Genomic DNA, 144,179 nt, shown 5'->3' with positions numbered 1-144,179 from the left:
GCCCTAACTGCCTTACACTCCTAGAGTGGTACTATAAAGGGAGCTACACCTGCCACTATCTAATGCCTCATTCACGGGGCCCTGTTCCCCGACTTCACTGGGCCTGGGCCCATGCCCTGGGCTCTCAGCACACATCCACCTTGTCCCTAAGGTGGAAGCAAACAACAGGAAGGTGCCACTCCTCTCCCAACACTATACCAAAGTCAGGCAGGATGTGGTCACTATACCTTCTAACCAATAGCACACATGTTAATGAACTCACTTAGATACATTCCCTTCTGCCCAGCAACTAAGGGAACTGAACCTGTAGGGATTTAAAGCCATAGGGACCATTTAACCCTATGGGTCCCTACATTCACCCCTGGGAAAAACCCATTTCGTCCCGACAATGGGGTACAATATCAAACACATCACATTACCCACAGAATACCATAGTATCATATGACATCCTCTTCTGGTAGTCTCTCCAGAGCACTACCGGGTAACAATGGTCACTGAAAAACAAGCAAAGCATTTCAAACATTGCAACATATCAACAGTGCAATCAATAACATTGGAGCAGAATGGGGTACCAGGCCTCCCCCTATTCCAGTCCCTTTATCACCACTGACAGTCCTTCCAGAGCAGAAATCAGGGCAGACCTCAGTTCAGAGTCTTTGCTTTTCCCAACGGCTTGGAAGGGTCCCACCCAGCAGGGCATTTGGCATTTAGGGCATTTAGCAGCAAAATCACGCAGCTCCCTGGTGACCTCCGCATTGCACTTCCCACAGCAAGGAACCATGACCCTCCTGCCTTCACTGTCAGACTTCTGTATAAATGTGCCTCGCCAGACATACCGCTTGCCACTATCAGGCTTTGTTCCAAACGTGCCGCGCCAGATGTATCTCTGGCCCATTTCAGTCACTGGCACTTCCCCTGTGGCACCACCGGAAACTCCAGCTGGAGTGTACTTTTCCTCCCAGCCATCCCAGCGGGCATCCGCCATTCTGTGTGGGTATGGGCTTACGGCCTTCCGATGCACACAGAGTCACTGGAAAGATACTCTCACAGTCCCACAGCTTATGTGGGTACAGAAACAGAATGCAGCAGTCTCCCCTCAGCATGGATTAGAGATAATGCGCACACCCAGGTACAGAGCAATACCAGACATCCGTCTTCCTCGATTGCTTCCCTAAAAATGGCGGTGATGACCTCACATCAGGGATCCTCCCTGGTCAACTCGTGCCAAAACTATTCACTCGCGCCAAAACATATGCACGCGAGACTTAAATGACAGGCAGTAACTGCAGCCAATGGGAGTAATGGAAAAGAACCTCAGAACCCGAACCCACGGCCAATTACTTTGCGCCTTTCACGAAGTGACCAAGCACCTTTCTCTACTGCATCCAGCAGTGCCTGCGCTTGTCACAAAAATTTAAAGAAACATGCACTAGCAGCTTAACCTTCGAGCCCCACGCCTTTTGGGCGCCAAATGTAACACCTATTTCAGCTCAATAGCTGCCTTCCCGGACTAGTACCAGTAGAACATGGGTTACACTGTACTCTCTTACCCAGAATGGGCCTTCGCTAAGTGGAAGAGGAAGGTGAGGGTGTTGTGCAACTACACCTCTCTTGCTGCTATGCAGAAAAATGAAACCAGAGGGCGCCAGAGGTTCTTGCAAATAACAAAATGATAAGTATTTATTGAACATCCACAGGGTTTACTTACAATACAGCTTCAGAGGCCATTGGTACATGCAACATATACCGAGTGTATATTCAGACTCACACTCTCCTGCGGGCAGACTGGCAGGAATCTTCCTTCACCTCTGCGACACACCCTGTAGTGGATCCCTCAGGGAATTCTCTATCCTGATTCCCTATTCACTTGGATCCCTACACTACAGGCAATGTGGCCTGGGAGAACTATCTCCAGAAAAACTGCAAATCCTATGCAGGAGCTCATGCTGCTCATTCTAGCTCAGCCCTAACTGCCTTACACTCCTAGAGTGTACTATAAAGGGAGCTACACCTGCCACTATCTAATGCCTCATTCACGGGGCCCTGTTCCCCGACTTCACTGGGCCTGGGCCCATGCCCTGGGCTCTCAGCACACATCCACCTTGTCCCTAAGGTGGAAGCAAACAACAGGAAGGTGCCACTCCTCTCCCAACACTATACCAAAGTCAGGCAGGATGTGGTCACTATACCTTCTAACCAATAGCACACATGTTAATGAACTCACTTAGATACATTCCCTTCTGCCCAGCAACTAAGGGAACTGAACCTGTAGGGATTTAAAGCCATAGGGACCATTTAACCCTATGGGTCCCTACAGAGATACTCAGCATCATTATACAGAGCAGCCTGGTCATTATCAGCGTATAGAGATACTCAGCATCATTATACAGAGCAGCCTGGTCATTATCAGCGTATAGAGATACTCAGCATCATTATACAGAGCAGCCTGGTCATTATCATTGTATAGAGATACTCATCATCATTATACAGAGCAGCCTGGTCATTATCAGTGTATAGAGATACTCAGCATCATTATACAGAGCAGCCTGGTCATTATCAGTGTATAGAGATACTCAGCATCATTATACAGAGCAGCCTGGTCATTATCAGTGTATAGAGATACTCACCATCATTATACAGAGCAGCCTGGTCATTATCAGCGTATAGAGATACTCACCATCATTATACAGAGCAGCCTGGTCATTATCAGCGTATAGAGATACTCAGCATCATTATACAGAGCAGCCTGGTCATTATCAGTGTATAGAGATACTCAGCATAATTATACAGAGCAGCCTGGTCATTATCAGTGTATAGAGATACTCAGCATCATTATACAGAGCAGCCTGGTCATTATCAGTGTATAGAGATACTCAGCATCATTATACAGAGCGGCCTGGTCATTATCAGTGTATAGAGATACTCAGCACCATTATACAGAGCAGCCTGGTCATTATCAGTGTATAGAGATACTCAGCATCATTATACAGATCAGCATATAGAGATACTCGGTATCATTATACAGATCAGCGTATAGAGATACTCGTCATCATTATACAGATCAGCGTATAGAGATACTCGTCATCATTATATAGCACCCATTTTCTACTTGGTAGAGACACAGACTTCACCTGATTATAAGTACTGATTTAACACAGAACTTTTGGCTTCTGGGGAATATCCTGCTGTGGTTTATTAGTAATTAGTCTGATTCTGAGTAAGGAACCACAATTAGATTTCACTTACTGAAATAGTAACCTTGGGTTTTTGCATGAATAGTTAGAATGCTTGTGGTCCTATAATGTTATAAACACATGGACAGTGTATCTGAGATCACATAGAAACATCTGCAATTTTTGTGGAAAGAAAGAACCCACTTACATGACAAAGTCACAACGGGCGCTGAAAGAAATACTGTCCTCACATAATTGTTGTTTGAATTCCACTTAAAGAAACACCAACACTCTTGTCTCACTAGTTCTTTATTTCTTTATACTAGTTACAGTTACATGCATCTCCTGCATTATTCCACTAGGGGGCTCTTGCAGTGAAAAGTAACAGAGGAGAACATTCTTTGTGTGTATGTATATCTTTATTTATAAAGCGCTACTTGTGTACGCAGCGCTGTACAGTAGAATAGATTAATACAAACAGGGGGTTATTAAGATAATAATAGATAATTACAAAGTATAACAATAAATACAAATAAATACAAGATACAGTTGCAATAAGTTAAGAGTCAAAGACACAAGAGGATGGAGGTCCCTGCCCCGTAGAGCTTACAACCTCTTTGCAAAATTCATTGGAAAATGCCATTGCTAAAAAAGGTTCCAGTAAAAGAAACCAGCTCTATCAGCAGTGGAATCAATCTGTGCTGAGCCACAATAGGGAGAGAAGCAGTGAGGCCTTATCACAAATGCTGTAAATGTGGCCATACACGGGCCGATTGTAGCTGCCGATATCAGTCCCTTGGACCTATTCAGCAGCTTATCGGCCCATGTAGGGGCAGAAACGATGGCCATGCACGACCATTATCTGGCCTGAAATTGGCCAGATATCGCTCGGGCAGGTTAAAAGATTTAGTCGGATCTTTGATGGGGTCCCCGAAACTGACTGTTCCATTGCCACCGTTAGAATTCGATCGTTTGGCCCCATATTAGCCTATATTTGCCCGATATCGCCCACCCGTAGATGGGGATATCGGGAGAAGATCCGCTTGCTTGGCGGCCTCGCCAAGTGAGCAGATCTTAACGTGTATGCCCATCTTAAGGCTTTTTGGGTTAATCTTGGCTAATTGGCTCATAGTTTTGGTCCAACAATGACTGGAAATTCCTTTACCATATAACTTTGCTACAAATAAATAAAAGCCTTGTCCTAACAGCCACACAACTATAGTGCCAACTGTAAGATATTCAATTTGCCGTTCAGGCCTAGAGGAAAACAATAAGGCACTAGACAAGGTGGAGAGGCAGAAGAACTTTACCAGGACAGGACGGAACGGGCAGAAAAGCAGGACAGGTTTCATAATACCACACAGGGTGTATGTTAAAGCTCATAGGCTTACTTGACCTAATTTTAGGAGGCCCATCTCCCAAATGTTCTACACCTACCGCCCTTTCTTCCTGCCCTATCCTTCCTCTTCCAATATGTCCTTTCATCCTCCACCTCCCCTTTCCATGTTTTGCCCTTTTTTCTCTGTAGCATTAAAATGTAAATTCAATAAAGAAATATTTCAAAAAAAGAAAAGAAAGCAGGACAGACTGTAGCAGGATGAGAGCCATGGAGAACCCAATGCTCAAGCAACATTGGTCAGGCCAGGAAGTGATGCAGAACAATTTAAAAAGGACACACCCTGCTCTGATTGGCTGTTCCCAAACAGGCAGTGTAGAGTCATGTTGGGAAAGGCAGGTGAAAAGAAAAAATTGACTGCCATCTGGGCCAGTAGTTAAGGAAGAGCAGGGGTTTGAACACCAGGAGAGCATTGCACCAAGACTATCTTGGAGAGGAGGTTCACCCCAAACCTAATTGGCCTTTAAAATGAGGTTCAAGGAAAATCCAGTAAAAGCTGCTCTGCCCCCCAAAGTCTTCATAAGGCCCATATATGGGGTCAACTCCACAGTGTGAGGACATCTCATCTAAGTCAGTGTGTTCTTCAGTTCCTGTTGATATTCTGGTTTCTTGGGTTCCATATGTTGACTTTTTTTTTCAGAAACCGTGGCATCAGCAAAATACCTTGTACGGTGGGATGGAATTTAATTTGAAAACCAGAAGAGCACTCCCTGTTACAGATGCATTCGCTGAACCAGAACACAAATGGAAGCTGGCAATGTACAGGAGCAGGTCTTGTAAAAAGATTACGCACATCTGCCTTTTGTATTACACGTCACGGCTTTCAGACAACTTCGATGCAGGAAGCAAACATCGTGTGAAGGAAACTTGTCCATTTTGTGCCGCTTACCCTCCCGGCTTCCAGTTGGCCGGGTCCCTATATCAACCAGTATTGTGAGGAACGGACAGAATATAACCCAGCTGCCAGTCTCATTTGTAGACCAACGTCTTCAGGAAAGGCCTGGATTTTGAATCACTGCTGTTGGCTGTTACCGTGTTGTGTTTCCACATACTCATGGCTTTTGGATAGGAGGAAAGGCCTTGAAACAAACTGTACACATCTCAGAAAATGAGGTGTGAGGTGTGTGGGGTTAAGCGTGGGCAAAGTAAAGTTCTTCCTGTACTAGTGTCATTGTGCAACTGGTTGCACCCTCTGCTTATCCCCAGGTGGTGCTTTTAGCCTGTGCTCCCCCTTACACCTCTTACCTTTCTTGTTGGTTGTCAGGTTGCAAGGGGTTCAGCCATTTTTTGGTCCTAGTGAGCAACACCCTTGTCTGTGCTCCACAATTTTACCTGCCCTGTACTGTGGTAACCCAACCACCTACCTTCTCCTGTTTTTGATATACGCTGTTGTATCTTTTCTAAATCACACAGTATAGTCCCCGCTCGTGTTGTCCCTCAGACTGTTCCTGGGTGCCCAGCAAAATGTTACCTTGTTAGGGAACATCGCCTTCCGGAGATAATACCAGTTGACTTTGGAGCCTGACAACTGCCTACCACTTGACACTTGGAGCTCATACAATGGCTGAACCTCAAGATATTCGGCTGATCACCACTGTGAAACTGGGGATCTGACTGTATATTTTGAAGACAATACTTACTCATGACCAACCTAGACCATGCCGCACACCTCTATTGAGGTTACAGTTTATTTATTACTATAACTGGGATGTGCCATTCTGTTTCTCATTACAGCAGCATAACAGTGGCCTCTGAAGGGTACATTGCCTTTATTGCTGCAATGCTGGAAGCCCTGGGGTTTAATTCTCTGTACTGAAGGATCTCTGCATTGTGTATAACCTGTCCCCAGCTATTGCTTACTGTGCCAGCTCTTGGATAAATCAACTCCAGAGCCAATAACAGCCCTTAAATAATTCTTTAAGATCCCTACCTCTCTGTATCAGGGCCTATCAGTATCCTGTCCATGACTGGACTGTCAAAGGCACAAGAATTCAATCTTGGCCATTTCACCATTTTTGGAATCATTCAATCCTACCACCCCCATTGCTGGCAAGAGGAAGATCACCTGCAAATGTCTTAGACAGTCAGTGCCTACATAAATAAACATGTTAGCAAACTCAAGAATCAGGGAAGAGGTTCCCTAGGCATATTAGATAGTTCAGCCTACCCGCGACACAGCAAATAAATACAAATAACCATGTCAATGTGCAATGTCACTATCTATCTAAATTATAGGAGAAATGATGATGTCTTCTGACAACAAAAAAAAGTGATCTGTTCAATCCACTTGCCTCGGAGAAACTTATTAGAAACATAATATATCTTCAATGCAATGACCTAAGTCTCATCAGAACAGCCATATCAGTCAATGTCACAATGTATAGTATCTGTTAGAGCCTTCTTCCCAGCACTGGCACAACTCAAGCCCATTATTCAAGCTGTGTCACGTCCTGAGAGTGAAACTAAGGTCCAAAGAGCCTTGTCTTTATTTTGATGATTTTTCATTTTGTATTGTCAGGGGCCACAAGTCCAGCTCCTGAAGTGATGAGGCTGCATATGTGCCTACAGTATGTACAGGTAAAGGTGTTATCTGTAGCTTTCACTAATACATTTCTCATACAATGGGCAGCCTGTGGTAGCCTCAACCACCTTGTTGGTGAGGCTAGTCCATAACCTGCCCCTTTTAAAAAAGAGGCATAGGGGGTATAAATAATCAGATGGTCCACATATAACCCAGTGCAAGGGTTAATTGCTTCCCTTATCTTATAAAAAGGCTCATAGAGTATCCTACCGCCTGTTCCCTCTGTCTCCATATGTTTAATACATGTTGAGATGGGAATTAGGAAGTGCTACGTCTTGCATGAACAATGTGTTTTCAATAATAATAATGTTCCGTCTTCCTCCCAGTGATTATTACTCATGTGGCGCAGCAAGCACGTGACCAAGGGCCCCCACCTCATGGGTAATATTTCATATTTACTGAGGATGAAATACGGTATGTGTCCGTCAAGCTGCAGCATTTTGTTTTTATTTGATTGCGGGAATGATATCATCCTTGTACTCTTTGTAGGTCTACAACTTTGTTCTTTGTATCGACTGTACCCACCGGCACATGACATTTTAGTGAGTGAACAAAATTCCTCATCACAACTTTAACACCATATAAAAAAAACTTTGAACAACCAGAGATTTAACCTCCATCAACACATGAAGAGCTCATTATGCACCAAAGGTAACATCACAACATGGAACCTCTGGGACCAGAACTAGTGGTAGGTGGTCAAGGCATGGGCACAATTAGGGAGGGGGGAAGGAAGCAGACAGGTTTGGGCTGGTGGGACACAGGGAAAAACCCCGTCACCATAGGCCCGCTCCTGTGTAACTGTGGGCACTTCCCCCACCTCAGAGGAGGAGGGAGCAAGGTGGTGTGGTGTGTCTGGTCACTTGTAGGAGCTCACAGCTGAGGTGGGGGACCCCTGAGGTGTCAGCCCCAGTGGGCTCCGGACACTCCACACTGGAAGCAGAGATGGAGTGGGAAGCGAGCAGTGATCATCGGGAATATATGAATCAAGTGTTGGGGGATGGATATGTAGACCACATGGGGGCAGGGGTGAGTGAGCAGGCATGGAGCAGTTAGGCAGGGTGCTGGGCCAAGTTGGATTGCCTTGGGCACAAATACTACTCTATGATACAGTCCTACAAAGAAAATATTTAATCATTCACATCAATCTTTACCCAATGTGAACAATCTAATGTTCCTATCTTCAGCACAAACATGGAAACGTGGCAATTTCACCAGAAGCTAATTTACTTACTATTTTAGGAAACCAGAGAGGACACATAAAACCTCCACACAAATAGTGCCACCCTGCTAACCACTGTGCAGTTGTCCATTTTGAAGTTTTACAGTCATTTCTTAAAAGTGTATTGTCTTGTGAAACAACGGATAGTGCAAAAGGTGATGAACCTAGAGTTAGAAACGTTGGACCTAGCGCCCTGCCTGTGCTCCTGTGGCTAAACAGGTGGTGAACTTGGCTGAACTTGGCTGAGACTGTGGAGCTCATGGACCTTTTTACAATCCATTATTAGCCTTGTCATGTCTGGGGGAATCAAAACGGCCATAAACCAAAGAAAAATGTCTTCAATTAGCATAAATCGATCCTCAAATGGCATTAGCTGTCTGATTTGAGAAGATTATTCATCCACACTCTGTCATCTTTCATCGTTGTCCCATCTGTGCGAGACATCTCCCATAACATGAGGAGGTCTCTGGAGAAATCACGTATCAAGCCCATCACTCTTTATCGGTAAATAAACTCAAGCTTTTAAAGAGGCAGCTCTTTGGAAACAATGATAAATGACTCCAAGGAGCTCTTTCTACACTCTCTCGTCAACCTCTCTGCAACTCTGCATTGTTGTTATCCTTGTTTCACACCTTAAACTTACAATGTGCCGTGTAAGGGAGCAAGGACAAGTGAAGCCTAGTAGGAGCTGAACCATTTTATTACCCATATCTGCTTAAATAAATGGTACGTCCCCAAAGGTACAAGTGTTTCTTCAGTTGTCACCAACAAGGGCTATTGCTGGTAATGGTAGCCTATTATTCATATAGTCAGGAGCCCCCTGGCATAGGAAGGGGCCCCATGGCAATATGCATTTTGTGCAACTATAAATGGAAACTGCTCAATAGCCAGGGTCCTATGAGCCCCCCATCATTCTGCTTCCATTGTCATTATGCCACTACTCGATATGGAAGAGTAATGTATATATCAATAAATGATCATGATGAGTTATGAATGAAGTTATAAGAACCAACTGGGGAATCTATGGACAAGGAGATGAATGAAATATGGGAGTTCCTAGTCTGTGGAACAGTGAGAAGCCAAGGAGAGAGGAATGAGGGAGAGTGGGAGGGCTGACACAGCAGGGAAGTGCGGCGGCGGCTCAGACATGGGGTGACACAGGCCGTACAGCACAAGGCGGCCAGACGTACACATGAGTCACTGATGGGAAGGGACCGGCAGAACTACAGCACTTGGGATGGTGAATACTGGGCTAAATCCTCTGGCACATCAGATTACTGGCCTCGCTATTTCTGCTATTATTAACATTGGCATCAGCTATTTCCAGTCACTCATACAAGCATGTTACTGACCAGGTGGTCATTTATGCTGTGTGGCGTTTTTATTGGCAACACCCAGCGCCCAAGGGGTTACATTTAATTATTTTTTTTCTGCTTCTATCTCCTTCCATTGACTGAAAAATTTGGAAGGCAAACTAGAGATGAAATCTGTTGCCCGTACATACAGGCTATGTCTATGTGCTGCCAGCTATTATGTTTTGTATCTAACAGTTGGCATGCCCAGGCCCTGCCTGCCAGATGGCGCATTCACATAAGGCTGCTCCAGTGTGCGCTTCTACTGAGCCTTTAGCTGCTCCCCATAAGGGAGTTTACAGGGGAGAGTGTATGCTGAGCAATAGGAGAGGGTATAGGGAGGGGTTATAGGGAGCAATAGCGAGACATTCAATATAGAGGCAGCTAAAAAGTGAACTCATACAGACAAAAAAAAGGATTTTCAGGGAGAGGTTATTTAAAGCAATAGGTGGTGTTATAGGGAGGGGTTATATGGAGCAATAGGAGGAGTTATAGGTAGGGGTTATATGGAGCAATAGGAGGAGTTATAGGGAGGGGTTATATGGAGCAATAGGAGGAGTTATAGGGAGGGGTTATATGGAGCAATAGGAGGAGTTATAGGGAGGAGTTATATGGAGCAATAGGAGGAGTTTTAGGGAGAGGTTATATGGAGCAGTAGGATGAGTTATAGGGAGGGTTATATGGAGCAATAGGAGGAGTTATAGGGAGGGGTTATATGGAGCAGTAGGAGGAGTTATAGGGAGGGGTTATATGGAGCAATAGGAGGAGTTATAGGGAGGGGTTATATGGAGCAATAGGAGGAGTTATAGGGAGGGGTTATATAGAGCAATAGAAGGAGTTATAGGGAGGGGTTATATGGAGCAATAGGAGGAGTTTTAGGGAGGGGTTATATGGAGCAGTAGGAGGAGTTATAGGGAGGGTTATATGGAGCAATAGGAGGAGTTATAGGGAGGGGTTATATGGAGCAATAGGAGAAGTTATAGGGAGGGGTTATATGGAGCAATAGGAGGAGTTATAGGGAGGGGTTATATGGAGCAATAGGAGGAGTTTTAGGGAGGGGTTATATGGAGCAGTAGGAGGAGTTATAGGGAGGGTTATATGGAGCAATAGGAGGAGTTATAGGGAGGGGTTATATGGAGCAATAGGAGAAGTTATAGGGAGGGTTATATGGAGCAATAGGAGGTGTTATAGGGAGAGGTTATATGGAGCAATAGGAATTATAGGGAGGGTTATATGGAGCAATAGGAGTTATGGGAAATTATATAGAACTATAGGAGGAATGATAAGGCAGGGGCTATATAAAACAATAAGAACAGTTATAGAGAGGGATTATATGATCCAACTGGGGGGTTATATGGAGTAAAAGGAATAGTTACTGGGAAGATATACATGGAGCAATTGGAGGAGATATAGGGAGAGATAGTATATACCGGTGCTGTCCAACTGGCGGCCCACAGGCCGCCCCCCTCTGTGTGGCCCCCCACCTGTCTGGTTGCTTTGATGGCTTACCTTTGTGTAAGCTTTAAATGGTATCAGTACTGCCCCCCTGCATGGTTAACACCTCAGATTCAGGCTGTAAACCCCCTGTATTGTTTAAACATGTAATCCCCTGTGTTGTTCACACCTTTTAATCCCTACATTGTTAATCCCCTGCATTATTCACACCTCAGGCTCAGGCTGTAATCACCGCCATTGTTCCCCTGTTCACACCTCAGAGCAGTAGAAACCCACAAATAAACCCTGCACACTATAAAAATAACATATACTGAGGTGGTACTGCAATTAAAAAGTTTTTTAATATATAGTTATTGTGCAGACTGTAGGAGCAGTGCCAGCATTGCGTCACTGTAGGCTGCCTGTGTGTGCCATAATCTGCCTGCCCTATGCTGTCTGTGTGTGCCATACTCTGCCTGCCCTATGCTGCCTGTGTGTGCCATACACACAGGCAGGGTAGGGAAGGCAGAGTATGGCACACACAGGCAGGGTAGGGAAGGCAGAGTATGGCACACAGGCAGGGTGGGGCAGGCAGAGTATGGGAACGAACCAGAGACCTTCCTCGCACACCCTTAGCTCTCCAATTTAGATTATGTGCCCGGTGCACACTGCTGGGGGGATCGGCACCCTCCAAAAATCCAAAGTAACCACAAATGCAATGGCACTCAGAGCTGCAATAGGGACAAGCCCTTAAGTTCAAACTTTATTGCGGTACCTACCACTACCGCACTACCGCAATAAAGTTTGAACTTAAGGGCTTGTCCCTATTGCAGCTCTGAGTGCCATTGCATTTGCAGGCAGAGTATGGCACACACAGGCAGGGTGGGGCAGGCAGAGTATGGCACACACAGGCAGGGTGGGGCAGGCAGAGTATGGCACACACAGGCAGGGTAGGGAAGGCAGAGTATGTCACACACAGGCAGGGTAGGGAAGGCAGAGTATGGCACATACAGGCAGGGTGGGGCAGAGTATGGCACACACAGGCAGGGTGGGGCAGGCAGAGTGTGGCGCACACAGGCAGGGTAGGGAAAAATTCCAGCCCTCAGTGCCACAGAAGTTGGACAGCACTGGTATAGACCAATAGGAGGAGTTATAGGGAGATAGTATCGACCAATAAGATGAGTTATAGTGAGCAGTACAAAGACTATATACTGTGAGTTTATTTCAGGCAGTCGGATTATTATTATTACTATTATTATTATTATTATTATGAGAGAAGGAGTGCTTTTGTGGGTCAGTTTAACAGTTTCATAGGCAGAAGCTTTTGGATCAGATAAAGTTGCAGAGTATCCCGCGTGATGTTTACTAGCCATGCTGCGCAGCAATGTAACAATGTGTAACAATTTCAAACAAATAAAAGAACATATTGGATTTCGGTTATAATATTCTATTTCAGACGATTGGGAGTGGGGATGTTAAGTGCTGTTGTTTTGTCCAATTCGCAGCATTTCAGGCTGTGCCCCCGCCAATTCCCCGGCCTAATGCACATTATAAAGTTGTTCTTTTCCGGGATAATGCTCGATCAAAGCCGCAATTATCCAAATTTACTTGTCACTGAGATATTGATCAGCCTGTATGGATCAGAGAGATAAATGACATTATCACGATAAAAACAATCTGTATTTCTAATCTGCTTCCCTGGGATCAAACTCAAGTGCGCGGAGGGGAAAAAGGATTTTCGTTTCTGGCATCCTAAATGGAAATTAAATATCAACTGCTTTGGAAAAGCAACGTAATTAAGTGTTTGCGGGTCCTCGAGGCTGAGCCCTTGCGCCCAAGGCATCATGGGAGATATTGTATTTTCCTTCCTAAACAGGGCAGCAAAGGAGAACATGGCCTAATGCTTTGTTTTCCGATTCTAATCATCTGGCTGTGGTCATGGTGGGACAGCACTTCCAGGAGAGACAAAAAGCTGCCCCTGGTATCTTTAAGAGCCAGACTTCCACTTACAGAGAGCACTAGTTCTACAAGCACCCTAGCCAGGGTTGGACTGGGCCGATGGGGCACTGGGAAAAAACTCACTGAGCCCCGACCCTCATAAGCCAACCCAGGCCCGCACCCCCTGCTGGCAAATGTGGGCGCTGGCAGTCCTCTGCCCCAACTGCACAGGTGAGAGGTGTTATTGCTGGAGTAGGACCTCACTACAGGGGTGGGGGGCCTCCAGGTGCCCCTCGGTGGGTCCCTGGCACCCCAGTCCAACACTGACCCTATTGTGTGCTCATTTCATTTTTGATATATTAGAATCAGATCCTACTGTCCCTTTAAAAAAATGTCACCACAGGTAGCGCTATTATAAGGGTGAAGACACACAGAGCTACTAGTAGCAGCTACTTGTTTTCGTGACAGAAACAGACAATGCTGATCATTTACTGATAACTGTCTCTACATGTGTTTAAGCAGAGGCAATTCTCAGTTTTGTCTATGGCAGGGTATTTTCTGTTGTTTAGTAGCCATGACAAGTAGCTGCTACTAAGTAGCTCTGTGTGTCTTCACCCTAAGGCACCAACATTAGTGCCCTATAGGCTATAATCAATAGGCCAAATCCTGGGGTGCACAGGGCAGAATTGCAATTAGATAATCAGTTTATTATTTATAAGGCAAGTGAGGCTTTTTATTGATGTGAACTTATTAGGAATCTAAAAGCTTTATTGGAAATACAGACTAGAAGAAGGAAAAGGTATCAGGAGAGTTAGAGGGATGGGGACCCCAATATAAGGGGAAAATATTAGGGATGTAAATGACAACTACTGCCATCCTCCCTGACGCCCAAAGCAATGGGCACCCCTAAGAATATAGGAGAAAAGAAGACACAGAGGAACAGAGCATCGGATCATGAACATAATGAAAAGGTATTCTCCCCTGAAATGAATAGCAAAGTCAATTAAAATCTGAGTATGAAATGCTAATTAAAGTTGTATTACAGGCGGGCACAGAGCCAAGCGCAGTGTAGGGCAGGGGGCGAGGGTGACGTGCCATATTGATTAGGAGGAATCATTTGTACAGATGAGGTTTATGAGAGCTGGCGTCAGTCCTGAGCAGCGAGGGCTCCGTATGAGCAGGGGGAATGTGATTTATATTAGCAAACGTGTAATTAGTAAGGGATACGCACAAGCCAATTACAGATGTGCCCTCACACAAAGGCCCCTGATTAAAAAGGAACCCGAGCCAATAAAATCCCTGGTTTGGCCTGAATGTTACGGAGAAGCCGATCTGTATCACATTCTTCATTTAATGAAAAGGATGACAGTGTAATGAGAAATATGTGAAACTCTGTCTGCTAGATACAACTGTGCTGGCTAAGGATGCTGGGAAATGTAGTTACCTGGGCTTATTTGGAAAAACTGCCACCTGGGGAGAAGAGGGATTTGCCTGGTGCCCACAGTGATAGGGGCCCCACTGGCCCCTCCTAGGTTGTTAATCACAGTACCATCTGCTGAACAGATTGCTGGGTCCAAGCAACATTTCTGTACTGTATAGTGTCTAGTAGATTACACATCCAGCTGTCACCTGGCCAGCATTCCATAGGCCAGCTGGAAGATATTATACTCAGTGCCAACTTTATTCATGGGAGATAGTGGAGATAGGGAGACAGAGATTTATCTACAGAAAATGTGGCAACTACAGAGACTGCTCAGAGTATCATCTCCTCTACTATATACTGGCAATACAGAGACTGCTCAGAGTATCATCTCCTCTACTATATACCGGCAATACAGAGACCGCTCAGAGTATCATCTCCTCTACTATATACCGGCAATACAGAGACTGCTCAGAGTATCATCTCCTCTACTATATACCGGCAATACAGAGACTGCTCAGAGTATCATCTCCTCTACTATATACCGGCAATACAGAGACCGCTCAGAGTATCATCTCCTCTACTATATACAGGCAATACAGAGACTGCTCAGAGTATCATCTCCTCTACTATATACCGACAATACAGAGACTGCTCAGAGTATCATCTCCTCTACTATATACAGGCAATACAGAGACCGCTCAGAGTATCATCTCCTCTACTATATACCGGCAATACAGAGACCGCTCAGAGTATCATCTCCTCTACTATATACCGACAATACAGAGACTGCTCAGTGTATCATCTCCTCTACTATATACTGACAATACAGAGACCGCTCAGTGTATCATCTCCTCTACTATATACCGACAATACAGAGACTGCTCAGAGCATCATCTCCTCTGCTATATACCGACAATACAGAGACTGCTCAGAGTATCATCTCCTCTACTATATACTGACAATACAGAGACTGCTCAGTGTATCATCTCCTCTACTATATACTGACAATACAGAGACTGCTCAGAGTATCATCTCCTCTACTATATACCGACAATACAGAGACTGCTCAGTGTATCATCTCCTCTACTATATACCGACAATACAGAGACTGCTCAGTGTATCATCTCCTCTACTATATACAGGCAATACAGAGACTGCTCAGAGTATCATCTCCTCTGCTATATACCGACAATATAGAGACTGCTCAGAGCATCATCTCCTCTACTATATACCGACAATACAGAGACCGCTCAGTGTATCATCTCCTCTACTATATACCGACAATACAGAGACCGCTCAGAGTATCATCTCTTCTACTATATACCGACAATACAGAGACTGCTCAGTGTATCATCTCCTCTACTATATACTGACAATACAGAGACTGCTCAGTGTATCATCTCCTCTACTATATACCGACAATACAGAGACTGCTCAGAGTATCATCTCCTCTACTATATACAGGCAATACAGAGACTGCTCAGTGTATCGTCTCCTCTACTATATACCGACAATACAGAGACTGCTCAGTGTATCATCTCCTCTACTATATACCGACAATACAGAGACTGCTCAGAGTATCATCTCCTCTACTATATACCGACAATACAGAGACTGCTCAGAGTATCATCTCCTCTACTATATACCGACAATACAGAGACTGCTCAGAGTATCATCTCCTCTACTATATACCGACAATACAGAGACTGCTCAGAGTATCATCTCCTCTACTATATACCGACAATACAGAGACTGCTCAGAGTATCATCTCATTTACTACATGCTGGCAAGCATTGCCGGGTCTAGCCTAGGCAACCCAGCGACCCCCTTACACCCAACACGTAATGGGGACACGGCATAATTGTACCCTAGACATGTGCCTCTTCTGCCTACCCCTAGTTCCGAGAAATACAGAAACTCCTCTACTATATACTAAATCTACTATATACTGGCAAGGGGCAGCTGGCTCTATCTGTATCAATGCTGCATAGTGTTGCATTACCACAAACCCATGCTACAAAAAGAATTGCATGTTTGTATAAGATAATCCCGTGCCCCACCTGTGTACACACTATAATGTAAGAAGTGGCCTATGAGCTTAGTGAATGGCAGTTTTTTAGGCGTTTACCTCTTACTTTATATATATATATATATATATATATATATATATATAGCTGAGTCTGATACAACTGTTACCCATTTCTGACACAGAAATCCAAATAGCTGTTTGAACTCATGCCTGCCTACCTGGATAATGAGAAACTATTATCGGATGTGTATGTTGGTTCATGGAGTGGGCCTATGACTTGTGGGATGTGTAGTTCAAATCTGATTCCTCGGGAAAGCCAAATAGGCATTATACCCAGGGTCGGACTGGCCTATCGGGCTATCGGGGACTATCATGGTAGGCCTCTGCTTTCAGTGTGGTCCCTCTCCCTCAGTCCAATATTCTGTAATATTATACCACTATTCATAAGTTACCTGTGGAATAGTACATTTATGAGAATCTATAGATACAGTTTCAGTTAAACCTGATAAAATAACATGGCGTCTATGTTCTTTAGAGACTGGATTATGGTATCACATCTCTTTTCCTCAATACATCAAACAGACCTGTTCCTATGAGTACCAAAAAACCATTCATCATAGAGGAAAAGTTTTGGTAAATATATATGTATATATCCCGGGGCCCCTCGTGCAGCAAAGGATTGTGGGCAGTTCTAATCAGCATCACATTACAGCACTTAGTGGTCAGGAGATCAAACATGAAACCACAGTAGGAAAAAGAAACAGATTCTTGACCTTTTGCATTATAAACCTCAGGCCTCTCCCTAAAAACTGTGGGTTTTTTTTCCGTGAATTCATTTCAGTTTTCCAAGACGCTCAATAGGGCTGAGAGTAAGAGTCCTGACCCTCGCTGCCAGATGGGGAGGAAGGCTCTGTCCTACACACAAGGGGCAGATTTACGATGTTGTAGGAGACTGGATTATAGATTCTGTGTGTTTCCATTCTGTAAGGACTCTGGTGATAAAGTTAGAACTTACCATAGATACTTACATTTCGTAAATACACTTCTACAAATCCCATGGGAATGAATAGAGCTTGGGCGAGTTTTAGGTATTAAGCTTTAAACTCTCATTTTGATAAATCTGCCCCAAAGAGTAAGATAGGGTGCTGGGGCATTGTTGCCTTGTAAGCGGGAGTCTGTGGTTCGATTCGCTCATTGCTTCTGAGAAGTTTATATGTTCTTACCATGTTTTTGGAAGAATTCTACCCAAAAGTCTAGACAGCTGAACTAGTAAAATGACATGATAATCCTTTGGTGTGAAAGAGGAATAATTCTCTGTAACATTATAATACCTGGTATTAACGGTATTAAACTGCTACTATCTCAGGAACCACTAAAAATAGCAAATTTGTGTAAATTGCAAAAATGTTCAGAGGAGCAGTCTGAGTAAGTTAACAGGCAGGAATATGGCTTTAAAACATACCCCTAAGCACACAAATTTATTTGGGTTTCTGTTTTCCAGAAAATTCAGAACATCTCCCAATTTGTACCCTTCTCCCCTCACCTGCTACTGCAAGGTATCTCTGCCCTTCACAATTACTACGATACAATAGGTTTTCTCTCTTATTAGGACAAAGAGGTGCCCCCTGCCCACCGGCTTGCTCCCTCTGCAACCCTGCAATACTGCATCTACATAAGGCAGCAGAGGCATTGGCATAGGGTTTTAATGCACTGCACCCACTTGCACCCTAGCCTTGTGCCTCTGCTACCTACCTCTTGTTCTTGTCTAGCAACCTGGGAGCCCCAGCCACTCCACTGGAGCTGTATCTAATATACCAGTATCTTCCTATGTGCTAAGCTGAAAAGTTGAACTTGATGGCCTTTTGCTTTGTGTTTCAACCTCAGTCTCACAAGCAATAAATGTTATAAGCTTTCTGGCTCAAACATCCTTCAGTTCTTGGCCAAGTTTGGCCTATTTCAGCATGTTAAGGAAACGGTAATTATATGTCTGAGTTATATGCACAGTCATATGCTTTCCATTGGCCGGAGATGTGTAACTAAAGTAAGATGTTTAGGGTGAGTGTTTCAATGCCTTATACATTAAGTGGGCAGGAGGCTCCCCCTGGTGTACTCAGTGGGTATTACAGCCTCAGACTAGTTCTTCTATCATCAACCAGTCAATATTTGTGTATAAGGAATATCTATCAATCAATATCTATCCATACAACTCAAATGAATGCTGTGGATGGGTGTTTTTTTAACATGCTGCATATTGCAGTTAAAAGCACTACTTGGGTAAAGTCCTATCTTTTTTACTTCCTTTATTGTCATGCAAAGAGGATATTATTAATCTTTAGTTGCAAAGGAATTCTATAACCATATACCTGCTTTTAAATTCTGTAATACAGGTCAGACTTGGGTGTTGCTCCCCCCCAATGCATACTTCAGAGCCATACTGCTCCCCCCAAAGCATACCTCCGAGCTACACTGCTCCCCCAATGCATACCTCTGAGCTACATTGCTCCCCCCAATGCATACCTCTGAGCTACATTGCTCCCCCCCAATGCATACCTCTGAGCTACATTGCTCCCCCCAATGCATACCTCTGAGCTACATTGCTCCCCCCCAATGCATACCTCTGAGCTACATTGCTCCCCCCCAATGCATACCTCTGAGCTACATTGCTCCCCCCAATGCATACCTCTGAGCTACATTGCTCCCCCCCAATGCATACCTCTGAGCTACATTGCTCCCCCCCAATGCATACCTCTGAGCTACATTGCTCCCCCCCAATGCATACCTCTGAGCTACATTTCTCCCCCCAATGCATACCTCTGAGCTACATTGCTCCCCACAATGCATACCTCTGAGCTACACTGCTCCCCCCCATGGCATACCTCCAAACTACACTGCTCCCCCCCAATGCATACCTCTGAGCTACACTGCTCCCCCCCCCCCCAATGCATACCTCTGAGCTACACTGCTCCCCCCCATGGCATACCTCCAAACTACACTGCTCCCCCCCAATGCATACCTCTGAGCTACACTGCTCCCCCCCCCCAATGCATACCTCTGAGCTACACTGCTCCCCCCAATGGCATACCTCCAAACTACACTGCTTCCCCCCCAATGCATACCTCCAAGCCACACTGCCTGCCATCGTGCCAACCATGTAGCATTTTACTGAGCATGCATGTTATGAAGACTTTTACTTCAAATAAAAAACAGAAAATGGAAAGCATTTGAGTTTTGAACATTTATTTCAAGTTGCCACAGGTTATAACAATTTCATTTAAATATATTATTACAGAGGATTAAAAACACTCTACATCACAATATAAAAATACAGATTCCATGTAGTTATTAACGATCAATGGTAACTGCACAAAGTGCTAGTAATGTAGTTTATCCGATAGCCTTGATTGTCTTGTCCATATCCCAAGCCACGAATGACTTCTCTCTCGCTTTTTCTGAAGGCCACACCTTTTATAATTCATAGGAAATTGACAAATGAATCTCCTTATGGGTTACAGTCCAAACGCTTCAAAATATTTCAGTCTTTTTCACCAGACCTTTGTTCAATAAATTGTCATTGGCCGCTTGTTGTTCGTTAGGCTTCCATTTGGGAAGCTCAGTTGTCTGGTCGTTTCTTTATCGCCATCCATCAGGCTGTTGCTATATATCACTGTTATATATATGCCAGGAACCTCAGTTGCATCCACATTCTTCAACAATCATATCTTCATGGTGCTTTAGAACAACCTCATTATCCTCGTACATGAGCATGGACAGTGAGCTCATCTTCACTGGGACACAGGAATTGCATTCAACTCTGTCAGAATCGTACAGCTTGACCAAACTCTGTAAAAATAAGAATGCAAAAAAAATTAGTACAAAGGAAAATAATATACAGTTATATAAACATTGGCATGTAAAGATTAAATACAATCTATATAGGGAATAATGAAACCAACTATTATAAAACAAAAGAAGATTAGAAGTTCTTTCTTACCTTAATATAAGCATGATTTGTTGGCTTGAAGCTTTCATTGAGTGGAACTGGACAGGACCCCTCACAACGAAATGCGTTGAACCTCTTGGGATAGATGATATGCTGACCCCATCCGATCTTGTCAAAGTCAACAACCATGTCCACCCTCCTGCATAGGGACTTTCCATTATCCTTTGGCCTGGAGAAAAATTTGTTCCTCATGATGCTGTGCTGTACATTTCTGTTCCTCCTGTGTCTTCTAGCAATGGTGGAACTGGTTCCTTCCTCGATCTTGACATACTTAGATGACTCCACTGTTTTAATGAGGCTCTGGTGAGAGCTGGTCAGATTGGCAGACGGTTTGTCTTTGGCGAAAACCACCAGCATGACTCGCTCTGCAACAACGTTTGAACAGCTACTCCTTCCTGCAGTCTCAGACATATCCTTAGACCGGAGATAACCTTCACTCTCGGAATGGTCCCTGTGCAAGAGATAGTTCTGCATCATTCTGGAGATATTGAAAACCTTCCAGGAGGAACCTTGTGCAACAGATGGATCGTATTGGAAGGAGCCCAGGAAGAAGTTCTCATGATGGTCTTTGGTGTGGTAGATCTCAATCGTCACATTGTGAGACTTCTCAAAAGAAGGGATGTGAATTCTCAACTCAGCCAACTTCAGTTCATTGCTGCTGGAGATAGAAGACATGTCAAAAGATAACGCCCAGTGATTATCCTCTTCAACGCAACCTGAAAAATAAACAAAGAGGCAAAAATTAGTATCGTAATTTTTATTACATACAAAGCATATTATTTTGTGGCATATTTCATGAGTGAATCTGGTAAAAGCCAACTCCATTGTTTAATATAGATTAAACAGGAAGAGATATCACATATTGAATTAAATCAGTAGTATAACTCAGGTTACTCTAGTTGTAATTATCCAAACTACATATAAAACATTAATGTACAGTCAAATTATAATAATAATTATTAATTACTCAGAGCATGAGAAACATACGGCTAATTAATATTAGAAAGAAACTGTACTTACTTTTTGAGATGAGACTTAGGACGGCATCAGATTCCTGAAGGGCAGGGTGTTCCAGAACTGAGAGGTCTGTAGCATTCCCCATGATGAGAGTCTGGTAGAGTTCCATCATGTAGAGAGGATACTTCATGCCCTGAGAATGCCTGCTCCCATATATGCTGGTAGAAGGTCTCAGTGCCACTTTAGATCCTGTCAGAACTGGAGTGGGAATTCCCTGGACCAGGGAGAAGATCATGCTGGACAGGACTATGCTGAGCAGGGCCATCTGGAGCATCTTGTTCTCTTGGAGCTGGAGAGATGATTCCTGTTCAGAAGCTCTTGAAAACTGAAATGATGACCTGTGAGTTCCCTGGCCTTATATACAGGTAACCCCTGAGCTGTCATAGAGCTTCACACCTGTCAGCCTTTCATCTGCCTCACACCTCAGACATCAAGGACCAAGGCCAAACTCATGTTACCTGTCCTACTGTTATGTTAATTACCCTGGGGGGCAATTACTCACGTACACAGAAGCACAGATACTAATAGATAATTTAGGCGTAGAATAGTTTAGACTGAATGAGTTCAGGTTAGGTATCTATATATTTATACTTGGGATTTTTACATTTCTAAGTAAAAATAGTGAATAAACTGAAGATGTGTGTAAAGATATAACATTTAGAAAATAAGTTTAATGTAATTCCTTTTTCATGTATACAGTACAAATAATAGAAACTTCACATTTTTATATAAGTGCATATACAATGAGGGAGCTGGCACATAAACATACATCTAATAATATTAAGTAATCATATTTCCCAATATCTGGTACATATTGACTCTCTATGTAAGGTCTGGGGCAAGCGAGCCTGGGCCTCAACATTCACCTTGGTGGGTTCTATTCTTTCTGGATACTCCATACAGGCAAAAATATGCTCTGGGTCTAGTAACTCATAGCAACCAAAAAGGTTTGTGCTTTTAAACAGCAGACCAGTACCAGACAATTAGGGTGATATAGGCTACTACTATAGGTATGGCATCTGAATGCTTGGGACATGGGGTTATATGGATAAGGGATCTTTCTGTAATTTAGATCTCCATACTTTGCCTACTAAAAAAATGTAAATATTAAATAAGCCCAATAGGATTGTTTTGCCTTCAATAAGGATTAATTATATTAATTATATCATATTTATGATAAAGTTTTATTTATAAAGAAAAAAAATGAATTATGTGCTTATAACGGAGTCTATTGGCTTTCTGGATAATGGGTTCCTGGATAACAGATCCCATACTTATACTACTGGAGGAAATATTGTATTATTGATTAGTAGGGTTATTTATTTGACCTGTTTGATTTACTGGGGATAGTAGTTCATTGATATCTATTCACTTATTGTAATTAAGCTAGAGATCCCAGCTTTCATCCAATAGATAATGCACCTTCCCCAAAAAGTAGGTACATCTACAGGGTACAGGAGAGTTGCTTTAGGTGAAGACACACTGGGCTACTAGTAGCTGCTACTTTTCAAGGGTACTAAATTCCAGAAAATACCCTGCCGTAGACAAAAGTGAGAATTGCCTCTGCTAAAACACACATAGAGACAATTATCAGCAAATACTCTCCATACAGCTGCTGTCCCCACAAAGTCACCAATCCAAACATGGCTCTGAATTTGGGAGACAGTCAGATACTGATTACATTATATTAAATACAATGGGAGGGGCTTGTGTGGAACCAATTCCTCCATTATTTCTAGACATAGGTAAGCTTCAATTAAACAGAGAAACAAGTAATTAAATATATATATTAATAAAATATCAGTATATCCTAAAGATTGGAGCAAAGGAGTTTTAAGATTAAAATGGTGTGAGAAGAAGCATACTTTGATCCTATATTTCAAAAGGCCAGTTTTTGGCACTTATAGGTGAGGTGCATTGAACGGGTGTGAGAATTGCACCCATAGGTGTCACCTACTAACACTTTCACTTTTCATGTCTCAGATGTGATTAGAACTTGTCACTGTACCTGTTTCAACCAAAACTACATAAAATAATACCAGTGCTGAAAGTATAATACTTCAGTATCTCCTACCCATTAAAGTCTGCTATCAATCTAAAAAAAATGATAAGGATAATGTGCCTATAATCAGGCTACTTCTTAAAATGCACAGTTGTATTTCTATTTAGTGATTATAGACATTTATAGAAATACAGGAAATATATTAACATTATTAATAATAAACATTTCTGCAATATTTCCTATATTAAAAAAAACTCTATTGAATAAACCCTTTTTCGAACAAGACCTAGACTATGAATATATGTCACTATGTAACTTGAGCAGTTATGTATATATAAATATTTTCATTACTGTGTGTGCACTGAGTTAATAAACTGGGCAATATCAGAATATGTATACAAAATATAATGCATATTCATTCATAATTTCTAGATAAATCTGGAGATCAGATATATAGGGAAGAAGGACCGATAAGAGGAGGAAACCTAAAATGACAAAAGATAATAGTAATATAATCATATATAATAATAGTAATAATAATATATATGTGTTATTATGTTTTTAATAATTATATACAATTATTATTATTATTATTATTATTAAATAATTTCTTTATACAGCTTTGGGATATGTAGTTCAGAATGTTCAGTTTTCCAGATAAAGGATCTTTCTTGACCGAGCGCCTATAGAATTCTTTATATTAGTGGAAATGCAGTCAATTTTTTCACTACAACTGTTTTGCCTGGTATGGGTACAATATAAAATTATAAGCATAAAAAGAAATGATCATGATTGGTTTATGTCAATAATGTAGTATGGGATCTGTTATCCGGAAACCCGTTATCCAGAAGTTTCCGAATTACGGAAAGGCCATCTCCTATAGACTCCATTATAAGCAAATGATTATAATTTTGAAAAATGATTTCCTTTTTCTCTGTAATAATAAAACAGTACCTGTACTTGATCCCAACTAAGATATAATTACCCCTTATTGGGGGCAGAACAGCCCTATTGGGTTTATTTCATGGTTAAATGATTCCTTTTTCTCTGTAATAATAAAACAGTACCTGTACTTGATCCCAACTAAGATATAATTACCCCTTATTGGGGGCAGAACAGCCCTATTGGGTTTATTTAATGGTTAAATGATCCCCTTTTCTCTGTAATAATAAAACAGTACCTTGTACTTGATCCCAACTAAGGTATAATTACCCCTTATTGGGGGCAGAACAGCCCTATTGGGTTTATTTAATGGTTAAATGATTCCCTTTTCTCTGTAATAATAAAACAGTACCTGTACTTGATCCCAACTAAGATATAATTACCCCTTATTGGGGGCAGAACAGCCCTATTGGGTTTATTTAATGGTTAAATGATTCCCTTTTCTCTGTAATAATAAAACAGTACCTGTACTTGATCCCAACTAAGATATAATTACCCCTTATTGGGGCAGAACAGCCCTATTGGGTTTATTTAATGGTTAAATGATTCCCTTTTCTCTGTAATAATAAAACAGTACCTGTACTTGATCCCAACTAAGATATAATTACCCCTTATTGGGGCAGAACAGCCCTATTGGGTTTATTTAATGGTTAAATGATTCCCTTTTCTCTGTAATAATAAAACAGTACTTTGTACTTGATCCCAACTAAGATATAGTTAATCCTTATTTGAGGCAAAACAGCCCTATAGGGTTTAATTAATGTTTAAATTATTTTTAGCACACTTAAGGTATGGAGATCCAAATTATGGAAAGCCCCTGGTCCTGAGCATTCTGGATAACAGGTCCCATACCTGTAGTATAACCATACTATACTATATATGTGTCACAGTTATTCTTCACCATGCCTTTGGGGAAAGCCTTATTTTCTTGGCAATAAACATTTAATAAGGTACTGAAATTTAATATACACCTTTGTATTTGTCTCAAAATAATTTTTTGAATGGGGCTAACATAAATAAATAGTGTGTGTGCCTGTAGTTTAGTATACACTAAATGAAGTTAGTTAAGATATCCCATATAAAACCACAGGCTCAGGCCCATACATGTAGACTGGGTTCATTAGCATGTATATGCACCAGGGGTCCATTAGGCGTCATGTCCCATTATTGTCTGTTACACATATCTAAATAACATTTATGTTTGATATATATTAGTAGGCCCTTTGATACAGGCCAAGGTGAGATTGGGCCTTAGTACAAGTGACAAGACTGTTACATATATGTTACCTGTTACTGGCATCAAAGCCAAAGCTAAGTAAGTGCCAAAATGCTATGGGAATTCTCTTTACTATCTCTGGGAGTGCATATATTATTTTATCACCGATTATCTAATCTAATCACTGATACTGTCCCATTAGATAGAGAGACTGAAAAATAAGCAGGTAGCAAGCTAGGCAGATTTATAGACAGAATAATCAGGCAAATAGCTTCAAGGTAGCAGGGGGGACTGCTACCATCAGGTGAGAAACTCGCCTCAGACAGCAGTGCCCCTAAAGTTACCAGGGGCGGCAATTGCACTTTCTACACTAGCGATGCCCCCCCAGGCCCCCTCCACTGCTGTAAAGGTAAGCATCGGCGGTTGAGGGAGGGCAGCATCAGCAAAGCCGCCTCGGAAAAGACCCCTGCAAAGTAGATACATATATAAAGATGATGCTAGGTAGATAGATAGATAATTGATATCAATATACCTAGATGTTAGATTAGGGGATAGATAGATGATAGATGATGATAGATAGATAGATAGATAGATAGATTATAGATAGATAGATTATAGATAGATAGATGATAGATAGATAGATAGATAGATAGATAGATGATAGATAGATAGATAGATAGATAGATAGATAGATAGATAGATATAGATAGATAGATAGATAGATAGATAAATAGATAAATAGATGATAGATAAATAGATAGATAGTGATAGATAGATAGATAGATAGATAGATAGATAGATAGATGATAGATAGATAGATAGATAGATAGATAGATAGATAGATGATAGATAGATAGATAGATAGATAGATAGATAGATGATAGATAGATAGATAGATAGATAGATAGATGATAGATAGATAGATAGATAGATAGATAGATAGATAGATAGACAGATAGATGATGATGATAGATAGATGATAGATAGATAGATGATAGATAGATAGATATATAGATAGATAGACTAGTATAACTAGATGTTAGATTAAAGGATGGACAGATAGATAGCTATATAACTAGCTGTTACATTAGAGGATTGATAGGTAGAAAGATAACTATGATAACTAGAAGTTAGATCAGACGATCGATCAATGGATAGATAGATAGATAGATAGATGATAGATAGATGATAGATAGATGATAGATGATGATAGATAGATAGATGATAGATAGATAGATAGATAGATAGATAGATAGACAGACTAGTATAACTAGATGTTAGATTAAAGGATGGACAGATAGATAGCTATATAACTAGCTGTTACATTAGAGGATTGATAGGTAGAAAGATAACTATGATAACTAGAAGTTAGATCAGACGATCGATCAATGGATAGATAGATAGATGATAGGTAGATGATAGATAGATGATAGATGATGATAGATAGATAGATGATAGATAGATAGATAGATAGACAGACTAGTATAACTAGATGTTAGATTAAAGGCTAGATAGTTATATAACTAGTTGTTATATTAGAGGATCGATAGGTAGAAAGATAACTAGGATAACTGGTATAACTATAAATTAGATCAGAAGATCGGTCAATGGATAGATAGATAGATAGATAGATAGATCATAAATACTTCATTTGCTTGTGTCAATAGGTTCCCACTAAAGGCAATGGGGGTGGCACAAGTGGGATTGGGCACGTCTCAGCAGGCTCATATATACCAGTAGAGAAACGTCATAGTGTGTCATAGCTCTTATGTCTTGTCTGTCATATATATATGTATTCTAGGAATCTTTAGCCCTGGGTACAATGATGGCAATATACAAATGCAAATAAAACTACAGACAAGATCATTAAACCTACCATAATAAAAAAATACCTAAAATAATAAAAGTGAAGGATGATTACAAAGGCTTGTTGTATTTCATATTACAAGTTATTAATGTTAGCAATTTGTTCCAGTGCCCACCTTTATAGCAGTGTAATCATCCATCATGCAATTGGGCTGCCAGGCATACAGTCATTTAGCGAGTGATAATCAGTTAACAAACATGTGTTTATTATTATTATGAGTAAATTATGAATTGTTGTACTGATGCTAGTATAGGCATCGTGTGTATATAATGTTGGGTATACTGAATGCAGGCAAACCCTGCAGCAAGTTAAGGCATAACACCCAAAACCATATAGGCACCATGGGTTCATTAGCACATATGTACCCCGGCTTAATGAGGTGTGATGTTGCCCCGTTGTCTGTTACACATATCTAAATAACATGTTTGATATGTAATACTGGGCTCTTTGATCAGTTATTGGTATAAAGTCCTGAGTGCCAAGATGTCTCCCAAAGTGTTACCCACAAGTGCTGCCAGAGCCTTTGAAACTAGAAGGTGCCACCATGAAGTGAAATCTTAGTACTGAAGTAATTGTCAGTAAGTGTTACTGATTTCAAAGGCAAACTATACCCTCAAACAATGTAGGTCTCTATTAAAATATATTGCATAAAAAGCTCATATGGAAAACATAATAAGCTATTTTAATAAAAATATTGGGGATTCCTAAATAGAAAACTGCCATATTAAGTACTAAGGGCCGCCCCCTGGGATCATAGGATTCAAAGTGCACGCAAACAAACCAAGGGCTTGATCTCTGAGGGAACACACAGCCCATCACTAAATGGCGGCTCAAGGGAATGGATGTAAAAGGGCAATATTTACTGATATATATATATATATTCCAGTTTGGGAGATTCTTTAATAGCGCCTTAATATTATATAAACTACCTGTCGGTTAAGTATTCATTCTAGAGGCATAGTTTTCCTTTAATAAAATAGGCTAAGAAGATTTCATATGGAGAACATGTTTTGACTGAGATTCAAAATATGCCGTCCCGTTCAGTATCTATTTAAATATTTATCATAATAAAATCTGCATATAGCAGCCTTACTGGCATTTGTCAGTATATCTATATTGCCAGTATGGGCTGGGACGAGCCAAAAGATAGATGTGAGATACGAGATATGAGATAATTCAGTGTTTAGAAGAGAGACACATGGATATATACAGTAGCTATAAACATTATTGGAATGGGAGCCAGGATATGACTTCCAGAGCAGTGCCATCTTTAATAAGAGAAGCTCTATTCTCAGTCAGAACAGTACAGGTATCGGATCCCTTATCTGGAAACTTGTTATCCAGAAAGTTCCGAATTACAGAAAGGCCATCTCCCATAGACTCCATTTTAATCAAATAATTCTCTCTGTATAATTTTCTCTGTAATAATAAAACAGTACCTGTACTTGGTCCCAACTAAGATATAATTACCCCTTATTGGGGGCAGAACAGCCCTATTGGGTTTATTTCATGGTTAAATGATTCCCTTTTCTCTGTAATAATAAAACAGTACCTGTACTTGATCCCAACTAAGATATAATTACCCCTTATTGGGGGCAGAACAGCCCTATTGGGTTTATTTAATGGTTAAATGATTCCCTTTTTCTCTGTAATAATAAAACAGTACCTGTACTTGATCCCAACTAAGATATAATTACCCCTTATTGGGGCAGAACAGCCCTATTGGGTTTATTTAATGGTTAAATGATTCCCTTTTTCTCTGTAATAATAAAACAGTACCTGTACTTGATCCCAACTAAGATATAATTACCCCTTATTGGGGGCAGAACAGCCCTATTGGGTTTATTTAATGGTTAAATGATTCCCTTTTCTCTGTAATAATAAAACAGTACCTGTACTTGATCCCAACTAAGATATAATTACCCCTTATTGGAGGCAGAACAGCCCTATTGGGTTTATTTAATGGTTAAATGATTCCCTTTTCTCTGTAATAATAAAACAGTACCTGTACTTGATCCCAACTAAGATATAATTACCCCTTATTGGGGGCAGAACAGCCCTATTGGGTTTATTTAATGGTTAAATGATTCCCTTTTCTCTGTAATAATAAAACAGTACCTGTACTTGATCCCAACTAAGATATAATTACCCCTTATTGGAGGCAGAACAGCCCTATTGGGTTTATTTAATGGTTAAATGATTCCCTTTTCTCTGTAATAATAAAACAGTACCTGTACTTGATCCCAACTAAGATATAATTACCCCTTATTGGAGGCAGAACAGCCCTATTGGGTTTATTTAATGGTTAAATTATTCCCTTTTCTCTGTAATAATAAAACAGTACCTGTACTTGATCCCAACTAAGATATAATTACCCCTTATTGGGGGCAGAACAGCCCTATTGGGTTTAATTACTGTTTAAATAATGTTTTTAGCAGACTTTAAGTAGGAGATCCGAATTATGAGTACAAAAGGAAATAAGGTAAAATCTGTTTGTGAGAATTTGTGTATGCATCTGTGTACCTTTCAAAACCATGTTATATAGGATTGAAAAGAGTCAATCAAGTTCAACCCTTCCAAGTAATTCGAGCACCCACAAACCTACACTGACCTATCTATCCACTCACATACAGACCCATACTGACCTATCTATCCACTCACATACAGACCCACACTGACCTATCTATCCACTCACATACAGACCCACACTGACCTATCCACTCACATACAGACCCATACTGACCTATCTATCCCCTCACATACAGACCCATACTGACCTATCCACTCACATACAGACCCATACTGACCTATCTATCCCCTCACATACAGACCCATACTGACCTATCCACTCACATACAGACCCACACTGACCTATCTATCCACTCACATACAGACCCATACTGACCTATCTATCCACTCACATACAGACCCACACTGACCTATCCACTCACATACAGACCCATACTGACCTATCTATCCCCTCACATACAGACCCATACTGACCTATCCACTCACATACAGACCCATACTGACCTATCTATCCCCTCACATACAGACCCATACTGACCTATCCACTCACATACAGACCCACACTGACCTATCTATCCACTCACATACAGACCCATACTGACCTATCTATTCACTCCCATACAGACCCATACTGACCTATCTATCCACTCACATACAGACCCATACTGACCTATCTATCCACTCACATACAGACCCACACTGACCTATCTATCCACTCACATACAGACCCACACTGACCTATCGACTCACATACAGACCCATACTGACCTATCCACTCACATACAGACCCACACTGACCTATCTATCCACTCACATACAGACCCACACTGACCTATCTATCCACTCACATATAGACCCACACTGACCTATCTATCCACTCACATACAGACCCACACTGAACTATCCACTCACATACAGACCCATACTGACCTATCCACTCACATACAGACCCATACTGACCTATCCACTCACATACAGACCCATACTGACCTATCCACTCACATACAGACCCACACTGACCTATCTATCCACTCACCTACAGACCCACACTGACCTATCTATCCACTCACATACAGACCCACACTGACCTATCTATCCACTCACATACAGACCCACACTGACCTATCTATCCACTCACCTACAGACCCACACTGACCTATCTATCCACTCACATACAGACCCATACTGACCTATCTATCCACTCACATACAGACCCATACTGACCTATCTATCTACTCACATACAGACCCACACTGACCTATCTATCCACTCACATACAGACCCACACTGACCTATCTATACACTCACATACAGACCCACACTGACCTATCTATCCACTCACATACAGACCCATACTGACCTATCTATCCACTCACATACAGAACCACACTGACCTATCTATACACTCACATACAGACCCATACTGACCTATCCATACACTCACATACAGACCCATACTGACCTATCTATCCACTCACATATAGACCCATACTGACCTATCTATCCACTGACATACAGACCCATACTGACCTATCTATACACTCACATACAGACCCATACTGACCTATCTATACACTCACATACAGACCCATACTGGCCTATCTATACACTCATACAATCATAACATCAATACTAACTGTAGATATTGGTCTAACAACAGCCTTGGACAGTGTGTATATGTGTATATAAGTGTGCAAATAAAAAAGCTAATTTTACTAATACTGTATGTGTGGGTAAGTTTGTGTAAATGTGTAAATGAGGGCCACTTACTGTTTCTGTAGCAGGCAGAATCTGACATTGCTGGAGGGGTCCTAGAAGTCTTCTGCAGAGTGTTGCACAACAGGAAGTGAGTGGAGGGTGCTGGGAAAACATAGGAGCATTCTATAAAGCAGACATGCCATTGGATCTTGTTTGCTGTTTAAAGGTTGGTACAGAGGTAATAGCTGTATAAAGGGCTGGAGTGAAGCCCGAAACGTTGCCTTTGGCACTTGAGTAAAGATTCACATTTTTCAAAACAACCGGAGTGCTGCTGTTTTCTTCATTTTTAATTTTTGAGGTAATAGCTGTAGTAACCTCTGTTTGTGTGGAAATTTTAGTTAAGAGAATTCATTGTTATTATTCTGTTCCTGTTTCCCACTTCCTGTCTAAACTGAGAGCAAGTATAGAGCAGGTCAGTTTACCTGCCATGTTATAATAAATTTTCCTTTTTTCTTTCTTTTTGTCTGGAGAATAGTCCCTCCCTTCCTGATATCATTGATACATATGTATAGATATATACTTTTTCTAGAGTTTTTGCTTTTTTGATTTTATGTGTTTCTGTGTTTTTTCTGATTTCATATATGTTTAGGGGGGTAAGGGTTAACTACACCCGCTAATTTCATCTGGCACTGTTTAGAGTGCTGATCTGGGTATAAATAACTCCTCCCATACAGGGACTGTTTAAGCTTCTGATGAAGTGACGTGAGGTCACAAAACGCGTTAAGCGTAAGTCCTGATGTTATACATGTGCCGTTTTAATGTGACTGAATAAAGACTGATTTTATTTTTCACCACGTGGTGCTCCGCTTTTTCTGGAAATTTTCATGTTATAATAAATGCACCAGAAGTTACTGTGCTTGTCTGACCGCTTCACCTGTACTAACAGAGCAGATTTGCTTTCCACACTGCTATCCAAGCAATATCACAATAGCTTTAATTGCAAAGAATGTATTAGAATATTGGAAATGTATTTTCAATTAAAATTATTATTATTATTATTATTGCAATTATTAAACAATAATTGTAAAATAAAACAATAATTATGTGACAATTTGTTGAGGACCCAACCAGATATCATGCTATAATGTATCTAGTGATTTCTTACACCCCATAATATTTATCAAATGTGCAGTTTCTAGAACTCCTGGGTGATATTGTTCTATAAATATATATTGCATAAAACAGTCCATATGTAATAAACTGCTTAATCTAAATAAAACATTTTCATAAAAAATATACTTTTCTAGTACAGGTTTCGGACCCCTTATCTGGAAACCCATTATCCAGAAAGTTCCGAATTACGGGAAGGCCATTTCCATTATAATCAAATAATTCACATTTTTAAAAATGATTTCCTTTTTCACTGTAAAAATAAAACAGTACCTTGTACTTGATCCTAACTAATTCTTATTGGAGGAAAAACAATCCTATTGGGTTTAAATACTGTTTAAATTTGTTTTTAGTACACTTAAGGTAGTAGATCTGAATTAAGGAAAGACCCCTTATTCGGAAAACCCCAGTTCCCGAGCATTCTGGATAACAGGTCTCATACCTGTAGTATGTGCCACAACATACACAACACAAACCAGAGGAACACACCCATCCTGGGTTATCAGCCAATGAACAGACAGAGCTCTGTCTATTACAGTTCTACAGATGTAATGCAAAGATGTTGCTGTTCATGCCATATTCTTGGCGGTTCCACAATGTGCCACAGATGTGTAAGTAAGAAAGTACAAAGAAGACTACATTTATTTAGTAGGCCATTCTTTGTCCCATCACCATCTTGAAATTATGAATTAATATAAGTATATTTTATATCCTGTATAATACTGTTACTCTAATATCCATTTTCAGTAACAAATGTGTACTTTTTAAATTAATATTATGCTAGAAATCCAACATCAGGTATTGTTTTCTGAAGATAATAAAATGAAAATATTTCTCAAGTATCATATTGTAACCTCTGTCAAAATCCAAAGAATTTCCTTGGAATGCTATGTACATTCACTGTAATGGGGAGAGGTGCTAGTTGGCCAAGCTGAACCTGTTAGCTGCTGTCACTTCTCTTACTAACTGGTCTCTGAAGTTCTATAAAGCAGCTCATGCCTAACACTTCATATGTTTGATATCTGAGAGGATTTTCTCCTTGGTGCCATTGGCTTATTAGCATAGGATTAGGGGACCTCTCACCTGCCATTGTTGTAATTTTTTTGATGTTACTAAGATTATTCACATGAAAGAGGTATAAGTGTGAAGAGACCTTACAGCTCTGGCACCTCCTGTATATAAGGCCAAGTCATCCTCAGATCCTTACTTCATTCCCAAGAGAGTTTCTGAGCAAGGAACATCTTCTGAGCTGGAAGGCATCACTGGAAGCTTCATTCTCTAGATATGGCTGTGCTATGCTTTATCTTATCTCTCACAGTCCTTTCCCTAGGGCATGGGATGCCCACTCTTCTTCACACAAAGGAGGCCAGGTTCCCTTTACAAGGATCTACCCAGAGACTGGAATCTTCATCTGTCCTTCATGGAATAATACTTCCCCATGATATGAAATATCCAGTCTACATGATGCAGATGTACCAGAATCTCATCTCAGGGAAATTTACAGGTCCTTCTGTTCGGGAAGAACCCGTCCTTCAGGAATCTGATACTGTTTTGAATCTCATTGCAAAAGGTAAGTTCTTATTTAAAAAAAAAACAAAAAACATGTTTATATAAAGAAATTGTGCAATTGTGTTTTCTTCTGGACCATATATGGCACTGACACAGAGCTAATATTCATGCCAAACAACTAACATTTGCTTTCTATTCTTTTCCCAGGATGCACCCAAGTGGATAGCCGATGGATATTATCTTTCGACATGTCTTCAGTCTCCATTAGCAGTGAGTTAAGGCTGGCCGAGCTGAGGATTCACCTGCCTTACCTTGAGAGGTTCCAGAATGTGACACTAGATATCTACCACACCAAGGGAAATCTGGAGAAGTTCTTCCTAGGGTCACTTACCATAGATTTCCCAGGTACTTCAGGCTCCTCATGGAAAGTCTTTAATGTGACACAGATGCTACAGCGCTACCGCTATCAGAAAGAGAGCTTCTCCAGTGATGAATACACACAGCCGAAGGCAACTTCACAAGCAGAACAGAAGATCGACTGCAATGGACTTCTATCTGAAAGAATCATGTTGATGGTATTTTCTACAGATAAGCCCTCATCCAAACTCACTGGCTCCACCAGTCTCATAGAAACAGCAGAGTCCTCAAAGTATGTCATAACAGAGGCAGACACCAGAGAAACCGGGAAGAGGAGGCACAGAAGGAATCGTTATGCTCTGAACAGCATCATAAGAAGCAGCTTTCATTCTCAGCCTGTGGGAGATGGTAAAACCCAGTGTAGGAGGGTAGACATGATTGTTGACTTTGAGAAAATTGGTTGGAGCGACCAAATTATTTACCCCAAGAGGTTCAATGCTTATCGATGTGAAGGATCCTGTCCGATTCCACTGAATGAGAACTTCAAGCCAACAAACCACGCCTACATTACGGTAAGACACGCCAAAAGCTGTTTTTTTCTATTTTTTTGTTGTATTAATATTGTTATTACAAGTATATGTTTTGATAATAAATAACCATATCAATATATATTAAGACACGCCAAAACCTTTTGTTTTCTATTTTTGTTGTTTTAAAGTTTTAATATTGTTAGTATATATTTTGATAATAAATGAATATATACATTTCATCAAAAAGTTATCAAAAATGCGTGAACGTAAAAAATCCTTTCCTACTTGAATATTTTGTTTTGTTTTTTGAGTCTAACAAGTCTTTTTTATACTAACTAATGTTTTTTTCTGTTTTTCTTGGTTTTACAGAGTTTGGTTAACCATTTCAGTCCTGAAAGAGTAGAATGCCCATCCTGCGTGCCAGTGAAGATGAGACCTCTGTCAATGCTCATGTACGAAGGTGATGAAATTGTTCTAAAACACCATGAAGACATGATTGTAGAGGAATGTGGATGTTATTAAGGAAAAGCACAGAGCTGGTTGCCCTATTGATAAGTGGACACACAGCTGAGAAGAGTCTTCTACATAAAGAGCCAAAACCCTTGCACTGCCGGTGGTACTGGAAAGCTGTTGATAAAGACCCGGACTATATTAAAGACATTCAAGGCTGGAGTTGAAGATGAAAGGGATGTACAAGGCACTTTGGGAAATTAATGACTAAAATAATGTAATGTCAAAAAATATTTGTTTAACATTTTACAGCATCTTATATAAACCCATTGTGGAGACTTGATATGAAGAAATAATTATTTTGTGTTACAAATGCTGGGGAATATTTTGGGACTATGCTAACCTGAAATGTAAATATATGTATTTATATATTATACTGCACTAACAATAAAAAGCCGCTTTCAAATGTATTGCTTGTTTATTGTCATTTGTCTTTTAATACATATGTACTCATTTGGTTATCTACTAATTTCATATATTGTAGCAAGTTGTTTATACACTTATATTCCTGGCACGCATTGTATTTTACAGCGACAATGCATTTTACTTTCTCTATTTGAGGCTTTCATTGCAGACAATTCTGTACAGTGTCCAAGAATGACACAGCTCCCCTGGGAATTCATCCGTTGAAATATAACACACAGGCAGGGTAGGGCAGGCAGAGTATGGCCCTACTCTCTCTGCCCTGCCTGTGTGTGCCATACTCTGCCTGCCCTACCCTGCCTTTGTGTGCCATACTCTGCCTGCCCTACCCTGCCTTTGTGTGCCATACTCTCTGTGCCCTACCCTGCCTTTGTATGCCATACTCTCTCTGCCCTACCCTGCCTGTGTGTGCCATACTCTGCCTGCCCTATGCTGCCTGTGTGTGCCATACTCTCCCTGCCCTATGCTGCCTGTGTGTGCCATACCCTGCCTGTGTGTACCATACTCTCTCTGCCCTATGCTGCCTGTGGATGGCACACACAGACAGCATACACTGACACAATGCTGGCACTGCTCCTACAGTCTGAGGTGTGAACAGGGGAACAATGTGGGTGATTACAGCCTGAGCTTGAGGTGTGAACACTGCAGGGGATGAACAATGCAGGGATTTAAAGGTGTGAGCAGTACAGGGGATAACATGTTTAAACAATACAGAGGGATTACAGCCTGAATATGAGGTGTAAACCATGCAGGGGGCCATTTAATCTCAGTACTGATACCATTTAAATCTTCCACAAAGGTAAACCATCAAAGCAGCCAGACAGATGGGGGGCCACACAGAGGGGGGTCGCGGGCCACCAGTTGGACAGCCCTGGTGTAGGGGGTCAGAGAACCCTATTGCCTGCTTTTCTGTCTGTAACATCATCCAGCCCAGTTACAGACTGGAGAAACCTGATTGGCTGGGAGCCCCAGTGCACTTCTGGGAGAAAGATACTTTGGGGCCAAAAATCAGGGGCGGGTCCAGCAGGTTATAAAAGGGAGCCCCTGATGTATCCAGATATTGAGAGAGAGTCCAGAGGAAGTGAGCAGCCAGCCACTTGCTGTTGTTGAGTTCAGACTATAAAGAGAGAAGTGAGCTTGGTTGCTAGTGACTGCTGTTAACTCCATGTGAGTTTCCTGTGTGTCCCCCCTGTGTAAGGATGGGTATTGATCAAGTGCCTCATATGTGGAAGCAACTGCCTATTCCAAAGGGAGAGGTAAAGTACCTCTGGTAGCGCTACCTGGGGAAACTAAAGAGCTCTTGGGGAAGGGGCTTTGCAAGGGACTTAAAGAGATACTGACACCAGAAATTAAACCATTTTTTACATCTATCATAACTTTTTTTTATGCTATCTATAATTTTGCCTTAAAAGTATTTGCCCAATGCTATTACATTACATAGCTGATCCCCCATGTTCCCCTATGAGCGGGCTGCCATATTTATGCAGCAGGAGCCAACTAGCATTAGAAGCTATAACTGTCAGGTTGAGGAAGGACAGTCAGGTTGGCAAACTACCTGGTTTGGGGGCACTGAGAGCAACATCCAAGGGGTTGGTGAGCAACATGTTGCCCCCGAGCCACTGGTTGGGGATCACTGCGTAACAGGAAATGAGTGGAGGGTGCTGGGGGGGACATAGGAGCATTCTAAAAAGCACACATGTCATTGGATCGTGTTTGCTGTTTGGAGGTTGGCCCTGCAATGAAAAGCCAACGGTTCAGAGGTAATATGTGTAATAACCTCTGCTTGTGTGGAAATTTTGGTTAAGAGTATGTTTTGTTATTTGTCATTATCCTGTAACTATTTCCCACTTTCTGTCTAAACTGAGAGCAAGTATGGAGCAGGCCAGTTTAGCTAGGGTTGCCAACTGTCTGGTTTTGACCCGGACAGCCCAGTTTTCGGAAGGACTGTCTGGGTCAAAACCTCCTGTCTGGTTTCCCAAGTTAGGAAAACCAGACAGGGCTCACTGACATTGAGTGCTTGGCCAATCGCTGATCGCTGCATCATAGCCCCGCTCCCATGATGCCACAGCTCCACCTCTTCCCACCACGGCTCCTTTTGCAAACAAAAAAAAAATAGGATTTCAATTACCTATATATTGACTGGAGCAACAATACAGCCATAACAGTTACTAGAAACAAGTTAAGAACGTATTATATTATTTTAATGTCACAGTTTGTTGAGGACCCAACCAGAAATCATGCTATTGTAGGGAATCATAGAACTCTTTCCCCTATTTCTCTGTCTGTGACGTCATCCAGCTACAGACTGGGAGAAACCTGATTGGCTGGATGCCCCCAGTACACTGTTGGGGGAGAGAAGGCATGCCTAAGTTTGGAGCCAAAAATCAGGGGTGGGCCCAGCAGTTTATAAAGGGAGCCCCTGTGGTTTTTCCAAATTTTGAAAAAGAGATCCAGAGGGAGTAGCTAGTGCCAATTGTGTGTTCAGACTACAAAGACTGAAGTCTGCTGGGCTGCTGGTAATTATAGAGTCCTCTGTGGAATCTCCGTCTGTGTCCCCTGGTGAGAACAGGTATTGCTCACTTGCCTGCTACATGGAGCTCTTGGGGAAGGGACTGAACTTAACAAAAAGGGTTGTGGTCTGTCTGGATCCAAGTTGGGACTGGACATCAAAAGAGACTGTGCCAAGAGTGGATAGACTTCAAGGGTTGCACTATAATGGATCTAGTGATTTCTCACACCCCATAATATATATCAAATGTACAATTTCTGGAACTCCTAGGTGATTAGTGTAGATACTGTTATCTTATTTAATGCTTATTACCAAAAGCAAACGGAAAATGAAACCCCTGAATATTGCAGGTTTCTATAAATATTGAATAAAACAGTCCATATGTAATACACTCCTTCACCTAAATAAACTATTTTCATAAAAAATATACTTTTCTAGTAGTATGTGCCACAAACATACACAACACAAAGCAGGGGAACACACCCATCCTGGGATACATCAGCCAATGAATGGACAGAGCTCTGTCTATTACAGTTCTACAGATGAAATGCAAAGATGCTGCTGTTCATGCCATATTCTTGGTGGTTCCACATGTGCCACAGATGTGTAAGTAAGAAAGTACAAGGAAGACAGATTTTTGGTTGGCCAACAAAGCCCAGCTACATTTATTTAATAGGGTATTGTTTGGCCCACCAACAGGCCAGTGTCCTATCTTGAAATTTACTAAATTAATTAAAAAGTAAATTTTATATCCTGTATAATACTGTCACTCTAATATCCATTTTCATTAACAAATGTGTACTTTTTAAATTAATATTATGCTAGGAATCCAACATCCAGTATTGTTTTTTGAAATGCTTGGAATGCTATGTACAGTCACTGTAATGGGGAGAGGTGCTAGTTGGCCAAGCTGAACCTGTTAGCTGCTGTCACTTCTCTTACTAACTGGTCTCTGAAGTTCTATAAAGCAGCTCATGCCTAACACTTCATATGTTTCATATCTGAGAGGATTTTCTCCTTGGTGCCATTGGCTTATTAGCATAGGATTAGGGAACCTCTCACCTGCCATTGTTGTAATTTTTTTGATGTTGCTAAGATTATTCACATGAAAGAGGTATAAGTGTGAAGAGACCTTACAGCTCTGGCACCTCCTGTATATAAGGCCAAGTCATCCTCAGATCCTTACTTCATTCCTAAAAGAGTTTCTGAGCAAGGAACATCTTCTGAGCTGGAAGGCATCACTGGAAGCTTCATTCTCCAGATATGGCTGTGCTATGCTTTATCTTATCTCTCACAATCCTTCCCCTAGGGCATGGGATGCCCACTCTTCTTCACACAAAGGAGGCCAGGTTCCCTTTACAAGGATCTACCCAGAGACTGGAATCTTCATCTGTCCTTCAGGGAATAATACGTCCCCATGATATGAAATATCCAGTCTACATGATGCAGATGTACCAGAATCTCATCTCAGGGAAATTTAAAGGTCCATCAATTAGGGAAGAACCCGTCCTTCAGGAATCTGATACTGTTTTGAATCTCATTGCAAAAGGTAAGTTCTTATTTAAAAAAAAAAAACATGTTTATATAAAAAAAATTGTGCAATTGTGTTTTCTTCTGGACCAGATATGGCACTGACACAGAGCTAATATTCATGCCAAACAACTAACATTTATTTTCAACTTTTTTCCCAGGATGCACCCAAGTGGATAGCCGATGGATATTATCTTTTGACATGTCTTCAGTCTCCATTAGCAGTGAGTTAAGGCTGGCCGAGCTGAGGATTCACCTGCCTTCCCTTGAGAGGTTCCAGAATGTGACACTAGATATCTACCACACCAAGGGAAATCTGGAGAAGTTCTTCCTAGGGTCACTTACCATAGATTTCCCAGGTACTTCAGGCTCCTCATGGAAAGTCTTTAATGTGACACAGATGCTGCAGCGCTACCTCTATCAGAAAGAGAGCTTCTCCAGTGATAAATACACACAGCCGAAGGCAACTTCACAAGCAGAACAGAAGATCGACTGCAATGGACTTCTATCTGAAAGAATCATGTTGATGGTATTTTCTACAGATAAGCCCTCATCCAAACTCACTGGCTCCACCAGTCTCATAGAAACAGCAGAGTCCTCAAAGTATGTCATAACAGAGGCAGACACCAGAGAAACTGGGAAGAGGAGGCACAGAAGGAATCGTTATGCTCTGAACAGCATCATAAGAAGCAGCTTTCATTCTCAGCCTGTGGGAGATGGTAAAACCCTGTGTAGGAGGGTAGACATGATTGTCGACTTTGAGAAAATTGGTTGGAGCGACCGAATTATTTACCCCAAGAGGTTCAATGCTTATCGATGTGAAGGATCCTGTCCGATTCCACTGAATGAGAACTTCAAGCCAACAAACCACGCCTACATTACGGTAAGACACGCCAAAAGCTTTTTTTTTCTATTTTTTTGTTGTATTAATATTGTTAATACAAGTTTATATTTTGATAATAAATAACCATATCAATATATATTTCACCAAAAAGTTATCAAAAATAATTGCAGTTAAAAAATCCTTTCCTACTTGAATATTTTGTATTAAGAAGAAGAAATCTTTTGACAGTAACTAATGTTTTCTCTATTTTTCTCGGTTTTATAGAGTTTGGTTAACCATTTCAGTCCTGAAAGAGTAGAATGCCCATCCTGCGTGCCAGTGAAGATGAGACCTCTGTCAATGCTCATGTACGAAGGTGATGAAATTGTTCTAAAACACCATGAAGACATGATTGTAGAGGAATGTGGATGTTATTAAGGAAAAGCACAGAGCTGGTTGCCCTATTGATAAGTGGACAGACAGCTGGGAAGAGTCTTCTACATAAAGAGCCAAAACCCTCGCACTGCCGGTGGTACTGGAAAGCTGTTGATAAAGACCCGGACTATATTAAAGACATTCAAGGCTGGAGTTGAAGATGAAAGGGAAGTACAAGGCACTTTGGGAAATTAATGACTAAAATAATGTAATGTCAAAAAATATTTGTTTAACATTTTACAGCATCTTATATAAACCCATTGTGGAGATTTGATATGAAGAAATAATTATTCTTGTGTTACAAATGCTGGGGAATATTTTGGGACTATGCTAACTTGAAATTTAAATATATGTATTTATATATTATACTGCACTAACAATAAAAAAAACACTTTTAAATGTATTGCATGTTTATTGTCATTTGTCTTTTAATATATATATGTACTCATTTGGTTATCTACTACAATTCTGTACATTGTCCAAGAATGAACCCGCTCCCCTGTACCTGACCTCACAAGACAGAACTCTATAGGGGATGCCAACTGTCTGGCCATGTCACTTCCGGACCATGGTTGTCCGGCAGAGAACATCACCCAGGAGCATGCTTGATTGGCCATCAGTGGTAGGGATGATAAGGTATGAATTAGCAAGCCTGTTAGGGAAGTCAGGTTAGAGGAGGAGGTCCTGTTCAGGGGTCTAATGCTTATAATATGGGTTTGCTTCTCCTTACATTAAATAGTGAAAACCTGCATACTGATTAGATCTAGGGTATTTTATGTGTCGGTCTGAACCCAAACAATGTCCCCATGCTGTCTAGAATGATGCTCCTTGCTATAGATTTACTACTTTCAGTGCCATGCAAGGTATAAAACATCACCAAGGTGCATGCAATTCCTAAACATCATTCTCTCAATAAAGAACATTCTATAAATAAAGAACAAGAAAATATTGCTGTAAGTAGGTGCCATTTTTGACCCCCGTACTAGTTCCATAGATTAACCTAAAAGTTTCACATATTCATTAGTGCTCATTAGTGCTCATTAGTGCTCATTAGTGCTCATTAACATCACCAGATGCAGTAGACAGTTTGCGCTTTTCCCTGCAGTGAGTTGCATCTAAAAGCACTTTCATTAAAGGAATCCATTCTTCCTTCATTCCATTCTGAATTGAGTGCTGCTACATATTTTGATGCACAGCTTAATGAGAAAGAATTCTTTGGTTTAAACTTTAGCCAGTATGCATTACACCCAGAGAAAAAACCTGGTTACGTGAATCCCCCCCCCATGGCAAATGTCTCATTTATTAAGAGGCTCTGCTTCTATCTATTTTTCACTCATAGTAGGAGTGTAATAACCAGCCCTGTAGCATTAACATCTGGGAAAAGCAAAACTTAGCTCCTCAACAGTTGCCCAGAGCACACTGAGCATGTGCAAGGCCACTGACACTCTAAACAAAATCCAAGATGGGGAGTTCTTGTGCACATTTTAAATATTGCGTTTAGCATTTAGTTCTCCTCTAGGCAGGGGCGATTCTGCACATATCGCCGCCTGAGGCGGCTCCTGGATGCCCCCCCCTCCCGCTCCCCAGCGCTTACCTTCTGAGCGCAGGAGCGGGTCCGGGGGCGGTGAGATCGCTAGTGCAGAGAGCGCAATTGCGCTCTCTGCACTAGAAGAGCCGAATTTCCAGTTTAAAAACCGAAAATTCGGCTCTTAAAGTTACCAGGAGCGGCTTTTTGCCGCCCCTGGTAACTGGGGCGCTTCTGCCGCCTGAGGCGAGTTTCTCAACTCGCCTAATGGCAGAAGCGCCCCTGCCTCTAGGGTGTCATTATGGAATAACATAACATTAAGTGGTTGTGTCTCTTCCAGTTAAAACTGCAGGAAAAAAAAAATATTCGCCACCAGGTGGCGCATGGTCTGGCATTTTCTATTGTGTTTTGCTGGCAAGTCTTTGCGCTCTAGCAATTTCTATAGGCAAAATTTAATACAGGTATGGGATCCCTTATCCCGAAACCCGTTATCCAGAAAGCTCTGAATTATGGAAAGCCCGTCTCCCATAGACTCCATTTTTATCAAATAATTCAGAATTTTAAAACTGATTTCCTGTTTCTCTGTAGAAATTAAACAGTACCTTGTAATTGATCCCAACTAAGATATAAATAATCCTTATTGGATGTAAAAGAATACTATTGGGTTTGTAGACTTAAGGTATGAAGATCCAAATTACGGAAAGATGCCTTATCCGGAATACCCTTGGTCCCGAGCATTCTGGATAATAGGTCCTATACCTGTACTCAAAAAATAGTGCGTGGACCTATAAAATGTAAAAACTTGCTGGCTGCATCTGTACTGTATCTTATTGCTGAGTCCATTGCCATTGTGCCTGTCCCTATCCTTTTCTTTCCTACGTGGAATCCACCTCACATTTAATAAAACAAATTCTCATCTTTACATAAACACTATACAGGTATGGGATCCATTATCAGTGTCGGACTGAGATACCAGGAGCCCACCAGAAAACCCTGGACCATAGGCCCACTTTCTACACTATTAATCCTCCTCTCCTCACTCAACCTCTTCTTCCTCTATCTCTTTATTATCCAAGTCTCTTTTCTCTATCCTTCCATCTCTTTTCCCATACAGAAATAGGGAATGACCATGTAACTGGCCAAATAGAAGCAAGAGGGCCAACCGGGAGTTTTCCTGGTATCCTGGTGGGCCATTCCAACACTGTCCATTATCCAAAAAGTTCCAAATTATGGGAAGGCCATCTCTCGTAGACTCCATTTAATAAAATAATTAAATTTTTTAAGAATGATTTCCGTTTTCTCTGTGATAACAAGAAAGAACCCTGTACTTGATCCTGACTGAGATATAATGAATCCTTATTCGAGGCAAAACCATCCTATTTAATTTATTTAATGTTTAATTGATATTTTAGTAGATTTAAGGTATGGAGACCCAAATTACAAAAATACCCCTTATCCGGAAAACCCCAGATCCAGAGCATTCTGGATGACAGGTCCTATATCTGTATAATGTTTTCCTATACAAATTACTACAACAATGTGCAGGTTTGTTGAATTCTTCCCTGTTGCAATAAATAAACATGTATTTTGGAATATCTCCAATCTCTCAGGACACCACAGTGGAGTCTACAGGATCTGTGCCTGAAAAGTCTCTTTAAATTTCCATTCCTGGCCAGCTGAGTCAGCGATTTCTTACACCCCATAATATTTAGCAAATGTGCAGTTTCTATAACTCCTGGGTGATATTGTTCTATAAATATATATCGCAAAAACAGTCCATATGTAATACTCTACTTTATTGAAAGTATTTTCATAAAAAATATACTTTTCTAGTAGTATGTGCCACAACGTACACAACACAAACCAGGGGCACACACCCATCCTGGGATACATCAGCCAATGAACGGACAGAGCTCTGTCTATTACAGTTCTACAGATGTTGCTGTTCAAATTTTTGGGGGACAAATTACACATATGCAATATGTCATATTCTTGGTGGTTCCACAATGTGCCCACCAACAGGCCAGTATTCTATCTTGAAACTGAATTAATATAAGTATATTTTATATCCTGTATAATACCGTCACTCTAATATACATTTTAATTAATAAATATGTACTTTTTAAATTAATATTATGCTAAAAATCCAACATCAGGTATTGTTTTCTGAAGATAAAAAAATGAAAATATTTCTCAAGTATCATATTGTAACCTCTGTCAAAATCCAAGAATTTCCTTGGAATGCTATGTACAGTCACTGTAATGGGGAGAGGTGCTAGTTGGCCAAGCTGAACCTGTTAGCTGCTGTCACTTCTCTTACTAACTGGTCTCTGAAGTTCTATAAAGCAGCTCATGCCTAACACTTCATATGTTTCATATCTGAGAGGATTTTCTCCTTGGTGCCATTGGCTTATTAGCATAGGATTAGGGAACCTCTCACCTGCCATTGTTGCAATTTTTTTGATGTTACTAAGATTATTCACATGAAAGAGGTATAAGTGTGAAGAGACCTTACAGCTCTGGCACCTCCTGTATATAAGGCCAAGTCATCCTCAGATCCTTACTTCATTCCTAAGAGAGTTTCTGAGCAAGGAACATCTTCTGAGCTGGAAGGCATCACTGGAAGCTTCATTCTCCAGATATGGCTGTGCTATGCTTTATCTTATCTCTCACAGTCCTTCCCCTAGGGCATGGGATTCCCACTCTTCTTCACACAAAGGAGGCCAGGTTCCCTTTACAAGGATCTACCCAGAGACTGGAATCTTCATCTGTCCTTCAGGGAATAATGCGTCCCCATGATATGAAATATCCAGTCTACATGATGCAGATGTACCAGAATCTCATCTCAGGGAAATTTAAAGGTCCATCAATTCGGGAAGAACCCGTCCTTCAGGAATCTGATACTGTTTTGAATCTCATTGCAAAAGGTAAGTTCTTATTTTTTTAAAAAACATGTTTATATAAAGAAATTGTGCAATTGTGTTTTCTTCTGGACCAGATATGGCACTGACACAGAGCTAATATTCATGCCAAACAACTAACATTTGCTTTCTATTCTTTTCCCAGGATGCACCCAAGTGGATAGCCGATGGATATTATCTTTTGACATGTCTTCAGTCTCCATAAGCAGTGAGTTAAGGCTGGCCGATCTGAGGATTCACCTGCCTTCGCTTGAGAGGTTCCAGAATGTGACACTAGATATCTACCACACCAAGGGAAATCTGGAGAAGTTCTTCCTAGGGTCACTTACCATAGATTTCCCAGGTACTTCAGGCTCCTCATGGAAAGTCTTTAATGTGACACAGATGCTACAGCGCTACCTCTATCAGAAAGAGAGCTTCTCCAGTGATGAATACACACAGCCGAAGGCAACTTCACAAGCAGAACAGAAGATCAGCTGCAATGGACTTCTATCTGAAAGAATCATGTTGATGGTATTTTCTACAGATAAGCCTTCATCCAAACTCACTGGCTCCACCAGTCTCATAGAAACAGCAGAGTCCTCAAAGTATGTCATAACAGAGGCAGACACCAGAGAAACCGGGAAGAGGAGGCACAGAAGGAATCGTTATGCTCTGAACAGCATCATAAGAAGCAGCTTTCATTCTCAGCCTGTGGGAGATGGTAAAACCCAGTGTAGGAGGGTAGACATGATTGTCGACTTTGAGAAAATTGGTTGGGGCGACAGAATTATTTACCCCAAGAGGTTCAATGCTTATCGATGTGAAGGATCCTGTCCGATTCCACTGAATGAGAACTTCAAGCCAACAAACCACGCCTACATTACGGTAAGACACGCCAAAAGCTTTTTTTCTATTTTTGTTGTTTTAATATTGTTATTACAAGTATATGTTTTGATAATAAATAACCATATCAATATATATTTCACAAAAAAGTTATCAAAAATGATTGCACTTAAAAAAATTCCTTTCCTACTTGAATATTTTGTATTATTTTGGAGTCTAAGAAGTCTTATTGAAAGTAACTAATGTTTTTTCTATTTTTCTTGGTTTTACAGAGTTTGGTTAACCACTTCACTCCTGAAAGAGTAGAATGCCCATCCTGCGTGCCAGTGAAGATGAGACCTCTGTCAATGCTCATGTACGAAGGTGATGAAATTGTTCTAAAACACCATGAAGACATGATTGTAGAGGAATGTGGATGTTATTAAGGAAAAGCACAGAGCTGGTTGCCCTATTGATAAGTGGACAGACAGCTGAGAAGAGTCTTCTACATAAAGAGTTACACGGGCAAAACCCTCGCACTGCCGGCGGTACTGAGGAGCTGTTGATAAAGACCTGGACTAAAGTAAAGACATTCAAGGCTGGAGTTGAAGATGAAGGGGATGTACAAGGCACTTTGTGAACATAAAGACTACAATAATCTAATGTCAAAAAGTAATTGTTTAACATTGTACAGTATCTTATATAAACCCATTGTGGAGACTTGATACAAAGAAATAATTATTTTGTGTTACAAATGCTGGGGAATATTTTTGGACTATGTTAACTTGAAATGTAAATATATGTATTTATATATTATACTGCACTAACAATAAAAAAAACACTTTCAAATGTATTGCTTGTTTATTGTCATTTGTCTTTTAATATATATATATATGTACTCATTTGGTTATTTACCACAATTCTGTACATTGTCCAAGAATGACACCGCTCCCCTGTACCTGACCTCACAAGACAGAACTCTATAGGGGATGCCAACTGTCTGGCCATGTCACTTCCGGACCAGGGTTGTCTGGCAGAGAACATTACCCAGGAGCATGCTTGATTGGCCATCAGCAGTAGGGATGATAAGGTATGAGTTAGCAAGCCTGTTAGGGAAGTCAGGTTAGAGGAGGAGGTCCTGTGCAGGGGTCTAATGCTTATAATATGAATTGATTTAATGTTTAAATTATATTTTAGTAGACTTAAGGTATGGAGACCCAAATTACAGAAATACCCCTTATCCGGAAAACCCCAGGTCCATAGCATTCTGGATGACAGTTCCTATACCTGTAAATTGTTTTCATATACAAATTACTACAACAATGTGCAGGTTTGTTGAATTCATCCCTGTTGCAATAAATAAACGTCTCACAATATAACACCATGTTGTAGAAAGGTTTCACGGCACAGAGAGATTTGTAGCAAATGTGCAGTTTCTAGAACTCCTGGGTGATATTGTTCTATAAATATATATTGCATAAAACAGTCCATATGTAAAAATATAAAAAAATATACTTTTCTAGTAGTATGTGCCACAAACATACACAACACAAACCAGGGGCACACACCCATCCTGGGATACATCAGCCAATGAACGGACAGAGCTCTGTCTATTACAGTTCTACAGATGTAATGCAAAGTTGCTGCTGTTCAAATTTTTTGGGGAAAATTACACATATGTAATATGTCATATTCTTGGTGGTTCTACAATGTGCCACAGATGTGTAAGTAAGAAAGTACAAGGAAGACAGAGACAGATTTTTGGTTGGCCAACAAAGCCCAGCTACATTTATTTAATAGGGTATTGTTTGGCCCACCAACAGGCCAGTATTCTATCTTGAAACTATGTATTAATATAAGTATATTTTATATCCTGTATAATGCTGTCACTCTAATATCCATTTTCAGTAACAAATGTGTACTTTTTAAATTAATATTATGCTAGAAATCCAACATCCAGTATTGTTTCTGAATATAATAAAACAAAAATATTTTACAAGTATCATATTGCAACCTCTGTCAAAATCCAAGAATTTCCTTGGAATGCTATGTACATTCACTGTAATGGGGAGAGGTGCTAGTTGGCCAAGCTGAACCTGTTAGCTGCTGTCACTTCTCTTACTAACTGGTCTCTGAAGTTCTATAAAGCAGCTCATGCCTAACACTTCATATGTTTCATATCTGAGAGGATTTTCTCCTTGGTGCCATTGGCTTATTAGCATAGGATTAGGGAACCTCTCACCTGCCATTGTTGTAATTTTTTTGATGTTGCTAAGATTATTCACATGAAAGAGGTATAAGTGTGAAGAGACCTTACAGCTCTGGCACCTCCTGTATATAAGGCCAAGTCAGCCTCAGATTCTTACTTCATTCCTAAGGGAGTTTCTGAGCAAGGAACATCTTCTGAGCTGGAAGGCATCACTGGAAGCTTCATTATCCAGATATGGCTGTGCTATGCTTTATCTTATCTCTCACAGTCCTTTCCCTAGGGCATGGGATGCCCACTCTTCTTCACACAAAGGAGGCCAGGTTCCCTTTACAAGGGTCTACCCAGAGACTGGAATCTTCATCTGTCCTTCATGGAAAAAGACTTCCCCATGATATGAAATATCCACTCTACATGATGCAGATGTACCAGAATCTCATCTCAGGAAAATTTAAAGGTCCTTCTGTTCGGGAAGAACCTGTCCTTCAGGAATCTGATACTGTTTTGAATCTCATTGCAAAAGGTAAGTTCTTATTTAAAAAAAACATGTTTATATAAAAAAATTGTGCAATTGTGTTTTCTTCTGGACCAGATATGGCACTGACACAGAGCTAATATTCATGCCAAACAACTAACATTTATTTTCAACTTTTTTCCCAGGATGCACCCAAGTGGATAGCCGATGGATATTATCTTTTGACATGTCTTCAGTCTCCATTAGCAGTGAGTTAAGGCTGGCTGAGCTGAGGATTCACCTTCCTTCGCTTGAGAGGTTCCAGAATGTGACACTAGATATCTACCACACCAAGGGAAATCTGGAGAAGTTCTTCCTAGGGTCACTTACCATAGATTTCCCAGGTACTTCAGGCTCTTCATGGAAAGTCTTTAATGTGACACAGATGCTGCAGCGCTACCTCTATCAGAAAGAGAGCTTCTCCAGTGATGAATACACACAGCCGAAGGCAACTTCACAAGCAGAACAGAAGATCAGCTGCAATGGACTTCTATCTGAAAGAATCATGTTGATGGTATTTTCTACAGATAAGCCCTCATCCAAACTCACTGGCTCCACCAGTCTCATTGAAACAGCAGAGTCCTCAAAGTATGTCATAACAGAGGCAGACACCAGAGAAACCGGGAAGAGGAGGCACAGAAGGAATCGTTATGCTCTGAACAGCATCATAAGAAGCAGCTTTCATTCTCAGCCTGTGGGAGATGGTAAAACCCTGTGTAGGAGGGTAGACATGATTGTCGACTTTGAGAAAATTGGTTGGGGCGACAGAATTATTTACCCCAAGAGGTTCAATGCTTATCGATGTGAAGGATCCTGTCCGATTCCACTGAATGAGAACTTCAAGCCAACAAACCACGCCTACATTACGGTAAGACACGCCAAAAGCTTGTTTTCTATTTTTGTTGTTTTAATGTTTTAATATTGTTAGTATATATTTTGATAAAAAATGAATATATCTATATACATGTCATCAAAAAGTTATCAATCCTTTCCTACTTGAATATTTTGTATTGTTTTTAAATCTAACAAGTCTTTTTTACAGTAACTAATGTTTTTTTCTGTTTTTTTTGGTTTTACAGAGTTTGGTTAACCACTTCCACCCTGAAAGAGTAGAATGCCCATCCTGCGTACCAGTGAAGATGAGACCTCTGTCAATGCTCATGTACGAAGGTGATGAAATTGTTCTAAAACACCATGAAGACATGATTGTAGAGGAATGTGGATGTTATTAAGGAAAAGCACAGAGCTGGTTGCCCTATTGATAAGTGGACAGACAGCTGGGAAGAGTCTTCTACATAAAGAGTTACACGGGCAAAACCCTCACACTGCCGGCGGTACTGAGGAGCTGTTGATAAAGACCTGGACTAAAGTAAAGACATTCAAGGCTGAAGTTGAAGATGAAGGGGAAGTACAAGGCACTTTGGGAAAATAAAGACTACACTAATCTAACGCCAAAAAGTAATTGTTTAACATTGTACAGTATCTTATATAAACCCATTGTAGAGACTTGATACAAAGAAATAATTATTTTGTGTTACAAATGCTGGGGAATATTTTGGGACATTGAAATGTAAATATATGTATTTATATATTATACTGCACTAACAATAAAAAAGCCACTTTCAAATGTATTGCATGTTTATTGTCATTTGTCTTTTAATATACCGTATATACTCGAGTATAAGCCGATCCGAATATAAGCCGAGGTACCTAATTTTACCTAAGAAAACTGGAAAAACTTATTGACTCGAGTATAAGCCTAGGGTGGGAAAGGTTTGTCCTTTTTCATTATGTCATTTACAAATAAATGTCTTACTACACTGCACTGCTGGGAGAGAACATAAATATATATTGATCAAACTTGAAATTGTTGTGCTGTGGTAAATTGCAGTTTCCAGGAATCCCTTAATGGCTGAGGTTGTTAATTGATTATCCAAATGACTGTTGTGCCATGGGATGAAGTGTGCATCATAAAACCATTTATGCTTACAAAGGATGTTATGGGCACAGCCACTGATGCCATAACACAATGAATGCCAATTTGGCCTCCCTTCAGTCTGCCTTCCGTCTCTACATCCTTTCTCTCAGCTCCCCATACTGCTCCCAGTAGTAGTTCAATTAAAAGTGATATGCAACAATGGTCGGCATAAACTTCCCATATCTCCGGCCTGTGCAATCCCACTTGTGATATTAAGCACTGTTGGCTAATACTACAAACTGACATGGGATGAAGTGTGCTACACATTGATATGTTTTTAGGGCTGCATTCTTTAATGGATAAAGTGGCAATTAGAAGTGTTAGCAGACTTCTTATTCTTATGGTAGAATTAATAGCAACACAGGCTGACACTGCTGACATACCGCTCCTTGCTGTGTCTTCTCTCTCGGCTGGCAGGTGTGACGAAGGACACAGGGGGAGGGGCGCATGAATGCAGCTAGCCGCTCAGCAAAGAGAAGACACGTATGGAAAGAACCATACGTGAATAGTTTTCGTAGAATCATCCGAGAACTGAACTCCACTTAACTGAATCATACGAATCATCCGTGAACTGAACGCCACTAACGCACGAATAATCCCAGTACCGCCAGGAAGCCTGTCTGTTATAGTGAACATAATCATCCCAGCGCACATTCGTTGCGCTCTGACATTCGCGCACCCTCCCCTCTCCCGTGTGCGAATGTCAGCAATGTCAGAGCGGTACTGGGATGATTCGCGCACAGTCAGAGCGCAACGAATGTGCGCTGGGATGATTATGTTCACTATAACAGACAGGCTTCCTGGCGGTACTGGGATTATTCGTGCGTTAGTGGCGTTCAGTTCACGGATGATTCAGTTAAGTGGAGTTCAGTTCTCGGATGATTCAGTTAAGTGGAGTTCAGTTCTCGGATGATTCTATGAAAACTATTAAGGTATGATTCTTTCCATATTCTTTCTTGTGTCTTCTCTTTGCTGAGCGGCTAGCTGCATTCATGCGCCCCCTCCCCCTGTGAATTGACTCGGCCCCCCCCCCCTGCGTCCTCTGTCACACCTGCCAGCCGAGAGAGAAGACGGAGCGGTACTGTGAGAAGTATGGGAAGCGGTGTACACTCGAGTATAAGCCGAGGCTGAGTTTTTCAGCACATTTTTCGTGCTGAAAAACTCGGCTTATACTCGAGTATATACGGTATATATATATGTACTCATTTGGTTATTTACTCTTATATATTGTAGCAAGTTGTATATACACTTATATTCCTGGCGTGCATTGTATTTTACAGCAATATTGCCGTTTCCACTATGATCCTGATTGGCCATAAGCAGTAGGGATGATAAGGTATGAATAAGTAAGTCTGTTCTGGGAAGTCAGGTTAGAGGAGGAGGTCCGGTGCAGGGGTCTAATGCTTATAATATGGGTTTGCTTCTCCTTCATTAAAGGTATCCATTCTTCCTTAATACAATTCTGAATTGAGCGCTGCTACATATTTTGATGCACAGCTTAATGAGTAAGAATTCTTTGGTTTAAACTTTAGCCAGTATGCATTACACCCAGAGAAAAAACCTGGTTATGTGAATCCCCCCCCCCATGGCAAATGTCTCATTTATTAAGAGGCTCTGCTTCTATCTATTTTTTACTCATAGTAGGAGTGTAATAACCAGCCCTGTAGCATTAACATCTGGGAAAAGCAAAACTTAGCTCCTCAACAGTTGCCCAGAGCACACTGAGCATGTGCAGGGCCACTGACACTCTAAACAAAATTCAAGATGGGGAGTTCTTGTGAACAATTTTAAATTTTGTGTTTAGCATTTAGTTCTCCTATAGGGTGTCATTATGGAAAAACATAACATTAAGTGGTTGTGTCTCTTCCAATTAAAACAGTGGGAAAAGAAACAAAATTTGCAATCAGATGGTGTATGGTCTGGCATTTTCCATTGTGTTTTGCTGGCATTTCTTTGCACTGTACTGTATCTTATTGCTGAGTCAATTGCCATTATGCCTTTACTAGCCCTTTCCTTTCCTACATGGAATCCCATCGACACCTGGGCCCACCGGGAGTTTTTCTGGTATCCTGATGGGCCAGTCCAATACTGTCCGTTATCCAAAAATTTCCAAATTATGGGAAGGCCATCTCTCATAGACTCCGTGTTAATAAAAATATTAAATTTTTCAAGAATGATTTCCTTTTTCTCTGTGATAACAAAAAAAAGTACCTTGTACCTTATAGTACCTTATATTTTAGTAGACTTAAGGTATGGAGATCCAAATTACAGAAATACCCCTTATTTGGAAAACCCCAGGTCTGGATGACAGGTCCCATACCTGTATAATGTTTTCCTATACAAATTACTACAACAATGTTTACTCCACAATAACCAGGAAACAGTGACAGGAAAAGTTGCATCCACTGTATCCTATGGCTGATACCACTGCCATTGTGTCCCTACTATTCCTATGCTTTTCCTATTCTTTTCTTTCCTATATGGAATTCACCTCATTTTAAATCAAATACTTAACAGAAACCTTATATAATATTTCTTTACCCCAACAATGTTTCCTGCACAATAATCTTTACAACAAATTTACCAAAGGAAAATATAGAAAAATATAGTAACAAAAAGAATTTGTAATTCTTTTCTAATTTTGAAATCAGCACTTTAGGGGCCGATTCATTAAAACACGTGTTCGAATCCCGAATGGGAAAAATTCGGATTGGATACGATAATTTCTGGAGATCGCAAATATCACGAAAATGCTTACGAAAAAAACATATTAGTCACGATAATATCGTATTGGCGATCCGAAAGTCACGGATACCAAATGATTGTAAACAGCGGCAGAACCTTTCCAAACTTTTTGCGCTAGCGTACGAAAAAGTCGCGCAATCGTCTGAAAAAATCGGTGGAAAGATAAAGATAATGAAGTTAAAGTGATACTGACATGAAAAAACAACTTTTAAAAATATGAATCTACATAAAATAGTTCGTGTTGATCATTTTTTTGCTAATAGGGTTGCTTTTGTAAGTAATTGTTACTTGAAATCCCAAAACCTGACTGTCCCTTCTCAGCCTGTCAGTTATAGCTTCTAATGCTAACGGCCTGCTGCACAAATATGGCCGCCCCCTCATAGAGGAACATGGGGGATCAGATAGGGAATGTAAAAGCTTGGACAAATACTTTTATGGCAAAATTATAAATAGCATGCAGAGACAGACTTAAAAAAGGTTTCATTTCTGGTGTCAGTATATCTTTAAAATGGTTTAGAACTATTATAATATATTATATATCAACCTCTGTCTACAGTCAAACAATTTCTTTGGAATGCTATGTACATTCACTGTAATGGGGAGAGGTGCTAGTTGGCCAAGCTGAACCTGTTAGCTGCTGTCACTTCTCTTACTAACTGGTCTCTGAAGTTCTATAAAGCAGCTCATGCCTAACACTTCATATGTTTCATATCTGAGAGGATTTTCTCCTTGGTGCCATTGGCTTATTAGCATAGGATTAGGGAACCTCTCACCTGCCATTGTTCCGAGGAGGAATCATTATAGCCAGAAGAGCATCAAAAGAAGCAGCTTTCATTCTCAACCCAAGGGAGCTGGTAAAACCCTGTGTAGAAGAGTAGACATGATTGTGGACTTTGAAAACATTAGTTGGGGAAACTTAATTATTTACCCCAAGAGTTTCAGTGCTTATCAATGTGCACTCAAACAAGCCAAGGCACACATACATGCTAGGCCCCATCAGCCAATGAATGGGCAGAGTTCTGCCTTTTGCTCCCACACTACTTCCTGTCAGCTGATCTCTGAGGGAGCACACAGCCCATCACTAAATGCTGGCTCAAGGGAAAGGATGTAATGTAAAAGGGTAATCCCTTATGCGGAAAGCCATTATCCAGAAAGTTCCGAATTACGGGAAGACTCCATTATAAGCAAATAATTCTAATTTTTAAAAATGATTTCCTTTTTCTCTGTAATAATAAAACAGCACCTTGTGCTTGGTCCCAACTAAGATATAATTACCCCTTATTGGGGGCAGAACAGCCCTATTGGGTTTATTTAATGGTTAAATGATTCCCTTTTCTCTGTAATAATAAAACAGTACCTGTACTTGATCCCAACTAAGATATAATTACCCCTTATTGGGGGCAGAACAGCCCTATTGGGTTTATTTAATGGTTAAATGATTCCCTTTTCTCTGTAATAATAAAACAGTACCTGTACTTGATCCCAACTAAGATATAATTAATCCTTATTGGGGGCAGAACAGCCCTATTGGGTTTATTTAATGGTTAAATGATTCCCTTTTCTCTGTAATAATAAAACAGTACCTGTACTTGATCCCAACTAAGATATAATTAATCCTTATTGGGGGCAGAACAGCCCTATTGGGTTTATTTAATGGTTAAATGATTCCCTTTTCTCTGTAATAATAAAACAGTACCTGTACTTGATCCCAACTAAGATATAATTACCCCTTATTGGGGCAGAACAGCCCTATTGGGTTTATTTAATGGTTAAATGATTCCCTTTTCTCTGTAATAATAAAACAGTACCTGTACTTGATCCCAACTAAGATATAATTACCCCTTATTGGGGGCAGAACAGCCCTATTGGGCTTATTCAATATTTAAATGATTTTTAGCAGACTTAAGTTGTGGAGATCCAAATTACAGAAAGATCCCTTATCCGGAAAACCCCAGGTCCCGAGCATTCTGGATGACAAGTCCCATACCTGCACTATGAAATAATTCTCACAATATATATCAGTTTATTTTGCCCTTTTACATCCTTTCCCTTGAGCCACCATTTAGTGATGGGCTGTGTGCTCCCTCAGAGATCAGCTGACAGGAAATAATGCAGCTCAAACTGTAACAGGAAGTAGTGTGGGAGTAACACAGCTCTGTCCATTCATTGGCTGATATAAACTATTAACACCCTATGACATAATAATCAGAGATTAATGTTTATAGTTTATAAATCACTGCGCCCTGTACAGTTTGACCACTGTTGCCCTGCCTCCCTCTGCTTGGGTCATACTATAAGGGGCTTATTCACCATTGTCCAAAACTGGCAAGCCTTGTACCTTACAAAAATCAGTGTGAAAAGTGCCTCCTGCAAATGATTATGGTATGTCTGCAGCATTAAACTTCAAACATGCAATTAGGGATGTATAAATTTGCAATACTATGAAATAACTCTCACAATTATAACACATATTGTAGAAAGGTGTCACTGCCCGGCTCAGAGAGATTTGTACTTCAAGGAAGTCTCTGTTGTGCATTGTGTCAGAAAATGGTATAACACTTACTGGTAGTTTTTCTGGTGGATCAAATAAAACCAACTACATGTATTTAGTAAGGCATAGTTTGGCCCACCAAAAACTGTGTACCTCTGGGTATGGAGTAGCTTGTGGGTATGGGGGCACCAGTACTTAGTGAGTACAATAAAGTATCATATTGCTGTAAGTAAGGTCATTTTTTCACTGATAATGTCCCTTAATCGTTTAATTACAAGCAGCATTCTCCTCTGCCCCATTTATGATTAAAACACTGGTACCTGCCCCATACTGCCCAGCAACTGTGATAAGAGGTGTCACAGTACTTCATATTTAAGTGAATGGCAAGCGATCAAGCACCGGTGGCAGCATTTCAAGCCAAGACAAAAGTAAAGGCAATAAATGCCTCATATGCCATAGCCGTACCTATAGTGTGCATGTCATGTGTCTATTGGTCATTGCTTTAGGGTTTTAATTGTTTGGTGATATGACAATGCAATGTTTTTACAATGTCTACCTTGTCTTGTAGTTATGAATTCATATGGCAAGTATAGTTTTATATGCCGTATACCAGGGGTGGGCAATACGTCGATCGCGGTCCACCAGTCGATCCCCCGAGGATTCCTGGCGGACCACAATCAAGCCGGGGATGCGGAAGTGCTCCATGAATGCGTACGCACACACGCCGCACTTCCACGTCGGTCTGGTCGATCGCGACCGGACCGAGTCTGGCCGCCCCTGCCGTATACTACTGTCAATCTAATATTCAGATACCCAAATGTATTCCTACAATGTATATACATTATCTTTGTACATAACATTGCACTCACCAACACCCAGTGAACAAAAAACACATATTGTATTGATGTAGCCCTTTTTCATTGTCAATAAAGCACTGGAATACAAAATAAATAAATATTGTATTACGAATACTACAAATATACTTAAACGAAACTCTGGCTTTCAAACAAAAAATTCTTTAAGAGCCAAGCACAGAAACCACTAAAATACCTTTTACTGTAATCTGTTTCACTGAAAAGCATAAATACAATTTGTTTAGGCTGATATCCAGGCTCAAAACAGTTCTTGTCTCTCCTCCCCTGCCAATAATCCTGACAGGGGAGGAGGGAATGGGAGGATGCAGGCTGAAGGCAGGCTGAGGACAGTTGACTACTGACACATTTTATTAGAGTCACAAAGTAGTCATTTAGATCAGCAGGAGAATATGGGGCCAGGCTTAGGGAACTGTTCCAAACCATATTATTACATTACGTCATGGAAAGGCTGCATATTTTTCTATAATTTATCTATATTGCAAAGTTGCTTGCAAAGTGTTTGGTTGGAGTTTTCCTTTAGAAATTCTGCATATAGAGGTCATTGTATTGAATTACTGCAAACTAAAGTGAAAGTTAAGCCAAAATGAAAAGTTTTCATTAGTCCTTAAAAAGCAGGGCATGTTGGAGAAGCATCCTTACTCAGAAGAGCTCACAATCTGACCACTATATATATATATATATATCACTTGCATTTTATTATTAAATTGTAAGCATTTTCTTATGTTAGAAACCCAGCATCAGATATGATTATATTTAAAGATAATAAAGTTAAAATGTTTTAGAACTATTATCATATTTCAACCTCTGTCTACAGTCAGGCAAATTCCTTGGAATGCTATGTACATTCACTGTAATGGGGAGAGGTGCTAGTTGGCCAAGCTGAACCTGTTAGCTGCTGTCACTTCTCTTACTAACTGGTCTCTGAAGTTCTATAAAGCAGCTCATGCCTAACACTTCATATGTTTGATATCTGAGAGGATTTTCTCCTTGGTGCCATTGGCTTATTAGCATAGGATTAGGGAACCTCTCACCTGCCATTGTTGTAATTTTTTTTGATGTTGCAAAGATTATTCACATGAAAGAGGTATAAGTGTGAAGAGACCTTACAGCTCTGGCACCTCCTGTATATAAGGCCAGCCTCAGATCCTTACTTCATTCCTAAGGGAGTTTCTGAGCAAGGAACATCTTCTGAGCTGGAAGGCATCACTGGAAGCTTCATTCTCCAGATATGGCTGTGCTATGCTTTATCTTATCTCTCACAATCCTTTCCCTAGGGCATGGGATGCCCACTCTTCTTCACACAAAGGAGGCCAGGTTCCCTTTACAAGGATCTACCCAGAGACTGGAATCTTCATCTGTCCTTCATGGAAAAAGACTTCCCCATGATATGAAATATCCAGTCTACATGGTGCAGATGTACCAGAATCTCATCTCAGGGACTGATAAAAGTCCTTCTGTTCGGGGAGAACCTGTCCTTCAAGAATCTGATACTGTTTTGAGCCTCATTGCAAAAGGTAAGTTCTCATCTTTATAACTGTTTATACAAATGAATGACTGTGTATTGGCATGTCTTCAATTCAACATTGCATATCTGTCTGCTCAGAAATAAACATTTATTATATTATTTATAACAGAGCCATAATTCCTGGCGAACAACTAAAATTTGCTATTTTTTTTCCCAGGATGCACCCAAGTGGATAGCCAATGGATATTATCTTTCGACATGTCTTCGATTTCCATCAGCAGTGAGTTAAGGCTGGCCGAGCTGAGGATTCACCTGCCTTCTCTTGAGAGGTTCCAGAATGTGACACTAGACATCTACCACACCAAGGGAAATCTGGAGAAGTTCTTCCTAGGGTCACTTACCATAGATTTCCCAGGTACTTCAGGCTCCTCATGGAAAGTCTTTAATGTGACACAGATGCTGCAGCGCTACCTCTATCAGAAAGAGAGCTTCTCCAGTGATAAATACACACAGCCAAAGGCAACTTCACAAGCAGAACAGAAGATCAGCTGCAATGGACTTCTATCTGAAAGAATCATGTTGATGGTATTTTCTACAGATAAGCCTTCATCCAAACTCACTGGCTCCACCAGTCTCATAGAAACAGCAGAGTCCTCAAAGTATGTCATAACAGAGGCAGACACCAGAGAAACCGGGAAGAGGAGGCACAGAAGGAATCGTTATGCTCTGAACAGCATCATAAGAAGCAGCTTTCATTCTCAGCCTGTGGGAGATGGTAAAACCCTGTGTAGGAGGGTAGACATGATTGTCGACTTTGAGAAAATTGGTTGGAGCGACCGAATTATTTACCCCAAGAGGTTCAATGCTTATCGATGTGAAGGATCCTGTCCGATTCCACTGAATGAGAACTTCAAGCCAACAAACCACGCCTACATTAAGGTACAACAAACCAAAAGCTTGTTTTTTCTATTTTTTTTTTGTTTTTTTAATAGTGTTATTACAAGTATATGTTTTGATAATAAATAACTATCTCTATATACCAATAACTATATCCCCGCAAACCATGGCTTTTTTTGACATTAACTACATTTTTTTCTTATTATTACAGAGTTTGGTTAATCATTTTAATCCTGGAAGAGTAGAATGCCCATCATGCATACCGGTGAAGATGCGCCCATTATCAATGCTCATGTACGAAGGTGATGAAATTGTTCTAAAACACCATGAAGACATGATTGTAGAGGAATGTGGATGTTACTAAGGAAAGCAGCTGCACTACTAATAAATACCTACACAAAGGTGCATTATGAGTATGAGGCACAGCTTCACGCTGTATTCAAGAACAATCAAAAAGACTTGGGAGGAAAAGAAGGACAGGCTTGGATAAAGCTCGGGATAAAAGGCAAAAGACAAAGCACTTTATAAAACAAAGACTGTAACAGTTTGAGAAAAAATTATTTGTCACAAAGGAAAAAATATGAAGAAATAAGTATTTTGTGTTGCAAATAGAGAGGAATATATCCCTTCAGAGAAACCATACAAACGTGTCATTTAAATATATTTATTGTATATTACAATGTGCTACCAATAAATAAGTTGTTTCCTTTTAAAACATGTGGATTTATTTGATTTGCTTGTTTTTGCTCATTCAGGTATTGTAATAACATATTTCATCTTTTAACATCTTGCAGACAACCTGGGTAAATATGCTTGCAAATAATCTCAGAATAGGGGTATGGGATCTAGTTACCATCAAGTACAAGGCACTGTTTTATTACTACTGAGAAAAAGGAAATCATTTTTAAAAATTAGAACTATTATTATCTGAAAATGGACTTTATGGGTGATGACCTTCCAGGGTTTCTTGATGAATGGTTTCCAGTGTAACTGGAACTACATCCTATATACCTTTTGCACAGCAGAAACTCTAGATTATGTGATCACATAGGCTTGAATGTCTAACTCACTGAGATTAAGGGCTTCTTCTCACCTTTTTCTTTAATTTTATTTTCTTCACATTTTTTATTTTTGGGCTGGGCTGTTGTTTCTTTCCATATTCTGTTGATCTAAACCAGTGATCCCCAACCAGTGGCTCGTTAGCAACATGTTTCTCCCCAACCCCTTGGATGTAGCTCTCAGTGCCCCCAAACCAGGTAGTTACTTTTGAATTTCTGACTTGGTGGCAAGTTTTGGTTGAATAAAACCAAGATTTACTACCAAATAAAGCCCCTGTAAGCTGATAGTGGCTCCTAATAGCCAATCTTAGCCCTTATTTGGCACCTCCATGAACTTTTATGGTGCTTGTGTTGCTCTCCAAGTCTTTTTACATTTGACTGTGGCTCACGAGTAAGAAAGGTTGGGGATCCCTGATCTAAGCAGACTGTTTCTGGGATATAAGAACGAAACAACGTGATAGAGCAGATTCCCTCTACTGCCCAAAGATATGAAGTGCAGCCTAATAGAAGCTGTAGCCCAGCTGTTTTCCTTTAAATGATAAAGCAGGCACAGTACTGTAGCACACCTAGATTAACGTTTATTGCACAACAACTGTCCTAATAGGGCTCACACCTGTACAACTAATGTTTGGTTGTATCTAAACCCCCCAAAGAAGACATTGCAGGAGCAACATATACTGTATAAAGTTGTTTGTCTATTGGGGAAATTTGTCTATAGAAGTTATACTGCCAATTTGAAACTGATAGTATCATTACATTCCAAATATTAACCCAAGGTGGTGTACATATTTAGAAAGTTAGTCCTCCCTAAAATAACTTTTAGTATGATGTAGACACGTAGTGATGCAAAGACACAATATAAGCAGTCAAGCAGTCTTCCATTTTTCTAGTTTTTGAATTATTCACCTACCTATTTTGCATCTTTCCAGTTCACAATTTAATATGCAATTCATACTGAGAATTGATGTTTCTGCTAACCAGATTGCTGCAAATATATTAGACACCTAAACTTGAATTGAATTGTATATATGTGCTGTATCTAGTAGTTTGCTGTCCATCCCTTAACCCAACTAACAGCCACTTCCCATTACCACACCCCTTACATCTCAACGTAACCCCTTTATATAACTCCTACTCTTATTCTACCACAGCACCTTTTTCATATTCACTGTCTCTAATCATAGCGTGACCCCTTCCAGTAACTGCTCACCCCATCCCATAATATAAACCCTTACCATAACTTTCTTTATTATCCCCTTCTAATGTTTTTTTTTTCACATCTTTCCCTCTATGAGGGGTTAAATAAACATCATTCATTCCTATGTTCACCATATAAACCAGTTATACAGTTACTCCTTTCTTCTCCTTTCTTGATGTTGACCCTTTCCAAAATTGGTCCAGTTGTTCCTCCACATTACCCTTTAATATTCTGACACTTACAAAGACTCCTACATGTCCAATCCCAAACCAAGGAAACAATTGAGAATTACAGCTGAATTTAAAAAAAAAAGTTTTTTTTTCTTTAATTGCACGTCATACTAAGATCTTACATTTCTTTTATATCTGTGTTTAATTCATTGTTCATTTGTATGACTAGATATTTAATTGGAGGCCTTTACAGTTCCGCGTACAGCCAATAATTTCATGGAATTATGAAGAAACAGTTCAGACGGTGGTATGTTTTGGATACTAAAAATGGAAGTAGAACAAGATATCCCAGTATCATTATTTGTGAAGCTTCTGGTGTTTGACAAGATGTGAGCTGTGGGCGAAGCTTCTTTCGCACACTGTACAAGAATATGGCCGCTCTCCCGTATGCATTCTGAGGTGGATAATAAGGTTGGAGCTACGACTGAAGAGTTTTCCACATTCGGAGCAAGCAAAGGGTTTTTCCCCTGTGTGTATGAGCTGGTGTTTGAGTAACGTTGAGCTCTGGGTGAATTTCCTGCCGCACTCCTTGCACTCATATTGTTTCACTCCCTTGTGAGTTCTCTGATGGCTCGCAAGGTTGGACTTGTCAGTGAAGCCTTTCCCACAATCATCGCAGGAGTATGGTTTCTCCCCCGTGTGAGTCCTTTGGTGGATTGCCAGGTGTGACCCGCGGGTGAAGGCTTTCCCACACTCTAGACATACATAAGGCCTCTCACCAGTGTGTATAATTTGATGTTTGATAAGGGTTGAGCTACAAGAAAAGCTTTTCCCGCACACATTGCAACCAAAGGGTCTGTCTCCCGTATGAGCTTTCATGTGCAGGACTAAGCGGGAGTTGCAGAAAAAGCTCTTCCCGCATTCATTGCATACAAACGGTTTCTCTCCCGTATGTGTTCTCTTGTGTAAAACCAGGGCCGAACGGTAAGGGAAGCTTTTTCCACACTCAATGCACGAATAAGGCTTCTCTCCTGTGTGAGTCCTCAGGTGGCTGACAAGGTTCGACCTGTCTGTAAAGGTTTTGCCACAGTAGGAGCAGATGTATGGTTTCTCCCCCGTGTGTGTCCTGTAGTGGACCACCAGGTTTGCGCTTCGAGTAAATCTTTTATCGCACTGAGTACATTTATAAATTTTCTCTCTTTTACTAATGATTCGGTTGCTAAGGGCATCAAGCTTTGCCACGAGACGTTGGCTACATTCAGAGCATTCGCTTTGCAGCTGGGCACTGTGGATTTTGGAGTAGGGGCTTATATTTGTTACAATGATGCCACACTCAGAACACGTCTCTTTCACTATGTGGGTCCTCTGGTGCATGGTTAGATGGGAGTTCTGAGAAAAGGCTTTGTCACATATAAGGCAAACATATGGCTTTTCTCCTGAGTGAGTTCTTTGGTGCTTTACGAGAGTTGACTTTTCGGCAAATCGGGCCCCACATTCATTGCAGGCGTACGGCTTCTCTCCTGTATGAGTTTTCTGGTGGGACTTGAGGTGAGAACTCTGAATAAAGGTTTTCCCGCATTCCAAACAGGTATACCGTCGATCTCCTTTGTGACCATGCTTGGTTTTAGTCACCGGCATTGAGAACGCATCTGGGGCATATGCAATTCCAAGGCCACGGTCTCCAGATTGGGAATAGAGAACATTATCCAGGCATGTCCAATATGACCTTGGTAAACCAACATGGTGGGTGCCTACATAATTCCCTGCAAAAAAACAAAGAGTTAGGGAAATGCGACAAGCTGATTATTAGATTAAAAGCAGTCTCTTAACTGCACTAATAATGTTACATCCTTCCTATCTATTTATGGGACTGGGGGCCCACCAGAGTACCTGACAGGGGCCCTCAAGCCCAGTGTGCAAAGGGAATTGGTGGTGGCCATAATGGTGCCAGTGGGAATTGAATGGGAGTGGGATGAAATGACTAGAAGTGCACATACACACAGAGAAGAGTTGTAACTATATGGCCACCATAGTGGTTCAAGATTTAACAAGATTTCTATTGCTTCAACAGATGAGCTTGCCCAGACTATAACCCTCTGTGTGTGAACACAGCAAACAGGCCTGTCTTATAGACTCCTTACGATCAGACTTCCCAACATAATTATATGACTAAGTTTATATTTTCACATTCTTACCTGCCTGCGTCCCCATACATTTTTTTCGCCAAAGCATTTCCTGGTGACAGGAAACAGAAGGATCTCGGCCTTGCTCAATCCGTTGCACAATCTCTGGTTTGACATTCAGTAGATCTATTAAGGTCAATAAGAAAGAAGATCCTTATCAAATATACTCCACTAGCTATTTTTGTAGAGAAGACACAGTTATTACTCAGTTTAGTGTGGTGAGTGTACTAGACATGTACACAAAACAGAGATGTACCCATGTACCTAGCCCTTGGACCAAACCAGTCAACAGCGCCCAATAACCATTTGAATCCTTTAGGAAGATGTCTCCTCCCATGGGAACTGCTGGGTGGGGCTTTCATAGGGATGGACGTCATGAGCATCTCCTTTTTATGCTGGGTATTGTATGACCTGTATTGGTCACAAAACTTTGTATTAAGGTGGCCATACCTGGGGAGAATTAAACTGCGGATATGGCCCCTTCAGACCAGGCCTTCCCACAGGCCTACCCATCTGACCGCTGGGTCAGTCAGGGGGTCCATTGGGCAGGTTTGGTTTTCCTACCCGCATCGGTTCATTGATGCAGTCCTTGCCCGGACAGCCTGTATTCCCCCCTAGGGCCAAAGGCCTAGATCAGCCTGATATTGCCCACCTCAAGTGGTCATATAGGGGAAAGATGTGCTAATTTGACGACCTTACCAAGTGAGCGAATCTTATAATGTATGGTAAGTTTTACCCATATTAGTGGCACTCGTTCACTAACAGTAGCAGGGTTGGTGCTGAAGAACACTTAGTATATTCACAGGATATTCAGATATCAGCCTGATTAGGTGACCATACACATTCACATGATTTCAATACCTACTGAATAAGAAGGAGATCTAGGAAAAAGACTTGCGAGTTATCAGCCTCATATTATGTTGAGGACTATTACTGAGAAGGACCTTGTGACATGAATAGAATAGCTATTTCAAGCTACACCTTCCATCAGCAGCTTGAAAGGGACATTTTAAGGTCTGGAAGTGTTAAAAGACTTTTGTGAACATTACAGAATATCTATATATAAAGAGCTGGCTATTCATTTGAGCTAGAAATGCCATTAAATATGTGTTACTTGCAACACAACTGTCTTACCTAGTGATAGCAGCATGTAGTAACTGTCCATGGTCACGGTCTGGTAGAGATCCTTCTCACTCTTGCTCAAACACTGCCATTCTTCCTCCGAAAAATATACCGCAACTTCACTAAAATGTACAGAAACCTAAAATGCAGAGAAATGAACCTGCATCACTCAACAGCTTTAGACAAGGCAGAAAATGGCCTAAACTGATGCAGTATATTGACTTCAATTCCACTACACTGACTTCAATTCAATTACTCTTCATCCTTCCCTCAAATGTCCTGTGGTTACAGATAAAAATGACCTCCATTCAGGTGGCTCCTACCTAAAGCTGCTGACTACATAAAACCACAGTGGTTAGGGTGAGGTGGGCTATAAGGAGCCACAAAGCTATCCACTGGTGTTTCAACACCATGTTTCAATTGTTGATCCTTTAAAATGGTTTGTAGAACCTGTGCCTTTACTCCCCAACAGTACGTTTAGACATAGTTTAACTTTAACATATAAACCGGGCCCCCTTTTGGTTCAAAATTTGACCAGGCCTGGGGCAACAGTTTACCCTGATGGAGGCCCTGGAGCCAACAATCCAACCACCCAGATCCAGCTTTTCTAAGATATAGTCCAACAGATGAAGTCTGAGAATGTGACTTTATTAGAAATAAAAAAAAAACATGGATACAAGGGGAAACTACAAAGACAAATGTACTTCTGCTCCTCACTATATAAACAATCTGTCCCTGGCTAAAGTGCAACATGTGCCACCCACGTTTAGAAAGAGATTATGATCAGCAGGGCTACACAGCCGAATACACCCATGGGGATTAAGTGAGTTTAGTTCCATTTAATCCGGGCCACTTATTATAATCCACTCAGGCTCCTTCTTGTCTAGTTCAGTGCCAGTGGAATGAAGAAAAAGCTGACACTATTCCAATACTGAAGGGTAAAATGATTCTGGTAATTATAGACCTGCAAGTCTGATAATAGGGAGTTATGTAAATGTATGCTCGTAAAATGCAATGGTATTTTTGGGGGTTTTGTCGCCCCTGGAAGAGGAGATTTCTCGCAGGTGACAAAGCATCCAGTGTGCCATCACCATAAAATGTGCTTCTTATTCATCAAACTGTGTTACCTTTGAGGTCTGCATGCTTTCAGGAACCATAAACAATCCTGTGTTCACCCTGAAATATAGGAGAAAAAAACATTATTGTAAGAATCAGAAGCAGCATTGCATCCACTGTAGGAACAGATCATTTGGTATCATCCAAATCCCTTTCAGCCTGCAGTCACTGGGAGTGTTACACGTTGGGCTTGGCGATCAGCTCCATAAATGAGTACTGAGATCGGTAGGGTCTTTAAAACTAGAATTACAGACTATATATTGGGGTTATGCATTTTCAGGCAGATACAAAGGATGTTTCATATGAAAGCATGATTGTTCTGATATAGGGAAGTGTAATCAAATCAATTGGTTGCTCACAAAGCAAAAGCACTATCTTGCTTTATGGCTGACATTCTACCAATGTAACATTCAGCTCACAGTGGGATGAAATCTGAATCCCATTATTTACATTATTAAATTAATTTCAGTCCATTTAAACTCACAAACGGAGCAGTGGGGAGAGGTCCCCATTGCTCCGTATGGGAGCAAAATTTCAGAATTTCAGTGCAGCGGGGCGGCATGCTGCCCCTAAATTTGTCCCGCCCTAGGCCTGGGCCTTTGTGGCCTCACCACAAATCCAGGCCTGCCCTATGCTGCCTGTGTGTGCCATACTCCGCCTGCCTTACCCTGCCAGTGTGTGCCATACTCTGCCTGCCCTATGTTGTCTGTGTGTGCCATATTCTGACTGCCCTATGTTGTCTCTGTGTACCATAATCTACCTGCCCTACCCTGCCTGTGTGTAAAGTACTCTGCCTGCCTTGTGCTGCCTGTGTGTGTCATACTCTGCCTACCCTCTGCTGCCTGCGTGTGCTATACTATGCCTGCCCTGTGCTGCCTGTCTGTGCAATTCTCTGGCTGCCCTATGCTGTCTGTTTGTGTCAATGACAGTGCATACAGTGACACAATGCTGGCACTGCTCCTACAGTCTGTCTGAGGTGTGAACAGGGGAACAATGTGGAGGTTTACTGTCTGAGCCTGAGGTGTGAACACTGCAGGGGGTGAACAATGCAGAAAGTAAAAGGTGTGAACAACACAGGGGATTACATGTAGAAACAATACAGGGGGATTACAGCCTGAATCTGAGGTGAGAACCATGCAGGGGGCCAGTTAATACCATTTAAAGCTTACAAAAAGGTGAGCCATCAAAGCAGCCAGACAGGTGGGGGGCCTGCCAGTTGGACAGCACTGATATAAACTATTGTTGGGTTTCTAATGCAAACAACTTTAACCAGTGCAGGGCAACAGTACATTATATTTTAATTATTTTAAAACATTTTCATTTCTTGATGTTACTGTTCCTTTAAAGTTTTTTTTTTTATTCGGGTACAATTTTTGGCACTAAAAAGGTCAAATCATAGAAGTATCATTTTGTTTTGTATCTATATATATATATATATATATATATATATATTTATATTTATGGTTTCTATGGGGAAAATACAGTTTACTTTCCGGAAGGCATTCCATTTACCTACTGTGTTTAATTGTATGTAAATACTGTTCCACTCACTATTTAGCCCTATCCTGTTCACCATACATGGAGTGTTACCATCTAACCCAGTGATCCCCAACCAGTGGCTCAGGGGCAACATGTTGCTCACCAACCCCTTGGCTGTTGCTCTCAGCGCCCCCAAACCAGGGAGTTATTTCTAAATTCCAGACTTGGGGGTAAGTTTTGGTTGGATAAAAACCAGACATACTGCCAAACAGAGCCTTCTGTAGGCTTCTAGTCCATATAGAGGCTACCAAATAGCCAATTACAGCCCCTATTTGGCACCCGCAGGAACATGTTTTATGCTTGTGTTGCTCCCCAAATCTTTTTACATTTGAATGTGGCTCACAAGTAAAAAAAGGTTAGGGATCCCTGATCTAACCGGTGGGGAAGAGGAATGAGGACCGCTCCAATAGATCTCTGTCACATAGTTCAAACCACCAGGGACGGTCAGGACCGTCATCAAAAAAATCTCGACTGTTTACAGGAACCAGCTAATGACGGCAGACCCAGTTCTAATAATATAACTACTAATGCATGGGTGACTCAGGGGGAAATTCAAAAGAGACTTTAACATGTAAACCGGATGGTATTCATCCCAGGGCACTAAAGGAGCTTAGCTCTGTGGTTGCCAAACCACTTTGCTTTATTTTCCAAGATTCTTCAATGTCTGGAAATGGTGTAGAGACACCGGCGAATTGCTAATGCTGTGCGGCTATTCAAAAAGGGATCCCGTTCTCAGACTGAAAACTATAGGCCTTGTCAGTTTGACATCAGTCGTAGGAAAACTTTTAGAGGGTGTTTTATGTTTAATAGATCTCACCAGACTAATGTAATTACCTTCTATAAGGCAGTGAGCAGAAACCTAGATTTTGGAATAGCAGTGGATGTGATCTACTTAGACCTTGCTAAAGCGTGTAATAGTGCCACGCAGAAGGTTAACAATAAAATTAAGGAATACAGGTATAAGACCCATTATTCAGAATGCTTGGGGCCAAGGGTATTCCGGATAAGGGGTCTTTCCGTAATTTGGATCTTCATACCTTAAGTCTACTAAAAAATCAATAAAACATTAATTAAACCCAATATGATTGTTTTGCCTCCAATAAGGATTAATTATATCTTAGTTGGGATCAATTACAGGTACTGTTCTATTATTACAGAGAAAAGGGAATCATTTATCCATTAAATAAACCCAATAGGGCTGTTCTGCCCCCAATAAGGGGTAATTATATCTTAGTTGGGATCAAGTACAGGTACTGTTTTATTATTACAGAGAAAAGGGAATCATTTATCCATTAAATAAACCCAATAGGACTGTTCTGCCCCCAATAAGGGGTAATTATATCTTAGTTGGGATCAAGTACAGATACTGTTTTATTCTTACAGAGAAAAGGGAATCATTTAACCATTAAATAAACCCAATAGGGCTGTTCTGCCCCCAATAAGGGGTAATTATATCTTAGTTGGGATCAAGTACAGGTACTGTTTTATTATTACAGAGAAAAGGGAATCATTTAACCATTAAATAAACCCGATAGGACTGTTCTGCCCCCAATAAGGGGTAATTATATCTTAGTTGGGATCAAGTACAGGTACTGTTTTATTATTACAGAGAAAAGGGAATCATTTAACCATTAAATAAACCCAATAGGGCTGTTCTGCCCCCAATAAGGGGTAATTATATCTTAGTTGGGATCAAGTACAGGTACTGTTTTATTATTACAGAGAAAAGGGAATCATTTAACCATTAAATAAACCCAATAGGGCTGTTCTGCCCCAATAAGGGGTAATTATATCTTAGTTGGGATCAAGTACAGGTACTGTTTTATTATTACAGAGAAAAGGGAATCATTTAACCATTAAATAAACCCAATAGGGCTGTTCTGCCCCCAATAAGGGGTAATTATATCTTAGTTGGGATCAAGTACAGGTACTGTTTTATTATTACAGAGAAAAGGGAATCATTTAACCATTAAATAAACCCAATAGGGCTGTTCTGCCCCAATAAGGGGTAATTATATCTTAGTTGGGATCAAGTACAGGTACTGTTTTATTATTACAGAGAAAAGGGAATCATTTAACCATTAAATAAACCCAATAGGGCTGTTCTGCCCCAATAAGGGGTAATTATATCTTAGTTGGGATCAAGTACAGGTACTGTTTTATTATTACAGAGAAAAGGGAACCATTTAACCATTAAATAAACCCAATAGGGCTGTTCTGCCCCCAATAAGGGGTAATTATATTTTAGTTGGGATCAAGTACAGGTACTGTTTTATTATTACAGAGAAAAGGGAATCATTTAACCATTAAATAAACCCAATAGGGCTGTTCTGCCCCCAATAAGGGGTAATTATATCTTAGTTGGGATCAATTACAAGGTACTGTTTTATTACTACAGAGAAAAAGGAAATCAGTTTTAAAATTCTGAATTATTTGATTAATATGGAGTCTATGGGAGACAGTCTTTCTGTAATTCGGAGCTTTCTGGATAATGGGTTTCCGGATAATGGATCCCATACCTGTATTACTCTCTATATCATATTAAAAGTTAATTCAAAGGCAATGTTACTGGGAACATGGCCCCAGGGCCCAATGGAATAAACCCGTGAGCCTCTATTTCTGATTTTCTCAGACTCAATTTCATCAGGTATGGTACCTATAGACTGGAGGAAAGCTGACGTAATTCCAGTGTTTAAAAAGGGATTACGATTCCAGCCTGACAATTACAGGCCTGCAATTTGACATCTGTAGTGGGCATATTGTTTGCCGAGGGATCACACTGAAGATTATTTGCTGGGGAATAGCATTATGAGCAGTAATCAGAATGGCTTTATGAAGGACAGGTCATGTCAGACCAATTTAATTGCTTTTTATGATGAGGGTGAGTAGGAAGTTGGACAGTGGGGGTGCAGCAGATGAAGGATAGCTTGAGCATAGGAAAGATTTCAGCTATAGAGAAAGGCTGGTCAGGCTGTAAGCGTTTACAATGAACAATAATGGATATGAATAAATATATACAATTAAATATATAAGAGGCTGTACAATAAACTCTCTAGCTGATAGTTGCAGGGGGCAAGGGGCATCTTTTGAGATCAGAAGGGGCATTATGTGGGCTAAAAGGCTATTTACATGGAGAGCAGTGAATTTGTGGCACAGGCAGATACATTAGACAGCTTTATGCAGGGATTGGATGGCTTTTTAGCAGGGGGAAACATACACGGCTACTACTGATCCAGGGACTGGTCCAACTGCCCCTCTGGAGGCAGGAAGAAACTTCTTTCCCCATTGACGGCAAATTGGAGAGGCTTAAGATGTTTTTTGTTCAGTTCCACCGGATGAGTCAAATGAAGGGCCCATGAGGGCCACTGGGTTTTCTCCCAGCATCCCGCTGCCCCAGTCCAACCCTACTTCCTATCAGTTACAATAAGGTGTCAGTATCACTTTAAATCCAATCTGCAGTCCCTAAATGACAATTTATCCCTTGTTTTTCCCAAAGGGACACAATTATTATTTTACAAATTCAGTAACAGAGGGTGTATACCTTGCGATTAGAGGTGTCCCTGTAGGAAGTCCCTGTACACCCAGACAGTGCCAGGGAGGTGACAGATAGCACCAAGGGGCGGGTGATTATAAGGACAAAGAGAAATGGTACTGAGACACAATTGCAAAAGATTTTAGTAAATACAGATATGGGATCAGTTATCCGGAAACTCGATATCCAGAAAGCTCAGAATTATGGAAAACCTGTCTCCCATAGATTCCATTTTAATCAAATAATTCAGATTTTTAAAATTGATTTCCTTTTTCTCTGTAAAAATAAATCAGTGCTTTGTATTTGATCCCAACTAAGATATAATTAATCCTTACTGGATACAAAACAATCCTATTGGGTTTTGTTGATTTTTTAGTAGACTTAAGGTATGAAGATCAAAATTACGGAAAGACCCCTAATCCAGAATACCCTTGGTCCCAAGCATTCTGGATAATGGGTCCTATACCTGTACCAGGGATGTGCAACCTGCAGCCCTCCAGCATCCCTTGAAGGCTACTGGGAGCCGAGACCAGTAAGAGAGGGCTACTGGGAGCTGGGACTAATAAGAGAGGGCTACTGGGAGCTGAGACTAATAAGAGAGGGCTACTGGGAGCTGAGAGCAGTAAGAGAGGGCTACTGGGAGCTGAGAGCAGTAAGAGAGGGCTACTGGGAGCTGAGAGAAGTAAGAGAGGGCTACTGGGAGCCAAGACCAGTAAGAGAGGGCTACTGGAAGCTGAGACTAATTAGAGAGGGCTACTGGGAGCTGAGAGCAGTAAAAGAGGGCTATTGGGAGCTGAGGCCAGTAAGAGAGCTACTGGAAGCTGAGACTAAATAGAGAGGGCTACTGGGCGCTGAGAGCAGTAAGAGAGGGCTACCGAGAGCTGAGAGCAGTAAGAGAGGGCTACTGAGAGCAGTAAGAGAGAGCTACTGGAAGCTGAGACTAATAAGAGAGGGCTACTGGGAGCTGAGAGCAGTAAGAGAGGGCTACTGGGAGCTGAGAGCAGTAAGAGAGGGCTACTGGGAGCTGAGAGAAGAGAGGGCTACTGAGAGCTGAGAGCAGTAAGAGAGGGCTACTGGAAGCTGAGACTAATAAGAGAGGGCTACTGGAAGCTGAGAGCAGTAAGAGAGGGCTACTGGGAGCTGAGAGCAGTAAGAGAGGGCTACTGGGAGCTGAAGGAAGAGAGGGCTACTGAGAGCTGAGAGCAGTAAGAGAGGGCTACTGAGAGCTGAGACTAATAAGAGAGGGCTACTGAGAGCTGAGAGCAGTAAGAGAGGGCTACTGAGAGCTGAGACTAATAAGAGAGGGCTACTGAGAGCTGAGAGCAGTAAGAGAGGGCTACTGGGAGCTGAGAGCAGTAAGAGAGGGCTACTGGGAGCTGAGAGCAGTAAGAGAGGGCTACTGAGAGCTGAGAGCAGTAAGAGAGGGCTACTGGGAGCTGAGAGCAGTAAGAGAGGGCTACTGAGAGCTGAGAGCAGTAAGAGAGGGCTACTGGGAGCTGAGAGCAGTAAGAGAGGGCTACTGGGAGCTGAGAGCAGTAAGAGAGGGCTACTGAGAGCTGAGAGCAGTAAGAGAGGGCTACTGAGAGCTGAGACTAATAAGAGAGGGCTACTGGGAGCTGAGAGCAGTAAGAGATGGCTACTGGGAGCTGAGAGCAGTAAGACAGGGCTACTGGTTGGGCATTCCTAGTTTAAGCCATTAAGGTGGGACCCCCAGCTTTCCTCCTATGCCAGAGGCCCAGTCCCGCCAGCTGCCAGACAGCCCCCCCGCCACAGACTGACAGATGTAACAGCATGAAATCTACGGAATAATTACACTGAAAAACAAAATACACAGCAAATATGACCCTTTGCATTGCTAATGTAAAAAGTAAGCCCATGAGGAGCTGCAGTACTACACTTCCCAGCATGCCCTGCACAGCCAGCTGCCACAGATGTTGGGATGCTGTAGTTGTGTAGCAGCTGCCCCAGTTAAATACACTTATTTACTTGGATGAATGACAGCCATTAACGGCACTGTTACCCCCACTGGAACAAGGCTATGAATGGAGAGGGATACTTACCCTTCCCCAGCCAGCACTTACTGCAGCATAGCCGCCCCCTGCTACCAGAGCTGCTGCAGCCGCTGCGACAGATGGTGCAGTTAGCCAGTGCCCTGCAGTAAGTTCCCCTCAGGGTGGCACCGCTACCCACTCACCATTGGTTCGGAGCCAGAGCTGCAGAGTACAGGGGAGAGTCGGTGCCCATTACGGACAGAGCAGGAGCCCGGGAGGGAAGGGAACCAGCCCAGCGCTACGGCCGCTGCCCGCAACCTTTTCCCAACCTGAGGGAGCCTGTGCCTTTGTGATGGCAGCAGAAAGGAATCGCGCCGCTCATTGGCCGACAGCTAATCCGCCCCGGAGCATGCTGGGAACTGTAGTGCTGGCATCAGCAGTGGGAATGCTTCCCGGGGTGGGAAAGGGAGCGCTCTCCTGCTGAGATTTCCTCTCACACAGAGTTGTCTCTTCAGTGACTGTCATGTGTCAGCACATAGCGGTCTCTGCCCCTAGTGTTGATAAATGACCAGCTGCGACAACGCATTTATATTCTAAGACGTTAACGCTAATGCCTGCCTTTACTCCACAGGGAAATGCACACTTGCCAAGTATATTAAATCGCAAGCAAAAGTTTTTCGGTTTGACAGGAACTTGGGACGCCATAGAAAGGGTGGCTTTGGGCAATAAAACTGCAATGAAAGATGTTTGTAATTACACCCCTACACTATTGGTGCATACAAAGCAGATGCCAATGCAGGATGTACTAACATAGGCGCTAAAAATGCGCCAGTGCAGCAACGCATCAGCCATTAGTTTGAGCAGGTTAGAAGTAGTTAGACAACAGGGCTGTATTTACCACACTGGGATTTCCGTGTTACGCCATTGGCGGATTTTTTTGAGAAACCCGCGCCAAAATTCAGAGCGGAAAAATTCATTGCGCGTCCAAAAATTGTCGCCCGCATCAAAAGAATTGTCGGGAGCATCAAGCGTATTGTCGCATGTCAAAAAAATTGTCTCAATAAAAGAATTGTCTCTCGCGTTGAAAAGAATTGTCTCTCGCGTTGAAAAGAATTGTCTCTGTCATTAAATGAATTGTCTCTAATGTCGAAATGTTTTTAAAGATTCCCAAATTTTTGGGCGAAGCGAAACGGGACAGATTCATTCATGACTAATTATGTATAGATGTAGATATTAGGGATGCACCAAATCAAGGATTCAGTTCAGGATTCGGCCTTTTTTCGGCAGGGTTCAAATTCCACGGTCCTGGCCGAACTGAATCTGAATCCTAATTAGCATGTGCAAATTAGGATTTGGAAGGGTTAATGTCGCCGCATAAACATGGAAGTGTAATATTTTTTTTTTTTTTTTTACTTTTAACATTTTTATTGAGAATAACATGTTACATAACATATTCAATGACGGAAGTGTAAAATTTTTGCTGCATCAGGGCCGGCCCTAGGCCGATTGGACCTATTGCTGGCAATTGGGCCCCGCACCAATGGGGGCCCCGCCGCGATACACCTCACTTTTTTTTTTTCCAGTCCGGGTCCCCTTTAAAAATCACAAGCCTTTTCATTGGTGGTCAGCGGGTAATTTGATTGGTCGTGCCCCGTGTTTACATGTAACATCAGTACGCACAGGACGCAACCTTTAAAAGTGAAGAAGCAGTGCCGGAGGATGCAAGCAGCAACGGACAGCTGGAGGAGGAGCGGGGGGGCGCTGAGCGAGAGCAGGATGAAGCAGGTAGGCGCTGGGGGTAGAGTTGGGGGAGCTGGAGGATGCCTGGGGGAAAGCTGGAGGAGGCCTGGGGGATAGTTAAGGGAGCTGGAAGATGCTGGGAGGAGAGTTGGGGGATACTGTTGTGGAGAGTTGGGGGAGCTGGAGGATGCTTGGGGAAGAGTTGAGGGAGCTGTTGGATGCTGGGGGGAGAGTTGGGGGAGCTGGAGGATGCTTGGGGGAGAGTTGGGGGAGCTGGAGGATGCTTGGGGGAGAGTTGGGGGAGCTGGAGGACACATGGGGGAGAGTTAAGGGAGCTGGAGGATGCTGGGGGGAGAGTTGGGGGAGCTGGAGGACACCTGGGGTAGAGTTGGGGGAGCTGGAGGAGGCCTGGGGGAGAACTGGAGGACGCTGGGGGGAGAGTTGGGGGAGCTGGAGGACGCTTGGGGGGGAGCTGGAGGATGTTGGGGGGAGTGGGGGAGCAGGAAGGAGCGGGCCATAGTATAAGGACACTGGGGTAGGACCAGCAATGTTTTGGGGGGCCTTGGGCTGGCTACCAATGTTTTAGGGTTGTTGCCCTGGCTACCAATGTTTTAGGGAGGGCCCTGGCTACCAATGTCTGTGTCCTTTGTACTGATGGGAGAGGTCACTGGGGGAGGGCCCTATTTACATTTTTTAAATGTTGGGAGGTGTGCCTGTATGAAGCACAATTCAGCAGGAACAGCCTGAAAAACTATAAAACTATGGCAGCATAGTGATTCCCCCTGTACTAAGCATAATTCACAATGAAAAAGGGGGCCCCGCAAAAATGGATCCAATTGGGCCCCGCAGTTGCTAAGGCCGGCCCTGTGCTGCATGCTTCCAAATCTTAATTAGCATATGCTAAGTAGGGATCGGATTCGGTTCAGTATTTGGCCAAATCCCTTAACATGGATTGGGGGGTTCAGCCGAACACTAAAAACTGGGTTCAGTGCATCCCTAGTAGATATAGCCTTGTAAAGTTCCCATTTTGAGGTTAACAAACCCAGTGTTGCAGCAAGATTGTGTTCATTATTGAAGTCCTTCATCCAGTTTATACACTTGGTTATCCCCTTTGGATTTCTATGTGCTATTATGCTTTTTTGTTTACTAGTCTGCTGAAAATAACCCCATACTGAGTGATGTGTAACCTGCCATATGTAACAACTTCCCTATCTCCTTCCCCGACCAGTTATTTCTATATAGTACTGTACATGGACATGTATGTTCTTGGTGCTGGCAAACAAAAGGAATATATGCGATACAAAGGGTGTGGAATGGGGGGGGAGATGTGGCCAATTTATATACATGGTAAGAAAGTGTAGGGCTTACATGGTTTGATTTGAGAGACTGGTATATGAATAGGAAAATGAGAAATAAAAAGTAACAGTAACATTGTAGCCTTACAGAGCAATAGTTTTTGACTGCTGGGGGCAGTGACCCCCTATTTGAATATATGGCAGATGTGGCAAATAATTCAAATACTATAACAAAAAAAAAAAATGAAGACCAGCTGGAAAGTTGCTAAAAACTGGCCATTCTATAACATACTAAACGTTAACTTGAAGGAGAACCACCCCTTTCACCTCTGAACAGGAGTGGCAGGTATTGTTTTTTCATTCTTTATTTTTGCATTTAACAGTAAGGGGGGGGGGGTACAGAAAGAAAAAGGGAGGGAGGGGAAGGTTACAGGTATATTTTACCATCATTATCATCTGTGCATAAGCTGACAACAAAGGAGTGGCAGGTATTTAAAGATATCAAGAAGGCTGTTCGCGGATTAATTTTTTTGGGGGGGTTTACGTGTCCTTTAATCTTTTTTTTTTTTACTGTTAATAAATGTAAAAAAATAATTATGGATATTCAGACCTGTTTGTTCAGCTGGAAATAATGGTAAATATTCCTTGCTTAAAGGGATTCCGTCATGATTTTTTTGGGGTACTTTTTATTTCTAAATTATACAGTTACACAGCAAATAATTCACTCTACCATTTAACATTTTATTCTTGAACCAACAAATGTATTTTTAGCTGTAATATTGGTGTGTAGGCGCCATCTCAGTGCATTGTGCCTGAGTCTGAGCTTTCAGAAGGAGCCAGCGCTACACATTAGAACTGCTTTCAGCTAACCTATTATTTCTCCTACTCCCATGGAACTGGAGGAGTCCCAAGCCGGACTTGGATTTCTTACTATTGGTGTGTAGGGGCCATCTCAGTGCATTGTGCCTGAGTCTGAGCTTTCAGAAGGAGCCAGCGCTACACATTACAACTGCTTTCAGCTAACCTATTATTTCTCCTACTCCCATGGAACTGGAGGAGTCCCAAGCCGGACTTGGATTTCTTACTATTGGTGTGTAGGTCCCATCTCAGTGCATTGTGCCTGAGTCTGAGCTTTCAGAAGGAGCCAGCGCTACACATTAGAACTGCTTTCAGCTAACCTATTGTTTCTCCTACTCCCATGGAACTGGAGGAGTCTCAAGCCAGACTTGGATTTCTTACTATTGAGTGCTATTCTGATACCTACTGGGAGCTGCTATCTTGCTCCATTTCCATTGTTCTGGGATCGGCAAGACTGCCCAAAAGCCCCATATATGAGCCAATACACTTCCAGATTAAATTATTGGAGCCAGTACCAGCACCACTGTAATATCACCATCATCAGCCCTAACCAACATTCCATCTAACCAACTTGTAACTGCTCATTTATATGTAGAGTCATAGGTTCAAACAGGCCACAGTGGTTTCCTGTTACTAGAAGTCATACACTATATAAATAATCCCTTTAATCCCACTGCTTTAACTACCCCCACCCCCAACCCCTGTTTATCCTCTTGCTCTTAGAACGTTCCTCTCTCAGATATTACAAAGCAGAGATCTGACTAATTGGCTGGATTAAACAGTCCCGCTCCCGCCCACCAAACAAATCTGAACCTTCCCCTTCAGCAGACAAAAATGAAACATATCAGTTAATAACAGGGCAATACAGGTATGGGATCCGTTATCCGGACAGTTCTGAATTACGGGGAGGCCATCTCCCATTGGCTCCATTATAAGCAAATAACTCACATTTTTAAAAATGATTTCCTTTTTCTCTGTAATAATAAAACAGTACCTTGTACTTCATCCCAACTAAGATATAATTACCCCTTATTGGAGGCAGAACAGCCCTATTGGGTTTATTTAATGGTTAAATGATTCCCTTTTCTCTGTAATAATAAAACAGAACCTTGTACTTGATCCCAACTAAGATATAATTACCCCTTATTGGGGCAGAACAGCCCTATTGGGTTTATTTAATGGTTAAATGATTCCCTTTTCTCTGTAATAATAAAATAGTACCTGTACTTGATCCCAACTAAGATATAATTACCCCTTATTGGGGGCAGAACAGCCCTATTGGGTTTATTTAATTGTTAAATGATTCCCTTTTTCCCTGTAATAATAAAACAGTACCTGTACTTGATCCCAACTAAGATATAATTACCCCTTATTGGGGGCAGAACAGCCCTATTGGGTTTATTTAATGGTTAAATGATTCCCTTTTCTCTGTAATAATAAAACAGTACCTGTACTTGATCCCAACTAAGATATAATTACCCCTTATTGGGGGCAGAACAGCCCTATTGGGTTTATTTAATGGTTAAATGATTCCCTTTTCTCTGTAATAATAAAACAGTACCTGTACTTGATCCCAACTAAGATATAATTACCCCTTATTGGGGGCAGAACAGCCCTGTTGGGTTTATTTAATGGTTAAATGATTCCCTTTTCTCTGTAATAATAAAACAGTACCTGTACTTGATCCCAACTAAGATATAATTACCCCTTAGGGCTCTGGCACACGGGGGAGATTAGTCGCCCGCGATAAAACTCCCTGTTCGCGGGCGACTAATCTCCCCGAGTTGCCTACCCTTGCCATCCTACCGGCGAACATGTAAGTCGCCGGCGGGATGGCAGACGCGGCGGCGCGATTTTGCGCAAATCGCCGAAAAAGATTCCCTGAAATTGCGCCGGCGACTTACATGTTCGCCGGTGGGATGGCAGGGGTAGGCAACTCGGGGAGATTAGTCGCCCGCGAACAGGGAATTTTACCGCGGGCGACTAATCTCCCCCGTGTGCCAGAGCCCTTATTGGAGGCAAAACAATCCTATTGGGTTTAATTGATGCTTAAATGATTTATTAATCATACTTAAGGTATGGAGATCCAAATTATGGAAAAGATCCCTTATCTGGAAAACAATAGGTCCAAAGCATTCTGGATAACAGGTCCCATAACTGTATAAAAAAAAAAAAAAAGGGGCGAGGAGGGAAACCAGTGAAAAAAAAAGATGAAAACAAGAAAAAAAAATATTAAATATATAGATAGGTGATCCTGAAGATATGTGTGTAGTGGCAGGGGTAAATAAAACTGTAATTGTGCATACAGGGCGGATTTCTATCATAATAAAGTTGTCTCCATTTTCTGATCTAATTTGCCGACATAACCATTGGAACCACTACATTAACATTTATTGTGAAATGTAAAATGACTGTGAGACGGAAATATAAAAGTTTCATAGGAAATCTTTGTATTACTCATCTCAACAGCTCTCAGTATGCAGGAAATTTCTAGTAGCCATAAAACCCAGTTTCAGTGAGATGGCTGTAAGTATATAACAAGTCGGCATCACATTGATAAGTAATGTTCTTAGCTCTACAATAATATCCTTAGATTACCCCCATGTACCCCACATATGAAAGATGGAATAGCAAATTGTCTCAGTTGCTAAATAATATATATTATTTTTTCTCACATAAGCTTTCAAATATTATGGACCTACCAGGACTCCTGGGTAGTTTTGTATGGACTTTAGGGAGCATGTAAAAAGCTAGTGTAGTTGATACATCATTAAATAAAAAGATCTTGGTTTGAAAAGCCCTAAAGTTACTGGTTGTTTAAATATGGGATATCTTATCTGGAAACCTGTTATCCAGAAAGTGTCAAATTACTAGAAGGCCATCTCCATTACAAAGTAAATAAGGTACCCCCTATTGTAGAATATATGGATATTATAAGTCACCAAGCAGTATCATGACCATATAAAGGCATAAGGCCTTGGAACTCCTTGGTGACTTCTGATATCCTCATATTTTACAACAGTGGGTACATGATTTATTATAATATACAAGTTTCAGTGAGTCATGAGATATACATTACATAAGTACTGATTTTAACTGATGACATCACTATGCACAGTATATGGATATACTTTACAGGATATTCTTGTGTATTATATAGTGAAAAAAGTACCCCCTTTTGTAAAATATGAAGATATTATAAGTCACCAAGGAGTTCCGTAACAGTATAAAAGCACAAGGCCAAAGGCCAAGTTCTATTATACAGGTCATGTAACTCCGAGGTGACTTTTAATATCCCCATATATTACAACAGGGGGTACATTATATATTATAATAAATAAAGTTCATGTGCCGAAAATGATATTACTAAGCACCAATTATAACTGATGACGTCACTTAGCACTGTTTATAAGGATATAATTAACAGGATATTTATGGCTCTTGTGTATTATCAGGATATTATAAACCACTGAGGAGTTCCATTATCATATAAAGGATGAGACTGAGTGCTTCTTTACAGGGCTTGTAACTACAGGTCTTGTAACCTTTGTGCCTAAAAAAGTTTACAATCTACAAGGAAAAAGGGTATGCGACACAAGGTGTGGGGGATGGGTAAGATCATGAGTCATTATACATAGCCTATAGTATTTATTAGGCAGCCCCACGGGCTGTTACATTTTTGAATACCTACCAGGGCACATATTCGTATATGTAGATTAACAGAGAATTTGGTACCATTCCTTACCTTATATTTATGTATATATAACATTTATTATTATTTATATAGAGTCTGTTTAGAAATTCCAAGTGTGTGTTCTATTTTTTTTATTTTCCCTGACCATAGTCGACTTTTTTTCTTTTTTACTAATGAGATACTTACACGAGAATAAGAAATGAAGTGGGAAAACCAACATCAGGTGTAAGTTTTTTATTCTTTATCAGCCAAGCAGCATCAAGGCCGGTACAAACTGTCACAGAGGCAGCTTTAAAGGGAAACTATTTACAGGCTGTTAAGAGACACACATTAGAGGACACTGAGTATTATTTATAGTAGAACTACAATCAAACACCGGACATCTCATTACTTCTTCATCTCTAGGATTGCACTCCCGGGTCCCCGGTTTTTTGCACAGCAGATGTTACAGAAATAAAGAGTAGACATCTATAATGAGAAGACAAAGCAATAACACAAGGTTACACACTATCTAAAGCAGCGGTTCTCAACCTGTGGGTCGGGGACCCCTTTGGGGGTCGAACAACCTTTTCACAGGGGTCGCCTAAGACCATCGGAGAACACATATTTCCAATGGTTTTAGGAATAATTTTATGGTTGGGGATTACCACAACATGAGGAACTGTATTAAAGGGTCACGGCATTAGGAAGGTTGAGAACCACTGATCTAAAGCAATAATACACAATAGGGCCAAATTATGCACATAGGATTAGCACCTATACAATCCCCTTGCACCTAGTAACGCCCAGTTTGCTAAACTACATGCAATATACAGGGGGTACTATACATGGGGCAGAAGCGCCTATGATAAATGAACTTGCACCTAATGAATCACAAGCCAGTGGCACACAATGATTAGGATACGTGCCTTCCCAGGGGGTCATTTCAAACACACAGATCCCTATGGCTGTTAGTAGGCTTATTTTAGGTATTTGTAGAAGATTGTCTTACAGTGTTGGCAACAGGCAAGCAGTCTCTGTGGAATGTATGCCGGCAGTGAAATGCCACTACACCAAGCGGCTTGGATGCATCTGGAAAAAAAAAAGTAAATTATCAGTAATGATCAGAATTGAAAAGGCCAGTCAGTATTATGATGCTGCTCTGCTTAGGAGGGAGATGGGAAAGGGCTTCTGAAGCAGATCAACATCAGAACAGTTCTCTGTTTTCCTTTTGAAGGTATATCTCTCTGATGTATACAGGTACAGGAACTGACCAGCAGGTGTCGCTGTTGTTACAGAATTCATTATATTGGCATTTAATAAAAACTTAACTAGCCCTGAAATGAAAAAAATAAATCATAAATGTAAATTGCAAAAGTGCTTAGAAAAGCACAAAAACATAAGTTTTTTTTTAAAGGTGTACTTATCCTTTAATCAAATCTTAAACCCATATAATCATTTCTTCCCAACCATACAATAATCTGAGCAGCACTAAAGAATGTATTATATCAAAGCTGTCGGTTAATATATAAAGGGACCTAGAAGACATTGGCTGCAAATATCCTGGTACAGGTATGGGACCTATTATCTAGAATGCTCGGGACCTGAGATCTTTCCGTAATTTGGATCTCCATATCTTAAGTTTGTTAAAAATATATTTAAATATTGAATAAACCCAATAGAATTGTTTTGCCCCCAATAAGGGGTAATTATATCTTAGTTGGGATCAAGTACAGGTACTGTTTTATTATTACAGAGAAAAGGGAATCATTTAACCATTAAATAAACCCAATAGGGCTGTTCTGCCCGCAATAAAGGGTAATTATATCTTAGTTGGGATCAAGTACAGGTACTGTTTTATTATTACAGAGAAAAGGGAATCATTTAACCATGAAATAAACCCAATAGGGCTGTTCTGCCCCCAATAAGGGGTAATTATATCTTAGTTGGGATCAAGTACAGGTACTGTTTTATTATTACAGAGAAAAGGGAATCATTTAACCATGAAATAAACCCAATAGGGCTGTTCTGCCCCCAATAAGGGGTAATTATATCTTAGTTGGGATCAAGTACAGGTACTGTTTTATTATTACAGAGAAAAGGGAATCATTTAACCATTAAATAAACCCAATAGGGCTGTTCTGCCCGCAATAAAGGGTAATTATATCTTAGTTGGGATCAAGTACAGGTACTGTTTTATTATTACAGAGAAAAGGGAATCATTTAACCATGAAATAAACCCAATAGGGCTGTTCTGCCCCCAATAAGGGGTAATTATATCTTAGTTGGGATCAAGTACAGGTACTGTTTTATTATTACAGAGAAAAGGGAAATCATTTTCAAAAATTAGAATTATTTGCTTACAATGGAGTCTATGGGAGAAGGCCATTCCATAATTTGGAACTTTCTGGATAACAGGTTTCCGGATAGCAGATTGTTTCCGGAAATCTCCATAAAGCCGACTTGGTTGGTCAGTTCTGGCCGACTCCTTCGTTCCTTGCAGAGCAATCGTTTGGTTGCGCCCCCCACTACTACTGCGGTTTCCCATCTTAAACCTTTCTGCCTGGCTGCCCCTTACATTGGGAATGCCCTCCCTGATTTCATCCGGAGAGAATCCTCCCCCAGTCTTTTTAAAACTAAACTTAAAGACTACCTTTTGGAGCACTCGCCCAGCACCTGATCTGGGAACTGGCACTTATATTGTAGTGTCACCCACTGTGACCTACAGCACTTATATTTGCCTATTTGTGTCTGTTAGTTACCCTCCCATATAGATTGTAAGCTCTACGGGGCAGGGACCTCCTTCCTCTTGTGTCCTCGACTCTTAACTTATTGCTGCTGTATTTATTATTATACTTTGTATTTATCTATTATCTTAACCCCCTGTTTGTATTAATGTATTCTACTGTACAGCGCTGCGTACATAAGTAGCACTTTATAAATAAAGATATACATACACACATAAAGCTCCACATTACGGGAAGGCCATCTCCCATAGACTTCATTTTAATCAAATAATTCTGTACAGGCAAGAATGTAATATATGTATAATTGATGTAACAGAAAATACAAAATAACACTTTACCTGAGGGAAGTATGGGAGACAGGCAGGCTTCACAAATACTTTCATCTATGGCAAAATGAAAGTTATATTAAAAAAGTATCGCAGGAAAAAAGCAATAAATACTGCCAATACTGGCACTAATGATCCATTAACACAACCAAAAGTGACACCTACACACATGCAGCACCTTACTAGGCTGTTTGTATGACTACATCATGTATATATGTAACATGTTACAAGCTTTTTAATAACCCTGACAGAAATATTACATTTCCTCTGAAAATGTCAAAAGGTATTTACAATATATTGCAAACAATGCCATATTTTCCACACAATATCCTTTAACCTGCGGGTCGGGGTCTCAATTGATTCAGTGCAGAATTCTAATACAGAGTCTGCTGGAAAATGTAGGCTTAGACAGCGCTGTATATTAGATGCATTTTTATAAATAAATTCTTAATAAACAAATTTCAGTGTTAGACTTGGCACCTACCATCCACCAGCACGGCTTTGGCTTGGGTTCTGTGCAGCTTCTTTAACAATGACAAAGAGTCTGATACTAGGATTTTTTTGCAGCCCTCTCTTAGTAAGATCTGAAAAAATAAAGAAAAAACTATGTTAGGGCTTTTCATGGTACATGGTTTCATTTACACTTCATACAGGCAATGGTGTATTTTATGAAGTCAAAACATGAAATCAAAACATAAGAAAAAAAAACCATGCAAAAGCAAATCAGTGCCACTAGAGGTGCCCAAAGCTGGACCAGTTAGGGGGAGTCGGATTTGGGGTGGACTTCATAAAAATTCTATATCCAATTTACAGAAAAGAAAGTGTAGGGTAGATTCAGGCACACACAAACATATATGGATAAAGCCCGTTATTGTCTTTTAATTTTATTTTATGTTTGTTTTGTAGGGCCAACGAGTCCCATAAAACCTACAGCCAACCCCTAATTCACAAGGACCATCAGTTCCTTAAAGGAACAGTTCAGTGTAAAAATGAAACTGGGTAAAATAGACAGACTGCGCAGCATTCAGCTCTCTAACCTCTTAATTAATCAGTAGCTTTAGGGGGGCCACATGGGACATAACCGTTCAGTTAGTTTGCGAGCAAGCAGGTCAGATTCAAAAGCAAACCAACAGAACAGTTATGTCCCATATGGTCCCCCCTCAAGTCACTGCTAACAGCTAAGAGAGCAGTAAAGAAGGAAGTAGAGTTCTGGCTATTATGTTAGACATCTGCCCACTCCAGCCTTTATAGATTACATTTTTGCCTAACTATATTTTGCCCAGCCTATCTATTTTGCCCATTTTCATTTTTACACTGAACTGCTCCTTTAATCTCACCTCCTCTATCCACCTATATCCACTCATATCTCATGGCAAGTTACCTGCAAGTAATATTGGGTATCCTATTGCAGTTTTTGCAGATGAGAGAAAAATAGCAACAAAAATCAAAACTGCAAAAGGAGGCTCAGTCTGATGGGTGAGAATTAGGGTGAGATTTTAATTGATCTTCTAGAATATATGTGGAACTCTAGCTGGGTGGGTATACTAACCATCTGTACATATATTTATTCCGTTAATACAGGGGTTCCCAAAACTTTTTTACCTGTTTGCAAAAAAGAGTTTGGGAGCAACACATGCATAAAAAAAAAAAAGATTCTGGTGATGCCAAATATGGGCTGTGATTGGCTATTTGGTAGCCCATGTGTTGACTAGCAGCCCACATGAGGTTCTGTTTGTAAGTACACTGGGTTTTTATGCAACCAAAACTTGCCTCCAACCCAGAAATGTAATGAAAAGCACCTGCTTTGAGGCCACTGGGAGCAACATCCAAGGGGTTGGGGAGCAGCATGTAGCTCAGGGGACACTGGTTGGGGATCACTGCCTTAATAAGAGCTACAGGGTCCCAACCAAATGCTGGGTGCCAAAGAGGGTCCAGAACCAGAGCAATATATATACTAGAAGTCTCAGGAATCCTATGACCACCTAAAAGCACTGGTACCATGAAGCTCTTTTTATGTTTCCATTAAAAAAACATAACAAGAGACAGTGGGGGGGGGGGGGGCACCAACAAATGGATATTAATGTAAAACAATAGAAATATTAGAAAAACAGGCCACTTCTTTTTCTGGGTCCCCTGCCAAAAATTGGGGCCACCCCTCTGTGCTGGCTTTCTCAGGGGTCCTTTCTAATTCTATAATTGTGTCTGCACTGATGATTTTTATAATCCATTGGTTGTATTATACCTGGAGGTTGTAATCCTGTAGGATTTTAACAAGGGAGTCTCTTAGATTGGGAATCTCCATTCCTTCTTTTATGCGGTGGATCAGAAGTATTGGGTCGACGTGTGTCCCGATATTGTTCAGTAAACCAGTTATAAATGCTGTTGATGAAACAGATTAAATTTTATGAGAATAAAAAAAATCACCTGATCAAAAAACCATGTAAACTTTATTGAGAATTTTGAAGAGCTAGAGGCTTTTCTGGTTTAAACTGAACCCATCTCCCTAAAACTGTTTCCCCCTCGAAGGTGCAGAATAGAGCCCGCACTCTGGTTGGAGGGAACAAGAGATGTCACACGCAAGCATAAGTTGTGGCACAATTATCTCTGCAGCAACATGGCTGCCCGCACCTTGAGCTTGTGGTTTGTTTCCCCCAATTTGAGTGTGGGCTGGTTGGGAAAACGATTATTGGGCGACAGCTGCCCTTTAAAGTGATACCGACACGAAAAAAACTACTTTTTAAAATATGAATCTACATAAAAAGTTACCTATAAGTCATGTTGATCGTTTTTCACTGATAGGGCTACTTTTGTAAGTAATTGTTACTTGAAGAGTCTAAACCTGACTGTTTTGCCAACCTGACTGTCCCTTCCCAGCCTGTCAGTTATAGTTTCTAATGCTAACGGCCCCCGCCGCCCCCTCATAGAGAAACATGGGGGATCAGATAGGAAATGTAAAAGCCTCAGGAAATACATTTATGGCAAAATTATAAAGCTCATGCAAAGACAATGTTATGAAAGATGTAAAAAAAAAGGTTTAATTTCTGGTGTCAGTATCACTTTAAGAATGGTCCAAAATTTTACGACACCCAGGTCAAGGCTTGTATGACAGGACTGCAGGAATTACCCATGGTTTTCTTGTGCAAAACAGGAACATAAATGGCTTTCAGTTCACCAGTGTTCAATAAATCCCTACTCCTATCATTTTATTGGGGCAGAATGTAACCAGAGAAATTTGAAACTATATATTCCTAATACTCTGAGCCAGTGCTGTCCGACTTCTATGCTAGCGAGGGCTGGAATTTTTCTGGGCTACGTGGTGGAAGGCTGACAATAGAAGCCAGTTTTGACCACTTCCTTTTTTGTAAAACCACATCAGCTTCAAATTACACCTATGTTATCGCTGGAGCTTTTAGGACCATACCCACATTAATGGTGGCAGCACAACAAAAAGGCAGGATAGGCAGGCAGAGTATGGCACACGCAGGCAACATAGGGCAGGCAGAGTATGGCACACACAGGCAGCATAGGGCAGGCAGAGTATGGCACACACAGGCAACATAGGGCAGAGAGAGCATGGCACACACAAGCAGTTAAGGGCAGGCAGAGTATGGCACACACAGGCTGCATAGGGCAGGCAGAGTATGGCACACACAGGCAGCACAGGGCAGGCAGAGTATGGCACACACAGGCAGCACAGGGCAGGCAGAGTATGGCACACACAGGCAGCACAGGGCAGGCAGAGTATGGCATACACAGGCAGCACAGGGCAGGCAGAGTATGGCACACACAGGCAGAACAGGGCAGGCAGAGTATGGCACATACAGGCAGCATAGGGTAGGCAGAGTATGGCACACACAGGCAGCATAGGGCAGGCAGAGTATGGCACACACAGGCAGCATAGGGCAGGCAGAGTATGGCACACACAGGCAGCATAGGGCAGGCAGATTATGACACACATAGCTGCAAGGTAAAAGTGCTACCCACTGAGCCACCATGCTGCCTATATTCAAAAATTATGCTGATTTCACTCTTCCAGCACATTTAATTGTCAAAAACCTCTCAGCCTATACAAAAAAGACTAACTACTGTCCACCCATCACCCATTACTAACTTGCTTCACACCAATCATTGACTGGACCCTAAATTGAAATGTTCTCTGGGTTGCTAAGTCTTTGCTGTTATCTTCTGCATTTGATTCTGATAATTTTTCCATTCTGGTTCCAAAAATAAGCGCAGTAAAGGTCTATCACCAAGGAGTAAGCACAGAGATGTGAACATATTATTCTGGTGTCATTCACACTAAAGCCTAAATGGCGGACCACGTGACAGTAGTTTTATGGCACTATGGAACATGGCCATTGGTCAAATACAATATCATGTTTCTAATACCATGCCCATGGTTTGGTATCAGATATATTTGAAGAGAAATTAGCAACATTTTGTAAGAAAGACATGATATAGAACCAAACTTACGTGGTTTATCAATAGAATACAAGATGAGATCCTCCCACAATTCCGCATCATCCTGCTCTTTAGCAAACTCAATGGCTTTGTCCACATCTTTGAGTTCTTCCATAATCATTTGCAGAGCCTTCCGGCTGTTGCCCATTCTACCTGTGGGACACAAGCAAGCAGCTGGTTGGTGATAGCAATCACAAGAATGAGCAATGCGCTCTTGTCTCACATGTGATATCCATTAACATTCATTACCGAAATCCATAATTATGAAGCCAATGATGAAATCATGAAATAAATCAAAAACACATTTCATAGGCTGAAACCTAACAGAACATAGTTTTAATGCACAAATTTCCTTTTTATTCAGACCCATGTTGTTCTGGATTCTTATATATTAGCACATAGATTGGCTCCCACAAGCTGATGATGGAATGATACCAATGTCCTCAAGCACCCCAGCTGTACTTGTTTAGATCTTTACCTTCAAGACCCAATTTAGGAGTGCAAATGAAAGTTCAGTAGAACAACAGTATGTGGATAGAAATGTAAATGAAACCTGAGGACACCACATAAAGTATTGATGTGCAGGATGGCTCGAACCTGCCTCACCCTCAGGTGCCGTGGGTTTTGCACAACACATTTGGATCATGGCGGATTGGACCAGAGCCCTTCTTGCCCCCGCCTCCCCACCTGTGACTGTGCCCCAGTTCCGCCATTGTCTATTTATAGGTGCTTCCCTGCCCCCTCCGCGACGTCAGAGATGGGACGGGAAGGCACAAGTATACTAGTAGCCGCATATCACAAAATAAAAGGTATGAAAACACTTACTTAGAAGAAATACAGTTTCCTCTACAAAATTTCTCTGGTGACAGATTTCAAGAGCCTGTAATAGAAATGTATAGGTTATTAATGTCCAGGAAATCTGACTATAAACAAGAATATTAAAATAAAGCATTCAATTACACAATATTTCACTTCAAAGCCCTTACAAAAAAACAAATAAATTGCTGTTTTCCTAAACCTGGCTCAGTAAGTAGAAATGGCCTGTGTACGATTATTGGGGTCGTTCACCTTTGACTTAGTATGATCTAGAGGCTGCCATTCTGAGACAATCAGGAATTGGTCCTTATTTTTTATTATTTGTTGGTTTTTTTTTAATTATTTAGATTTTTGTGCAGAAGCTCTTCAGTTTGGAATTTCAGCAGCTATCTGGTTGCTAGGGTCTAATTTAACCAAGCAACCAGGGCCTAGGGCTGCTGTGTATCAATGGAGGCAACTGAAATAGGACTAAATGGCATAGATTAAATAGCAGGTAACAGATAAGCTCCATTATATTCTACATATCTTACCTGCTTTGACTTTAATGCAATTTGTGAATTTGTACAGTTTCGCAAGTTTTTTTGGCGAAGCAAAATGGGACAGATTCGCTTATCACTACTGCTGAGGTGTATATGCTGTGAATTAGGGGTTGGTGCAACTTCCAGTGTGAAATATAGGTATGTATAGCATGTATAGAAATGTATAAAATTGTATTATTATTTGGCATTTCCTATAAAGAGATTTTTTTTGATAATACCACCTTATTTGAGTATATTTTTTTTGAGTACAAGCAAATTCTTTGGTACAGGTATGGGATCCCTTATCCGGAAACCTGTTATCCAGAAAGTTATGAATTACGGAAAGGCCATCTCCCATAGACTCCATTATAAGCAAATAATTTTGATTTTATAAAATAATTTCCCTTTTCTCTGTAATAATAAAACAGCAACTTGTACTTAAGCCCAACTAAGGTAAAATTAATCCTTATTGGGGCAAAACAAGTCTATTGGATCTATTCAATATTTAAATGATTTTTAGCAGATTTAAGTTATAGAGATCCAAATTACGGAAACATCCCTTATCCGGAAAACCCCATGTCCTGAGCATTCTGGATAACAGGTCCTATACCTGTATTGGCAACTTTGGTTTTGACACTGTGATGTTGATACCTGAGGGTGGAAACGTGACTTGTGACTAATAAAGTATTTTTCCTGAGTGAGTGAGTGCTTTCTTAAGGGTGATGCTACAATAAATGTATTAATACAAAGAAATTATTCCAAATAAAACCCCCAGGAATTTATAACAAATAAAAGAAATAATTTTTTTTATGGAAGTCTGAATATGCTGGAAGGACAGGCCAGATATCCTGCCTTTCCTTCTAGTTCTACTTTAGCCATTGGAATTCAGTTTGCAAGGTACAGGTATAGGGTACGTTATCTGGAAACTCATCCGATTTACAGGAAGGTCATCGACTCCATTCTGATCAAAATATTTTCATTTTTAAAAAATTATTTCCTTTTTTATCTGTAATAGAAAACAGTAGCTTGTACTTGATCCCAACTAAGATATAATTAATCCTTATTGAGGGCAGAACAGTCCCATTGGGTTTATTTAATGGTTAAATGATTCCCTTTTCTCTGTAATAATAAAACAGTAGCTTGTACTTGATCCCAACTAAGATATAATTAATCCTTATAGAGGGCAGAACAGTCCCATCGGGTTTATTTAATGGTTAAATTATTTCCTTTTCTCTGTAATAATAAAACAGTACCTGTACTTGATCCCAACTAAGATATAATTACCCCTTATTGGGGGCAGAACAGTCCTATTGGGTTTATTTAATGTTTAATTATTTTTTTAGTAGACTTAAAATGTGGGGATCCATATGACAGAAAGACCCCTTTTATGAAAAGCCCCAGGTCCCGAGCATTCTGGATAACAGGTCCCATACCTGTACTGCATATCACTCGTTGCACTCCAAGGCAATGGAGTCTCGGGGTGTGTTGTGTACAGTCTAAAGCAGGCTCAGCAAATCAAACAAATGTTGGCCTGGGAACACTTTTGTGTATTTAGGTGGAATTGAAACAGACTGATTAAAAATTTTTTTTAAGTTTCAAAGTGCTTTTAGGCTGATTTCCAAGTAGCCAATGTAATGATTTATTTCCTGCAGTAAATCAGAGAAAAGCATGTCTGTAGAGAGATACCCAGGATTTTCATTTAGACTATGTCTACAGATACAGGATATGTTAACCAATAACAAAGCTACCCAGTAACATATACGTTTGGCAGGCAATGCTTTGGTCAGGAACAAGTACCAATGGCACAATAAACAGGCACAGACTAAAGGTGGCCATACACGGGCCAATTCTAGCTGCAGATATTGGTCCCTTAGACCGATTTAGCAGCTTTTCGGCCCATGTATGGGCACTAACGATCGGGCAGGTTTCATTTTTAGTCAGATCGGGGACAGCATTGGCTCATTGATGTGGTCCCCGAACCGATGGATGCCCATATCCGTCTTTCTAATTCGATCATTTGGCCCCAGGGCCAAATGACCAAATTAGCACAACTTCACCCACCAGAAGTTGGGATATCAGGAGAAGATCTTAGAGTGTATGGCCACCTCAAGAGACTAAAAAGCATTATAGAGGCTGGAAACCAAGAAAAGGAGAAAAGACTTGCAATTAGCAAGTAATGTGATCCATTCACAGGGGCTGCATACGACAGCAAGAGCACTAAGGGCCTCTAAATTATCCTTAGTGCTCAAGAGTAATATTAGTAGCAAGAGGGAGGCTAGGAGTCCAATTTTTTTTTTGTCCACAATTGGGTTTTTGACCTAAAGCCTGGCAAGCTTCTTATTTTAATAAAAAAATGCTTGGTTTTTAAAAAAAAAAATAAAAAAAATAACATGCTTGATAAAGGGGTTATTCTGCCCCGAAACGTTGCACCTCCGCAAATAAACTTTGAAGGGCTTGTTCCCTAGTTTATAGCCCTGTGTGCCATTTGCTTTCTTTTTCCTATTTGGTTTTGGGAGGGTGCCGATCCCTCCAGCGGTGTGCACCGGGCGTTTATTGTCTTGGAGAGCCAGGGTGTGCGGAAGGTGTCTCTGTTGTGCTCACAGTATAAGACAATGCAATGTATCAGTGAAGCTGCTCACCTTCTCCAGTGGACAATGTGTGCTGTCTCTAAGAAAAGGCAGAAGGTTTGGTCGATCAAATTCTGCATACAGGCTGATTTGCTTCTCGTGGTACTTCCGGCCTTTATGATGGTCTCTTTTGAACAGTTTGTGCAGGTACTAAAGGCAAATGAAAACAAAGCAAGTCAGGAATATTCAGAAGTCAGATAAGCTTGCTGTAGGAATGAATATATATTAAATATAGCTCTGTGCTTAAGTTCTGGTGTTGGAGTGGATCAAGGGGGGCCACATTGCAAGAGAAGTAAGTGATATTGCACTAGGAGAGATGGATTTCTGTTTTACAAAATGGAAATTCAGCTTTTTGCCGCCCCTGGTAACTGCCAGCTCATTGCCATCTGAAGCAAAGTTCTCATCTTGCCTCAAGGCTGGAGCAGCCCTGATACAGATCCTGTGAATTATCCATGTCATTTGTCAACACTGGGCAAATTTGCCCATGGGCAGTAACCCATGGCAACCAATCAAATTGTTGCATTCATTGTTCTACCTGCAGCTAACTAAAGAATGCCAATCAAATGAGCCCCACTATGTTTTCCCAGGAGTAGTAACCTATAGCAACTAATCAGCTACAGGTACAATTTACACGTCACCAGTTTAACAGCAGGCATGTTATAGGTTGGTATGGATTACTGCATCTGGGCAAACTTAGTGCAGATTTACTTTATAAAAGTAAAATTTATAAAAGTTAACTAATCACAATTTTTTTGGTGAGAATTTCCTAAAAACACAAAGTAATAACTCATATCTGTTTTATAAATTCAAAAGAGGGTTATGTATAATATGAAAGAGCCTTTTTCTGGGAATTGCACTGCATATGAATTCAGGCCGTTTAAAATGGATGGATTTGACACAGGAACAAAAGTAGAAAACGTACCACATGCTGCAGTTCCGGTCTATCCTGTAACTCATTCACAACTTTCTCAATCTGTGAAAGAATTAATGCAACAAATAAAATATTTTTATTTCATTAAGCATAGTATCCAAGGCTATTGTGATACTAATATCTACAGTTAGTATTAATGTTTGTATATATAGTTTATGTATGTGAGTGTATAGATAGGTCAGTAAAGTTTTGTGGGTGCTGGGTTTACTTGGAAGGGTTGAACTTGATGGATACTGGTCTTTTTTCAACCCTATGTAACTATTTCCAATGTCTAGAGTCTCACTGTGGCCCAGTAACTTCTACTCACAGAGCAGCAGTATACACAATGCAGAATATACTTAGTATACAATATATATAATATTACCACATATTGTTGTAAGGACAGAATGTGGCCACACAGGTTCAAATAATAGTTTGGGCACTTATGATACAGTACAACTTTAAACTCAATAATGTTTACCCTCCTTAGGTATTCAGACTTGTCTGAGCCCATATAACCTGAAGATGGTGTCACAGAGGATGAGTATCTCCGCAACTGACAAAACCAAGATAAAACCAGAACAAAGGACCCACTGATCTGGCCCTACCTCTGCATCACTAAATGATATAAATATATGACATATTTATGTTGTACTATTATATTGTTCCCTGTCGGTTCTTTAAATGTGTGGTTGGAAAGTACATCACTGTGTATACAAGCTGGACATATGAATCCGTAAATAACTGCAGTACATTCAATAATACCATTACTTGCTGACATTTACTGTATGTTAAAGCAGAAAATATCAAAAAGAGGTTGAAAGAGCCACCCTACTCACTGAAATTTTATCTTCGTTGTCCAAAAGCATGTCCACAGCTTTCTGTAAAAGAAGAAATGGAACGTTGCTGATAATAGGTTTGTAAGGGAACAGTAACCTGTGCAACGCTGCATGATAGAGGTAGTAATTTAACCAGAGATGTCACATATGTCATTCTGCAGTAGGGGTTGCCTTTATATGGTTATGGAAATTCCCAATGACACCTAATATTTTTCAGATTTAAACAAGGGAGAAGCACCATTACATTTGTTTGTATTAGAACATGCCAATGACTTTTCTTTAGTGCCCCATATATAATCTTAACCCTGCCTTTCCCATATTTACTCCCCCACTCTGCTACATTTCATGCTCCCTGCTTTTGTATATGGCTTCTTGCACCATGATGGTGGCTGGGAATTTGAGGGATAATTTGTGGGTCAAAATTTGCTCAGGCCTCCCTTGCCTCATAACATGGTTATGTATAAACATAGTCATAACAGCCACCCCTTAATAGTTGTGAGGACAATATGGGACTTCAATTCCTAGCTGTTACTGGGATAAGAATAAGCTAGAATCACATGAATGGAATACAGCAGACAGGCCCATGATGAAGCTGAGCTAGAATTGCATGACTGGAATACAGTAGACAGGCCCATGATGAAGCTGAGCTAGAATTGCATGACTGGAATACAGTAGACAGGCCCATGATGAGGCTGAGCTAGAATTGCATGACTGGAATACAGTAGACAGGCCCATGATGAGGCTGAGCTACAATCGCATGACTGGAATACAGAAGACAGGCCCATGTGCCCCAGGAAGCATGCAAGCAGAAAATGGCCTTAACTTAAAAAAAATAAAAATGAAACCCTACTCTTTCACAAAGCCACAAACAAGTTCCTGGCACGTGATGTACAGTAAGAATCCCACACACACACCTCCGTATCAAAGTCCATGAGAAGAACAATCTTGTCTTTAATAGAGCTGAATAGGTTGTGCTTGTGTATCAGATCAAATACTTCTTTGTTCCGGAGTTTCAGATAAATATTAAGGGCTTCATCGTAGCGCTGATCATAGGTGTGCCTGGAACACAGAGACATGATGCTACATACTGCCTGTCCATCTATAATAACATACAGAAGAGCATCTCCAGTCCATTGAAACAAACATGACTCAGTCAAGCATGTCAAAACTGCTTTTAGAGGGAACAATGGGGTGATGGTAAGGAAAATATTCTTAAATTGGGCAAATTGTCATGTATGGGCAGGTATGGGCAGGTATGACCAGGCTTAAAGGGGAAGTTCACATTGAAGTATGTTGTAGAATCTTCTATTCTTATTGATTTTACAAGTGATCTTCATTATTTATGTTTTATACTTAATTGTATCATTCTTCTGCCTCTTCACGGCTTTTATATGGGGGTCACTGACCCACGCAGCAAAAAAACACTATGTGAGGCTACAATTTTAACGTTACATTACGTTTGATTTCTTATCTTTCTAGTCAGGCCTCCTTTTATTTGTATTCCTGTCTCTCATTCTCATCACTGCCTGGTTGCTTAGGTAAATTAGACCCTTGCAACAAGATAATGCCAAACTTAAGAGCTGCTGAACAAAAAAGCTAAATAATTCAGAAACTTAAAAAACAAATACATAAATAAAATGAAGACCCATTGCAAATTTTCTCTGAATGTCCCAGTCTACATTATACTAAAAGGTAATTTAAAGGAGAAGTAAAGCTATTGAAGTAAAGCTGATGCAGTTTATTGCCAATAAATTAGCCATAATAATGCAAGGTAGAACACGATATATATTCTACAGAAAGCTTTAGCATACCTGAGTAAACAGCCATAAGAAGCTCCCTCTGTTTGTTTAAGATAACAGCTGCCATTTTAGCTTGGTCTGATGTCACTTTACTGCCTGCATCTCTGTGCTCTGGGTTCAGATTACAGTAGAGTAGGGAGGGGGAAAGGGGGAAGGAGAGAGGAGCAAGCTGAGCATTCTCAAGCCCATGCCCTGGAGGTTTGAGCTGAGAGAAGGAAGTCTGATACAGAGAACCATGTGTATATAATAGAAGGAAAGAAATGCAATGTTTCTTTTGACAGAGGACTCAGAGCAGCATTATTGTGAGTGTTTATTGGTGTATTTACAAAGACTTTTCTGATAAAGCTTACTCAGTTTTAACCTTTCCTTCCTTTTCAAAGTTTAACTACCCTTTTAAGTCCTGGCTTTCACACAATACATAGCCTCATTCTGGCTCTGATCTATACTTACATTTAGTGACCAAGGAATATGATATTGTACAGTGTTAGTATAAAATCTATAGAAAAAGTGAACTTACAATTCTGCTAGAGCCTTCAATAGAGTCCTGTTCTCAGGGTCCTTGTTCAAGTGACCTTTTAAAGCTTGAACAATTGTTTTGCTGTTGTACAGCTCTCCCGGCCACTCTCTAATTAGCGTTGAAAATCCCTAGAAAGAGTGAGTACTTATGCTTTATATAGTGAATAATATACTCACTACTGTAAAAATAAGGATATTATAAGTCACCCAGGGGTTTTATGACCATAAAAAGGAGCAAGGCCGGAGACAGAGTGCATTTATACAGGTCATGGAACTCCAAGGTAATATCCTCATATTTTTCACAGGGGGGACTTTATTATAATATACAACTTTCAGTGAGTCATGTGGCAGAAATGACATCACTAAGTACCAATTATAACTGATGACATCACTAAGTACCGGTTATAAGGATATTATTTACAGGATATTCATGGTTCTTGTGTATTATAAATGTATATTTTTGGAGTTGTTATATGACATGCCTTGGTGCATTTCACACTAGGTACTTAACTTTTAAAAAAAATTGAGAGGTCTATGGCTGGCTATGTAGAAGTAGTGTTGGGTAGTGAAACTGTTTTATATTACTCCCTTTAAAGATGATGTAATATTCTAAAGAGATACAATAGTTACAGCTCCATTTGCATTCAGAACTTTTGTGTGCCTTGAATCATGGGCAATAAATGTGCATAATATTGTATTAAAATGAACACAATACCTCATAATCTGTTTTCAAAAACTCATCCAAGATCATTTCATAAATTGCAGGTCTCAGACGTAAATCTCCCCTGGGCAGATACTTGCTTATTGCCTGCAAGACAGAGATACATTTCATTTTTAGCTGCAATACACTAACACACTAACCCCCCAAAAGTATGGTAATAAGAGACAGTAAGGGGCCCATTTACTTAGGTTCTCTGAGAAAAGTTTGATTTTTTTTTTTTTTTTATGTTTCGTTTTTTCCCAGATTTACTTTTTCTTGAAAACTTTCACCACTCATCAGAGTGGCTTCTTCAGTTCAAATGACTGGTAAGGAATTCCCCGGCATTTAAACCATTTGAACTGAAGAAGCCACTCGGATGAGTGGTGAAAGGTTTTCAAGAAAAAACTCAGAAAAAGTCCAGTTGTTTTAGACTTAATTCTACTAGATACTTTATATTGTGACCTGGATGAATGAAAATCATATAAACTTGACATGGTATAAATTTGAATTAAACTCGTTTATTGTTATATTCATAAAAATGTCACGGTAATACTTGAATCATTTGTATAAAATTTTCGAGTTTATATTTGGAAATCCCGAATTTTTTAAGCCGAGAGCCGTGTCGTTAAAACTTGAAAAAATTTGAGTTTAAACTAACATTCGTTTCCATTAATCCTCTTTATATTTCCCACACAGGAATTGCTCCAGCAGCCATTTTAGGAGCATTGGTGCTCATTCTTGGAAAACGATAATGTGTTTAAGTTTCACTTGAAACTGGATGAAACATGAGGGAGTTAATTTACCCTATAGCGCTCGCTGCACTAGAAGAGCCAAAATTCTGATTTAAAATCGGAATTTCGGCTCTTTAAGTTACCAGAAACGACTTTTTGCTGCCCCCGGTAACTGAATCATGACAGCAGCGACTCGATTATTTTATTAAAATGGAGTCTATGGGAGATGGCATTCCAGTGCTTTCTGCATAACAGGTTTCCAGATAAAAGATCCAACACCTGTACTACATACATGTTTTAAACATTACCTTAAGTTGCCCTATTTTCTTGAACCGATAGACTTCATCTTCCCAGAGTTTCATATTTTTGCCAAGTATTTTCTGACATTTTCTGAAAAAAAAAATCTCATTCATAAGAAACTCATTTATGTGTTAGATTTCACTATATATCTTCCCCTTTTAAGAGTAATTTAAGGATATTGCTTCCCCCACCAGATGTGCGGGGTAATAAAGGCTGCACTCCGATTGGAAACATTTTAGTACTAGTATTAAGTTGATGGCCTATACATATGTACTTTACAAATACAACTGAATGAGTCAAAGTGCCAGACTCTGGCACAGGAAAACAGGAGACAATCAATCATGTGTTTCTTTTGATAGAGGACTCAGTGCAGTGTTTCTGTGAGTGCTTATGGCTGTATTTACATAGACCTTTCTGATAAAGCTTACTTAGTTTTTACCTTTCCTTCTCCTTTAATAAACCCAGGCAAGTAGTCATGCAGTTACCTTGCTGCCATGTCATAATCTCGTTTTTCCACCAAATGAGTTATGTACGATAATCCAATATCCTAAAAAAGAAATATTAACATCTGCAAACAGATGTACAGTATTCTACTGTACAGCGCTGTGTACATAAGTAGCGCTTTATAAATAAAGATATACATACATACATACATGTGTCCACACAAAGATGCAACCATGAAAATTGTCAATGTTTAAATTGTAGTCTCAAGAATAATACATTATATATATATATATATATATATATATATATATATAAACTGGACTGTTGTGTTACTCTTATGTACTTGGAGAAAAAACACTCTAAGGACCCCTAGAAGATCTTGGCAAACCCCACCACCCAATAAGACGTCTACTAAGAGAGCCAGCAGAGTACAGCAACTTAAGGCTTCTTTCACATGAGCCTCCAACCATCTCCTTTCTACCACAGACCAAACCATTTGTTTTACAAGTACCACCTCTTTCTATGTCTCTCCCGAGGTTTCCTTCACATTTTGTGCCTGGTGCTTTACCAATCCCTGTGCTGCTGAAACTATTTAGCTTAAATCCTTGTATAAAGGTAAAGAAGTCCAGTGGAGAGGTGCTGTACTGGGAGACAAGCAAATCAGTGTGTGGGTGTAGTCCTCTCCCGACAGACCTGCATAGGGCTTTTTTATGATCCGATCATTGGCCCAGTAGCTGAATGATCAGATCAGTCTGACTTAGCCCAGCACATTGATGGCCAAATCAGACAAAGATCTGCTTGTTTGGTATCTTTATGTCTATTCTCATTTGAAATTATTGTAATAAAAGGTGTAACATTTTCCTGGATCTAGTAACCCATAGCAACTAATCAGCAATTAGCATTTACTTGTCAGCATTGGATTGGTTTTTATTGTGTTAGTTCTGATTGGTTCCTTCACCGTATTGATGCTAATAAAAGAGGAACTCAAGCTTCCAACCTAAAACATACAACACAGAAACCCCTAATATACCTATCAGTGTAATCTGTTCCTTCAAAAAGTACAAATAAATATAATTTTTATATGTTGGAATTAGGGATGCACCGAATCCAGGATTCGGTTCGGGATTTGGCCAGGATTTGGCCTTTTTTGGCAGGGTTCTGATTTGGCTGAATTTGGCTGAATCCTGGCCGAACCGAATCCTAATTAGCATAATTAGGGTTAAATGTCCGTGCGAACACAGAAGTGAAAGAAATTTCACTCCCGGAAATATGCTAATTAGGATTCGGATTTGGTTCTGTATTCGGCCGAACCCAAAAACCTGTGTTCGGTGCATCCCTAGTTGGAATCCAGCTGCAAAACCGTTCATTTGAAATCCAGGCAGGGGAGGAGGGACTAAACACTGATGTTGCAAATTGTAACAACTTCTCCACAGCTTATCTGGGCATGTGTCCATATACCTCCTTCCTTACTTTAAATGAACAGAAAAACGTTCACTAAAAGTAGTGCTTTGGTTACCCCACTAATTATAAATGTTATTCCTAAAAACACTGTGTAATATTTTGGTGCAGTTATGGAAAACAACTAATAAAGCTTAATAAGAAAATTCTGAGCTTGCAAGAGTAAATCTATTTTCTAAGAATCCCATATTTGCTTTCTTTCTGTTCTTCTATCTGGCCTGTTCCATGGAGAGATCTGTATCTCATATAAGCAGTGGATTTTTCCCCAGCAGAGAATCATTTTGAAAACTCACCAAAAATAATAAGCACTTTATTTGTAAAGGAAATCAGAAATACTTGATAAATATTAATAGAATATTAAGGGAAATAATGTAAGTTGCGTAACTTACCAAGACATCATGCCGCTTTATGTTCTTCTGACTAATTTCAGCTGCCATAAGAGCTTCCTAAATGTGGAAAGAAAAAGGAATAATATAATCCCTTTCTTGAAAAGAACAACAAAAAACCCAAAACCCAAATCTCAAACTGACAGTGGTTTGCATGGTAGTGGAACCCAAACTATATATTTAGTAGCAGTATAAACTACTGCCATATGTGCAAACTGCAATACATAAGGCTTCATGGGACAGAGCATTCTTGAATCAATAAATTAATTTTTTTTTAGCTGTAATATTGGTGTGTAGGCACCATCTCAGTGCATTGTGCCTGAGTCTGAGCTTTCAGAAGGAGCCAGCACTACACATTAGAACTGCTTTCAGCTAACCTATTGTTTCTCCTACTCCCATAGCAAACAAAAGGAATTCTGGGAATGAATTCCAGACTCTTAAAAAAAATCCCATTTACATGGGTTTATCCTATAGGCTACAGCTCACCCACTGGGTTTGAAGCTGAAGCCAGGACAATAGCTGATCAGATTTCCAACTACAGACCGGTTTCGCCCTTATTGGGGGCTCATCAGTGTAGTGTAGGGTTTCTGATCTACTCCCATGTAACTGGAGGAGTCCCAAGCCGGACTTGGATTTCTTACTATTGAGTGCTATTCTGATACCTACTAGGAGCTGCTATCTTGCTCCCTTCCCATTGTTCTGCTGATCGCCTGCTGGGAAGGGAGGTTTCACTACAACTTGCAGCGCAGCAGTAAAGTGTGCCTGAGTCTGAGCTTTCAGAAGGAGCCAGAATATGGCTAGCCCCATGTGAAATTTCAAAATTAAATATAAAAAAATCTGTTTGTGGAAAAACAGATTACAATGCAGGATTCTGCTGGAGAAGCTCTATTAACTGATGTGTTTTGAAAAAAAAACATGTTTTCCCATGACAGTATTCATGAAAAGCATTTGGTGCTAAATGCAGAGCAGAACAGTGCTATACAATACTTTCCATTTGCTGGGAAGAAACAACAGGGTTCCCTTTGCTCACTACACCTGCAGAAAATACTGTGCAAAATAAATTGTGCAAACATGAGTGCAGTGTAAATATACACACCACACAGTGCTTACACACGGGGCCATTCCAGTGCAGAGTGCAGCCTGAAAACAAGTCCTTTTAGAATGAGGAAAGGGTGCCATTTGGTGCCCTGTAGAAGTTCTGCACTTGTATCCTTGATCTCTAAAAATGACCCCATATCTCATCCATTCTAGACTCATATACTCCATAAACCCAATGATTCCTAGTTACTTTCATGGGAACACTGCTGTTTTTCTCAAGCTAGTTTTTCATGATAAAAAATTAAATGTAAGTATTCTATTATGTTTCACCTTCAAGTTAACATTTAATATGTTATAGAATGGCCAGTTCTTAGCAATTTCCCAGTTGGTCTTCATATTTTTAATAGTTTTTGAATGATTTGCCTTCTTCTTGCCTTCCAGCATTTAAATGGGGGTCACTGACCCCGGCAGCCAAAAACTATTGCTCTATAAGGCTAAAATATTATAGTTTTTTTTTTAAATTTATTTATCTTTCTATTCAGCACCTCTTCTATTCATTTTCCAGTATTTAATTCAGACTACTGCCTGGTTGTTTTGGACAGATAGCTGTTGAAATTCCAAATTGGAGAGTTTGTTAAACAGAAGGCTAATTAACTGAAATCAAGAAAATTAAAAAATGAAGGCCAATAGTAAATTGTCTCAGAAAATGAATCTCTTCATCATATTAAAAGTTAATTTAAATAATAACTACAAACAGCTTACGTGACTTTTGTAACAAACAATAGCGGCCTCATACCTCATACTTCTTTCTAGCCAACAGCCAGTCAATGTGGTCATCTTGGTCACGTTCTTTTGCCACAACAACATCTCTTGGACTGATTATATAGAATAAAGATTCTCCTTCTGAGTATTCTAAAGATAAATGTGGAAGTATTTTCAGTGTGTGCAATAACAGACAGCATAATGAGAACCCTATATTCGCTTTAGTGTGTGAATATCAAAGCATTTTTTAGTGTAAATGGCATGGTCAGTATGGACTCTGGGAAGTAATTACTGCTGCGCTCATAGGTTTACCTAGCCCTGGCTGAATTTGTAAGATGTGGATCATGAGTGGTCAGACAAACGCATTTATTTTTAATGTGATTCAAATGGAACCATTGGGCATCAAAAAATGCCTTAACATTTTACAGATTCTGCCAGGGGTATGTCAAGTTATGAGCCCAACGGTAGGTCTTTAAAGTAAACAGAGGGGGGGAAATTCTTGCTTAGTCACAGATTACGTTTAGCAATTACATTCTAATATAAGTACAGGAGGATCTTGGAAAGAAGTTACTTTTAAAGGGGATGTCCACAGTTTTGCAGAGTTACTTTCCCCCAAAAAATGCTTGCCCAATGCTGGGGTCAATTGCTGAGATCCTCAGCAGGGTCAGAGGCAGTCAGTTAAGATGGAGCAGTGCTAGGTTCTTCTGAGCATGCCTGAACTTCCTTGCGTATTTGCATATCACTAATCTGCTAAAAATGTATGCAAATGAACAATGTGACCCGGTATTAGCAGAAGCACTTAACCCTATACTATCTACATTACTTTCTCTCTATCTGCTGCCGATCTGTGTGTGTAAATAGTGGAGGAGGGGGTCGGCGACCCCTCTCATTGAGGGGAGTAACTTAAATAGGAAGATTAGGTAGGTACATATTTTAATCAATTGTATACTGCAAACCAAACACTTTTGCTACATGATTATATGAGCAAAAATGCTTCTTTTGCAAACTTTTCAAAAGGTTGAAAACCACTTTAGGGCAATGATTTTTGAGGTTCTCTGGCTTATCGCAACTGTAGCACAAATACGATCATGACAAATAATAACGCAGAAAGTGAATATCTAGGAACTGAAAACAGTAACTCCCCATATTGCATATGGTATTTGGAGGAAGGTTGTTACATTAAAAAACATGTAACAAAAAAAACTGGAAATAGGGTCATGTGGGCATGGCAGGTTGACATAACAAGAATATATTTCCACATATGTAATAAAAGGCACTGGGTTTGCCCAGGAGCAGTACCCCATGACAACTGATAAGATGTGTGCTTTTAAACAGGTTACCAGTAAATGGTTGCTATTGGTTACTGTACCTGGGCAAACTTAGGGGCTGATTTACTTACCCACGAACGGGTCGAAATGAGTCCGATTGCATTTTTTTCGTAATGAACGGTATTTTGCGATTTTTTCGGATTCTTTACGAATTTTTCGTTACCAATACGATTTTTGCGTAAAAACGCGAGTTTTTCGTATCCATTACGAAAGTTGCGTAAAAAGTTGCGCATTTTTCGTAGCGTTAAAACTTACGCGAAAAGTTGCGCATTTTTCGTAGCGTTAAAACTTAAAAGGTGCAAAGTTTCGCGTAAGTTTTAACGCTACGAAAAATGCGCAACTTTTCGCGTAAGTTTTAACGCTACGAAAAAAGCGCAACTTTTTACGCAACTTTCGTAATGGATACGAAAAACTCGCGTTTTTACGCAAAAATCGTATTGGTAACGAAAAATTCGTAAAGAAGCCGAAAAAATCGCAAAACATACGAAAAAATCGCAAAATGTTCGTTTTCAAGTCGGAACTTTTCCAATTCGGGTCGGATTCGTGGGTTAGTAAATCAGCCCCTTAGTGTCTTTTATTACATATGGGGGATTGTCTATTAAGCTGGCTAGTTTTGGGGCCTGATGATTCTCACCTAAGCGATAATCACGACACTCATTTTCCTGAAAGCCTCTGACGGTTATGGCATCTGAAGAAATCTCCTCACTTGAGTCTGGATGGACCTGTAGAATATCAAGACGTGGTCTGGCACACAACATTTTGTCCTGGAAGGGTTTAAAGAGAAACAAATATCCAACCTTAATTGGGGCTATTTCCCTATGGAAATTAATAGTCAGAAAATAAATTATAAGCCTTCTGCTGAATTATTAAGTGATACAGTTTCCAGTAAACTTTCCAAAAAGTGACTGTATACTGAGCATTCTGCAGTATTCAGGTCCATTGTATTTTGGTTTAGTATTAGTTTGGTTTGCAAGACCATTTGAGTGTTTTGTGGGAAAATTTGCTTTTCCGTTCGAAGGCAGAATAAAACATTATTTAAAGCTGATGTAAAGATCTGCTTGTTTGGCTAGGGGGCCCTTCTCAAATTCAGTCATGACCAATAATGGTTCAAGTTGGATTAAGAATTTCCTCCTTGCACCCACAGAATGAAAAGCAAAGAGTGCTTCTCTCTTTATTTGAACAGCCTACACTCTATGACAATACATACCAAAGGGGGAGGGGGTGGGCACCTAAGTGATACATCATTTATCCCTGGCATGCCCCTACCTCATGTGTTGAACACAGGGTGAGGATCAGCCCCTACACTGGCATCAGCTTTTCCCTATGCCTGCACCTGGAGCTACTGCATCGACCTGGGAGCAGGCACAGATGGTGAATATAGGCGTCAAAATGCTCCACTATGCATTTCACTGTCGATATCCACTTTGTGTGCCTGCACCTGTTACGCTGTGATGGTACCGGGTAAAGGCTGATGCCAGCATAGGGGCTGATCCTTTCCCAGCGTTTATTCGCAGGCTGAGAGTCAGCCCTGTCAGGCATTAGCTGCGATTGGAGTTTCTGTGACCTAACACAAGTTAAAAGGAGTGCCTTTTATTTTATATGTAGAGTTATCTGAACCTATTGAGTATAATTAACAAAATCATCTGTTTCAGAATGATTATTAGCAAGATTTATTTTGGGAATGTACTTGTTTTGCATTACAACACATAGGCAGATAATGCTGGCCAGTCTGAATAATTTCAACTAACCAGCAGGATATATGTGTCTGTTTGCTGGTCATAAAACACTGGTTAATGATCTGAATGGGACAGATAACAGGTGAGTATGGCAGACCACATATTGACAAATTAGCAATTTTTGCTTTGGATGGGATTTATTACAAGGTTTAGACTGTTATATGACCAACAAACAACAAAATAAACTGCACTTTGAGACAAAATGTAAAGATGCAGTTGAGTGTATGGATAACAGAATAAGTTACTCAGTCTCTTTGCATTATGCAGATTTTCTGTGTTCACACTGAAGCAACAAGTATGTAGGTAAAATGCTTACCGACTTATCCAAAGTTTCCTTCACAAAAAACAGCATGACAAACTGGTCACAGAGGGGGGCTATTCCACTTATGTAGTATTCAGTATCAAACTGAGTAACTAGAAGAAACAAAACAATACTGTTAAGAGCTCAAAAAAACAATATAGATTTGACATTTTTACTACAGACCATTAAAAACAATAATGTCCTTTAAAGGAGAACTAAAGCCTAACTAAAGAAACAGGCTAGAAATGTTGTACATTATATTTTGGGCTTCTGTACCAGCCCAAGGCAACCATAGCCCTTTAGCAGGGAAGATCTGTTACCCCAAAGATGCCCCCAGTAGCTCTCCATCTTCTTTTCTGCTGATTCTCTGCACATCCTCCGTGCTGCTGTCAATTCCCTAAGTTTAGGGGATCAACTCGCAATATAATGTGTATATTTAATATAAATGCGCTGAATATAAGGCTTATTAGTAAATACAGGAATGGGACCTGTTATCCAGAATGCCTGGGACCTGGGGTTTTCTGGATAAGGGGTCTTTCCATAATTTGGATCACCATACTTTAAGCGGCTAATTTACAAAAAATTGTTATTTTCTGGCCTTGAAAGCCGTATTCACTCAACATGGTATAAATTTGAATTAAACTCGATCATTGTTGTATTTATTAAATGTCACGATAATGCTTTAATTGTACGGACGTCATTCATTTCCATGAATTTATTTTTCCCAAACAGGCATTGCTCCAGTGGCCATTTTAAGAGCATTGGTGCTCGTTCTTGGAAAACAATAATATGTTTTAGTTTCACTCGAAACTGGATGAAATAGAAAACAAGGACAGGATTAATTTCCCCTTGAAAACGTATGATTTTTTCAGGGAACATTTCCACAAAAACTCAAATTTTCCGAGAAACAATATCTGAAAATCGAGTACTGGCAAAAACCCATTCGTAAATCTCGAAAGTAAAAAAACTGGCCATTATTCTCTTAATTGTTTAGTAAATGTATCCCTAAGTCTAGTAAAACAATATTTAATCACTGATTGAACCCAATAGCATTGTTTTGCTTCCAATAAAGATTTATTTATTATTTATTATTTATCTTAGCTGGGATCAAGTACAATGTACTGTTTAATTATTACAGGTAAAGAGGCAATAATTTTGTAAAATTAGACTTTTTGCTTAAAATGTAGTCTATGGGAGATGGGTTTCCCGTAATTCAGATCTTTCTGGATAATGGGTTTCAGAGCTCACTGAGCATGTCACAGACACTTCTAACAGATTCCAGTATGGTGACCCCCTGTGGCAAATTTTAAGTACTGGATCATAACTACTATAGAGATGCTGAATCTTTAGGCTGGTTCAATAGGTTTAGTATATAAAATATGGCATTTTATATTCACTTTTAGGGTTTAGTTCTGCTTTTAAATGTTGCAACAAGCAACCATAGAGTTGGAAACGTAATGGTGTTTTTTTTTCCTACATTTAGCTAAACTGATCCATAAATACAGACTTGCCCGCTGATGTTGCTAAAGTGCCATAGTATTTAGATATAGATTACAACCTGCAGAGTAAATGTCTATTGCTTTGTAAACAGAGTTTATAATAATAATCTGTTGTCCTATAGCTGAAGCTTTAAGGGCCACAGTCATTATTATAAATCAGGAAGATTTTGTTTTATCATACCTATTTCAACATAGCAGCTTGGCAAATCCCTTAATTCACTGGCATGCCTCTCTTTGACAAAACAAACCTAAAAAAAAATCATAAGGTTTATGAAGATATGAAGGCAAGATATTATTCAACAGAATATCAAGAAAAAGAAAGCATTTTTGTACCATGAATGAATATGTAGCCACACAACAGTTTTCCACAAGAAAGGGATTGAAATGAAAAAGGTGCAATTTGTGTGCCTATGAGATGTGGAAAGGGGTATGTCAGCATTATACTGGTATGAGATTTGTTATCCGAAATGCTTACATTCCTAATCTATAGCAGTTTGAACTGTGAGGCCAGATGTAAACATTGTATTGGTGCAGTAAAAATAAAAAAATGGTACCTTGACAGATTTGCCCCATCCAATTACAAGGGTGAGGTTATCCTTCCAGAAGAGACTACAAGGATACATGTCTGGGCGAAGGCTCGTGTCATCTCTGGGAATATTGGTAATTCTTTGCTTTGTGGTTATGTCCAATATTTTGACTCCCTGTAATAGATATTGAAAGCTGTAAACCTGATTATGGAAATATTATTCTCACACAATTATTATATAATAAATATAAAAATATTCAGCGATTTAGCACATGGTAATGATCCTATAAACCTACTACATTAATAAGGGTTATAATATTTCATGGCTCTCCACATATTCTATAGGATGCAATACAAAGTAGGACCTAGGAATATTTTACTTGTAGTTGCAGGATAAAGAAGTATAACCTATAAATGAATACATTCTCATTGTTGGCGTTGCCATGTCTTGCTCAAGACAGAAGTCCCTCTGTGGTCCTTTTAGATGCTGTGCCTAGCTATAGGTTTGGTCACCCTGGACTCTGGTGGAACCCAAGAGCATCTGTCGTTAGCTCTCTTGGGCAGGGGCCTCCTTATCTCTTGTATCGGGTTATTGTAATTGGTCATTCGATAACATACCAAAAATTAACTTAAACGTAAACTATCCCTTTAGGCCACTTATTACCTAACCCCCACAGGCTCAAGGAGGCAATTCACAGAAGAATACATTCATGTTGTTTGGAGCATCCCTGCTGATGATTTATGGAAAAAACTTAACCACACTGAACACCACACCTCTGGTTCCAAGGGGGGGAATCTTTGGGAGCAGAGAAGGAGCGTACTTTCTCAGTCTGACCTGCATCCAACCCAGACCCGCAATGGTCACTCAAATTTCTTCCCAAACCCACCAAATCAAGGATAAACCCACAGATTCTGCAGCACCATTCAAAGACCAAGAAGTATCAAGAACTAAACTGCAAATTCATTTGGATTCTGTGACATCATTGGAATCCTTTTCTATTTAACCACACTATTGTATCTATATGATGTAAATATTACCATATTATTGGCCCAAGCAACAAGATTCCCTCTCCATTTGATGTTGGTTATGTTCCCTTCCCCTTCATGTAGAACAGAGGTTTTCCATCGATTTAACCAATTTCTATCATACAACAGCAACTGTAAAAAAATAACAAAGTTAAATGCAGGTAGAGACAGAAAATGGGTTCCAAAGCATGAACTTTACGTAAAATTTTATGCTATACAAATCTTATACTAGAACAAAAATTAAGCACGTTTACTAAGCAATTCTGAGAAAAAGTCAATTTTTTTTTCGAGATTTATGAACAGGTTTTTACCAGTATTTGATTTTTCTGACACTGTTTGTCGAAAAAAGTTTTTTTGGAAATTGTCCCCAATAAATTTGAGTTTTTTAAAAATAACTCCCATAACTCGAGATTTATTTATTAATAGTGATTTATCCTATGGAGGCTTAGGATAGTAAAAGAATAGAATAGTCAGTGACAGTCCCATCATTGTTTTCCGTTTCACCCAATTTCAAGGGGAAGTTAACCTCCCTCATTGTTTTCTGTTTTACCCAGTTTCGGGGGGAGTTAATCCTGTCATTTTCTGTTTCACCCAGTTTCAAGGGGAAGTTAATCCCATCATTGTTTTCTGTTTCTTTGAAGGCCGGAAAAAAACACATTTTAGTAAATCAGCCCCTTGTGCAGGACTCTTCTAGACATAAAGGCAATGGAAGGTCTCAGTTATTAGGAAAGTCTGGCCAAACAGGAAAAGAGGGGGACATGATAACTATGTATAAATATATACTCGAGTATAAGCAGAGTTTTTCAGCACCAAAAATGTGCTGAAAAAGTCGCCCTCGGCTTATTCTCGAGTATATCCGGGCGTACGTTCCTCTCTCTAATGCTTTATCTACGTGTAGTTGTGAAGTTTTGGAATTCCCGCCCTATACCAGTTGTACTGGCTGATACATTATATAGCTTTAATAAGTGGTTGGATAGCTTTTTAGCAAGTGAGAAAGAAGGGTTACTGGAAATAGTTCTTAGTAAAAGTTGCCATCTTGGTGTCAGGAAGGAATGTTTTTCCCCCTCTGCGGCAGATTAGAGAGGCTTCAGATCTGTATTTTTTTGCCTTCCCCTGGATCAACTAGCAGTTAGGCAGGTTCCATATAGGCATATATGGACTCACTTTTCCGAACTTTCCATACACTCATATTGTCAAATAGGTTTAGGCAGTCTAAAGCATTTATTATTTGTTAAGACAAGTCTTTCATACAGTACCTTATTGCCACCTGTTACAAACTGCTTACAGTTGGATTTTCCAAACTGAGGGTGAACAGCAACAATCTGCAAGTAGAAAAGAAAACTTTATTAAACATTCAGTAAATAACTATAAAGTACAACAACTTTAATAAAATATACAGGAAGGGTGAACTGCCATAACTGTACAATAGTTATTCTGATGTATCATTAAATACAATCTTATGGTCATTTTAAAGGCACCCCCAGTGTAATCACTCATGGGATACCCCAGGATGGTGGCCCTGTTAGGAGAAACTTCCAGCAGCTAAGGGGGCTCTTCTGTGAGCACTTATCAAGTGATTATAATGACTGGGGGGAGGCTAACATTTGAAACCCCCAGTAATTATAGCCTTCCTTCTTCTTTTGAAAAGGCAAACAATGTTCTACAAAAATCACAAAACTAGGCATATATACTGTTTTCTGTACTCAAAATGATCTGCTGTAAAAAGATAAAATGCTGGCATATTTACTTGGCCTGGTGTCTTTTTTGTGTATATAGTCACACTTAGGGGGACATTTACTATTTTTTTTTTCACAATTCACGTTTTTTTGTGCTAAAACACGAACTTTTTTTGTGTTTGAAAAAAAAAAATCGCACATATGTTGTGGTTTATTAAGCCTAAAAAGCACGAAAAATCCTAATACAAAACTTCCCCATTTAAAAACTGTAAAGGTGGTGTAGAAGTCAATGGGAGCTGTCAAATTGTAACAATCTCTACTTCATTTGTCGTTTTTAGAGGGGTTTCAGAGTTTTTTCTTTGTAGGTCCTCAACAATTCATTGAAAACCAAGAAAACTACAAAAAATTTCTTTCGTTTTTTTGTTCTGCATATTCATTTGTTCAGACATTCATGGTTTTAGTGGAAATAAGTTAACTCATGGTTTTAAAAAAACTCTAAAACCATAAAAATGAGAATGTTGATAAAAGGGCCTCCCCATATCCAGTTAATGAGCATATCATTTAGCTCATTGCAAAATAAAACAGACAATGCACTCACTTTAATTGGACAGTCGAATATTTCATGCAGCCCTTCTCTGGAGTAAAGGCCAAACACCTGCACCTGTACAGAAACAAACAAAAATGCAGATTGTTATTTGTAAAAACATTGCTGAGACTTTCATTTTAATTATTATAAGACCTGGTGTCTGTAAAAAATGAATATTAAGCACTGACGTAACTTGCTGGCACTAAGAAATAAACGATGACGATAATGACTGTGCATATACTGATTTTACAGTCTAAAGTGGCTGTTGTGAGATAAACTACATTTGCTCATCAAAAGTCTCAATAATTCAAGAGAAACATACACAAGTGTGTCTTTGGTTAATGTCAGATGAGACACCGTTTGCTTGGCCGATACCCTCCACTCCACTCCAGAGTGCCTGTGTGCAGACACATGGAGCAGCTATCGGCAAAAAAAATGCTACATTATGCATTTTCTCACCAATATCCACTTTGGGCATCATCACACAGGTTGACACTGTTTCTGGCAGAGCAGACACACTGCAGAGTGGAGGAGACACTGCCAAATCGCAGGTGGAAAGAAGACGAGGCTGCGCCCTGTCTGACATTAGCCTGTGAGACTTAAGAACTTTATGACCACAGAAATTCAACCTGGTAGACCACAGTAAGGCATACATCTTCCGTATCATATCATATAAGTTGGTCAGTGACATATTAAAGGATATCACAGTAAAGATTTATGTAGATATAATCCCATTCTGCCCAGTACCACCTCTGAATGCTATCTGCGCAGGCAAGACCTAACTAAACCACTCAGCTGGTTCTACACTATCTTAAATCTTCTTAAAGTGGTCCTAGGACCTTCCCCAGTTGGACAAAGGTAGCTGGAAGGATATACTAGACCAGATATCTCAGTAAGAGATGGGTACACCCTCACTAAATTCCTAAATAGAGTATACTTGACCCCACACAGATTTGAGCGAGATAAAGGGACTTACCTCCATGTATTTTGGGGCTGTTCCAAAATACAATGCTTTTGGACTGAGATATTTCGAACTATGGACTCTGCTCTAGGCCTACCGAACATACAGTCCCCCACATTCTGCTTACTAGGCCATACAGAGGGGATAATGCTGAATTCCAGAGAAAGACTTTGCTTCCTACAGCATCTGCACTGTGCTAAAAAAGCAAATCTGATAACCTGGAAAGCAGTGGAGGCCCCAACACTGTCCTTCTGGAAGAAGTTTGTAAATGACAGTCTCCCCAGTCAAAAGCTTACATACATAGCTGAACGCTGCGCTGAAGAATTCAGGAACATTGGAGACAAATCGGTGAAAGATATGTAAAATGTATCAGTACCTGAGTGTTTCTTTGCTCCTAAGTGTATTCATATACATACTTATAAGGAAAACTCACTCTCATTACTCGTATCGCTTTCTCCTTGTCTTTTATTTCTCACTTTGAGAGTTATGTGTTGTGTAAATCAATAAAGAATAAAGAAAAACCTATAAAAAAAATATAATCCTATTCTATAGTCTTTTTTGTTTCTTTTTCTGGGGAATCTGGAAACATACTGCTTGGTTACATACCTTGCCATCCTCAGAGCAAATGCCCACATATTCCCCACTTTCATCCAGGCTTATCTGATTGATTTTGACAGAGCTCTGTTAAAAAGAGTGAACACATAATAAATGGAATGTTTGACATGCTGTTCTTTTTACATATTATCCTCAAACAATCTTAAGCTTGGTAAATGTAACATAGAGTTTTATGTGCGGAAGGCAGCAATTTACCAAAATATTTGCAAAATGACAACAATGGCAGATAAAGAATGGAATTAAGAACACCTAAAGGGCTTCTCCCTTCATCCCTTGTTGTGACTGTTTTGTAAAGTCCATTATGCAGCAGGATTATCTGTGCACTGGGAATCTAATCATCTACCTTGCAAAAACCAAACATGAGTAGCTTTTTTTTTTCTGTTTGCAAAAAGTATGTTTACCACAAGTCCTATTCATTGCCCTTCCCCACAGCACAGCAGCAATGCTGACAACCAAGCCACCCTCCATCCATGTTAATGGCAATCCATCCTATTGTTTATGTTTAAAAACAGAATGGCTGTTTATCCAGAATTCTTCAGGTCCCAAGCTTTCTGGATAATGGATCCCACTAAAACAATGGCTTATAATATATACTTACTATATCAAACTTCTGTGTAACATTTCCTTGAATATCAAGTAAAAACATCTTCCCACTGTGAGTTCCCAGTGCCAGAAACTGCAAGAAACAGAATCAGAAATAAAAAGGGACAATGGAATACTGCTTTATAAAGTCTATCAACTGATGCCCAATCAGAAAACATGTTTTAGCACAATGCTAATAGTAACCAAATCTATTTTAATTTTACCCCAAACTGTACCTGTATCCTTACCGAAATGCTCTATAAAGCAGCATAGCGGTCAGTGAAAATGACAGCCTAGTCAAGTATGTGGGGTTTACTGTGGGAGATTCAGGTTGTCCTGAATAAAACAATGTAGTTTTCGCAGCTTAGCTTAAAGGGGTTGTTCACCTTTAAATTAGCTTTTAGTATGATGTTGTGGGAGCTATTCTGATACAATTTGCAGCTGGTCATCATTATTTATTATTTGCAGCTTTTTAATTATTTAGCTTTTTGTTCAGCAGCTCTCTATTTTGAAATTTCAGCAGGTATCCGGTTGCTAGGGTCCAAATTTACCATAATAACCCTAGGCAATGGTTTGAAAGAAAGACAGAAATATGAGTAGAGAAGGGCCTAAATAGAAATATAAGTAATAAAAAGTAACAATAACAATACAAGTGTAGCTCCACAAAAGATTAGTTTTTGGCTGCTGGGGTCAGTGACACCTATATGAAAGCTGGAAAGAGCCAGAGGAGGCAAATAATTCAAAAACGAAATAAATAAGTAAATAATGAAGACCAATGAAAAGTTGCTAAGAATGCAACCCAAGAATATATATAGATCTAAGCCTTGAAAAGTAGAAGAAAATTTCGTATGGTCCGGGTGCTCATGCCCCAGACCCTCAGCATAAGGGAGCCATATAGGAAGCACATAGATGAGATAGGCAGGCACTCCGGAAATCCAATAAGGTAGAATAGAAGCTCAAATATGGAGCAGCCTATGATTAAGTGCCCAGATAGGCACGAAACGCGTAAGGCTTAAGCATTTATGTGTATTCTTCAATAAAATACCTGTGATTTTACTTCAATATTTGAGCTTCTATTCTACCTTATTGGATTTCTGGATTGCCTGCCTATCTCATCTAAGAATGCAACCCCCCCAAGAAATGAGCATGCATGTAGAATATTGAGCACTAAATCCATCTCCCTATATTTCAAAATGCAGGAGCAAGAGATATCAAGCTGGGCACTAGCAAACCATAGAAAAAAAAAAAAGGTTGCTATGGCTTGATCTATTACAAACTATCCCCTTGCACTAAATCTGGTTTGCTTTCCACTGGCAGCTATGGAAGCGCACAGATAGTGTTAGCTGAATTTAAAAAAATATTTATCTTAATACATGAAAATATTCTCTTTCATTAAAGCTTTTTTTGAACTGAGGCCATTGGTGCACACATTTTGTATTAGTTATACATTGCAACTGCTCTATCGAGTAAGTGCTGGGATAGTAAGGAGGGCTATTCTAGGATAGACATCTGCTTACCTTCTCATGCACTGTCATACAGCTTGCAGCATCTTCTAGTAGGATTTCACTAACTCCATTCAGTAGTCGCTCATATTTTAACTTGGGTTCCTCTTCACTCTCATCCTCCTAGAAGAGATAAAATACAATTGCTATTCCCTGTGCTCAGTAACCCAGCAGGCTGACAGGAAGCCATTAGGTATAATTTACACGGCACCACTTTACAGAGACTGTTCAATTTTAACATGTAAATATGCTAAACTTTAATTTCAGACAGTTTAAGAACCTACTAGGAATGATTCTCTTTTGGGACCTGGTAATTACTAATAATACTGAGATCATCTCTAGCATTTACGTGGGTGAGCATTTGGGGAACAGTGATCATAAGATGGTCTCCTTTGAGATTATGTTGCAGAGAGAGCTCCATAGGCTAATGTCCCACGGAGAGCAATCTCTCTAAAATGGTTTTCCATCGGCAACTAAGTGAATCGCCTATGCATCGCTTTGTCTTTCAGAAGTCACGCAAAGTTTCGGAACAAGTATACAGGTCACTATATTCCTTGTAAGCAAGGAAAGACATCGCAAAGCAAAACCCTTTATGGTGCTTTTAAAGCATTCAAGTAAGCTGGGACAGCAGAACCTTTCATCAGGTACAAGGAAGCAATTAAAGCAGCAAAAAAGGAATCAAGCACGCTAAAATACAGATATTTTTTAAATATGTAAATGGTAAAAAAAATGAAGCCAATGGGGTGGGACCCTTAGTATCACAGGGGGGTCAGTTGGTTGATGCAAAAAGGGAAAAAGCACAAATACTGAAAGGCATGCAGATATCTGGTTGCTAGAGTCCAGTGGTGTGAATGAGAGAGACTGGAAGATAAATAGTAACGGGACTGTATAGGACAGCTTATTTTAAAACAAAAAAATAACGGTAACATTTTAGCCTCAGAGAGCAATAGTTTTTTTTTTACGAGAGAGGCAGGGCACTGAGCATAATACATGGCTGAGTGCACCTTTTGCTCATTGATGGAAAAAAACAACTCACCTCCGATTCTTCTGTAGATTCTCCTTGAGACATTTCCTCCTGGAAAAAAAGAGAAATTCATGTTAGCCACTGAGATATATGCGTAGTGCAAATATAACAGCCTGAACCTCAAAAAAGCCATAGAAATAAGGTAGTTAATGATGTTATTTCCCACCTCTCTTATCTAAAGGATAAGTAAACCTTAAAAAAAATGAATATAAAATTGCTCATGGTTCTTTTCTAATCACTTATTTATTTTTTTCAGTTTAGGAACTACTTGTTTGTTTGTAACCTTTATGTTAGGTTAAATACAGGATATATGGTGAGCTTACAGTACAATTTGGAACCTGTGTCTTTATAAGTAACAAGAAAACTCTGACTGAGAGGAGTATTTTCAGTACAAATAATGACAATTAAAAGAAGAATGCAGAAAATACATAACCTGGCACTAACACCACATCTACATTATAAATGGCAGACATAAGTTTTGGGAGATTCTGTAGTCCCACCCAATACAGGTTTGGGATGAATTATCTGGAATGTCTGGGCCCTGGGGTTTGCTGGGTAAGGGAACATGAAGGCATATGATTTAAGGCTATCACAAACTTCGTCTGGCAAGTAAAAATGTTAAAAAATATTGGAAAGCACAATTTTTTTTTTTTTCTAGAAAAGATGGCAACCGTAATTAGACGGTTAATTGTGAATAATTTGTATACAGAAGCTATATAAAGACATGCTTCATATACTACAGGTATAGAAAAAAATGCCAGTGCTCAGTTTGCCATTAAAAGTGATTTTACAAAAGATGAGGTGTTAGTATCACACTTTGGCCAAAATATGTAAGCTCATATGCCATATCAAGGCTTCACATTTTATGTGAGTCCTACACTGCCTATTAACATTATAAGTCTGTAGTGCAATTAAAATCAAGTCCCCCAGTGAACAATGTGACTGAGTAGTAAGAACCCATTGTACCTACCCTTACCTCAGGGGCTCATACAATTAACATTGTTACACATTGTTCACTGGGGGACTTGATTTTAATTGCACTACAGACTTATAATGTTAATAGGCAGTGTAGGACCCACGATATACTTCAGGTATGTCTGTCATTTTATGTTCTAGTCTGTTACTATGTTAACCCACAAAGACGGGTGCCATAGTAATAACACAACTGAACATGTGTAACAGCTTTGGGTAGGGCAGGAAGAAGGACCTTTCCCTTGGGCCTCAAGACTATCAGGGGCCCATAAAGGGGAAATGTTTAATTCTAAAACTGTTTTTCCTCTACCCATGAGGTGTGTCCAACCTGCCACAATTCAGCTACTGTTGCACTGGGACTCTCAGCATCCCCTTTGGTTATTTAGCTGGAAATGTACCATCCAGCATCAGATCCATTTTGTCTAAGATCAGGTCCCCTGCCTTCCTATGATGCTCCTTCATATCTATCTTGGAATGTTTTCCCCCTCATGAGAGGAGACCATAGCACAATCAGCTGACTGACATGACAACATAAGCTTTCTACTCTGCAGTCTCTACTTCCGGGAAGGAGCTGCGCTTCAATCAGGGTGTTGTGTTTCAGTCACAGCTGGGGTATGTCAATAAAAACATGATAGGGAGAAAATAATTCTGTTCTGACCTGCTCTGCAGCTTCCACAACCTCCTGCTTCTCAGCCATCGTTCTTTTGAGGAACTGTGTCCATATGACCAGAAGGAGCAAAAAACTACATTTCCCAGCATACCATGCTCCGAGAAGAATCATTCAAAACCTCATAACTTTATGTGCAATGTACAGTTAAAGTGTCTCTGAGACTGTATGTCCAGGCAACGTTTATGTTTTTGCCTATGTTCTGATAGAAACTTATGTAGGTTAATTCATATATTATAACAAATATAGTTGACACTAGTTTATCTATATAAATACTAGCATACAGTAAAGAGACAGTACCTGATGTATCTGAATTTCAGTGGCTTCATTCTACTCAAATTCTCCTCAGGGTTCTTAATTGGAAGACAGCAGTTTGTAATAATAGCTGCAGTTGGTCCCATTAGCAATTGGAGCCTTTATGACGCTAGTGCTCTCTTTTAACCCTTTTGCTGCTAAAAAAATAAAATAAATACATTTGCAGTACATTAGTCCCAGCTAGCCGAAGATTTTTGCAAAGAACTCTTGCTGAATAATCAGAAATAGATAAATACACCGTTATAATTCCTAGCTGCAATCTTTCCTTATGTTTTTTGTTGTTTTTTTTTAATTTTTTTTAAAAATGTTGAAAAAACACCTCACAGTTTGCAATTTACAGCATTGTATTTACCACAGGTCATTAGCCACCAAAACAAAATATCCTAAATATGAACACCAGAGGATTATTAATCCATTTGATGCCCAATATGCATATGTTTGCTAAAATTTGTGGTGTGTGGGGGCCCCAAAATGAAAATGGCATCTGTCAAATTGTATCTGCGGTGTGTGTGACACCTACACAGGGTCGGACTGAGCAGCTGGGAAATCGGGAAAATACCTGGTGGGCCCCAGCGGCCCAGACCCGACCCTATTGCCGCTTCCTCTGGCCTCGGAGGACATCGGACAGGGGCCCCTGTGGGGGGGGGGGGGGTGCGGGGCCCATGGGGCGGCAGCCCCGGTGGGCCCTGCACCTACAAAGCCTGCCTCAAAAGCCTCACTTAGCTGACTCACCATGTGCTTTCCCCACAGCCCGAGAGGAATTGAATAGAAGAGGGGATAATGATATTTAATAACACCTTATACAAGGTATTACATCAGTCAAAATTAAGACTATAAAGGGGTTGGTCACCTTTAAATTAACTTTTAGCATGACACAGACATTGATATTCTGAAAAATATATGTGTTGTGGTATATACAATACCAAATCCTCAGCGCTAACGATCCCAAAAAAAATTTTCAGTGAACTGTGAAAATCTGATCTTGCAGCTCCTCGAAACAACCCCCTTGACTAGGTCCAGAATACTTGCATGAACATATAACAGGAGCGCATGTGTATAAAGAAACAAAAACAAATAATCAAATTTTGCACTATTATTTGTTTTTTGTTTCTTTATACACATGCGCTCCTGTTATACAGTGGAGGAAATAATTATTTGACCCCTCACTGATTTTGTAAGTTTGTCCAATGACAAAGAAATGAAAAGTCTCAGAACAGTATCATTTCAATGGTAGGTTTATTTTAACAGTGGCAGATAGCACATCAAAAGGAAAATCGAAAAAATAACTTTAAATAAAAGATAGCAACTGATTTGCATTTCATTGAGTGAAATAAGTTTTTGAACCCCTACCAACCATTAAGAGTTCTGGCTCCCACAGAGTGGTTAGACACTTCTACTCAATTAGTCAACCTCATTAAGGACACCTGTCTTAACTAGTCACCTGTATAAAAGACACCTGTCCACAGAATCAATCAATCAAGCAGACTCCAAACTCTCCAACATGGGAAAGACCAAAGAGCTGTCCAAGGATGTCAGAGACAAAATTGTAGACCTGCACAAGGCTGGAATGGGCTACAAAACCATTAGCAAGAAGCTGGGAGAGAAGGTGACAACTGTTGGTGCGATTGTTCGAAAATGGAAGGAGCACAAAATGACCATCAATCGACCTCGCTCTGGGGCTCCACGCAAGATCTCACCTCGTGGGGTGTCAATGATTCTGAGAAAGGTGAAAAAGCATCCTAGAACTACACGGGAGGAGTTAGTTAATGACCTCAAATTAGCAGGGACCACAGTCACCAAGAAAACCATTGGAAACACATTACACCGCAATGGATTAAAATCCTGCAGGGCTCGCAAGGTCCCCCTGCTCAAGAAGGCACATGTGCAGGCCCGTCTGAAGTTTGCCAATGAACACCTGAATGATTCTGTGAGTGACTGGGAGAAGGTGCTGTGGTCTGATGAGACCAAAATAGAGCTCTTTGGCATTAACTCAACTCGCTGTGTTTGGAGGAAGAAAAATGCTGCCTATGACCCCCAAAACACCGTCCCCACCGTCAAGCATGGGGGTGGAAACATTTTGCTTTGGGGGTGTTTTTCTGCTAAGGGCACAGGACAACTTATTTGCATTAACGGGAAAATGGACGGAGCCATGTATCGTGAAATCCTGAACGACAACCTCCTTCCCTCTGCCAAGAAACTGAAAATGGGTCGTGGATGGGTGTTCCAGCACGACAATGACCCAAAACATACAGCAAAGGCAACAAAGGAGTGGCTCAAGAAGAAGCACATTAAGGTCATGGAGTGGCCTAGTCAGTCTCCGGACCTTAATCCAATAGAAAACCTATGGAGGGAGCTCAAGCTCAGAGTTGCACAGAGACAGCCTCGAAACCTTAGGGATTTAGAGATGATCTGCAAAGAGGAGTGGGACCAACATTCCTACTAAAATGTGCGCAAACTTGGTCATCAATTACAAGAAACGTTTGACCTCTGTGCTTGCAAACAAGGGTTTTTCCACTAAGTATTAAGTCTTTTTTTGTTAGAGGGTTCAAAAACTTATTTCACTCAATGAAATGCAAATCAGTTGCTATCTTTTATTTAAAGTTATTTTTTCGATTTTCCTTTTGATGTGCTATCTGCCACTGTTAAAATAAACCTACCATTGAAATGATACTGTTCTGAGACTTTTCATTTCTTTGTCATTGGACAAACTTACAAAATCAGTGAGGGGTCAAATAATTATTTCCTCCACTGTATGTTCATGCATTGATATTCTGAAATAATTTGCAATTTCATTTATTTTCTGTGCTTTTTCAGTTATTTAGCTTTTTGTTCAGCAGCTCTCCTGTTTGGAATTTTAGAAGCTATCTGGTTGCTGGGGTCTTCTTTACCTTAGTAACCAAGCAGAAGGTTAAATGAGAGACAGGAATATGAATAGGACGTAGAGGGTTTCCTTTAATAAGCAGATGAACATTAAAGTCCAGAGTATACAGAGGGGGTCGATGGAGACTTTAATGTAATTTGCTTTGGTCTTAGTCGCTGGCTAAAAATCAGCAATTAGGACTTCCGGGGGGGCGGACCCAGTAGATGGCCGCGTTTTAAGAGAGCTCCTAAACCAGGGCCAATAACGCTCGTTATATCCCCTATCTGAGCGCAATAATAATTCAAACTAAAAAGCCTGGCGAGAGGATAAAGAGGGGTAAGGGCAAATACCACCACCCAGCTCTTCCCTCCCTTGCTACCCCGGAGAATAGTGCACCCACCTCGCTGACCCGGACCGGACGCAGCCGCGCCAAAGCACCACAGAACCTGACTAAATACAGCAGGACAGAACGGTGACAGGCCGACAAGCATCGCTAAACCCTACCTTCAAAAGCAGTAAGTCCGGCCACGGGAAGGCGATAAGATTGGGACAGCAGCAAAAACCGAAAGACAGGAAGTACAGGCCAAACGCTTTCATAACTGACTGCGCAACAAAACTGCAAGCGCCATTTGCATTAATCACCCAGCAGAACCCCCGATCTGCCTGTGCCAAAGACATAATAAGCCACTGTGACTAATGTGCAAAAAGGTCATTAATCTTACAAAACCCACACGCGCAATAAGTCACAGCTATACCCAGCACTAAGTCTGCCCCACGCAGTTAAACCAGCATAGAGACATCACAAAAACGCTGGCTATAACATTATACCCCAGGCAGCTACATATCCCACTGGAAACAGGCACAAAACCCACATCTGCCTAAAATAAATCCAAACAGGATAAACATAGACTGAGACTCTGTACCCTGAACAAATCCTGACATAAGGCCCAAAATAGTACCACAGTAGAACTGAAACAACAACTCAACCAACCACTGGTAGGAAACCTGAGCCTACCTACTCTGAGATAAGAAAATCTACTACTATACTCAAGTGTGCTAAAACATTACTCTCTATTAAAAGAAAAACTTTACTTTTCCGAATGGAAACAACCACAAAAACAAGACAAATGTAAAAACCCAGGAACTCTAATTGCCTAACCAGAGGGGACACATCTACCAGACAAGAATAAATCTAACCCAGCTTAACCTAAATACGAAACAACTCTACATACCTACCTACCCTTTTCTTGCCAAAACATTTCAGCCCACCAGGAATGGAAAAATACCTGGGTCCTACTACCACAATGCCACAAAGACAACCAAAGCAAAAAACAAAAGAAAAGAAAACAACACAAGAGCCAGAACAGATGGATACAGATACCACTACAAGTAACCAACAACCACAAACTACCCAGGCTCAAGATCTAGCACAGTTACTTGGCCCACTCCTGGACCAAAAACTTGCGAGCATAAAAGAGTCGATGACAGAAATTCTACAACAAGTTACCAATCAAACACAAAGAATGACTGAGGCCGAAGCACGAATCTCTACACTAGAAGACGAACTCGACAAAGCCCAGAAATCAATAGATCTACAACAGCGCGAGATCACCATAATGGCAGACAAACTGGACGATCTAGAAAACAGGAGCAGACGAAATAATTTACGGCTGGTAGGAATTCCAGAATCCATAAAAGGGCCAGACCTCGAGCAACTTCTAACCACAGAACTCCCAAAAATGCTCAAAATGGAAGAGCCACATCTCCACTACTTAATAGAGAGACACCACAGAATCGGACCCCCACCACCTAAAGACTCAAACAGACCAAGACAAGTGATCTTCAAACTACTCAACTACACTGACAAAATGAACATTCTAGCAGCATATAGGAAAATCAAAGACCTTAACTATCAAGGGCAACGAATTCTACTCTTTCAAGACTTTTCAGCCGCTGTAACAGCGAAACGCAAAGAATTCGCACCAGTATGTAGACTCCTATATGCTTCAGGACACAGATTTTCCTTATTATTTCCTGCAAAACTCAAGATAGTGGACAGAACCAACGGAAGAAACATCTTTATCGAAAATCCCAAACAAGCCATGGAATATTACAAAACAACAACTTTAAGAGAAGACGAACAAAACCAGACAACCTGAAACAACAAAAACTAACTGGTCATAAAGCAACATGACTACCATCATTCTAGCGACGACCTGGAAAATCAAAACCTCCCTCGACATAGAACTTTTTACATAACAATACAACTAACAAAAACTTCATCAAGGACTGGTCGGAACCTTAACCGACAATCCTGAACCAGATACTCCCCCTCCACCCCTACCCATTCCTTCCTATCCCCCACCTCCCCTCCCTCCCATCTATCTCCTCCCCCTTCTCAAGCTGTGCTAGCTTCAACGTCCCCTCCCCTCCTTAAAACTATTGTTCATAATGTTTATATAGAAAGAATAGGCAATTAGAAATGCATCTTTTATTTTATTTTTTTTCCTTACTTGTGTAACATAATGATTCTGTTTATGATTATTAAGATACAAATACAGCTACAGTTAATTACATTTGCTCATACCTCTAGTAAGATAACTCACTATAAACAAACCATCCCCTGGCCTTGTGGGAACAAACACCGGAGTGGTAAGCCTGCTCGCTGGGACAGGCTAACCCCCCAAACAACCTATACTGCTCGCTGGGACAGGCTAACCCCCCAAACAACCTATACAATCGCAACTAAATACCCAAAGAAGGGCATAGGGTAAAACCTTGCCCCTTCCCATCACTTAGATGGCAATTACCACTGAAACATCCAATATGCCAGCCCAAAATATTACTGAATTTAAGGTACTTTCCTGGAATGTAGGTGGTCTGAACACCCCAATCAAAAGGAAAAAAGTACTAGATCGATTACGCAGGGAAAAAGCCCAAGTTATCCTCTTACAGGAAACTCACTGGCGCCGAAAAGATAAGCAAACACTTAAAGATAAATGGTTACAAATTGTACAAGAAGCATCTTACAAAACTAAATCTAGAGGGGAAGCAATATTACTAAGCAAAGACCTACCATGTACCCTCTCAAAAACCTATAAAGACAAAAATGGCCGCTACCTAATAGTAGATCTAGAGATATATGGTGTCAAATATACAATAGTTAACATATACGCGCCTAATAATGAAAACAAATCTTTCTTTACAGGTGTAATACAAAAGATTGACTCCTGGGGGACCACCAATATCATACTAGGAGGTGACATGAACGTGATTTGGGATGACTTCATGGACAAATCAGGTAAAGCCACCACATACTCCAAAAACAGAGCAAGACCCTTACATAACCTATGTGACATCCTACAACTACATGATACATACCGATACTTACATCCAATAGCCAAAGATTATACATTCTACTCAGGAGTACATAAATCCCACTCGAGAATAGACTACATTTTCGTTTCCCGGGCATTGTTGCCGGCAGTTTCAACAGCCAACATAGGAAATATTGATATATCAGATCACGCCCAAATTTCCATTAAGTTAAAACTACAGACACCCCAACCACGCTCATACAACTGGAGATTCCCGACATACCTGTGTTCCAATGGAGATTTTCAAACATATCTAAAATCTAGTTGGGCAAACTATATTGACGACAATATTACCCATTGGGACAACCCACAGCTACTTTGGGCAGCGGCAAAACCGGTCCTAAGAGGTCACATAACCTCATATATAATTAGACAAAAAAAACAATACAATGAAAAATATAACCTTCTGCATAAGCAACTAACGACACACTACACAGCTTTCAAACTTACTAATTCACAAGAAGACAAAAACAAATACACAGACACAAAACAGCTTTTTGATACTTTATTGACGGAGAAAGCATATCAAACATTGAGCTACACAACACATAAATTTTACAGACATGGAAATAAATCAGGAAAACTCTTAGCACTTTTAGCGAAAAGACAGACAAGAAACACATTCATTCAAAAACTTAAATCATCAGATGGATGGACACAAGACCCAAATCAAATCATAAATATCATCACCGAACACTTTAAAAAACTATATCAAACAGTAGAGGACAACCCCCAGGACGGCTTGCAATTCTTGCGAGAAGCTGGACTTCATAAACTCTCAGTACAAGACCGCGACATCCTTGACGCACCTATAACAAAATCAGAAATATTAGAAACAATCAAAAAACTAAAAAACAATAAAACGCCAGGACCAGACGGCCTCCCAGCCGAATTTTACAAACAACTAGCCCCTGATATAACCCCAACATTAGAAACACTCTACAACGAAACTCTACAGGGACACCCACTATGGCATGAAGCCAATGTTGCCAGAATCATATTAATCCCCAAAGAAGGTAGAGACATAACAGAACCAAGTTCATATAGACCTATTTCGCTATTAAATCAAGACATAAAAATAATATCTAAAATAATGGCTGACAGACTACAACAGATTTTACCAAAAATACTTACCGAGCAACAAACTGGATTCCTTAGACAACGTCACGCCGTCCAAGCCCTCAGGAAAATACTAGCAGTAGTTTACCAAAGCAACCTAGAGAATAGGAAACAAGAAATGTTAATAAACTTAGACGCGGACAAAGCGTTTGATAGGATTTCACATGCACACCTACGTCGCTTATTAAAATTCCAACACTTCGGTATACAAACACTTAATCTATATAAAAACCTATACAACTCACCCACCACATACATAACAGTCAATAACTGCAACTCAAGTAGGTTTACCATCGGCAGAGGAACGCGACAAGGCTGCCCTCTATCCCCTCTCCTGTTTAACCTAGCCATAGATCCCCTACTAAGACATATACTAAACTCACCCGATCTGAAAGGAATCCACATAGACCAAACGACCCTTAAAGTGACAGCATTTGCAGACGATATCCTATTATTTCTCAGCCAACCCCAAACAGAAACGTCCATAATCTTGAAGATAATACAAAGATTTGGAAAAGTAGCAGGATTCCAAATAAACCTGGACAAATCAGAAGCACTACAACTCACGCAACCGACACCCACACCATGGCCCACACATTTCCCCTTTAAAAAGGCCAAACAAAACATTAAATATCTAGGTATAACTATACCCTCAAATCATAGGAAAACATATATGCTAAATATAAGGAAAACAATAGACATTCTACAACAAGAAACACAAGAATGGAAACACGCCAATCTAACCTTCTCCGGCAAAATACATTTCATAAAAATGTTCCTTTTTCCAAAACTGCTATATCCCATGCAAATGTTACCATACTACATAAAAGCAACAGACTTAAAACGACTGAACAATATTCTTAGAACCTTTATCTGGAATAAAAACCGCTCCAGAATAAGTCTAACTAAACTGGAACAGCCTAAACACCTAGGGGGACTCAACCTCCCAAACATTAAAGAATATAACGAAGCAACACTCCTTAGATATGTAGGAGACTGGCTATTAAACAGGGACCACTATACAACAACATCACTAGATCAATATCTAACGGGGGACTATTCTATTAATTATCTTTTACACACACCCTCAATACAACTCCCACACACCGCACGAAACAACCCTCTATTCATAGATACTCATAAAGCATGGTACTCCGTGAAACGAAGACATGATATATCACTCAACATCTCACCATACTTGTCATGGATAGGAAACAAAAATTTTCCCGCAGGTATCCACAATACCACACTGCTTCAATGGAGCAGAAACGGACTACATAATATCTACTACTTACAGGGAAAAGACCTAAAAATAATATCGCAGGCCGAAATGACCAGAAAATATCCATTTACAACCCCACACATATACCTCCATATGCAAATAGCCCACTACGCAACTCACATCACAAAACAACTAACAGACGGAGACAAAAATAATCCAATCAACCAAATCTGGAAAGACAGGAAAACAATGCAAAACACATCAGCTATATACAAAACCATTAGAACCTTAACCAACCCAGACAACGAAAAATCACATACCTTTAAATGGACAAATGACATCCCCAACACGAACACATCCGACATTCTAAAACTACATACGGAGGCAATGAAGCTGATCCCTGTTAGCAAATACCAAGACATGTCACTACAAATACTCCACAATTCCTATCTCACACCAGAAAGAAGACATAAAATCGGCAATTTACCCTCAGACAAATGCCTCAGATGCCGCTCTCCAAAAGCTAATTTAATACATAACCTATGGTCATGTCCCAAAACGCAAATTTTTTGGAAAGAAATAGCTTCATATTGGACACAGGTAACCGGAAAACCTCTTCAAATAAAATTAGAATGGGCACTGTTCAGCACAACTAAGATCTATACACACCTAACGAAACCTGAAAAAATGTTGGCGGGGAGACTGTCGGCGGCAGCCCGGAAAACAATACTTCACCAGTGGCTAACAACTGACACTCCATCCACAACACTAGCAAAACAAAAACTACACCAAATCTTTTACATGGATTGGTTGGAGGCAACAACCAGAAAAGAACAAAATGCCGCAAAATTCTTCGACACATGGCTTATTTATATATCCTCCTTATCCCAAACAATCAGACACCTCATAGTCAACACATTTAGACAAACCACATGGTATGATATGGAAACACTCAGAGAACACCCACTTATAGTTGAAGCATCCCAATATCTCCAAAATATACAAAACCAGGAACTTGACCAACAAAACTACGGATCCCCCAGGAGTCAACAAATAAACAGAATGCTGGCAACATGTTATCAGTGAAAACCTATTCCCACAAGGCCCAGGAAAATACAAGGTATGAGCTGAAAGTTAAAGTTCAAAAAATTTATTACAAATGTTAAACCAGATATTATCCATTAATACATATTGATTATAAGACGCAAATGTAAGACAAAAACGATAACAAAATTGTAACTGATATGTATGATGACGCAAAATAAAAACAAAGTTTAAAAAAAAAAAAAAAAAAAAAAATCAGCAATTAGTATTTTGTGAGTATGTTGTTTGCAGGCAAAAACCCTTTTGGTAGCTATGGGTAACTGGATCTGGAGAACACCTTTTGCCTCTTTTAACATTGAAGGAGAAGGAAAGGTTAAATCACTGGGGGAGCCTATGATTAAGTGCTGGGTAAGCATGAAAAGCCTTAGGCTATCTATATGGGGATTAAATATAATGGATTAAAATAAACAAACATTTTTCAACTATTTTTTGAGTTGTACAGGAGTTTATAATTCATATAAATTACTGGGATGCCAAATGTTAGGCACCCCCAGTGATTGTCATAACTCATCTGATTCCCTGGGCCGGTGCTTCTGTTAGCAGAAACTGCCCCAGCCGGGGTATATCTGAAGAACTTCTTTGCCGCAATCTTCCTTCCTCTTCTGTCTGGTGCAGGTGTAGAGTAAAAAAGCTTGCTTTTCCTTTCTAAGTTCGGCTTTTACTCTACTGCGCCTGCGCCGGAAACACTGGAACGAAAAGAAGATGGAATAATCTGAAGATGATGGCGGTGAGGATCTTCTGCAGAAATACCCTGGGCCTGTGCAGTTTCTAGTGAACAGGAGCACCGGCCCAGGGTAAGCGATTTGAATCACTTGCCCACCTAGGTATTGTGAGAAGTTTTGCGCAAATAGCATATATTTAATGTTAATGCCTTTAATAGTAAGCTATTATTTCCTTATCATAGTAAGCTACTACTAGCTTTTATAGTAAGATACTACTCGCTTATCATAGCAACCTATCATAGTAAGCTACTACTAGCTTTTATAGTAAGCTACTACTCACTTATCATAGTAACCTATGGGAAAGATGTGGCCTGAACCACACGTAGTAGGGACATACAGAACTCTCAATCGGCACTTCAATGGGGGACGGTGAGGGGCATTATTTCTGTTTGGTCAGTTTTTTCCTATAACCTACGCAAGTGTTATCAAAACTGGGCAAATTTGCCCATGGGTAGTAACCCATAGCAACCAATCAGTGATTGCCTTTTTTCAGCCAGCTGCAGGTAAAATAATACATGCAACAATAGATATATAGATATGCACTGGGGTTCATTTAGAGGGGTTGAACTTAATGGACTTTGGTCTTTTTTCAACCCAAATTAACTATGTAACTGTGCCAACAGATTTTTCTTTTTCAACATTTTATTCTTACAGAAAAAACATAATGTTCCTGCCAGCTCTGAAGAACTAAACAAATGTCATAGTCAAGAGTCCTTCCAAAATCTCTATGAAAATTTGAAACCAGGAAGTGGGAAAAAGTGGAAAAATATGCTACAGTTCCTTATAAGATCAGTTTTTTCCATTGTGTTGAAGTTCTTAAAGGTACTAGATAAATGCATACGGAAACACAGCCATATAATATTTATTTTCGTTACAAAACTGAGTGTATATATAGAAGCATACTTTCATTTTCTGAATAGAATATATAGTACATAGATGGAAAACAGAGAATTATATTTTGCAGGAGGTGCAGATTCAGTACATGACGTCAAACTGACACTCCGGCCCCAAAGAATTTACTAGCATAAAGAACGTGAGTAGAACTAGCAACAGTAAATTGAAAGGCCAACAAAGTTAAAAACACAGGGAGCCAAGTTGTCAGGAACTTTTTGACCCAGATTTTACTGGAGGTGGGGGGGGGGACAGCAGCAGCATTTTTCTTCAGCTTCCAGGTGGCAGGGGGCATAGAACATCCGAGAAAGAGAAACATGGTGCCACTGTACTCCCCATCAAAGAACCCCAAGTTTCCAAGGCTCCCGAGCTTTAGTCCACCTCACCCATTATTTTCAGGCTCAAATAAATACATAACACTGACAACAGTATCCCCATGTAATATGCCTTAATTTTTATGGTGTGAATCAGGGGTCTTGGGGTGTGCTGAACTGGGCAACCTCTGGTCCCAATTACCTGTGATCCCAACTCCATGATAACAGCTTTGCGAATCCCATGAAGCTTTCTACTGATCTCGAAAAGGACCAAAGTACTTAAAAGCTCCATACTAAGCGGCAGGGGATGTCCCCACTTAGGTGGGTGTAAGAGGAGTGGGTGTAAATGGTAGTATTCAATGGCAGTTGGCAATTAGTCTTTATTTTATCTTCCGGTTTCCCAGCTGAGGCTTGAAACTGCCATACAGCAATGTGATAAGCAATAAGCAAAATGATAAAATTCAAGTTTAAAATGCTCTGGGGGAGTTTGGGGGTGACTGACTTTCTATTTCTAAAGTGAAAAAGGCATAATAGGAAGGATGGCATTTAAAGCCATACATATAAAGGCTGATGTATCTTCTATGTAAAGTGCAGCAGAATATGCTATATATATATATATATATATATATATATACAGTATATACAGGTATAGGACCCATTATCCAGAATGCTCGGGACCAAGGGTATTCCGGATAAGGGGTCTTTCTGTAATTTGAGTCTAATAAAAAATCAATAAAACATTAATTAAACCCAATAGGATTGTTTTGCATCCAATAAGGATTAATTATATCTTAGCTGGGATCAGTTACAAGGTTCTGTTTTATTTCTACATAGAAAAAGGAAATCAGTTTTAAAATTCTGAATTATTTGATTAAAATGGAGTCTATGGGAGGCGGGCATTCCGTAATTTGGAGCTTTCTGGATAACGGGTTTCCGGATAAGGGGTCCGATACCTGTACATATAAATATATATGATAAAACAATTGAAAATAACTAACACTAAAAAGCTCATCTAAAGAGGAATTTACCTTTAAATATTAATGAAATAACCTAAAAAAATACCTGATTGTACAGGTATGGGATCCCTTATCCGAAAACCTGTTATCCAGAAAGTTCCTTTATCTCTGTAATAATAAAGCAGTACCTTGTACTTGATCCCAACTAAGATATAATGAATTCTTATTGGGGGCAAAACAAGCCTATTGGGTTTATTTAATATTTAAATGATTTTTAACAAACTTAAGTTCTAGAGATCCAAATTACAAAAAGATCCCTTATCCGGAAAACCCCAGGTCCCGATCATTCTGGATAACATGTCCCATACCTGTAGTAACTGATCATACCTACTGTGCAGGCTAGATCAGAGGTGTCTAAATTTTGGGGGTTTGGTGGCAGAAACCAGTGCATTAGCAGTCGCTATGATAGTCAGCCCATTCCAAGACCAATGAGTAGGAGAGAAGAATAATTATGTAAATAAATTGGTGTTTGTAAAGTATTTTGGCTATCATAGAACTGCAAGCAAGAACCTCTACAGGGCCGCAGGTTACCGATCCTGTGCATATAGCAGCATTCAAGTTAATATGTAAAGCTGTAAGGCTAGTGCCACATGGGGCAGATTCTCCGCCTGAAGAAAATTGCAGGCTATCAATGTGCCCCTAGGCTTCTGGGTGCAAGTCCTGGTGTTTGGATCATCATAAAATAGCGTGCCACTGCCCTACAGAGCTTACTCTTACCGACGGTGCCAATCATGTTTACAATTTCTCTAAAGCTCAACTCAATCCATCTTTTCCATATATTCACCTTCAGACTCCCTGAGGCACAGCTTTATTTGTAGTGCCTCTCACCATTCTGCTTTGTATGTAATGTTGTCTTATACATCTCCAGGGATGTACTAAAGTTGGAAATCATTTGGGGCTCACCAAATTTCATTTCAATTGCATTTTTTAAAAAAAAATGTATATAATTTTTATAATTTTCATTATTAAGGTGGAATACAACTCTCAACCTCATCCTCCCCTCTGTCTCCAATTTTTTTTAAATGTTTTAAACCATATAATTTTATGCTCAAAACAAACAGATTTTGATGTGCAGGATTCAAAGCATAGGATTATTTTCTAATACAGGAAAGATCCATTTTCATGAAATTTTATTAAAATTCAAGTGGATTTGTTTTTAACTTGGCCTGGAAAGGGGTTTAACAGGCATCCTGGACATAACTGCTGACATCCTTAGCAGGCCCATCTCATTGGTTGTATGGAACATGCAATTTTGTCCAGTCTCTCTCTCTTCTGCGCTCTGCCCTGTGGCAGTCAATGAATACACCAATTCCACAACAACAGCTTAGTTTAAATAGCAAGCAAAATTCATCCATATTGCCTAATGCTTTCTGCTTCTCTTCTCTACAGTAATGAAAGCAGTGAAGCAAAAGAAAGCCTAGGTCTTTAAGAAACAGCATCACACCAGTTCAAACTTGCAACTTTAAAATTCAACTCACATTTTGATGCTCAAACTCTAAGCCCAGTGCCACATGGGGCTGATTCTCAGCCTGCGTATGAAAGTAGGCATAGAATCTACCAATCCGCTTGCCTGTGTCTGCACTCACAGGCAATACGTTGGGCTGGGTGTAGACCCACGGAGTGGATTTTGGGACATAAGTATCCATATTCACACAGAAATCCAGGCCGACACAGTGCCTGCGAGTGCAGATACAGACAGAACTGGCTGATTTTCAGCCTGCGTTTATAAACAAAGCATGAATGAGCCCCATGTAGCAGTAGCCTTAAGCAGATACAAAATCACACCAACATAAAATAACTAAATTAAGGAGGGGAGTGCTCAGAAATGTTCGTTGAGGCACAGAAAAGAAAACCACAGTACTTGTTAAACAACAGAACAGAGACCTGTTATGTGTGCTAATTGCTTTGGGTTAGGCATCAATGGCAACCAATCAGTTCTTTTCTTTCAAGTTCTAGCAGACCAGTCAAAACAACTTACTGACCGATTATTATGAATCATCTATGCTAGTAACTTAGCCCCCTGATATTAAACACTGCAGAAAATAGCACAACCTTAAAGAAAGGAATACAGTGCTTTACTCACTATGAGAACACTTGTTCTTTGGCTTTTCTATGAAATTCCTCTAAACATTTTCCTTTACCTCTTAGTATTATCTAGCAACATCTGTTTCCAAGACTTTGTAATAAAACCTATGTAACCTCTCTGCTTCAATATATTACTGTCTCATCTTCCCTCTTGCCTTACTTCACCCTATTCTATTGTCTCCTTGGAGTTTTGGCTTCTAATGCACCCTGTTTGTAGTCCTATCGCTCTTATATGATCTGCTCGGTACACACAAACAACCAAATGCACAGACAAAGTGTCCAGAAGAATACATTCGTACATACTGAAGCTGCAAGGCTGTCCATAAATACACTCTCACAATCTTTTTTTTATAAATTATTTAACATTTTGGGTTTTGAACACTGTCACCAAAGTGCAATTTTCCATCCTGTTAAAGGTGGATTTATTCCAGTACAACAAAGTCTTGATAATACTTGAGCAAGGGAAAGTTTCCCTTGAAAATATAAAAATACTATGAATGTTTATGTGTCTGGGCCAACCATATGTATGGAGAAGAATGAAGGCTTATCAGTAGAGTTGTCTCCATGAACATTCCCCTTCCCTTGGCCTCCGTAGGTCTGGTGGGTGTTGGAACACTTGTTAAATGTGGACAAGTCTACCCAGTTCTACCAAACGTCAAGAGCTCTGCTTCCCAACACTTGCACTCGGCACTTACTTTGCACCTCATCCTCACATTTTGTCATTTGCCAGTTTTATGACTCTGTATTAGTGACCACTTCTAAATTTCCACAGCCAGCTTTCTCAGTGATGTTATTGACTAACGAATCTCCTCTCCTATGAATTTTCTGGTGTTTGATAAGTGTTGAGCAATCGGTAAAACTCCGGCCACAGTCATTACATGTATATGGTTTCTCCCCCGTATGGATCCTCTGGTGTTTAACCAGCGTTGAACTATCGGTGAAGCATTTCCCACAAACCTTACATGAATATGGCCTCTCGCCTGTATGAATTCTTTGGTGTTTGATGAGTGTTGAGTTGTCGATAAAGCTTTTTCCACAGTAGTTGCATACAAAAGGTCTCTCCCCTGTATGTATTCTCTGGTGCTTGACCAAGGTTGAACTATCCGTAAAGCTTTTACCGCATTCGGTGCATGGAAATGGTTTCTCACCGGTATGGAATCGCTGGTGAACAACTAGGTGTGAGTTGCAAGAGAAAGATTTTCCGCAGTCGGTACACGTGTATGGTTTTTCCCCAGTGTGGGTCCGCTGATGCTTAACAAGAGTAGACCTGGCAGCAAAGTTCCTACCGCAAAGTATACAGGAGAATGGTTTCTCCCCTGTATGTGTCCTCTGATGTTTAACAAGCGATGAGCTATCGATGAAACTTTTCCCGCACTGAGAGCAACCAAATGGCTTTTCGCCTGTATGGGTTCTCTGGTGTTTAACCATAGCTGACTTCTTTGTGTATCTATTTCCGCATGTCATGCATACAAATGGTTTCTCTCCTGTGTGCACTCGCTGGTGTATGACGAGTGTCGAACTGTCTGTAAAACTCTTGCCGCATTCCCGGCAGACAAAGGGCCGTTCCCCGGTGTGAGTTCTCTGGTGTACAATAAGATGTGAATTACATGAATATGTTTTCCCACACTCTTTGCATGCATATGGTTTCTCCCCAGTGTGGCTTCTCCTATGGACCACAAGGGTTGAGTTTTCTGTGAACCTTTTCCCACATTCTGTGCATTCAAAAGACTTCTCTCCTGTGTGTATTCTCTGGTGTTTGACAAGGTTTGACCGGTCAGTGAAACTTTTGCCACATTCTATACACGTGAAGGACTTTTCCCGGGTGTGGATCCTGTGATGCTTTACCAGATTAGACCTATCTGTGAAGCATTTGCCGCACACAGTACATGCAAACGGCTTTTCTCCTGTGTGGATACGTTCATGTTTTACAAGAGATGGCCGATCAGTGAAACCTTTACCACAATAGGAACATGAAAAGGGTCTTTCCCCTGCATGGATCCTCTGGTGTATAACGAGATGTGAGTTGTAGGAAAATGTCTTTCCACATACACTACACGTGTGCGGCTTCTCCACCGTGTGAGATTTCTGATGCTTGAAAAAAACTGTCCCGTCGTTAAAACTTTTTCCGCACTCGATACATAAGTAGGTGGTCACCTCCATGACCTGCCCTGTTTTGGGATCTATGGAGTTGTAAATGCTGAAGCTCCCAGCATCCATTCTACCAAATGGTACCTCTGCGGGTTCTTCTAGGTTGTAAATGTACTTTCCAGGTACCGTCTCTTCGTGTGCGTCAGGTTCGACATTTTCTTCTTCCACTGTCAATCGCAGGGAGCGGTGGGAACTGTAAGTTTCTCCTTTCTCATTTATTGAGACAAAATCTGTAACAAACAAGACATTCAGCTGAACCAGTGAAGCACTGTCCTATAAAAAGAAAGCCCAGAAGTTGTACAATTATGTAAACCTTCTGCTACTAACTTTAGACATCCTTAGCATACTTAAGAAAGTCCTTAGTCGTATAAGGTTAAAAAAACTTAATACACAGGGTTGCCGTAGCAGTTCAGTGGTACAGATGCAACCTGCCAGTGAGCCATGTTATATCATCTTGGATTCTTTGCCTTGCCCCCTGCAATTGGCATCAAAAGGATATACATAGAGTATGCCAATGGCACTTGAGCTTCATCAGTACAGCAGCCCAGACCACAATGATCATGAATATTGCTTCAACAAGGAGGGACCTGACAAGAATCCAAAAGATATGAGTTACAAATTAGAGATATACCCTAAATCTTACAAGTGCTCCTTTACTCTGGGCTGGTATAGTAATCCCTGTACATCATATCTTGCCTAATCCTTTTTTGAGGCTTTAATTGTCCCTTAAGGGTGAAGACACATGGAGCTACTAATAGCAGCTACTTTTTCATGGCTACTAAACCCCAGAAAATACCCTGCCATAGGCAATACTGAGAACTGCCTCTGCTAAAACACACGTTGAGACAATCATCAGTAAATGATCAGCATTGTCCAATTTAGTAGCCACGACATGTAGCTGCTACTAGTAGCCCCGTGTGTCTTCACCCTAAAACACTGCACAGTACGGGAATACTACACTGCTCTGTCCAAAGAGAGCATCAATAAGGCAAGATCCTTACAGTGCCCATGCTCTTGTATGAGCTCAAGTAGCAGGTGTTGGGTGACCTGTGGTGCTTATTAGGCACAAGTGGGGTAAAGAGCAGCATGTCAGTCTTTAAACAAAAGGTATTTTTTTCCACCAAACCTACTTTTTTGGCTTTATTCCCCCATGCCCATGTATCAGAAGCACTGACAGTAACCAGATCACCGATTGCCACCCATGGACTGTACAGACCCCAGTACAGCTTTACCTTCAGTGCATTCATTATCCATCATTGATAGCTTTGCCTTGTCTACTGAGGACTGGCCTTCATCTTCCAATAGGTCTTCATCTTCATAATACATGACAGGAATCTAGAGTCCAGAAATTGAAACCATTCTTAGTTTTCACTTGCTCTTTGGGTATTACACAACTACACAAAATGATAAGGTGGTGGTGATTAAGGGAATTCCTATTGCACAATTAGAGGTATCTCTTGGTACAGTCTATGAGTGACTGTAAGAAGCTGTTACTTCTGCGGCTATGGCTGTATGGCAGATTATAAAACACCATGATGACTTTGGCAGGCTGTATTGATAGAACCCGAGAACTCTGACTTCTTGCAAGAGCAAGTCTATATCTGCAAATAGATGCAGTAATACCTTCACAGAGGCTAGGGGAAACTAGAGCAAGATTAATACAATGATATACAAATGCAAAGGAAACACAGAAACTCTGCTCCTCTCAGAGCCTCCGTCTTTTTACACCATCCACACCCATTGCGCTCTCTCGTCTTAAACCTTTCTATCTCGCTGCTCCTTCCCTCTGGAACTCTATCCCTTACTCCATAGGGAAAGCTCAGCTGTTACCTTCTGGAGCACTAAAACATTATTTTGCCCAGTCCTGCGCTTAAGGGCAAATGCCCATACCTGGTGCACTCTTACCTTCCAGTTTGTGCCTGTATGTTACCCAACCACTTAGATTGTAAGTTCTACGGGGCAGGGACCTCCTTCCTACTGTGTCTCATACCACATGGTACTTATATATATATACATATATGTATTTATTGTATTTATTTATTATATCACTTGTCCTCCCTGTGTGTAATTTTGTATTCTGTAAGACTGTACAGCGCTGCGTACCCTTGTGGCGCTTTATAAATAAAGTTATACATACATACATACATACAAATGTAACTATGGGGGGCGGTCTTCTAATTTAGTTGATCATGTAGAAACATCTACCAACCTCCTCTGAATTTGTAGGCATCTGTTCATTCTCAGGGGTATGTTCTTCAGGAAGACTTGAGTCACACTCCGACATCTTGGGAGCGTGTAACTGGAGTAAGTGGATTAAACATATAAACCAATGTTGGGTTGGATGCGAAAAGTATAAGGAATACAATTCAAGCTCATTATTAATTTAATAAAACAGGTCTGGTTTGAAAAGACCCAGCCTAAAGTCAACTAAAGGCAGTACAAATTCTGGGCACACCTGTTTCACATTATAGGGTTGCTGTTCCATTTCACTTGTACAGCAGCCCAATGGATGCCCCTAGGGTAGTATATGTTATGCCACCCATTGCTCATTTATTTCTGGTTGGAGCACTGGTTTCCCAATAGCAACACAGATAATAAGCTCAGCATTTCCATAGGAGACAAGTTTCAGGCAGCACCCATAAGTGGCAATTGCTGCTCCCATAGCAGATCCTGGAAAGCAATCTGGGCTTTTTGTCTTGCCAAACCTTAGTCATAGCATGCACCATTTGGGGGGATATATATCAGGTATAGAGGGCAACTTGCCACACATATGGAATATTAAATGTCAATAATCCAGTCAAATCAGATCAGGAAGCTTTATCAGCTAACTAGAGACATGCAGCCCTGCTTTATTCAGGGGAACCCCATACATATACCAAAACCAAAAGGCATTATCAGCCAAGTTTTGTTTTTGGAAAGTAACTGTGATGCAAAGATTCAGCTGAAATACCCCTGTGCAGTTGGTCACTTTAACAAAGCCATACCATTATACAATGGCCCATTATTATTGGTTATTATCATTATGCTTTATACAAACATTTAATGGAATAGAAAGCCTAGACTGTGTATCAGAGACAGCTGGCAGCCATGTACTGGATACTCCGAGAAGCAGGAAAGGCTGCACAAAGGGGAATAGAAAGAATGGGCTGTACTTGACCACAGAGCTTGCAATCAGTCTAATTTTACACTGGTGTTTTCATAGCACGGCTGGCTGATGTGTGTCAGTATCAGCTGACTGGGTGCAATGGAAATCTAGCGCTATTGGCGCCAATAGGCGCAGCTCCCACAGCCTGAGGAGCACTGGGGACTCTTTCCTACCCATATAACCCGCTGCATTCCCCAGTCTCTTACCTGGTACAGCCTAAAGCCTTTGTGTGTAAAGGGAAGGGGGTGTGGCCATTTCCGAGCTCCGCGGTTGGCTGGTACACGCTACACGTGATGCTGCCGCGCTGAATCTTGGAAGTTGTAGTCTTAAGGCTCTTTGCTGAACGTATGGCAGGCAAGGCCGAACTGCAGGACTACATTCCCCAGCATGCAAGTCGGCATTAAGCCTCGGTAGGGGAAGTCAGTTCGTAACATCCGTTGACGTGTTGCCTCACGGTACTTGTAGTTCTTTTTTTTCCCTTTGAGCCGATAAGGCGATCGCGGTTGCCGGCGTATATGCGAACGTAGAATCTTCGCTGCAAAGGATGGTGGGAGTTTGAGTTCTCGCACGATACACCATACGGTAGCTCCTGGAAATGCCAGGACAGCCATGTCAGTGACTATGTGAGTTCCTTTCGTGGGTGCTCCCTAAGGAGAGGCCAGCACAGAAAATTCTAATGGGTCTTTATGGGCCTCCTGTGGGGGATAAGTAGTGTTCCTGCAGGTATGGTTTAAGTGCTGAACTACAGTTCCCAGTATTCCCAGGCAACCAGAGACTGAAGGGTACTGTTGGGAATAGGTCACACCTGATTGGCCAGCATCCCCTCACTTATATATCTTTAATGCACCAACAGATGTAGAGTTGTACAATAAGACTAAGGCATATACAGTAATATTTGCACTGATACAAGAAATGTAAAGGGCTAAAGTTGGACTACAACTCCCAGAACTTACAGCGAAACTGACTGCGCCAATTCTAGGATTTTTTTTTAGTAGCGATAGTGTATCATTTCATCTCTCTCCAGTGGCATTTTGTGGCTGCTCTTCATTGGGAGAGCAGACTGTCCAACCTGCAGTCCTACAACTGTTGTGGATGTACTGTGGCTTACACTAGCAGATTGTGCTCACTTCTATGGATGGGAGGGGGTTCTGGGAGTTGTAGTTCCAGGGCCACATTCTCCGCATTCCTGTAGTACCTCAACAAAAACATGTTGTCATGTGACTTTTGAATGGGGAAAATAAACCCCTAAACTAAATTCAATACCTAGTATGTAGCTGGTATCAGCCAGTGCCCAGACTTCTGCCAGGAGCTGGAATGGAAAGTTGGTCTCTGGGTACTGTGTCCTTAAAGATGATGGTTGCTGCAAGGCAGCAATTCTTCTCCCTGCGTCACTGTGTTTGATTATTTATATTGCCTGTATTCTCACTCAGGACCCTTGGATTCAGGTGGTGAATATGTATCTTCTGCAGATCAGCTAAAAGCAATCAATCCAGCACAACATTGGCTGTGTGCAAACAACACAACACATGTTGGTACTTTAAGAATAGGTATAACTGATCATGAGCAGTTGTGTTTGCTTCCAGATGTCGCACTTGATGTTTGACTGGATTTGAAGCTTGTGACGAAGGCACTGAAAAGACTTAAAGATGCAGATAAACCATTGGGGTGCAAAGGTAATGTGGTTTACTAAAGCTGGAGCTTTTAGAAGAGTGTAACAAGATGTAAGGGACCATATTATGAGCAGTGCTTGGGGTAGGATTCTGGTGCTGGCTGAGGTTAGAAAATGGAAACTCTGTTAGCTATTGCGGTTTATAACAAGTTACTGAATTAACCAATAAGGGTTTTTGGGCTATGGAGAGGGTATCATGAACAAGAACAAGAACTTAATGGGTTTAGGACTCACAAAGCAGTGAGGAGCTCAGAAATGGTTTGTGGGCTACTGAGAGTGTAGTTAGGTTGAAAAAAAGACAAATGTCCATCAAGTTCAACATTGATAAACCTATAATATAAAACCTGTCTAACTGCTAGCTGATCAGAGGAAGGCAAGACCCCCATTTGAAGCCTCTCTAATTTGCAGCAGAGGAGGAAAATTCCTTCCTGACACCAAGATGGCAATAACAACCCTCAAAAGAAAGGTATAAATGCTATAAATAAACAGAAGAGAAGGCAGCAGGGCAGTGTGTATGTTGGGCAAGGTAAATGGGTTTTGGGTAATAGCATTGGAGTCAGTATGTATAAACTGAGCGATGTAGTAGTACAGTACAGTACCCCAATTTTACATTTCCCAGGGGACAGCATTAAATTTGGAGTAAAATCTGGGAAAAATACAATGCAGCTTGCCTGTATGGGGCAGTGAAAAAAGGCGTAAATTCCGGGAAAACTTAAAATCCGGGTATGTAAAATCGGGGTTCTACTGTAGACTCATTCTTTCTGCCCCTGTCCCATGGAATACACCACTAATGCTATGTAATATTAGTTTCAGGCACCAGTTAAGTTTGAAGAAATAGCAGTGTATTTCTCCGAGGAGGAGTGGGGGTGTCTGGCAGAGTGGCAGAAACTGCTTTACGCCAATGTGATGCTGGACAACTACGAGACCCTGTGCTATCTGGGTAAGCATGGTTCTTTATCTAAACTGACATTGATTCCCCTTAACCTCTGTTTCCTAACTTCGTCTCCAGATGTTGCTGGACCACAACTCCCAGCATTGCTAGACATATAATAAAGGTTTAAAGCCCACTGGAATTTGCAGTCCAACAACAATCTGGCTACCCAAGGTTAAGAGGTTTCTAAAATAATGGCAGTGGTGGATTCCTGGCATAAAGATGACCCTTTAGATAGGGTTCAAAGTAGGTCTAGGCAGCCAAGTAACATTCCTAAGGTGCAGTTGAAGGCGAGCAAACTACAGGGGACAAAGTGTCAGAAAGGGCCAGCGGATCAAGCACCCAGGGGTGGGGGGAGTGGACATTTAAAAGCCTAAATAATTGCTTGTTTTGCAGTAATACACAGGGCTGCTGTACAGCTTCTTGATGGCAATAGCTTTATGCAGTTAAAATGTTTTCCTTTTCACCCAAGGCAAGAGAAATGCACTCTGTGCCAGCCCACTGTGTTGGGGTTCTTGTGTGCAAAGTCTTTAAATCAGTCTTGTCAAAAATCTGCACTTCTTAATGCTGTATGTGAGAGTTCCCAGAATCCTGAACAATCCGGTTGCCCTCTGGGCATAGTGTGTGCTCTTGCCAGCCGACACAACTACATTAAAATAGCCAATTACTATGCGTTAAAAGCACAAGCATTATGATATCTAATGAAACGTTTATTTCCGCACACAGGTTTCATCCATGAGATCCCAGACATCATAACCAAGATTTGGCAGGGCCGGGATCTTTATGAACTGCCTTTAAATACAAGTGAGTATTCAGATGCCCGTTGCAGCTGTGTGACCTACTAATGGGTGTGCTTACTGGGCTACAGGGTCAGAGCCATTTTAATGGTTCTATTCTATTAAGTATATGATGATCCTTTGTCGTAAGGGATGATACAGTAAGTGATTAAATCTACCTTCACAATAGCCTATGAAGTATCTATCCTCTTTTATATTTTCCTTGCAACAGAAAGTCAAGTCAGCACCCTGCCCCACAGAAAGTGATGAGTACATAGGGAATTATCTACACACAGTTACATTTCCCTTAGAAACAGCTAATAGGATTTTGAGCCTGAAAAGTTGGTCTGTAGGATTTGGCAAAACTGTGGAGGATGGCAGGCTGGTTTCCTTTTTCCTTTCAAACCTTGTAGTTAAGGACTTGTAATTGATCAAAAACCATAAAGTAATAGGTTACAAAATAATTCAACAGTCCAGAATTGCTTGCACAGGATGCATTTGGGCCAGTATAATAACAGGCTCTAGTTCTACTAACCCAAACAGATCAGTAAATGCTGCCTGCTGATTGGTTGCTTTTTGCATCTAGACCTGAAGCATATTTTCACCTGTTACTGCATTCCTATTACTGCAACAAATTATTTTAAAGGACAAGGAAAGCCACGTAATACATCATATTGGCCCTATTATGTAGTGTAGGTGGTGATGGTTGGGAGGGGATCTTTGTAGAAGATGTGTAACGTGTACATGGCTTTCCTGGTCCTTCAAGAAAAGCTTTGAGCCATGAATACCTTTTCATACAGTTCTTGTTGAACACAACTAACCTACTGCTAATTATAATCTCAGTTGCTGCCATTGCCCATGGTTTTATAAAGTAATTATAAAGAGGAACATTAATGTGATTCTTATGGGTTGAAATTATATTTCGGCAGGTCATGGATCCATCAGGATTAAGGAAGAACTGCACCATCCTTTGTACCTGGAAGATTTGGCCAATCAGCAGAGCAGTATTCATACACAATACTGGCAGATAGAGGGAGTGACCTGCAGGAAACGTTACTGTTCACCTGAGCAACTGCCTGCATATCCAAGAGAAAACAGAACTCAGGTTGTGTCTTTGCGCAATAAAACATGCAGTGATAGTCGTGCAACAGCCAATCAAGTATATGGGAATATTGGATCAGACCAGGAGGCATGGAATGAAGGGATCAATAAAAAGGCTGAATGCATGGCTGGGCTAAACTCCCACACAACTGAGAAATACTACACATGTACTGAATGTGGAAAGGGCTTTAACCGTAGCTCCCATCTTTTAAGGCACAAAAGGATCCACATAGGAGAGAGACCCTACTTCTGCGGTAAATGCGGAAAGAGTTTCATTGACAGTTCCCAGCTTGTCATACATAAGAGAACCCACACAGGGGAAAAACCATATGCTTGCAGTGACTGCGAGAAAAGCTTTATCTGTAAGTTGCACCTTGTTAGGCACCAGCGGTCCCACACTGGGGAGAGGCCGTACGTCTGCAGTAAATGTGGCAAAGGCTTTGCGCAGAGTTCAAATCTTTTAACTCACTTGAGAACTCATACAGGGGAGAAGCCATATTCCTGTGCTCAGTGTGGGAAGAGCTTTATCCGCAGGTCACATGTGATACGGCATCAGCGCATACACACTGGGGAGGGTCCTTATGGCTGCACTGAATGCGGCAAGAGCTTCACAGAAAGCTCAGCTCTTCTTAAACACCAGAGAACCCATACAGGGGAGAAACCATATGCGTGCACTCAGTGTCCAAAGAGCTTTATGGACAAGTCCGCCCTCGCAAATCACCAGAGAACACACACTGGGGAGAGACCTTATCCATGCAGGGACTGTGGGAAAAGTTTCTCTCACAGTTCAGCCCTTGTGAAGCATCAGAGAATCCACACTGGAGAAAAGCCATACGCCTGCGGCAAATGTGAAAAGAGTTTCTCCCAGACGTCGGCTCTTGTAAACCATCAGAGAACCCATACTGGGGAGAAACCCTTTGCTTGCACGGACTGTGGCAAGTGTTTCACTCAGACTTCCTCTCTTGTGAAGCATCAGAGAACTCACACTGGGGAGAGACCGTATACTTGCAGCGAGTGTGGGAAAAGCTTCACTTACAGCTCAGTACTTGTCAAGCACCAGAGAACCCACAAAAAAGAGTGGTTGGGTACCTAGGGCTGTCACATCTACTGTATAACTTTAGCTTCATTATTCATTAAATGTAGCCATTCGTGTGTTAAACCCAAAATGGTTCTTAAATTGTCAGTTTTATTTATACCTTTATGTCCAGGCTGTGACAGTGTTCCTTTAAGAAGGTATTATAGCAACACATGATTTCTTCATGGTGCTTTCGAAGCCCATAACACTTACTTGGTTGCCTTAACTTGGCGAGACTACAGATACATCTTATTCCAAATACATCATATTTCCAAATGGCACTTACACACCAATGCACTGTGCAAAATCTTGTGAATTTTTGAAAGGAGATGAAAAGGCATTTTGGCATTTTATTGCCAATAGATTCGCCACATTAGTGCCACCTAGAACAATATATTTATTCTGCAGAAAGCTTTACC

At 40.4% G+C, this 144,179-nt stretch overlaps 10 protein-coding genes across 18 annotated transcripts; 6 read left to right on the top strand and 4 right to left on the bottom strand.

The window, feature by feature from the left end:
• Positions 1-19,768: 19,768 nt before the first annotated feature.
• On the bottom strand, positions 19,769-22,014 carry nodal6 (nodal homolog 6). Its single transcript, XM_002932751.5, has 3 exons — positions 21,569-22,014; positions 20,540-21,264; positions 19,769-20,388 (listed from the first exon to the last, which is right to left on the bottom strand). Exons 1-3 carry the CDS (start codon positions 21,837-21,839, stop codon positions 20,236-20,238), a joined length of 1,149 nt encoding a protein of 382 aa, XP_002932797.2. The 5' UTR covers positions 21,840-22,014; the 3' UTR covers positions 19,769-20,235.
• A 12,196-nt stretch (positions 22,015-34,210) lies between these two features.
• LOC101734157 (nodal homolog 2-A) lies at positions 34,211-36,305 on the top strand. The gene is made up of 3 exons (XM_004912518.4): positions 34,211-34,559; positions 34,706-35,427; positions 35,755-36,305. Exons 1-3 carry the CDS (start codon positions 34,274-34,276, stop codon positions 35,905-35,907), a joined length of 1,161 nt encoding a protein of 386 aa, XP_004912575.1. The 5' UTR covers positions 34,211-34,273; the 3' UTR covers positions 35,908-36,305.
• Positions 36,306-40,032: 3,727 nt separating this feature from the next.
• On the top strand, positions 40,033-41,970 carry LOC101734231 (nodal homolog 2-A). The gene is made up of 3 exons (XM_004912519.4): positions 40,033-40,376; positions 40,519-41,240; positions 41,466-41,970. Exons 1-3 carry the CDS (start codon positions 40,091-40,093, stop codon positions 41,616-41,618), a joined length of 1,161 nt encoding a protein of 386 aa, XP_004912576.1. The 5' UTR covers positions 40,033-40,090; the 3' UTR covers positions 41,619-41,970.
• Positions 41,971-45,722: 3,752 nt separating this feature from the next.
• Positions 45,723-47,523, top strand: LOC116409495 (nodal homolog 2-A-like). The gene is made up of 3 exons (XM_031898150.1): positions 45,723-46,067; positions 46,207-46,928; positions 47,159-47,523. The coding sequence occupies exons 1-3, from the start codon at positions 45,782-45,784 to the stop codon at positions 47,309-47,311; spliced, it is 1,161 nt and encodes a 386-aa protein (XP_031754010.1). The 5' UTR covers positions 45,723-45,781; the 3' UTR covers positions 47,312-47,523.
• A 1,729-nt stretch (positions 47,524-49,252) lies between these two features.
• LOC100490072 (nodal homolog 2-A-like) lies at positions 49,253-51,163 on the top strand. Its single transcript, XM_031898149.1, has 3 exons — positions 49,253-49,594; positions 49,732-50,453; positions 50,665-51,163. The coding sequence occupies exons 1-3, from the start codon at positions 49,309-49,311 to the stop codon at positions 50,815-50,817; spliced, it is 1,161 nt and encodes a 386-aa protein (XP_031754009.1). The 5' UTR covers positions 49,253-49,308; the 3' UTR covers positions 50,818-51,163.
• A 7,678-nt stretch (positions 51,164-58,841) lies between these two features.
• On the top strand, positions 58,842-60,578 carry nodal5 (nodal homolog 5). Its single transcript, XM_002945234.5, has 3 exons — positions 58,842-59,188; positions 59,357-60,078; positions 60,248-60,578. The coding sequence occupies exons 1-3, from the start codon at positions 58,903-58,905 to the stop codon at positions 60,398-60,400; spliced, it is 1,161 nt and encodes a 386-aa protein (XP_002945280.2). The 5' UTR covers positions 58,842-58,902; the 3' UTR covers positions 60,401-60,578.
• Positions 60,579-60,686: 108 nt separating this feature from the next.
• Positions 60,687-74,259, bottom strand: LOC496795 (zinc finger protein 84). Of its 2 annotated transcripts, none has more exons than XM_012958938.3 (5): positions 74,015-74,134; positions 66,895-66,943; positions 65,780-65,906; positions 64,658-64,771; positions 60,687-64,225 (listed from the first exon to the last, which is right to left on the bottom strand). In XM_012958938.3, exons 2-5 carry the CDS (start codon positions 66,922-66,924, stop codon positions 62,820-62,822), a joined length of 1,677 nt encoding a protein of 558 aa, XP_012814392.1. In that variant the 5' UTR covers positions 66,925-66,943; positions 74,015-74,134; the 3' UTR covers positions 60,687-62,819. The 2 variants fall into 2 exon arrangements, with proteins under 2 accessions (XP_012814392.1, NP_001011332.2); NM_001011332.1 differs by lacking the exon at positions 74,015-74,134 and adding an exon at positions 74,149-74,259 and having other exon boundaries at positions 62,592-64,225.
• A 7,492-nt stretch (positions 74,260-81,751) lies between these two features.
• Positions 81,752-118,255, bottom strand: vps41 (VPS41, HOPS complex subunit). 3 transcript variants are annotated; one of them, XM_012959405.3, is made up of 29 exons: positions 118,191-118,255; positions 116,264-116,302; positions 115,243-115,350; positions 113,742-113,819; positions 113,135-113,209; positions 111,580-111,642; positions 110,562-110,627; positions 109,318-109,437; positions 108,308-108,454; positions 107,935-108,001; positions 106,270-106,367; positions 104,852-104,981; positions 102,924-103,039; positions 101,093-101,149; positions 99,287-99,348; positions 98,810-98,891; positions 97,786-97,878; positions 97,072-97,199; positions 95,670-95,814; positions 94,756-94,797; positions 93,929-93,979; positions 93,019-93,156; positions 89,871-89,925; positions 89,058-89,198; positions 86,827-86,963; positions 85,069-85,168; positions 84,597-84,641; positions 82,524-82,603; positions 81,752-82,000 (listed from the first exon to the last, which is right to left on the bottom strand). In XM_012959405.3, exons 2-29 carry the CDS (start codon positions 116,294-116,296, stop codon positions 81,920-81,922), a joined length of 2,538 nt encoding a protein of 845 aa, XP_012814859.1. In that variant the 5' UTR covers positions 116,297-116,302; positions 118,191-118,255; the 3' UTR covers positions 81,752-81,919. The 3 variants fall into 3 exon arrangements, with proteins under 3 accessions (XP_012814859.1, XP_002932756.2, XP_004912577.1); XM_002932710.5 differs by lacking the exon at positions 118,191-118,255 and adding an exon at positions 117,882-118,012 and having other exon boundaries at positions 116,264-116,299; XM_004912520.4 differs by lacking the exon at positions 118,191-118,255 and adding an exon at positions 117,882-118,009.
• A 13,692-nt stretch (positions 118,256-131,947) lies between these two features.
• LOC100489897 (oocyte zinc finger protein XlCOF6-like) lies at positions 131,948-138,513 on the bottom strand. Of its 2 annotated transcripts, XM_002932711.5 has the most exons (4): positions 138,415-138,513; positions 137,273-137,362; positions 136,296-136,398; positions 131,948-135,293 (listed from the first exon to the last, which is right to left on the bottom strand). In XM_002932711.5, the coding sequence occupies exons 2-4, from the start codon at positions 137,345-137,347 to the stop codon at positions 133,648-133,650; spliced, it is 1,824 nt and encodes a 607-aa protein (XP_002932757.2). In that variant the 5' UTR covers positions 137,348-137,362; positions 138,415-138,513; the 3' UTR covers positions 131,948-133,647. The 2 variants fall into 2 exon arrangements, with proteins under 2 accessions (XP_002932757.2, XP_012814860.1); XM_012959406.3 differs by lacking the exon at positions 138,415-138,513 and having other exon boundaries at positions 137,273-138,403.
• A 62-nt stretch (positions 138,514-138,575) lies between these two features.
• On the top strand, positions 138,576-143,851 carry znf180 (zinc finger protein 180). 5 transcript variants are annotated; one of them, XM_012959250.3, is made up of 5 exons: positions 138,576-138,663; positions 139,792-139,881; positions 140,685-140,817; positions 141,535-141,612; positions 142,514-143,851. In XM_012959250.3, exons 2-5 carry the CDS (start codon positions 139,855-139,857, stop codon positions 143,776-143,778), a joined length of 1,503 nt encoding a protein of 500 aa, XP_012814704.1. In that variant the 5' UTR covers positions 138,576-138,663; positions 139,792-139,854; the 3' UTR covers positions 143,779-143,851. The 5 variants fall into 5 exon arrangements, with proteins under 5 accessions (XP_012814704.1, XP_012814703.1, NP_001072533.1 ...); XM_012959249.2 differs by lacking the exon at positions 138,576-138,663 and adding an exon at positions 138,692-138,831 and having other exon boundaries at positions 139,776-139,881; NM_001079065.1 differs by lacking the exon at positions 138,576-138,663 and adding an exon at positions 138,739-138,831.
• The last annotated feature ends 328 nt before the right edge of the window (positions 143,852-144,179 follow it).

Source organism: Xenopus tropicalis, chromosome 3, assembly GCF_000004195.4.
Source record: "Xenopus tropicalis strain Nigerian chromosome 3, UCB_Xtro_10.0, whole genome shotgun sequence".
In the NCBI taxonomy this organism is placed as follows: domain Eukaryota; kingdom Metazoa; phylum Chordata; class Amphibia; order Anura; family Pipidae; genus Xenopus; species Xenopus tropicalis.
The sequence above is the reverse complement of the archived record's forward strand: the minus strand, read 5'-3'. Positions and strand labels throughout refer to the sequence as shown.

Coding starts and splice junctions, on each gene's coding strand:
- nodal6 (XM_002932751.5), bottom strand. CDS start 21,839: ATGCTCCAGATGGCCCTGCTCAGCATAGTCCTGTCCAGCATGATCTTC. Junction 21,265..21,568: donor CCTAAGTCTCATCTCAAAAA/GTAAGTACAGTT, acceptor TTTATTTTTCAG/GTTGCGTTGAAGAGGATAAT. Junction 20,389..20,539: donor CAAATCATGCTTATATTAAG/GTAAGAAAGAAC, acceptor TTATTTTTACAG/AGTTTGGTCAAGCTGTACGA.
- LOC101734157 (XM_004912518.4), top strand. CDS start 34,274: ATGGCTGTGCTATGCTTTATCTTATCTCTCACAGTCCTTTCCCTAGGG. Junction 34,560..34,705: donor TTTGAATCTCATTGCAAAAG/GTAAGTTCTTAT, acceptor TTCTTTTCCCAG/GATGCACCCAAGTGGATAGC. Junction 35,428..35,754: donor CAAACCACGCCTACATTACG/GTAAGACACGCC, acceptor TTGGTTTTACAG/AGTTTGGTTAACCATTTCAG.
- LOC101734231 (XM_004912519.4), top strand. CDS start 40,091: ATGGCTGTGCTATGCTTTATCTTATCTCTCACAATCCTTCCCCTAGGG. Junction 40,377..40,518: donor TTTGAATCTCATTGCAAAAG/GTAAGTTCTTAT, acceptor CTTTTTTCCCAG/GATGCACCCAAGTGGATAGC. Junction 41,241..41,465: donor CAAACCACGCCTACATTACG/GTAAGACACGCC, acceptor TCGGTTTTATAG/AGTTTGGTTAACCATTTCAG.
- LOC116409495 (XM_031898150.1), top strand. CDS start 45,782: ATGGCTGTGCTATGCTTTATCTTATCTCTCACAGTCCTTCCCCTAGGG. Junction 46,068..46,206: donor TTTGAATCTCATTGCAAAAG/GTAAGTTCTTAT, acceptor TTCTTTTCCCAG/GATGCACCCAAGTGGATAGC. Junction 46,929..47,158: donor CAAACCACGCCTACATTACG/GTAAGACACGCC, acceptor TTGGTTTTACAG/AGTTTGGTTAACCACTTCAC.
- LOC100490072 (XM_031898149.1), top strand. CDS start 49,309: ATGGCTGTGCTATGCTTTATCTTATCTCTCACAGTCCTTTCCCTAGGG. Junction 49,595..49,731: donor TTTGAATCTCATTGCAAAAG/GTAAGTTCTTAT, acceptor CTTTTTTCCCAG/GATGCACCCAAGTGGATAGC. Junction 50,454..50,664: donor CAAACCACGCCTACATTACG/GTAAGACACGCC, acceptor TTGGTTTTACAG/AGTTTGGTTAACCACTTCCA.
- nodal5 (XM_002945234.5), top strand. CDS start 58,903: ATGGCTGTGCTATGCTTTATCTTATCTCTCACAATCCTTTCCCTAGGG. Junction 59,189..59,356: donor TTTGAGCCTCATTGCAAAAG/GTAAGTTCTCAT, acceptor TTTTTTTCCCAG/GATGCACCCAAGTGGATAGC. Junction 60,079..60,247: donor CAAACCACGCCTACATTAAG/GTACAACAAACC, acceptor TTATTATTACAG/AGTTTGGTTAATCATTTTAA.
- LOC496795 (NM_001011332.1), bottom strand. CDS start 74,198: ATGGGCACCGACTCTCCCCTGTACTCTGCAGCTCTGGCTCCGAACCAA. Junction 65,907..66,894: donor AAAGCATGCAGACCTCAAAG/GTAACACAGTTT, acceptor TCTGCATTTTAG/GTTTCTGTACATTTTAGTGA. Junction 64,226..64,657: donor ATGTATGGGGACGCAGGCAG/GTAAGAATGTGA, acceptor GTTTTTTTGCAG/GGAATTATGTAGGCACCCAC.
- vps41 (XM_004912520.4), bottom strand. CDS start 118,004: ATGATTCTTCTCGGAGCATGGTATGCTGGGAAATGTAGTTTTTTGCTC. Junction 97,879..98,809: donor AGAAAATAGGGCAACTTAAG/GTAATGTTTAAA, acceptor TCTGTCTTGCAG/GCAATAAGCAAGTATCTGCC. Junction 82,604..84,596: donor GTCTCCCATACTTCCCTCAG/GTAAAGTGTTAT, acceptor TTTTTTTTCCAG/ATGCATCCAAGCCGCTTGGT.
- LOC100489897 (XM_002932711.5), bottom strand. CDS start 137,347: ATGTCGGAGTGTGACTCAAGTCTTCCTGAAGAACATACCCCTGAGAAT. Junction 136,399..137,272: donor TGCCTACAAATTCAGAGGAG/GTTGGTAGATGT, acceptor TCTGGACTCTAG/ATTCCTGTCATGTATTATGA. Junction 135,294..136,295: donor GGATAATGAATGCACTGAAG/GTAAAGCTGTAC, acceptor TGTTTGTTACAG/ATTTTGTCTCAATAAATGAG.
- znf180 (XM_012959250.3), top strand. CDS start 139,855: ATGCAGATAAACCATTGGGGTGCAAAG. Junction 139,882..140,684: donor TAAACCATTGGGGTGCAAAG/GTAATGTGGTTT, acceptor ATGTAATATTAG/TTTCAGGCACCAGTTAAGTT. Junction 140,818..141,534: donor CGAGACCCTGTGCTATCTGG/GTAAGCATGGTT, acceptor TTCCGCACACAG/GTTTCATCCATGAGATCCCA.